Below are 144,179 nucleotides of genomic sequence, written 5' to 3'. Positions count from 1 at the left end.
CTTATTGGGGAATAGCTTCCATGAAAGGAAAGAGTAAGAGGAAAGGATTAGGTAAGGGATGCCATCAGAGAGTAATACAGACCTGATAAACTACCACTCTCTCCAATAATGAGCAAAGATCACCTGTTTTGTGAGTCCTGCTTGGGTGGAGATGGCTAAGCCCTTGGATCACCATCTTGTTCCATCATTAGCTGCATGTTTCCCCAAGAAGAGCAAGACCTCAGTGCAAAAGCTGTGGTAGGTGCTTGAAGAACTGAGGACTGGAGATGTCTGCTAACCACACTCTCATAGTTGGGCAGCAATTCCTTTCTCAACATGGAATCTAAGCGGTGCAATCCTATGTCTGCCGCAGGTGAAATTCTATTTTACTTTAAACAAATAACAAGTGACAAAATACAGTATTTTGAAAAGCAAAAGGAAAATTTAAGACTAATAGAGTTACACATTGCATCATAATACATAAATATGCACACTGTAATATCATTATTTGCTTTTCTAACACTATATACAAACTTACATATACATACACCTAACTTGTTAATATTTATAATCGCATTTTCTTCACACGAACATTTAAAGATACACAATACTAGAAATGCAATGGGAAAGGCATAGAGTCACCCAAAATGAATGGAGAAGAAAAATAATTCCTTATATATGAATCTCTTTCATTTGCAAAGGAACATTTGATTCTGTATAGATATAAAGCATTAAAATGACACATTGGTATTGGAAAGACAAGCAAATGCCCAACATCTATTATTTCACAAATAAGGGATTTGTGTGGGAAGTGATTTTTTTTTAAGATTTTATTTATTTATTTGAGAGAGAGAGAGAAGACTGGGGGCGGGACAGAGGAAGAAGGAGAGGGAGAGAAGCAAACTCCCCACTGAGCATGGAGCCTGACATGGGGATCCACCTCAAGACACTGAGATCATGACCTGAGCCAAAATCATGAGTTCGACGCTTGACTGACTGAGCCACCCAGGCACCCTTGGGCAGTGATTTTTTTTTTTTTTTTGGAGTCCAGTTTACATTAAATAGTTTTACAGAAATTACTTATTTATTTTTAAAGGTTTACCTAATCAACAAAATATTGGCTATATAAATCTTAAGAATGCTTTCCAAATTATTTGGAATTATTCAAAATTCTTTAATCATAGGGACTGGTATTTTATATTTATGTTTTCTTCTAAGTACTGGGGGAATTGGTGAGCATTAATTACCCATGGACACTAGCTATTAGAGAACACTTATCATAGTTAATGGTTAACATCTGCATTAATACTACATGTACCTATTAATTAACCCCCTTTGTGTGGAATGTTTATGGTGCATGACATTTTCTAATATTTTCCTTGAGACAATATGAAAGTTAATGAGAACTGCACATGTGCATCAAGAAGAGAATAGAGCCTTTGTCCTAATCTTATTAAGTTTCTCCAGATGTGATAATATTGTCCTGTCTCCAAATGGCTTTTTTTATTATCACTTTAAACTAATAAGATTTAAAATTAGAAAACAAAGTAACACAAGCAAAGAACTTCCTGAACTTGCATTTATTTTTTATTTTCCTTAATAATCTTAAATTTCCTGCGGGTAAAAGAATGTGATTGCAGAGTCAATACACAGCTGATTATAGATCTAGGGGCATTTTTCTTGCACATAAACCTGAGTTATAAAGCTCAGCGTATTTCCAAGTCCAGAAGAGAACTAGATACAGATTCTACTGAGCATTACCTAACCCATTTTAAAACACCATCTGCTGAATGCCAATTATGTGCCTATAATATGCTAAATGCTTCCACATATACTGTCCCACTTAATAATTTATTCATTCAACACATATTTATTAAGTACCTTCTGTACTAAGCAAGAGGAACACAACAGTGAGCAAAACAAGCACATTTACTTTCTTTGTGGATCTTTCAGTCTGGTGGGGGAGACTGCTATGAGATAATCCTATCAGTCATCTGTTGCTGCAGAACAAACTACCCTGATGTTCTGTGGCATACAACAACAAAAATTTAATATTGCACTCCATGTGCAGGTCAACTGGGGCGGCTCAGCTCCATATGTCTCTCATTCTTCTGGGACCAGCAAATAACCAAGCACATGTTCTTCTGAAGGCAGTGGCAGAGATACAAGAGAACAAATCCTGCCACACAAGCATACTTCAGATCTTTACTCATGTCATATCCATTAATATCTTATTGGCCAAGTTGAGTTATGTGGCCAACCCCAAAATAAATAGGGCACAAAGTACACTCTTCCCACAGTGGATTGGCAAAGGAAATAAATATTTGCTGAACAATAATCCAAATTATCATAATAAGGAATCAAAAATACTTGAATAATTAAAAATTCTGGAGCACAATGACCAAAGGTTGAGGGAGGTTGGCCAGAATCTTACAGCAGAGCTGGATCCCATCTGGGAGTCAGGAAGACTTCTCCAAAAACAAGGGAATATGAGATGCACTGAAGGCTGAAGAATGGGTCAAAAATAACTAGGCAAAGAGGAGGTAAGAGGAGTTATCCAGGCAGGGAAAGAGCGTACAGCATGACAAGCTCAAAGAATTGGCGTGGGGTCGCTGAGAGCAGTGCCCAGAGAGTGAGGAAAAAGGTCAAGGAACATGAAGCTGGAGGAATGGGTAGAGCAAGATTTTGTAGAGCCTTGTAGACCATTGAGAAACCTTGTAGACCAGTGAGAAACACTGGAGGGTTTTCAGCAAGTGAAAGACATGGTCAAATTCAATTTTGAAAATTACTCCTGTTGCAGTGGAGGGGAACAGCTGAGAGCAAACTTAAAGAAATGAAAGTCATCAGCAGTATTGTAGATAAATTGTAATCAACATCACTGGCATTGTCCCCTGCCCGTTTCTCTAAACAAAGTTTTATTGGAACATAGCCAAGCTCATTCATTTATAGATTGTCTTTGCCTGCTTTTATGCTACAGTACAGAGTTGAGTAGTTGTGACAAAGACCAGATGTCCCACAAAGGCAGCAATACTTACTATCTAAGCTCTTACAGAAAACATTTGCCAATCCCTGCGTAGATGAGACAACTTTAAGAAGAAATCATAGAGAGAAGGGACAGAAGACCTAGGACATAGCCGGATAGAAAAAAGAATGACAGAAAAGAAAAAACGAGGTAGCAGAGGAAACTGAGCATCCTAACCTGTTTGAGTTTATGGTCCCATTTTATAGATCTAGAAATATAGTTTTGGAGAGTGTGGTAGATTGCAACATATAGGCACAGGTTTACAGGTTTCTCCCCTTCTTTTATACTTGTGTCTTTCCAGTATGATGTCACTGTTTCTCCCATCAAGAGATATAGGGCACCTCTCCACAGCCTTGGTTCTGGGTGGTCCTGGTGACTGACTTTGACCCATAAAAAGTGGTAGAAGTTAGCCATTTGTATGTCTTCTTTGGAGAAGTCTCTGTTCATGTTTTCCACCTCCATCAGAGAGGATGAATACCCAACTTTTATCAACATGAATGGGACTGGAGGAGATTATACTGAGTGAAATAAGTCAGAGAGAGTCAATTATCATATGGTTTCACTTACTTGTGGAGCATAAGGAATAACATGGAGGACATTGGGGGAAGAAGAGGAGAAATGAGTTGGGGGAAAGTGGTGGGGGACATGAACCATGATAGACTGTGGACTCTGAGAACAAACTGAGGGTTTTGGAGGGAAGGGGGGTGGGGAGATGGGTGATCCTGGTGGTGGATATTGAGGAGGGCACATACTGCATAGAGCACTGGTTGTGGTGCATAAATAATGAATCTTGGAACACTGAAAAAATAAAATTAAATTTTTAAAAAAGTGGTAGAAGTGACACTGTAGGAGTTCCAAGCCTTGACTTCAAAGGCCTTATAGTTTTCACTTCACCTCTTGTGTCCTGAGACTATCAATAAGAGGAGACCTGAGGTAGCCTCCTGGATACTGAGAGTCCACAAGGAGATGGCCCCAGCCCAAAACCAGGCATGTAAGTGAGGCCATCTTGCAGGAGCCAGCTTGCTGCTATCACCTGAATGAACTCAAGCAAGCCCAGCAGAGGAGCCACCCAACTAAGTTTAGCCCAAATTGCTGACCCACAAAGCCACTGTTTTGGGCTAGTTTGTTACACAGCAAAAGATAACTGAAACAAAGACATGGAGTGACCTTCTTGAAATCACACGACCATATAGCTATTAAGTAGCAAGACTAGGATTCAAGAGAGGACGCCAAGGACTCCAAGTATACAATGTTCTCTCTATTCACCTTTAAACAAGACAAATAGCAAAAATGATACTATGTTAGTCTGTCTTCGTGATGGTCTGTCTTAGTGCACTGAGTTGGTTGATTTTAGAATTGGGTGATTTGTTGTTATGTGAAGATGTCTGGGGATGCCCTCCTTTACAAAATAGAAGATATAAAATTCAGAAACAGTGTGCCAGCTTTCCCAGTGTCTGAAAATTCAACTATATGCATCTTTATGAGTTTTTGTTTTTGTTTTTATTTTGGGGGGTGGTTACCCCCTTCTCTAGAAAAGATTTCAATCAGTCTTCCCCCAACACATTCATTGTTTGGGTCTGGTATATTGTCCTAGTTGGATTGTAAATAATAAACTTGGGAGGAAAGTTAGCAGTCATTATTATGTTTCTTGCAAGGTTAGGAACAGAATAACTGAGTCTTAAATAAAATGATGATAGCTGGAAACAGTCATTGCCTGGACATACTTTAAGAAAGAGGAGCAGAGAGAGATACCCCACTGGGGAGCCATGGTCAGAAGTTAATGTGAGTCACTGGACATCTGAAGGTTAAGAATTAAGAGAGTGGGGAGACAGAAAAGAGAAGACTTGGAAGAGCTGAAATCCTCCTTCACGCTAAGTTAGAGGAGCAGCTGTTCAATCAACAAGCAGGAAAAACAAAGTAAAAAAGAGTTAAGAAAAGATTCATCTAGCTTGCTAAAACCCGGGTCTATGTGAACAGTCATTGTGGGTACAAATGGTGAGGAAGGTGAACTTGGCCCTCAATGTACTATACTCCATCTTCCAGTACCCTCCTCCTCTCCTGTAACAACCTCCCCTACCATGGTCACCTTCTCTGCACCTCTGCCTACAAACACTGCCTTCTGTCCCTGAAAATCCTCTTTTTTCTGTTATCTACTAAAACTCTCTCAGGAAAGCAGCTCTTAGTTATTTGCATATTAACGAGTTTAAATGAACATTAATTTAACATTTAAATGAACATCTTGTTCCAGATAAATTGCATCTGAGGTCTAATTACAGGTGGGTGGGCAATGCTGTGTTAAAGGAATTTCTAGGAGTTGTGAGCATATGGGAAAAGCTCTTTCTGGAGCTAGAGATGGTTATGGCTTGACTTAGATACACATTCACTACATTTAGGAATAACTCTCAATAAAAAGGAAGGAAAGCCAGGAAATGAGGGTGGTGTGGCAGGCTCGGAGTTTGGTAGGATTGTTCCAACTCTGTGTTGAGGTGATGACTTGGAAGAAACACTTGGGCAAAGAGGCAAAACGCGTGGTAACAAATGAGAGGGATGGTTAAGAATAGACTGAGAAATACAGAGCTGAAGAATACGGAGTTGAAGAATACCGAGTCTGTGGGAACAGGGATGAAGCAGCACAGAGGAAAAGAGATGGAGTGAAAAATGATGTAAGAAATGATGGAAGGATGATCATGGAGAACAGTGAGCATGGTTTCAAAGAGCGATTGAGCTACACCTGTCATGGCGGCTAAAATTGTAAGACTAACTACACCAAATGTTTGCAAGGGGAGAGAGGAAATGTAATTCTCATTCACTGCTGATGGCAGTGTCACAGGGCACAACCACTTTGAAGAGCTATTTGGCAGTTTCTGTAAGGTTAAACATTCATCTACCCTATGACCCAGCAATTCCTTTCCCAGGTATTTACCCATGAGAAATGAAAATAAATGTTCTCCAAAGGTCTTCTATAATAAAAAAACATATAATAGCAGCCTTATTCATCATAGCAAAAACTGGAGCAATTCCAAATGTCCATCAATATGGAACAGATGAACAAATTGTGGTATGGCCATACTATAACATAATCCTCAGTAATAAAAAAAATGAACTACTAATACATGCAACAGCTCTGATGAATATCAAAAATATTATGTTTATCTGAAGTTGGCAAATTATGGTCCACAGACCAAATGTAATCCACCACCTGTTTTTCTAACTAAAGTCCTATTGGAATCCAGCCACACTCATTCCATACCGTCTATGACTGCTTTGGTGCTACAGGGACAAAGGTGAGTAGTTGAGACAGAGACCAAATGGAATGCAAAGCCAAAAATATTTACTATCTGATCCTTCATAGAAAAGGTTTGCCAACCCCTGCATTAAGCAAAAGAAGCCAAGCACAAAAGAGTACATACTATAATTCCATTTATATGAAATAGAAAACTAATTTATGGTGACTGGAGGGAAGGGAGAATTGACTAGAAAGGAGCACAGCACTTTGGAATGATATAAATGTTCCATATCTCATTTAGGGTGATTACATATCTATAGATGATTGTCAAAACTTCTCAAACTGAATTCTATGAACAAAAAGTTAGGGGAATTTTATGAACAAAAAGTTATTTCTTTGAAAAAAGTTTGAAACTTAGGGGAAAAGATTTATGGAAGAATAATTTATTTAATTCTAATAAAATTACTTTGGAAATCCAATGTAATTTTATTATTTCCTTTTGGTGCTGTAATAAATTTTACCAGAACTTTGGTGGTTTAAAAACAACACAAGTTTATCATGTTATAGTTCTGAAGGTTAGAAGTCTGAAAAAGATCTCCTAGGGCTAAAACCAAGGTGTCAGGAGGGTTTAGGTTCCTTTCTGGAGGTTCTAAGGAGAATCTGTTCTCCAGTGTTTTCTAGACACTTTCCTGGCTCATAGCCTCCTTCTCTTTTCTCAACTAACAGTTGCACCACTATGACCCCTCCTTCTATTCTCTTATCTTTTCCTTCTCCAACTCCTCCCTTCCTTTTTTTTAAAAAATATTTTATTTATTTATTTATTTGACAGACAGAGATCACAAGCAGGCTGAGAGGCAGGCAGAGAGAGAGGAGGAAGCAGGCTCCCTGCTGAGCAGAGATGCGGGACTTGATCCCAGGACCCTGGGATCATGACCTGAGCCGAAAGCAGAGGCTTTAACCCACTGAGCCACCCAGGTTCCCAACCTCCCTTCCGTTTTTAAGGACACTTGTAATTACACTAGGCCCACCCAGATAATCCAGGGTAATCTCCCTGTTTTAAGGTCAGCTGACTAGCAAACTTAATTCCATCTGCAATCTTAATTTCTCCTCCCCGTGTAACAAAACATAGTCAAGGGTTCAGAGAATTAGGACACGGACATCTCTGGGGGTCCCATTATTGTGCTTGCCAGACACCCTGACTGCAAAGCTAATATACCTCTTCTAACTAGTATTTGATTGAAAATCTAGTCACTCTCTGATGCATGTACTCACTCTACTGAACTCCCACCTGGTGTGACAGATGACCACAGAGAGGAAACACAGAGAAGGTATCTCTTTGAAACAGTAGAGGCATGGGCTAATGCCTTCGCAGACAGTAAGAGGGAAATGCCTCTTTAAAATTCGTCCCAGAGTTGACAGTCAAGATAGAACAAGGGACTCTAACTCTCTTGTGACAAGTAATGGGCATTGATCAGAAGGATGGCAGAGAGTATTGTGTTCCCACCAAGTGAGCCAGCCAATACCACATTCCATTTATCCACAACACAACAGAGTGAATGAGAAGCCAGTTCAGCCACTGTTGCACAAGAATTTTAGAATTATGAAACTTTTCTATATACTTAGAGGTTTCACAATATTTCCATCTATAACTCATAACCTCAGGAAGCACATAAATACTGCTGGTAAAGTCACACATGCCTATGTCTTTGCTTTCAACTGGAAATAAATCAACCCAATATGATATTATCTGCCATTTTCAGTTATCAAATGTTCTTACCAGCTTCTATGTCTCAGAGGAATGCTGGGTTAATGAAGGTTTGTTACTAAATACACATATGAAGTAGTCACAGTAAAAAAAGGGGGGGGCATAAGCATGCCCTTAGACATATGACCTTGGACCTTGAATCTGACATCCCTTTTTGAATCTGTTAAAGAACAAAAATTCAACTGAGTAAATCTGAGCATCTAATTGTCTTCATTAAATGATTCATGATTCAGGCAGCACCATCTAGCAAGTAGAAGGGAGCTCCAAGAAGTTGTACAAAATAGGTTTCCTTAAGAAGGAGGGTAGGGCAAGAAGTTACTAGCTGAAGAAAAGGAAAGATTATTCCACGCAAGGTCACCTCCCTTAAGGGGAAAGGCAGAGGGTCTTATCATGCGGCTACTTTATCTTCCTTTGAGAGCTGAATGGAGAGGGCCCATGTGACAGATAACCTCACAGGTACTCTTCAGAAAATTCCTGACTAGTTAAGACTACATTTCTGTGGGTAGTTGAAACTGCAGTTTGGTTAGGTATTAGTCTCCATCTAGGGATGTGGCCTAAGTGACACCACTGGGGCTTGTGATTGTCTTTTTTTTTTTTTTTTAAGTAGGCTCTACCCCCAGCATGGAGCCCAATGTGGGGCTTGTACTCATGACCCTGACATCAAGAGCTGAGCTGAGATCAAGAGCCAGATGTTTAACCAACTGAGCCACCCAGGTGCCCTGTACTTGTCTTTTTAATAGGTCCTACCCCTCCAGCACCATTTCCTCCATATTCTTTAGTTACTTATGTACCAAGGCTCTGTATAGAAAGTGGAAGTGACACTTAGCATGTAGTGACACTACATACACAAAAATGAACAATCAACAGCAGCAGATGGTACCATGAAATACTTACTAGAATCTCAACCATAACTTTGATTATATGATTTCATAATGTTTTTAGACACCACTGCATAAAAACACTGTTGTTTAAAATACGGTAACTTTGAAATGGAAACACAGTAAAAAGTGGAACCAATTATTTACTACAATATAAATGTCATAGTCTAGATAAAAATCTCTCAAAACACAAGGTATCTAGAGGGAAAATGATTTTTAAAAAAAGGTTTTCAGTGATGGAAAGGCCAGTAACTATTGTTCTAATTCAATCACCTCATCTTATAGATGGAACCTCTAAGGTTCAGAGAGATAAAGTACCAGTTAATGGGGGGTGAAGCCACAAAATGAGTTCAAGTTATGACCCTAAGTGCATCTCTTTATTTCCTGGGGTTGGTGTTTTTATTTTGTTTTGGTTGGTTGGTTGTTTTTTTAATTTTTGCCTAAAAAGAATGTGAGCATCCTAGTAGGGGCTTCTTGGTGCTCTGTGATGTGCTAAGATAACTGTTCACTGAAGTGTCCCAGAACACAGCACTATTGGACTATAGCCCCTAATGTCATGAACTGTAAGCAAGAGTGGTCAAGATTAATAGCCAATTCATACAGAAACTGGCTCTGTCAGACTTTCGGGGTCCAAGATGCTAGCGGATGCATTTCCCAGGGTGAAAGATTAGTGCCTGGAGCTAGCTGGCCTGGATTCCCTACAGTTCCCCATGTCACTGGTTAGCGAAGACTTACAGATTTATTGCTGGACTAGAATGAAAGGAAATCATCATTTGGTCATCATTTCAAACCAACATATAGTCTCACTTTTTTTTTCCTCATAAAAGTCCCTTGACACATTTTCTTCCTTCTTGAAGCAACCACTATATAAAATGTTATCTAGTAATAAATTTTTGTGTAGAAAAGGTAGTCTTCCTGATTATTCGCTGTGCAATGTTAACATTCACTTTTTAATTCTTTTCAGTTGGAGAAATGCCTTTATTTGTAAATAGCTGCTTAGCAACATTCTTTGTAAATGCTCATATCTCATTTGGAACACCTATCACTTGGTTCTGGAAATCCTTAAATTCCTTGGGGCTTATGCAGTATTCTCAAAACATGGACAAAAGCAGGAGAAAACATGTGAGAAAGTTGAATCATTCCAATTTTCTAACCAGAAGAGGAATTTAATAAATATGAAAAGCTGCCTTTATTTGGGGTGGAACTGATGTGACACTGAAGGAAAAAATATGAAATTAAGATCTGGAGAGATAAAGAATAGTGTGTCCATCTATGACAGAGCACTTGCCTAGAGAAGATCAAGTCAGGAGTGGGAAATTGAGAAGGCATAAGAAGATCTAAAATGGTGGAGTTTTATCATCTGTTTATCCCTGGGAATCCCTTGTGTCTTGGAGCCAAATGCAGCCCTAACTTTTTACAGATGAGGGGAAAGAATCCCAGTTGTGATTATTGTCCTGAGGAGCCCCATTTCCTCGCTCACATCCTCAGGTAGGGGTGTGTGTGTGTGTGTGTGTGTGTGTGTGTGTGTGTGTGTAAAATGGGAAAGGAAATAAAGAACCCCAGTGAGTTTATGACAATATACACCTGTCCACAACTAGGGTAGGACAAGTGTTTGTAAAGGGATTTCTCTCGGTGTTGGCAGACTCCAGCCAACAACGGGAAGCTCTGACTTCCTTCTTTTGGATCTTTTCCAGGAGCACTTTCACTCTTTTCTTACTTCTCGATATAGCAAGGGTCTGCACAGAAGGTGAAGCTGACATGCGGATGCAAGAATCACCATAAAGTTGGAGGCCCAACACTTCCTTGCTGAAACTCAGCCACTCTGGAAAATGGTATGGAGGTTCCTTAAGAAGTTAAAAATAGAGCTACCCTGTGACCCAGCAATTGCACTACTAGGTATTCACCCAAAGATACAAATGTTGTGATCTGAAGGGGCACCGGCACCCCAATTTTCATAGCAGCAATGTCCACAATGGCCAAAGTGTGGAAAGAGCCCCGATGTCCGCTGACAGATAAATAGACAAAGAATATACATATATTCTTTATTTCTATATCTATAGCTATATCTATGATGGAATATTCCTCAGCCATCAAAAAGGATGAATACTTACCATTTACATCAACATGGATGGAACTGGAGGGTATTATGCTGAGCGAAATAAGTCATTCAGAGTAAGATAATCATCATATGGTTTCACTTATATGTGGAATATAAGAAACAGGGCAGAGGACCATTGGGGAAGGGAGGGAAAACTGAATGGGAAGTCATCAGAGTGGTTGATAAACCATGAGAGACTCTTAACTATAGGAAACAAACTGAGGATTGTTGGAAGGTAGGTGGGTGGGCGATGCAATAATTGGGTAATGGGCAGTAAGGAGAGCAGATGGTGTGATGAGCACGGGGTGTTATACAATTGATAAATTATTGAACAATACCTATGAAACTAATGATGTAGTATAAGTTGGTTAATTGAATTTAAATTTTAAAAAAAAGACATTGCCTATCAACATTAAAAACGCTTCCCCTCTGCTCATCCACTCTTGAATGCTGGGGGAAAAAATGATACTCGGGTACAAAAGAACACACATAGGACAGTCTGTGAAAATAAGTTAGAATAAGTGTGGTAGCCAGCTTCTAAGATGGCCTCTTATGACTCCTGTCTCCTTATATCCACCTCTTTGCTTAATCTTTACACTGCACCAGGTTGGTCTGTGTGACCAACCAGCGGAATATGGCAGAAGTGATGATATACCACTTCCAAGATTAGATTCCAAATGGCATCACAGTTTCCATCTTTGATGTCCTCTCATTCTGTGTCTCCCTTGGAACACTCACTCTGAGGACACTCAGGCAGCCCCATGGAAAAGCCATGTAGCGAGGATACAAGGCTTCCAGCCAACACCTGTGTGAGTGAGCAATTTTGGATGTGGATCCCCCAGCACCAGTCAAGCCTTCAGTGATCAAACCCAGATCCTGAGTCAGAACCACCCAGTTCAGCCACTCCCGGATTTCTGAAACTCAGAACCTATGAGAACCTATAAAACAGAACCTTATTGTTTTAAGCCACTAACTTTTGGGGTGATCTTTTTATATAGCAATAGATAAGTAATACAACAAGTTAGAATACAACATTTGAGAAATTTAGTCCATAAATTCCTTGATGATAATGTTATATTTATTCTTTCAGGGGAAGAAACATCCTGAAAAGAAATTGTTTTTATCTCACTGGAAGATGTACAATGTTTTTCCAGCCATGTTAAATTCAGTTTTCAAAGCACTTTTATTCACCCAGTTATTAAGCATCTTGTATATATACACTACTAGGATAAAATGATAGAAATATAAAGACATACCAATATCTTTTTTTTTTTAAGATTTTATTTATTTATTGGACAGACAGAGATCACAAGTAGGCAGAGAGGCAGGCAGAGAGAGAGGAGGAAGCAGGCTCCCTGCTGAGCAGAGAGCCCGATGTGGGGCTCGATCCCAAGACCCTGGGATCATGACCTGAGCCGAAGGCAGAGGCTTTAACCCACTGAGCCACCCAGGCGCCCCAAGACATACCAATATCTCTAAAGGGCTTAAACCAAAAGTCCTACATGAACACCCTCCAACATGTTTTGTTTTCCTCCTCGGTGTTTGTTTGCATCTTTCTTAATCTACATTAATAGCTATCACTGCTGGGTATTTTCAATTTGACCTTTGAGATCCCCAGGGTGCTGGCCTTTAGAGACTGAAACCATGGCTCCTCTGTCCTCTGGCTTTCTCTTGGTTTAAGCCAACAGAGAAATATGTGGGAGATCAGAGGGTGAGAAGAAAAGGAGATGGAGGTATTTGCACCTCTGGCTCTTTCCCTACCACGGATTGGCTATTTCTCTTCACCCAAGACTGTGCTCCTGGCCGACATCCCTGTCTGCACCCTCCCATAGCCACAGCCAGGTCCTCTAGACCAAGAAGCAGTAATCCCCTTTGCCATAACTGGTCCCAGTCATTTCATCATTCCTTGATAGGTGAGGGAAATGTTGCCCACACCCTTTTAAACAATTCCTTTGTCAATTGCCCTTTTTTTTTTTTTTTAAGATTTCATTTATTTATTTACAGACAGAGATCACAAGTAGGCAGAGAGGCAGGCAGAGAGAGAGGAGAAGCAGTCTCTCCACGGAGCAGAGAGCCCGATGCGGGGCTCGATCTCAGGACCCTGGGATCATGACCTGAGCCGAAGGCGGAGGCTTTAACCCACTAAGCCACCCAGGCGCCCCTCAATTGCCCATTTTGAATGTGCCATGCATTTTTTGCCAGGGCTAAACAATATACCCACATTTTAAAAACGGGAGATTTCCCATAAAGATCAGTATTTCCACACTCCTCTTAAAACTCAGAAGATCAGGCAATACTGGATCCATATTCCCAAGCAGCTGCTGTGTGTGCCCTTTTTGACAGTGAGCTCTCAAGTTACCCACCAGTTCTTACCACTGCCTGTTATATGTCACCCCTGTTATATGTGACATTTGTACAATGTGTTTGTCTCCTTATGCTCATTTGAGTCTGTGAACTCAGGCTAAATCTATGGCAGGAAAAAGATAATCTTGAATACAAATCACAATTATATCATACGGTATACTGGTGCCAAGAAGTGATTAAGACAATATGGACAATGGCAATTAAGCAGATGAAACATTCATTATTGTCTTTGAGACATTTCATGGAGGAACTGGACCTTAAAGCCTCACTTTGAAGAGCAACACCACACACTTGAAACATTTCAGAGTATAAACTCCCAAGGAAGTCTCTTCATTATTTATATCGTTGCCTCCATGGAAAAATAAATTCTGGAATCCGATTGATTTCAAAATAACATTTTTGGAACATAATCCAATAATTAAATTAATGACCCTCTTATAACTAACTCTAGGCAACAAAATAATGACCTTTTAAAGAAAGTACATCCAAATAGAAAAAGTCTAGAATTAGTGACCTTGATCTAAAAGATTTTAATGGTAAAATATTAAAATCTGAGGTGGGAGGAGGATGAATAATGTTCATTATCACCAACATTATTTAACATCATTGTGGATGACCTAATCAATACAATTAGACAAAGGAAATAAGTGAAGTATAAGTATTAGGAAAAAAGAGTCAAAATTATTATTTGTAGACAATATGAGTTTATATATGAGTTACAATTTACAAAAGTTTTCTATATATTCTTTCATTAAGAAAACATTTACCATTTATCTGTTTTGTTTGTTTTTTTTTTTGTCATACAGCATTCTAGACATGGGAGATGACATTAGAGATATAGTAGTAAACAAAGCAGATTTTTTTAAAAAAAGAATCCTTGCCCTCGTGGAACGTATGTTCTAGTGAGGAATGACAGACAATATATAAGATAAATAAGTAAAATGTGTGGTATGTTAGTGATTGGTGTTAAGGATAAACATGAAACAAGGAAGAAGGTATATGGTATATGAGGAATTACTATTTTATAAAGTGGCCAGGGAAGGTCTCATTGAAAAGATGGCAGTACAGAAAGATCTCAAGGGAATAACAGAGCAAGCTATGGGTGTGTCTGAAGGGACAGCAGGTGCTAAGGCTCTGAGGTAGGATCCAATTAGAATATATCACGGAAGGAAAACTCCATTCACAATAAGCAAGCAAAAAGATAAGCTATCTAAGAATAGGTACATTAAAAAGTATGTAGGAGCTATATGAAGAAAACACTGATACCATAGCATGAAATAAAATAAGAGCTAAATGAATGGACAGTGTATTCATCAGGGTTCCACAAGGGAAGTAAAGCCTCTCTGAGCACTACAAAATAAGAGATTAACTACAGAAATGGACCCTACTTGATTGTGGAAGGAGCTAGGGAAATAAAGATCCAAATCGGGGATCTTAGGATCAGAGAAAAGTGACCAGTTCTCCTGAAGCACTGGCCCAGATTGGAAAGTCAGAGTTTTCAGGGGAATCAGGAAGCAAGGCACCTGCAGCTGCCAAAAGTTGCAAGAAAAGGGAGACTAGCACACCAGCCGAGAAGACATTTGCCTCTGCATAGTACCTTCTCGCAAATTCACAGCCAATATCTATTGGTGGGACTGGTTTGCCCGTGGTCAGTAGGGCTCAAGTCAGGAAAAAAAGCAGGAAACAGAATGGGAAACATTAAGAACCCACTGGAACCCACTTGATCTTCTGCATCTGCCTTTCATCACCTCTATCTACAAGGATCTTTAAAGATAATGGCTGTTGCCTCACATATGCCTTATAAATTTCAAACAAACTTGCTTTTTGGTGAACTCCAACCTGGAAAGAAGGTTCTGGAAAATATCGCCAGATTGACATGTAAAACATCTACAGAATAATCTTGAATAAAAGACTTGTTGTGAAGATGTCAATTTCACCTAAGCTGATTTATAAGCTCAATACCAACACAATTTCACTTGGGGAGGGGAGGTTGTCAACAAATGTTTTAAGTTTACCTATAAAATGAAAATGAAAATATGAGGGGTCCCTGGGTGGCTCAGTCAGTTAAGAGTCTGCCTTTGTCTCAGATCATGATTCCGGGGGCCTGGAATCGAGTCTGCATTGGGCTCCCTGCTCAGTGGGGAGTCTGCTTCTCTCTCTCCCTCTACTGCTCTCTCTCAGTCAAATAAATAAATAAATTCTTTTAAAAAATGAAAATGTGAGAGTAACCAGGAAATTTTCCAAAAGAAGAAGGAGCATCTGCCTCACAAGACATTAAAACATATAACTGCTTGGTATTGGAGAAAAACCAAAACAATGGGAAAAAAACAGTTGAGAAATCAACCCTAAATACACATAGAGATTTTAATAAAAGTAACATCTCAATTCAGTAAAGAAACAAGGGATTTGGGATTATTATTATTATTATTATTTTGGTAACGGTGTTGAAACATGTTAAAGGAAGCCTTCAAGGCACAGGATAGAAAACCTAAAAGCCAAAAAATAAAAGAGTGATGAAAATGACATTAAAATTTAAAGATTGGTAACAGAAATAATATATCATAAACAAAGTTGAAAGACCAACAACAAATAATTGGAAAGCATACATGCACCACATTTGAGACACAAGGGCTAATTCCTTTAGTTTAAAAAGAACTCTTATCAAAAAACAAAATAAAACAAAATGAACTCATAAGAACTTTTAAAAGGAAAAAAATCAGTAATTCAATAGAAAAGTGGAGATACAGCTATAAAAAATTTACAGAAAATATAAAGAAGAACACCTAATAAATTATTTGAAAACATGTTCAGTCAACCTCATTAATAATTAAACAAGTGGATGTCAAGATAATGAATGCATTTTGTCCCAGTCCAATGAACAAAAATTAGAAAGCATGATTATACCCAGTATTGTCAAGGGTGACGGAAGAGGCACTTCATAGGCCAGTCTCTCAAATGACTTTGATTCTTCACATCACTGGCTCCTCTGGGTTGATTTCTCTGGCCTTCACCTTTTTACTCCAAGCATGGATTTAATCCCTTCCAATCTAAAGAGAAGGTCCAATCTAAAGAGAAGCTGAGACCACAACGTGGTGTTAAATATAGCTTTGCAAATTATTGAGGAATAACAAAAGCAGAGTTTGAGGAGCGCCCGGGTGGCTCCGTGGGTTAAAGCCTCTGCCTTAAGCGCAGGTCATGATCCCAGGGTCCTGGGATTGAGCCCCGCATCGGGCTCCCTGCGGAGCAGGGAGCCTGCCTCCCCTCCCTCTCTCTGCCTGCCTCTCTGCCTACTTGTGATCTCTGTCAAATAAATAAATAACCTTTAAAAAAAAAAAAAAAGAGTTTGGAGAGTGACTTTTGCTGCTGCAAAATACTCACAACTTGACCCTCCACCTAAATTCCCCATCTTACTCTTAACTGCTTTCCATGAGACAAAGTGTACCCCTCACAACCCAAAATCTCTAGGTACCTCTCATCCTGAGCTGCATAAAATCTTCGGCCTCAACTTAGGGGGAGATCCTGCCTACCCCAGTCTGGGGTAAACTCATTTTATGCCTCAGGACGATTTGATGCTGGGATCATTCATTTCTTTCAGTAGACAAAATCAAAATAGTCAATGGTATGTTTCTCAAAATCTGTTCAGTAGCAGCATATTAGAACTATTAATAATTGGGGCGACTGGCTGGCTCAGTCAGTTGAGAGTCCAACTCTTGATTTCAACTCAGGTCATAATCTCAGGGTCCTGGGATCTAGCACCCTACATTGGACACCATCCTCAGTGTAGAGCCTGCTTAAGATTTTCTCCCTCTCCCTCTGCTCCTCCCCCATCCCCTACTCACATGTACTCTCTTTTGCTCTCTAAAAAAAATTATTTTTTTAAAAAGAATTATTAATAGTTCACCTAAATCTATATTTAAGAAAAAAATTTTTCTTTAACTCTTCAAGCACCTAGCTGTCCATATCAAAAAGAACACAATATCTTCAACTGTAGCTTCTGCAGTCAAATCTATAGTGACATCAAGTTTTTGGCAAGAATTCTAGTAAGTATTTGCATTACACTGATTCTGATGATGAATCCACACCATGAAAGTTGCTCCAACTGTAAATTAGTAACTCCACCATCACCAGCAACCAAAATTGGAAGCTTCTCCAAAGGGCAATTATCTCAATAAAATAGAATTTCAAATCTTATCTTCATCAAACACTCAGCTTCATGTTCATTCAAATTTCTTATACTTTACATAAATTACTTCTATTTTTAGAATTAATGAACGTCTTTAATAATCCTTTAGTCATTTGGGTTTGGCAGACAAAGCATATCTCCATGAGTATAATCGTTTTGAAAAAATTAACCATCCTCTACTGGGATCAATCTTGGACAAACTTGGGACATGACTAAGTTTTATTTTGGGCACAATTGCTTCCCCTTTGGGTCTCTGTCTTTCAGCACTGAACTATTCTTCCAAAAGCATGTCTTCTTTCTGGTTCTTAACTACTCTGAATCATTCCGCTAACTCAGGCATAATCCAAAGTCCTCTCTACAGTGCTACCACAAGGGTTTTTTCCCATTTGCTAGTTGTAATTTAAATTAGAAAAAAAAAATGACATTGAAATTCTCCAAAGGCATTTCTCTTGTCATCCAAGGAGTGCCAAACATTGGATCAGATATATGCGGTATTTCAAATCTCACCACTTAATCTATTTGTAAGTTCCCTCATTCTTCTTACCTTCTATTTGCCTCTTTGATTGCTAACAGAAAGATAGAAGAGTGCTCTGAATTTATTAAGAATTAAAGAGGGAAACAAAAAAAATCAGAATACTCAACTTTAGGGGGAAAAAATGCATTCATATTACAACAGGCAATCAAGACAGCTACGAGGAAAACCTTATGACATGGAAATTAGGACCTAGCCCATATTTATCAGGCCCACAGCTGGCAATTAGCAAGCTTAAAGTGAGCTTTGTGACACATTTTTATAAATTTCCACAAATAAACTGTCCCAGCTCTACTCACACCATCTTTTCTTTGTCCTTTTTTTTTTCCATGTAAGAATTTTTCTGTCTCCGTATGTTTTCAGAATAAAAAACTCTTTCCTTCAGTCGTCAACAGATACACCCTGCTGAGGATTGCAGATGGAATACAATCTGTTTAGCTTAACTGAAGGCTGGATCTTGTTCATAAGACTTCAGACTCTGCTTTACTTACCTTCATAAACACTATCCCTCCTTGCCCACAATTCAAGGAAAAAGTACACACACTCTCAGTGGTCTTTCTGTAGTTTTCTCTTTAATGATCCAGAAGAGAAATGTCATACGGGGGGTATAAAAGAGTGGAAAATATCTGGCAAAAGTTTTAAAGCATCTGATAATGACTTCAAAGATTCTGAAGATTAGATTAGGAAGTTTTCAAAATGTTTGAAGAATAAAGCAGTGCATTAATTAAGGAACTTTGATTTGATTTAGAAGAGACTTCTCCCTCAAACATGCCTATGCAATTGCAGTTCCCAGAGTAGTTGTGCTATTAAATGGAATCTTTTGTTTTCTTCATGATATCATTAAATGTACTTTGTCTCTCACTAGTTGGAGCATCGAGGCAGGCAACCTCTGAGATGATCTCAATGACAGATCCTTGCTTCCTGGTATTTTCCAGGTAATCTTTTCCCTTTGGGTAATTGGCTCCTAGCCAACAGAATATGACAATGTTGAGGTTATGTCACCCCTGTGATTAGGTTATGGAAGACTGTGCCCTACCTCTTGCCACTACTGTTGACGTTGATCAAGCAAGTTGCCATGTTGTGGGGAGTAGAGTGCTTTTGCCCACATTGCAAGGAATCAAGGGTGGCCTCTAGCAACAGCTAGCTGGGAATTGAGACACTCAAGTCGAACAACCCTCAAAGAACTGGGTCCTTTTCACAATCACATAAGCGAGTTGGAAGAAATCCTTCCCTGGCTGAACCTTCTGGTGAGAAGCTAGCCCCGGGAAACCCCTTGATGATAGCCTTGTGATAGACCATGAAGCAAAGGATCCAGCTAAGCCATGCCCAGATTCTTAAATTCCAAATAAATTGTGAGGTAATGAAGGTATGTATTATAAGCCAGTATGTTTTGTAGTAAATTGGTACACAATAATAGGTAACTATACAAGTACTTATTTCACATTTTGGAACTGTCTTTATTACTCACAATTTTCTATAGATATAAGTTACTGTATACTTGTGAAATGCCTTACCAAAGTTTTCCCTAACACAGTGTTCTTACATTTTAGTTTCAGCTACGATGGACTCAGTAGAACTAATAATGACCAAAAGAAACAAAGGCTGGGAATTCTGATTCAGAGTATAGACAAGAGTATTTGTTGTTTGGAAGATTTGGGGGAATAATTAAGTCATTTTAGGGAAAGCCTTCTACCCAATCTTGTCTATTCAGTACTTCTGCAACCTTGTTTTAATGTTTGGTAATTCATAAACATAACATATTTGGACTTAAATTGCCAGAAATTTGTCTCCATTTAAAATGAAAGTGTATCAGGGAGGTAACTCAAATGCCATGTTACCAATTTATACCTTTATCTAAGTATATGAGATAATTGTTTGATTTCAGACTTCTCTGAAAGCAGGTTTTTATAGGAGAGGAAACCGGGTTCTGTAGAGTTAGAAAAGTTGCAAGGTTAAAAACTCAGAAAACTCTTCCAAATTTTATCAAATGCTAGCCCCACTTGGTTCAATACCAAGAAAACCGGCACTCAGGGGAGATTTTAAAACCCACATCCTCACATTTTTACCTCTTTATCTTTTTACTATGCCTCTGTGATATCGTGATATTATAATAAGAAATGTATATTTGGTCTCATCCCTGGTTCCTGGAACAAGATCTTCTAAAACCCTTGGAATTCCCTGCATGACAGGGGTGAGAAGAGCATCTTTTGTTATTTATAGTAAGCCCCTTTCAACCATACCTGAGCTTGTGTTAATGAGGTGACTTTGTGGGCCTCTAGGTAGCTTCAGGATGGAGCTAGTTGCCAGAGGAAATGACCATGTGATTAAAAGGTTGAAATTTTCAGCCCACCCTCTGACTCTCAGAGGAGAGAGTAGCTAGAGATTGATTTGATCTCCAGTGGTCAGTGATTTAATCAATCACACCTACATAATGGAACCTCCACAAAACCCTTAAACAATGAAGTTCAAAAAGTTTTCAGATTGGTGAATTCACTGAGGTGCTGGGGAAGCACTCACCCAGAGTGGCCATGGAAGCTCTGTGCTGTGCACCCCACTCCCACACCCTGCCCTATGCACCTGTTGTTTTGGTTATTCCTGAGTTGTAGTCTTTATAACAAACTGGTAATAGTACATAAACTGTTTTCCTGAGTTCTATGAGCCTTTCTAGCAAAATTACCCAAACTGAAGAAGAGGCCATGGAGAACCCTGATTTAGAGCTGGTCAATCAGAAGTATGGGAGCTAGGGACTTGTGACTGGCATGCAAAATAGAGGCAGTCTTTTGGGAGTGAGCCCTTCACCTATGGGGTCTGTGCTAATTCTGGGCAGTTAGTGTCAGAATTTAATTGAATTGTATGACACCCAGCTGGTTTCTGGATAATTGGAGAATAAGTTGGTATTGGGAAAAACAACAACAACAATAACAACGTGTATTTGGTGTCAGGAGGATTAGCAGGTGAAAACACACCACAGCCTCATGTACCCAACTAAATTAGATTAGCAGACATTATGGAAGAGGGTTATAAACTAATTGTCTTAGGCTCCAAAAATGAAAGGTGTAACTTGCTGTGTTGTGGGGTGAAAAGTAAGGTTGAAGTCCATGTTGCTGCAGAAGTTCTCATCTGGAACATCACCAGCAGCAGCAGCACCCCAGCCAGGATGAGTTTGGAAACGTGAGAGGGCTTTGTTTGTGTTTGTGATCATGACTGGCCTTTGGGGATCTTTATCGCAGGCACCTGCCTTTATCAGGTTCCCTTAGTCAAAAACTGACAGGTATGACTAATTTTGAATCTTGGGAGGAAGCTGTGGAGTCTTGATCCCTTCTATCTCTTGGAAGGACCCCAGGCTCAACAAATGTATCTCACCCCAGCTACCAATAGCTTCTTTTGAAGAAGGAGGTAGAGGAGGAAGAGGAGGAGGAGGAGAGGAAGAGGAAGAAGGGGAAGGGGAAAGAGAAGGAGGACCAGGAGGAGGAAAGAAGAAATAAGGAAGAAGAGGAGTTTAAGTTCTTCCTCACTAAACACCACAGAATATAAATAAGCAATTTTAATACAATGTGATCAGTGCTATGGCATGTTTGGACACTAGTAATTACAGAACTAATAACAACACCAGCACAGTAATAATTACGGATAAGATTGAGTGAAGACCTACTGTATGTTAACATGACTGACATCCTTCTTAGCTCTTTCTGTACTTCACCTATTTTAATATACATCCCCGTTCTACACAGTGGGTAGTAGCAAGGATTCCCATTTTACAAACAAACAGACAAAACCTCAAGCTTAGATAGGATAGATAACTCATGAAGCAGAGTTCCCCGGAAAGACTCTGAGATGGAAACTAGTACACAGTGGGTCTTCAAGGAGTAGAGTGTTTCAGTACCAGCCCTGAGGGAGGGAGGTAAAGGAAACAGGATGGGGCCGAAGTTGAGTGGGGTACAACCTCAGTAAAATTGTCCGCCCAGGGATGCCTGGGTGGCTCAGTCAGCTAAGCATCTGCCTTCAACTCAGGTCATGATTTTGAGGTCCTAAGATCGAGTCCCAGATCATGAGCAGGGAGCCTGCTTCTCCCTCTCCCTTACCCCTGCTCATGCTCTCTCTCCCTCTCTCTCTCTCAAATGAATAAAATCTCAAAAAAAACAAAAACAAAACAAAACAAACCTCAGCCCAACTGTGGCATGCTCTGAAGCTGGGATGGCCCTTCAGAGTTGCCTGAGTTGAAGCCAGGGGTTGCTTCAGCCAGTCACTGGGAGGAGGCTACTCCAGAAAGAGCACATGACCTTCAACTGAGGCAATCCCAGGAAGGACTGATGGCCAAGAGCGGCAGCAGCTGAGGTAGCCAGTGCTCCATTCCTGTGGCACGGCTGGGGTGGCACATCGCCCCACAGAGCACTGTCTGAGTCTATTCCTCCAAAGGCTGAGAGACTGTTCTTAGACAATTGTTCTCTTTTATTTAGAACAGTCTCTGGTTGTGAGAGCAGAGATCCCTCTGAATGAATGTAAATGAAAAAGAACTAACACAGGTAATGCACTAAACTGCTCCCTGGTATATAGTAACAGGATTCTGGGATCGTCCTTTGGAAGCTTGGGAGGGAGGAGGTTGTAGAGCCCTGGAGACTCAGAGAAAAGGCCCAGTGAAAGAGAACAGGTATGAGCAGCGCAGCAGCAGGTGACACCCAGAGACAGGGATTGCTGGGAGTGGCTGTCAGTGTGCAGTTGGCCAAGAACCTAAAACGCCATTAAATTTTAGGTTGGCGAGTCTAATACACTGGTGATTCCCCCCGCCCCCCGTTATTCTGAAAACTTCAGTTAGTGCCTTTTGCACACATTTTGGCAGGGGGAGGTACTGGTGCTTTGGGGGAATACAGAAGGAGCTAGTCCATGCCTAGGGAGAAGCAGGGAAGCAAGCTGGATAATTGAGAATTCAAAAAGCAGGAAGTTGTAAGCCTCCCTAAGAATTTTTGGAAATGTTGACAGGGACATTGAACTTTGAATTATATATGGATTGGGGATCAATCCAGTGAATTTGGTTACCAAAGGCAAAAGTTATCCTCAGAAAACTGAAGTGCTTTAAAATACCAGTTTGTATTTTCCCAAAAGAAAATGTGATAACACTTCGCTTGGAAAGTCAAGGATGACCTCTGAGAGGAGAGAGACAAAGGAGCTGAGTATTGAAGGATGAGTCAGAGCTTCTTAGGTGGACAGACAGAGGTAAGGCAGGTGGGATAAAAATACATCCCAGACACCTCTTATTTCAGATTTTTATAGGGGTTACCTTATGTAAGCATGATTGATTAAATCACTGGCCCTTGGTGATCAACTCAATCTCCAGCATCCCTCCCTCAGGCTTCCTTCCCACTGGGTCATAGGATGGGCTGAAAGTTCCAAACATCTAATCACATGGTTTGCTCTTCTGACAACCAGCCACATCCTGACACTCTATAGGGTTCACTTAAATCACCTTATTAGTGTAAACCCAGGTATGGCTGAAAGACAGCAACATGTGTAAAGGCCCAAGGTATATTAGGAATTGTGCCAGAAAAACCCCAGTGAGTCTAGAGGATAGAGTACCAAAAAAGGAAAAGAGATTAGAGCAGTAGGAAAGAGATGACTCTGGGCTTTGTATCCCAGGCTACAGAGCTTAGATTTGACAATGGAAACTCCTAATTCCCAAACTAATATATGTCTACCCACTGGTTGGCTAGAGCTTATAGAAAGGCACAAAAGAGTGGGGCTCATTTCTCTGGAATGTAATTTTACATATAGACATTAGGAGAATATGCTTTTTAGATGAAAACTAACATATTTTACAGTAAAATTCAAAGTTTGTGTGTTTTTTTAACACAAAAATAGGGTTTCAAATATTTTGGCTGACTCAAGCTGTCTTGCCATGTTCTCTGACATGAGAGACACTTGGATGAAACTACCCAGTATAGATGACAAGAAGCTTCAAGCAGTCCAGTGAGCTGATCTGCAATATATTTGGTTTTGTGTTGTTCTTATTTTATGTGTTTCCATGTTATATTTCCCCCAAATTTGATTTTGTTGTAGTTAATAACATGGGAAGAAGAGAGACAGAAGGAGAATGAATGTGACAGGAAAAAATATATAAATAGAGAGAGAGAATGGGTACATATGCTACCTGCTGGCTGACCAGGCTGGGCTTCATGGGACATCTATACTTTGGGGAAGTTTCCAGTAAATCTTTGGTTTTCTTGGTCCCCAGTTTTGCTATTAAAGATCTGGGTTTTGATCGGGTCACCAGTTTACCCATGGTAGAGCAGATCCTAGAGGTTGAGTCACACTAATCAAACTACAAGAGATTATTTTACAAACCCTACTGACAATATACTCAACAACCAAGAGGAATACATTTCCCTACAAGCTCTGCTGTTCAGGTCTTTCTCTCTGTATTTGGAGGATCCTCCCTATGAAGACCTATGAAGATCTTCCCTTCACACCAGGTGATAAAGATTGCTCTTTCTTCTGGGACCAAGGAACATTAATATTCCAGCTACCATTCTTTTTTTTTTTTTAAGATTTTATTTACTTATTTGACAGAGAGAACATGCACTCAAGAGAGGGAACACAAGCACGGGGAGTGGGAGAGGGAGAAGCAGGTTTCCCACTGAGTAGGGAGCCCAATGTGAGGCTCGATCCAGGACCCTGGGATCATGACCTGAGCCAAAGGCAGACACTTAACACCTGAGCCACCCAGGCGCCCCTCCAGCTACCATTCTTAACCCAAGTAGATCTACAGTTACACTGTCTTTTCCTACAAGATAGCAAATGTTTGGCCAGAAGGAAGATAAGTATCATACAAATTCTGCCTGAATTGCCTTTGTTTAAAAATCCTGATCCCTAAAATATTTGTATTTGGTGCCAATTCTGATGGGCTCTGCCTCCATGAGGCTGATCATAGCCTTGCGATGGGTGGAGACTAGTAAGCCTAGCGAACGGACAGGTGGCAATTCCTTCTGCAGAGAAAGGTCTGTAAGAGTCAGGACTCTTCCTCCATTTCCTTGAGCTCTAGCTCAGAAATTTCCTGCAAAGCGTCTGGCTTTTGGCTCTGGGCATCCCGTCTGAAAACAAAAGGGGAGCCATGCTAGCTTGGGGCCTCAGAGGCTTAGGACACTGGGACAACTTTGGATAAAGGGTCAAACACACTGTGGTCTTATTAGTTTGGGCATTTCATTGGAAAGGGAGTTGAAAAGCTTACTTATCCCTTCAATTGATTTGTCTCCTTATGCCCTGAAATGTTCGCCTTCTGGTCATTTAAAGAATCGAAGTATGTTCTAGGACAGGTAGGAGATGGGTCCCTAATGTTGGCAGATCCGGATACACCCTGCCCCTCCTGCCCCTGAAGAAACAAATCATGTATTCACAAGGTTGTGCGGTGAACCTAGAATCACAGTCAAGGCCACTGGACGGTTCCATGACACATTTTCCCTCAAATTGCAGCGGTGGAGTTATGTCCGCCTCACCCAGCGGCTAACCTCTCTAGCTATGCTGGACACAACAAGGCTCTTCTCTAAGTGGGACAAACATGAACACGCCTCACTTTTTGGCCTTCTTTCTAAATTGCATGGATACTGACCCCTTTCCTTATAAAATTACTTCAGGGAAATTAAAATGAATTAGAGCACCTATTCTCTTCCATTAACTGCATTCTGATGTCCACAGTGAGATTTGGGGAATTCCAAAACTCCTACGAACCATGAAGGTGCCAATTTCTACCCTTTCTTTCAAATGCTGGAGTCTCTGGCTCTTTACAGAGTGACTACCATTTACAAACCGAGTGAAAGCCAACATTGTTTTACAAAACAGATGGAAGTACACACAACACAGTAGTTTCACAATAATTAAACACCTGTTAATTGATGCCTGATCAGTGATATGACCAAAGGAATTGTCTTTTAGAAAAAAACTACTTCCTAATAAAGTCCTTCAGTAACTAATTCTCCTATGCTAGGGCCCAAGACACTTCTGATCCTGAGCAGAGAAAACAGCTTTTATTGAGGTCCCAGAATGCTAACTCTGAGAAAACTTCATCCTTCCACACAGTTAACAGCTCTGTGCAGGGGCAATGGAGTAACTATCTGGGCGCCCCTTGACATTGAAAGATCTAAAGGAATTTCTTCCTTTCCTCTAAAATCTGTGATCAAAGAAGACCTAAGGGTGTCGAGAAGAAAAACAAGCTAACACAATTTGTATTGAATTTTGAAAAATCTTTCCCTGTAGCCATGGGTAACTGGATAAGGAAATACTAAACAAATCCCTTTGGGGATATTACATGGTGGTATTCAATTTTATATTCTGCCTCTTGCATTGGGGATTTTTCAAGATACAGACAGGCTCTGAGAGACAGACATATATAAATAGAAGCATTGTTCAGTGATGAGATTACCCTTGGTTATAAGGCAAAATTACTTCTAAATAGATCATGGTGTTTTAAAAAAAAAATCTGGCTTCAGTGCTCTAAGAGCATAAGTATTTTAAAGGTTACGTACAATGCTCCAAAGAGTCATATGTGAAATCGCTTCACATATAGAGGGAAACTATGATGATGAGTATACTCAATTTACTTTTTTTGACAGAGCAACAAAATTCCCTCTGACACTCCCTACATTCATTCCCCCTACCCAGATTTAAGAGCAACAAAGGGTAGTTTTGATTTCTTGCGCCAAGAGATATGGAAGAGAAACATTACATGATTAGTTAAAATTTTCCTTCATTGGGGAATAAGGCTCCCATGCAACCAGAAAACTCAGAACTCCCTCTGTTAGCACGCTATGTACTTAATTAGGGTCTGAACTGTCAATGTTCAATATGCTAATTATATGCTTAAGAACACTGATTATAATTTTTCATCTATCACTCCACTGGATATGGCACCTTCTGGATATAATTACATACCCAAGGAATCTAAAACACTCTCAGGTTGCCTTTTTCCCAAGCAAATCACATCATTCGTGTTAACATAATTTTTGGCTCTCAGAATTTTTGTTAACAAAAACATGCTGGGATTTCTTCCCCACCTATGCCAGAAATTTTCAGAACGAGCCTATTTCTTCATCTGAAATATTCATCATTTTCTTTGCTTTCATCTAAGGAATTTTTCTTTTCCATCAGACGGATTAATGTCCCCAGAGACCTCAAAGCTATAAAACGAGTTCTTCCCGTGGTGAGGACAGAAGGGAAGAAGACTGACTGGAGAGACTAGAGCATCTTATCTCTAGTCTAGACTATGACTTCTGGAAATTCTAGGATGCCCATTCTCACAGTCCCTGGGATTTAAAAATAAGCATAAATGTAAACATGACACTCAACAGGCTCCACACCTCCCCCTCTGCTCCCAGGAATATAGATTTCAGACAAGCTGGGATTCCTATATTCTTATTAACCATTTCCTATCATCCCTCTGTGAGAACCATCACCAGAGCTTTTCCCTAGATGGTGCCCTGAACCAGGTCCATGACATGGTGAATCTGGAGAGACAGAACGTGGCATGAACATAATCATCACAGCCTCTAACTCTCTGAGGCTTCCTTTCCATAAAGGGAGGGAACATTCTTCCGACTTAGTCACCAAGGGAGACCAGGCAGGTTTCTGCATCTCAGCGGACAGGTGCTGACCTCAGGCTTCCCACATCCCTCCCCAGTGGGCATAATGGCTAAACCTCTAGGACGTTTTGAACTGAAGCTTCAGAGCGAGAGGCAATCAGTCTGCCACTGGCTGCCTCACCTGCCACAAGAGCAAAAGGCCGCAAAGGCTCATGGACATACCTATGATCTTCCCTAGAATTCCCAGAAATTCTTCCAGCAGAGAAGCTTTGAAAGCAGGATTCTATGTGAACCAAGAAGGGAGAAGAGCCTCTGCGTGGGGCACTGCACTGAAGGGGGTTACATATTTCCTCAGACTGCCATAGCCCAGACACTTCAGTCCGCCAGTAGGAGAAAGCAGTGTGACAGGGACTACAGTGAGGATAGGGTCCCAAACACTAGGAAAGAGAGAAATAAATGAGGTGAGAAAAACAAGGGTTTGGGGAGCCAGAGAAGAGAAGGTAAGGCTTAACTAGGGCAGGAAATGTAACTCATCAGGCAGGGTGTTCTAGAAAGAGAAAGCAGCCTATGCAGAGGCCCAGGGGAACACAACCAGATGGGAGCAGCGGGGGGCAGGGGATGGAAGGTGGGTCAATACAGCTGGAGTGGTAACAGAATGGAGAAGGGGCCACCTAAGGGAGCCCTGAAAGCCACTTTATAGACTGTGGGCTTTCTGGAAGACACAGAGAGGCACTACTAAGTTTAAGTAAAGGCACAGCCTTGTGAGATTTGCATTTGGGAAAGACTATGATGGGAGCATGGCAGAGGGGGTACTGGAGGAGGACAAGGGGAAGTCAGGGAGTCTGTTCGATCGTCCAGGGCAAAGAGGAAGGTGGTCTTTGCCAAGGCAGAGACCAAGGGGATGAGAAGAGGAGCTACTGAAGGAAAACTTCTCTGAGAAGGAAGAATCACAACAATATCTTACTTTCCTGGTTTCTACACACTTACCCAGCTCATTAATCCTCACACAAACCCACCGAGGCGAATCTCACCCATGGTGTTTTATTTCTCCAGAAAGAAATGAGCTCCAGGTGGTTGACTCAGAGGTAGGAAGCTCCCTCCCAGGGAGACACCACATGCCCAGGCTGGCGTTCTTTCCACTGTGCTGCAAACCCTGCAACTAACGAGCTTACGGTTCCGAAGCTGCTGACCACACTCAGTGAAAATGCGTGTGATTTGAGAGAAATCCCACTGGCAAGGAGACCAAGTAGAAAGAGAAATTCTCAGGGAAAAAATACTTCCTTCTGTTGTTCAGAAAATAATGCCACTCTGAAAGCCATTTTTTTTTTTTTTTTTTTTTTTTTACTGAAAGCCATTTTTAGAACGTTTAAATAACCAAAGAATTACACGAGAGATCTACTTTTATTTTGTGGGATAAAGAAAATTATTTAAATATTATGTTTTGTTTTCTGTATTTCTCTATGTAGGATCTATTTTTACCTAAAGATGCTATTTGGAGAAATATATTTATATCTTACAGCCTTCAAGAACGTCTGATAGATAGGTAAAAGTTGAATTAGCCTCCAGAATTCTAAAAAGGGGAATCTATATACCTGTTTCTCTTTAGAGCAAGCAATATTAAAATAGCTAAATAAATTAATAAGACATTTACCTACCTAAAATGTGAATGCAGTGTAATGAAACCACTCTGTGTTCTGCCAGTTAACTGAAGGAGTTTTATTCAGGAAACACCCAGAGCCAGCATGCCAAAGAGGAGTAAACAGCAAAAAGTTTTATCACAAACGCATGATCTTTGCAGAACAAAATCCACTCCCTTGGCAGTGATCAAAAAGGAAAAGTGTGGGAGTGTTTCCTTCAAAGAAGCCCTTCAGGTGATTGCTCTAATGTGGTTAGCAGTGGCTCATTTAATCCCTAAGGGCTGTCCAGCCAGGCCTGTGCTAACCAGCAACACCCTTCCTTATCTGCAGTTTGCTTCCGCTTGCAGAAGAAGGAAAACAGAAGAAGATACCTTGATGGTGGCTGGTAGATGGTATCTGTGAGCAGCTGGTAACTGTCAAAACTAGAACAAATCCTTTCCCAAGGATTCTTTTGTCTTGCTCCAACACCATGGAATTGACAATAACAATATATAAAACTGAATTCTTAATACCCCAGCCAAATCTGCTCTTCCTCTGGTCTTTCCCAGTTCCATAAATGTCACATTGATTCGTCCTGGTGCTCCTTTCAGTAAGCATTCCTTCACCTTCATGTTCAACCCTTTCTCAAGTCTCCAATCGATCTGTAATCTCAAACCACATGGGCCACCCTAATTCATGATGCCTTGTCCCCACAGCTGCTGGAGAGCTGCAAGAACCTCCCTGCCAGTCCCCCACGTCTACTCTGACCTTCTCTACCCATCGCCACCCAGCAGCTGGAATGGTCTCCCAATGCAAATGAGAAATTACAAATTCCTAGGAGGTTTCCCTTTGCTCCTAACACCCTATAGCATGTCCTATAATACATGTGACTTGAGGTCTGGCCCAAGCCCTTTCTCCAGCTTGACCTCACACCTTTCACCCCCACATGTATCACTCTCCAGAGACAATTCCTTCACTTCCATAAGTACACCAATGAATTTCTCACTTCCAGGTCTTAGCACATGCTGTTCCCTTGCTTGGAGTGCTCTAATCCTTGCTCTTCGCCTGGTTAACTCCTACCTCTAACAGCTCTCAACGAAAACATCCAGCTTTCCCCGACACTTCAATCTAAATTTGATTCTAAATTACGGCATTTTTTCTCAATGCATGTAGTCTTCCTCGGCAGGTAACAGCAATCTGAATCTACCGTATCTGCCATGTGTTTATCTTTTTAATGTCAATGCCTTCTACTATCCTGTAATCTTGGTGAGAACAAGTGTTTTTCTGGCTCACCCATTTGTCCAGCACCAAGCACAGAGCCTAATACATAGTAAGTGCTCAAGAGCTATTTGCTAAATATATGGATAGAGAGATAAGCAAAATCAAGGCTTATGGATACAGTGCACAGAGAGTTTTAGTACACAGAGAGTTTTCATTTCATTTAAAAGGCATTAATAATGAATTCTATTTTTTTAAGGTTAGCAGAATACAGACAACATACAGTTGAGTTAAACTGACTTGTATTTAAACATTGCATATACCATTCAGTAGCTGTATACCATAGGGAAGTTTCTTCCCTCTCTGCATCTTGGGATTTTAAACTCCAACAGCAGAAATAGCATAACCTATCTCATAGTAAGTTGAGAGAGCTTTCTGGTTTTTTTCTCACAACTTTATTGTATCTCCCAATTTTTCTATTGTTATAATCAGGAAAGAACAACAAGAATTATTTTAGAAAATGCCTATCTCAGAAAGTTATTGTGAAAATTTTCTACTAACTAGTGATTCAGATAAGGTATTAATTATCTACTGCTGAATAAAAAACCATAAACATGAGGGTGCCTGGATGGCTTAGTCAGTTAAGCATCTGCTTCAGCTCAGGTCATGATCCCAGGGTCCTGGGGTCAAGTCCCACATCAGGCTTCCTGCTCAGTAGGGAATCTGCTTCTCCCTCCACTCCTTCCCACTGCCTGTGCTCTTGCTTTCTCTCTGTCCTATTTTTTCTCTTTCTCAAATAAATAAATAAAATCTTTTTTTTTAAGTGTGATATAAAACAACAATATTGGATATGTCTCTGTGGCTCTGGAATCAGAAGTGGCACATCGGAGTAGTTCTGGCTCAGATCACTCACGAGTTGCAGACAGATATAGCCAGGCTGTGGTCATCTACAATCATCCAGTTACGGCTGGAAGATCCACTTCTAGGGTGGCTCACTCACATGGCTGGCAAGTTGATGCTGGCTATTTGTTGGGGGCCTCAGGTCCTTCTCTTGTAAACCTTTCTGCAGAGCTACTTAAGTGTCCTCATAGGCTGATGGCTGGCTTCCCCCAGGGTAAGGAATCTAAGAGGCCAAAGCAAAGTTGCAATGCCTTTTACGATTCAGCCTTGGAAGTCACAACACTGTTGCTCCCACCATATTCTATTGGTCACGGGCAGTCAGTCCTGATTCGGGGTGAGAGGAGACCCCACTGTAGCCAGAATACTGGGAGCTATGCAACACTTGAGAGGCTGGCTTCCATAGACAGAAAGCTTTCATGCTTACTTTCTCCCTACAAGATGCCCATAAATTTCTACCACTATGTGCATGATGTGTGACGTTGGCAATTGCTAATTGTGGCGTGTCTGGGATTTTTTTTTTTTTTTTAAACACTACTAGGCTTTTGTCACACTGCTTCAGGTAGAGCAAAATGAGTGTCCTTTGTACATTTTCAAGGATATGCCTAAATCAATTTCATATACTTTCCAAAGTGGTTTCTTCTTTAATTTGCTTTATCTAACTCTAAGCATGCCACCATCTTTGTTCATACTTAAACATTATTAAATAAAATTCATCATTTGATGATGATGAGAATGATTATACCTCTCAGATCACTACTCCCTGATTTCAATCCAAAGGTAATTTAACTAACAATATCTTTGTAACTGTTATTCTGATGTGGAAGCTGGAAAGTGGAATGCGTAAACATGTAGTAGGAAAGCCTAACACCTTAGTCCCATATCCAATGTCATGTCATTGACTGAAATTAATTGAAATACTTGATCTCTCTCCTTATTTATGCCCCTTACTAAATAAAATTGATAATAATAGTCCTCATCTTGCAAGCATAAATAGTAATGTCTATGCTAAACACACATGGAACACTAGGGTTCCTCTGGAGATGGGAACTAGCTGTCTGGGGAAAAGAAGTGAGAAGCGTATTTTCACTGTACGCTCTTTTGTATCATTTGATTTTTAAACTATTGAACGTAATATCTAGTCGACATCAAACAAAAAGTATTTAAAATTCTTGGAAACAACTCAACTCTTCATCAACAGAAGACTGTTTAAATAAACCAGTTTCCTATCCAGAAAATGGCATCCTAGTTAGCTGAAAAAGAAATGAGGCGTTATCTCTATACAGTACTATTAAATGAGCTCCAGGATATATTGCTAAGTGAAAAAAAGCAAAGTATAGAAAACTGTGCTTAGATAAAAGGGCACACTATAATAAAATACAATAGATAAAATATATTATCTAAAATACAATAAATGGGGCACCTGGGTGGCTCAGTCAGTTAAGTGTCTGCCTTCAGCTCAGGTCATGATCCCAGGGTCCTTGGATTGAGCCCCACATCAGGCTCCCTGCTCAGCAGGGAGTCTGCTTCTCCCTCTCCCATTCCCCTGCTTGTGCTCACTCTCTGTCAAATAAATAATAAACATAAAATAAAATTAAAATGTAGTAAAATTAGGACACCTGGGTGGCTCAGTGGGTTAAGCCGCTGCCTTCAACTCAGGTCATGATCTCAGGGTCCTGGGATCGAGTCCCGCATCAAGCTCCCTGCTCAGCGGGGAGCCTGCTTCCCTCTCTCTCTCTCTCTGCCTGCCTCTCTGTCTACTGTGATCTCTCTCTGTCAAATAAATAAATAAAATCTTTAAAAAAATGTAGTAAAATTAAAGAGCAATGGATGGCTACCATAATATTTTTAAATAAATGGTTATCTGTGGAGGAGGAAGAACCTGGGTGAAGGTAATAGGGATGGAAGCTAGACTTTTTGTTTTGTTTTTTTAAGATTTTTATTTATTTATTTATTTGACAGACAGAGATCAGAAGTAGGCAGAGCCACAGGCAGAGAGAGGAAAGGAAGCAGGCTCCCTGCTGAGCAGAGAGCCCAATGAAGGGCTCCATCCCAGGACCCCGGGATCATGACCTGAAGCCGAAGGCAGAGGCTTTAACCCACTGAGCCACCCAGGCACCCTGGAAGCTAGACTTTTAAAAATATTTTTAGATGTGACTTTGAAACCATGAAGGTATTTTGCATAATTATAAAACAAACTTTAAGTTTAAAAAAGTAATCCCTAAAACTTTAAAGTGAAATGGTACAAATGAACCTAAGTGTCCATTGTTGGCACAACCACACAGTAAAGAACCCTTTTGAGTGACGTCAAAGCAGAATTCCCGGAGTGTGCTCTGGAGCCAGCCAGCAAGGGCTCCCCAAAGCTGTGTAAGTCCTTTCCAACTCTGTATTCAGTGATGCAGAGTCCATAGATTGGAAGCAGCCACTCAAGGGTATTTATACCATGGAAATCAGCAAATGCCACAAATAAGTCTTCTGCTTATTTTGGTTTTCTTGCTTCTTTGTTCTCAGAATACTGATTGTTAAACATTTACCAGCACACCACTCAATTTATCTGTACATACCTAGAGACCAAAATAATTACAAAACAAAATTACCACAAATTAGTTTCAATAATCATGGTGTTGGTGTAGTGTTGGTGTTATTCTGAGACTGTCTTGGAGCAGTACAGGATAAACAAATGAGTCATTATGTCGCTATTGTTAAGAACCGAGATTTTGGAGAGTGGGAGAAAGAAGATAGGAATGTAAGAGATTAAATAAAAGCCCTCAGTATTGAATTTCATTTGGGAGTATCAGTGTGAACACACGATGAATTTTACTTTATCTAGCATAATCATAGAGACGGAACCAGCAAAATGCAAATTGTGGGAACTCTGCGGCAGACTACACAATTTCTTCAACAAAAATGAAAGCAAAGAAAAAAAAATCACAAGAAAAACGAAAAAAAAAATGGAGGAGGGTATCTATTGATTAAAAGAGATGTAAAATATATTTAACCAGTCTCATTGTATGAACTTCTTTGGATCCTGATTCATACCAAAAAAAAAAAAAAAAAAAGAAAGAAAGAAAGAAAGAAAAGAAAAGAAAGAAGGAAAGAAGAGAGCATGTGGGAACATGAATAAAAACTGAACATCTGGGGATGAATAAAAACTGAACATCTGGGGATGCCTGGATGGTTCAGTTGGTCAAGCATCTGCATTTGGCTCAAGCCATGATCTCTGGGTCCTGAGATTGAGCCCAGCATCAGACTCCCTGCTCAGCAGGGGATTCTGCTTCTCCCTCTCCCTCTGCCCCTCCCCACCTGCTCCTGCTCATGTTCTCTCTCAAATAAATAAAATCTTTAAAACAAAAACAAAAACAAAACAGGGACACCTGGGTGGCCCAGTCGGTTAAGTGTCTGCCTTCAGCTCAGATCCCAGGGTCCTGGGATGGAGTCCCACATCAAGCTCCTTGCTCTGCGGGGAACCTCCTTTTCCCTCTGCCTCTGCCCCCTCCCCACCCCATGCACGCCATCTCTCTCTCTCTCTCTGTCAAAATAAATAAATAAAATCTTTAAAAATATATAAGTAAAATAAAATAAAACAAGCAAGAAAACTGAACATCTGATGTTACTAAGGATTTTGTGCTGGTTTTGTGTGATGATTGTACATTATTGTGATGATTGTATTGTGATTCTGTTTTACTAGCCTAGTCTTTGTCTTTTAGGAATACTCCTGAAATATTTACATATGAAATTATATAACCAATATGCCTAGGATTTGATCAAAATAATCAGGGGTAGGAGTAATGAGAGAAACTGTAGAAAAGTAAAATGGGTCATAAACTGATCATTGTTGGAGCATAGTGATGGATCCATGGAAGGTTAATATATTGTCTACTTTTGTATTTGCTAGAAATTTTTGAAATGTTTTTAAAGATGAATTCCTACACCCCTATGCCTACTAGATTTTGCTTTCCCCCAAGTTTTTTTTAAATATAAGCATATTTTTACGGTTACTACAGTATATAATACTATATTATATACTTGAAAGTTAGTGCAAAAGTGGATCTTAAATATTCTCATTACAAAAAAACAAAAACCTGTAACTCTGTCTGATGATGGATGCTAACTGGACTTATTGTGGTGATCATTCTACAACATATGCAAATATCAGATCATTACATTTTACACCTGAAACTACTATAATGTAAATTATAACTGGTTAAAAAAATATATAAGCATATTTGCAAAGAGATAAGTTTCTGTGGATGTGTTTTTACTATCATCATCTACTAAAAATTACTAAGTGCCTCATGTGTGGGCCTCAATTTAACAAAACTCACAAAGCACCAAAGTATAGCCATAAAATCATACTGAATTAGTTAGAAAAAAAAATCAACTTAATAGAGTCCATGTATAGACCAAAAGGCCTTGGCAGCTATTAACGCAAAGCTTAATTAGGAAAAACACTTTTCAAACAATAAGCAATCAGAACTTCTTACAAATTCACAAGACTCAAAAGGAGTTATTGCTGGCTGTATAACATTATATAGGCCCACATAGAAAGATTCTTAAAAACATCTGGAATCCAAGAACATCTGCTACAGGTGAGCAAACAGAGCCTCCATAAAGCCATGAAAGAGACAAAACAAGTCGACTGACCCGAGGGGCACTTTTATGAATAGCCCATTAGGAGGAAGCATAGACAGCACTTCTACCCACTGTGCGTTTCTCAAGAAAATGAAACCTCAAAAAGTATAAAGAGGCATCAGCCAAAACCATCTCCATTTGCCTTTGGTGTGAAATATCCTTTTCCAATTCAGACAGACAGCAAATATTTAACAAGGAAAGAAGAGAAGCAGGTGCAGAATTTGGGCAATAGGTAACGACTTCTTGCACCATTTTGAGTCATCAGTGAGACATTTAGGTCAGTCACCTTCAGACACAGATAGTGCTTTTGATCACTATAAAAAGTAGGCAGGATTTTAGGAAGAGACCCACTCCTGTCCCTGGCCCCGTAGTTCCAACTAAATAAAAAACCCACACACCACGGCGAGCTGGTGGTGAGAAATGTCGGCCATCAGCCAAAGTAAGTAATGTAAGCAAACCCTGAAAATGTCCCGAAGCCAGACTTCAGAAGAGAATGAACAAGGTGTTGACTTTTGGAGCTCCTTGTCGGTGTCCTTAAGGTCTCAAGTCACGTAGGTAGGAAGTAGCGGTTTTCTTTGTGGACATAAGCCAACAATCCTGCAAATGTGTCTTTTGGGCCACCTACATCAGAACCACCTTGAAATGTTGCTAAATACAGACCTCCTAAACAAAATGGCAAGTGTGACTGTGGAATCTGTATTTTGAACAAGTCCCTTGGGTTGTTTTCGTGCTCCCTAAAATTCTGAAATCACAGTACTAGGTCAAGCTTGAACACTGAGTGTTATCACAGATCACAAAATGCCCTACAGCAGAAGCAAATGCTCATGACTTTTCTTTTATGTGAAATCATTTTGTAATCACATGTCTCACATCTACAAAAGTTGGTGGGAGGGTAGGAGTAAGGATTACAGATTATTCAGAGTTTCTCTCTAACTCCCTATCCTGTAGCTAGCCTCCTGATTTTTCTAATCTCTGAGTCATTCAGACTAAATGTTCATGTTAAAAAAAAAAAAAAGTTACAAGAAGAGATACTGAGTGATTATTTTTATTGATTATCTGTGGTATACAGTATATTCAAACATCTAGGACAAGAGTGCATTCATGATGCCCATTATGGAAAGACTAGAGCTCACTCAGATTAGTGGGTACCAGCAAGAATCTAGAATCGGCATGAAGTTCCACTATAAGCTGTGTGACTTTGGATAGTTCACCTAACCTTTCTGAAAGTGTTCTTCCACTTGAATCAAGAACAATGAAAATCTCTTACCAGGATGTTATAAAGAATAAATGAAAGTACTGTATGTAGAAGCTTTTCGGTATCTGCTGAACACAAGCAAGCCTAAATTTTTACAATCATCCATTTCTCCATGCAATTAAGCCTGAGCATCTACTATACACACACACACCGGGCTGAAAGGCACTGTTCTCTTGCCATCAAACACATCAGTGTAAAGCTTATAAGACCATGACAGGCAAGGAGGGGTCTCTGGAGGGGGATTATAGAGAAATCTTGAGCTGGGAGATGGACAAACTGAATGTTATCTTTGTTTTGTGCATCCCACCGGAAGACGGTCAATACAGGCTAATCAATCTCCTGAAATCACTTATCCTCAGGACACTGAGATCTCTACGAAGAATCCTGGGACAAGATTTCTACTTGGGAAGACTTGTAGGGATCCAGCTTTTAAATCAGCAAGTGACTGGAAGAGAGTATATTCCCCCTCCCTGATTGAGAGATTTAAAAGAAGGCAATCAATCTCTCCTCATCAGTTCTCCCTTGCCAGACTTTTCTTAACTTCTCAAAAACTGACTGATGTGTACTTCAGTTTATCAGGAATCAATCAGTGTTGGTGATGTGGCTCTCCGCCTGCTCTCTATCAGTAAGTGGATAGAACTGAGCTGGGTGGACTCAGAGACGCCTGCTTGGTTTGCTGTGATGCCCAGATCTCCCCTCTCCATATCCTTTCACGTACCCTCTTTCCTCCCCAGAAGCCCTATATCCTCAGTCTCTCCTAGCACAGGGAGGAAACTGATCCAAGCACTAACGTGATTTTGGTATACTTTGACATTTTGTTCCTAATTGTGCTGTGTGCAATTTTAAAGAGGAAACCAAAAGGACGCACTCCAAGGGAGAGAACTGCAGGAGGAGATTTCTGGGAGGAAGCAGAGAGATGCTTCAGGTCCCCTGATGACGTCAGTGAACAACCTCACACCTAAGAGCGGCGCTGTTCCAGTCCTGCTCCCTGGTCGTGGTTGGTACTTAGTCACCCCACCCCCCATGCTAGGCAGCCGTGCATGCCTGCCATTGTTGGTACATGGTCATTTCTTGCTTCAGGGAAGAGCCAAAACTCAGCATCTTCCATGGAGCCCCCAACCTTCCCACACCCACCCCGGGGTAATTTCCTGATGAATCACTTTGGTTTCATAACATTATTAAGAATGTCATAATGGGGATCGCCTGGGTGGCTCAGTGGGTTAAGACTCTGCCTTCAGCTCAGGTCATGATCTCAGGACCCTGGGATCGAGCCCCGCATTGGACTCTCTGCTCAGCTGGAAGCCTGCTTCCTCCTCTTTGCCTGCCTCTCTGCCTACTTGTGATCTCTCTCTCTGTCACATAAATAAATAAACAAAATCTTAAAAAAAAAAAAAAAAAGAATGTCATAATGGATTTCACCTGGCAGAGCTAAGGGAAGCATTGAGAATTTAAGTCCGTGTTGAGGACAATGGCCAAAGTCTCTTTCCCCCTGGAAATGTCCCTAATTCCCTCACCTCTTTCAAGGAAGGCTTTGTTCCAATCTCATCTTCGGTGGGGTCTGCCCTAAGCAACCCTACTGAAAGCCACATGGTCTCCCCGCCCAGTGTCCAGTCTCCCAATTTCCCTCCTCTTTTTGCCACAACATTTGTCAACATTCAAGATATCTTAAAACCTACTTGCTTATTTTTCCTATTGTTCATGTCTGTCTTGTTACAAATAAATCCCACAAGGGCAGGAATGTTGATTTGTTCATCAGTATATGCCTAGGGCATATTTATCCTAAAGATACAAAGGTAGTGATCCAAAGGGGCACTTGCACCCGAATGTTTATAGCAGCAATATCCACAATAGCCAAACTATGGAAAGAATCTAGATGTCCATCGACAGATGAATGGATAAAGAAGATGTGGTATATATACAATGGAATACTATGCAGCCATAGTAAGAAGTGAAATCTTGCCATTTGCGACAACGTGGATGGAACTAGACGGTTATTATGCTGAGTGAAATAAGTCAATCAGAGAAAGACAACTATCATATGATCTCCCTGATAGGAGGAAGTAGAGAAGCAATGTGGGGGATTTGGGGGTAGGAAAAGAATAAATGAAACAAGATGGGACCGGGAGGGAGACAAACCATAAGAGACTTTTAATCTCACAAAACAAACTGAAGATTGCCAGGGGGAGGGGGGTAGGGAGTGGATGGTAGGATTATGGATATTGGGGAAGGTATGTGCTATGGTGAGTGCTGTGAAGTGTGTAAACCTGGCGATTCACAGACCTGTACCCCTGTGAAATGTTGCTAATAATACATTAGCTAGTACAGTGGCTAATAATACATTATATGTTAATTAAAAAATTTAAAAATTTAATAAAAGAAAGGAAAAAAAAATGCCTAGGGCCTAGGAGTGAGCCTGACACATATAGAACGCTACTAACAAAATAGATTTAATTAATAATAAATAGATAATTAATTTCCCAATTGATTAAAATAATAATTAAATTAATGATAGGATTGTTGCTGGTAATGATTATAATGTTCGTATGCTGTTGATGGTTAACAAGTGTACTGAAAAAGCACAGTGGCTAACTGAAGTAGCAAGGTCAAAGGGAAAGGAGGACCCACTCTGTGCTGGGCACTTCACCAGAATGGGTGCTTATTAATATAACGCTCCCCATTCTCCACAGAGTTTCTAGAACAAGGATCTTTCACTTACAAGTCCCAGGCTAACTACCAGTACCTAGGGTCTGGCCTGGGCAGCAGTCAAAGAGCGAGCTAGAGCATAACTTTTCCCCAGGACTCCTGGAAATTCCTGCAGGGAGAAGGAAGTATTTCCCCAGCCCTGGACTTATACCTCAGGTGCTTCCCCCACCACTTCATCCCCCAGAACATTAGGACAATCCTAAAGGTTTTCAGAAACTAAGAGTAGCTCTTCATCAGGAAGCCACTGGGGAGCTCCCACGGGCTCACCTAAGATGGTCCAGCCAGCCCAGATGCAGATCATGAGTCTGTCACCACCTGCCCCACGAGCAGATAAATCAAACGTAGGTCTGGGCTATTAAAACTGCATTAAAAACAATACATATGAGCAAACGGAACCCATGAGACGGGAGCAGGTTTGCTGGAAAAGTCATTGGCTCAGAACAAGCGACCAGGTTTGGCCCCTGCATCTCACCAGACCTTAATCAGCCACCATCACTCAAATCCTGCTTGCCTCCTAAAACCTAAAACAGTAGCATCAGCACTTTGTATCGCCCTGTCTTCTGAAATAAAAGATGGGCCTCTTGTGGAAAAAATTCTGGAAGGGCAGACACTAAAACTGAACACCAGTTACCTCTGGGAGAAAAGATCACAGGAGAAGAGAAGGGGATGCCTTTAAATTCATTCACTTCTGAATTTTATAAATTGGTCAAAGCAAGCATGTGTTGCTCTTGTAATTTAAAAAATCAATCATGAGTCTTTTTGAAAAAATAGTCCTGGACCCGAGGATACAAGCAGGCTTCTCAGACAGGCGTGCTATGACTGTATGGAAATTCTCCATGAAATGCAACCCCAGCTTGCTCCAGTGGGAAGTGTGGAAAAACACGGATCTCCTCCACTGCGGACACCAAGGCCACATCATCCCAGGAGCAGCTCAGCCTGTCAAATGGCACTCCAGCCCTGCGGTTCTCTTCTATGCCTTCGCCTCCGTGGACCACATACAAGTGTCCGCTCCTCGAAAGACTCTGCCCGGGAAGGCACTCTGCAGTGTTCTCTGCAAGTCAGCCTGCCCGAGATCAAGTTATCCCAGCCTATCCCAAATGATTCCTTGTTTGCAGGACACCCAGAGTCCTGCTGAACAAACTGGCCTAAACCCTTGAGCCCTGTTCCAACAGGATCCAGCAAAGGGATTTATGAGAAGTCATGGCTGACGGCAAGAGGAAAATACTGCTCAGTGAGAATAGCTTTGTCCAGAAGCTGGCTGTGGTGTGTAACCAGACGTCCGCCCCGAGGCAAGGCGGGAGCTGGCTCATGCAATCTGGGCTCCCTAGAACCACAGTGAGCCCCATTCACAAAACCACACCCCACAGCCCAGAGCCTGGAGAGGCTCCGGGCCATGCTGAGGGCACCTTTTCCAGAATGTGGCAACACAGACGTGTAACCAGAAAGAGTCTATGTTTCTCTGTGGTCAGTATCTGCAACTGAACTTGAGGCAAGGCTGGCATTGCACAATGACTTGCACAGTTGGAAGGGACCCGGGGTGTATCCAGAGGGTGGTTTCAAACTGGGATTCACAGAGTGCCAAGGGTCAGAGCAGGCATCCCAGGGGACCAGGGGGAGGCCAAGGGGAGCTCTGAGCTGCCCATTCTGGATTCATCAAGAATAGTTTATCACTTATCTATTTTATATCTGGCTTCTTCCCTGCAGATACCAGACAGCCTTGTGACAGGGCCAACCTCGGCGTGAACTCATGTTCAAAGAAACAGCTGTCCATCAAAAAAATATATAATCTGAGAAGATTCAAATCTATTCTCAGCTTCTTAAAAAAAAAAAAAAAAGCCAAAGGGGTGGAATGCATTCTTAATGCACACTACAAGATCTTTAAAATCCATCACTTCCATTCTCTGCCACTCTCAATATACGCTGCACAGATGGCAGCTGCTTCCTGAAATCTTCCTCTCCTCCCTACGTCCAAAGCCAGACAAGAAACTTTCCATGACATCCAGTATGGCCGTATGGCTAATTCCACCCCACCCCCTCACTGTCCCCCTGCCCCCCACTTCCCTTCTCTGGCTCCCTTCTCCACTGTGTAGCTCAACTTAGCTTTTCTGGCTTCACTGGTGGGATTTGGGCTTCCCCCCGCCCTTGCCCTGTACAGGAAAGACCAGACACTGGTACAGCAAGCATGAATCCTGCTTCCTTACAAGGTAGTGCTATGGAGAAAGACGGTGAATTCTAGCACAGGGTTTTGTTTTGTTTTTCCTTGTTGCATTGGGTTCCCACAGAAAAATTCATTCTTAAAAGGATGCGACGGATCCAGTCCATTCCAAATGGGATCTCTGAGAAAATTCTAACTGGTAATCATTCTGCCTCTGTCCATTCAGTGACAAGGTGTTCACTACTTCACAAAGCAGTATGTATAACCTGGGGCCAGCTTTCACGTGTGAAAGGTCATCCGGAGCCAGGTCTTTGACAGGGTTTGAGGTTTGCTCAAAGATCCTTCTGCCTAAAAATACTTCTCTCCATCAACCGGCAGAAATGTCTCAGTGTCTGAAGTTTCCACATTGACTCCCCAAGGACTGGTTAAATATAAATATAGTCTCTAAACCACGTAAGCCTTTCAGTCACGAACACCAACCTCATTCTTTGAGTTGATTTTGCAAACTAGTTAGCCAGACAACAGGTGATACCTTGAGATGTGGGGTTAAGGATGAAGAAGAAAAACAGTTCCAAAGTACAAGGTGACTAGGAGGCCAGGCTCAAAGAGGACATGCAGCAAAGTGAAGGAGGTCTGAAGTAGTGGAAGGACAGACCCAGAGACACACCTAGTGTTAGAGACCCACTGCTGCACTCCCCACCCCAGACTAACCAGTGGGCACCACCAGATGTGACCGTCCAAGAAGGCTTGAGTCACCATCATCAGCCGACACTGTGGTTCCAGACACACTTTCGGTGTGTGGTACCACGTCCCTCAGCATCTGCTCCTGACCCAGCTACCTTACTAATTCTTCTCTCTTCTCTAACTGCCCAAATTTTGGGCTCATCACCTGGTTCCAAATACCCCACCCATCTGTGATCCCTGCTCTGTCTCCAGTTCCCAACACCACCCTCTCCAAGCCTGCCCACCTGCCGCCCCTCCTCCTCCTGACCCAGCCCAGTCTGCGCCCATGAGCTCCGGTGCTCCAAAGACTCTCCCCTTGACGAGCCCTCTGCTTCTGTCCTCCATCTTAAACAACTCATCATCAGCTACACCTGGTGTCCCTCACCTCTGATGACTCTAGTTAGCAGTTTCAGCCACATGCCCCTTTCCTGTCAGATGTCACAAAACCGCACTGCTGAATTCCTTCATTCTCAGGGCTCTCTAAACATTCATTCACTGAATGAATGAAGGAAGGAACAAATGAATGCTTTATGGGATCTGGCCAGGGATGTTGAGAAAAAGACTAAACAGAGGTTCCCTTGAGTGACAGAAGTTGTTCAATAATATCAACACCAAAGATATTATGAGGTTAATGCCCATTAGGCATCCGTCCTTGGAGCCCTCTCTGACCCCAATAACCATAGACAGACATTGTTGTTTCCAATTAGCATCTGTTCCCTTTCTTCTAAGTCTCCTTGGGGATTTTCAATCAAGGCACAGTAACCGAGAAAAAGGCTGACAGTCCAGTTAGACCTCCAAGCCTCTCTCCTCCGAGGATTTGCATCTTGAGTTGAGTGACCCAAGAATGGAAATAATGGAATAGATCCCTCCAGAAGGCTGTGCCCCACAGAGACTGGCTGGTTGGGTAAGAGGCAGCATGTCACCGTGTGGGTACTAGAGTCAACTTGCTCAAACTGGGATCCCCTATGTATTATACCCGTGTCTTCGGAGAACTCCAAATTACTTAGCTCCTTGCTGCCTCAGCTTCCTTTTCTGTATAAAAGCAATATGCAATGACCATCAAGGGTCTTCTTAGGTTCAAATCAAGATTCAGACTCATAAGACACCAAATGGCTCTGCGTTTGGCATCCATTTACCCAGAAGCATATCAGATGTTCTTCAGCACAGGAGTCCTCACAACAATTCACACAGTAGGATTCAAGTGCAAGATGCCAAGATTCCCATCAGGTGGGACCTGCTACAGCTTAAGACCTCATGAGTGCCCCCCCAATCCTCCTCCCCCTCTAAAAGATAGTAGCTCTTGTAACAATTCCACGAGGCATAGCTTGCGGGTTCCCACATAAGGACATGCCCGTTGCAAGAGTCCAAGAAGCCCAAAATGATAGCTCCTTAACGGGCATTATAGTTGTCCCACCCTAGAAGCCTTTCACCAGAAGCAATATTGCCTAGCAGTACGGCTGACACGCATACCATTCATGTCTGGTTTTCCAGAGTGACAGTTGGGCAGTCAACCAAATGTCAGATGGTCACGTTGCAGGGGACTTAGGTTTTGTTAACCCTTTCCCTCATAGGATAATAATGGTACCCAGATCAAAGCATTGTTGTGAGGGTCAGATTAATTAGTACGTGTCAAGGCCTTAGAACAAGGGCTGGAACGAATACAATATGCATTCGGTCCATGCTAGCTACAGTTGTCTGCTTCTGGAGCTGCCTGTTTTTCCCCCTTCTTTCCAAAATCTGATTATTCTGGTTTTTTTTCTCTTAGCTAAGAGCAATCCTTCCAGTAAATTGAACTTTTGCTTAACTTGACCAGAGCACCTTTCTACAGCAACTGAACAACTCCAGTTAGCCCGGAGGATTCAGAGGAGAAGGGGCCCATCTGAAGCAGGGAGTCTACCTGACCTGACTCTCAGGACCTCTGTTGAGTGCCAGATTTCTAAGTGCCCAAAGGAGAGCCTGAAATGTTTGCTATCCTGCCGGCCCAGAGGGACATGGAGCCTGAAGCAGAGGTGGCTTCCAGCCCAGAGCCCACGGTGACTTTGTCAAGGGTGCAAAAGGATGAAACCGTGTTCCTCTGCTTACCTTGCTCGGTGATCTGAGGTCTCTGTGTTTACTAGTGACTAGGGAAGAATGTTGTCAGAGCACACGGCTCGAAGTGGAGAGTTGTCTCAGAGTTAAGTCGTTAAAGCAGCTCTTAGGGAGCGGAGAGTGAAAACCCAGGTAAACACAGCCGGGATCCTTCCCCTGTGTGACCCTTGGCCAGAGCACAGACCTCAGTCCAGGGAGGGGCAGCAGACAGTAAATCTGTCCCTAAGGGAGTCGCACCACAAATGGCGTATTCATTTCTTTCTCCGCCCCCTCCCCCTGGTCCAGTGAATAGGAGTGATGGTATCAGCAGATCTGAGCCCCTCCGTGTCACTGAGGTAACTGTCTGGGGCTGAGGCAGGATGACTCACTTGAAGGCAGTTCTCCTCCTGTCTCCTCTTTATGGCCACGGTGTCTGGTTTTCTGAATTGATAATTCCTTCCCTTGTCCCAGCTTCCCCAAGCCTCTTTCCTTCTACATCCTACAGCAGATCTGACTTGCACCTTCCCACTCCTAATACTCTGACTAAAACAGGCCGAGAGAGAAACTGAGGCTGCTGTCCTATCCCGCCTGGGTCTGCTTGTGTGACAGTGACTGTATTTCTTGCTCAAGTATGTTTCCATGCCTGCTCTCTGAGTCTAAGGAACGTTGCCTAGACAATGACTTATTTAGGAAAGGTGAGAAGAGGGATGGATCTGGAAAGCTAGCAAGTGTCTTGCTACAGGCTGACTCCACGGCCATCTTTCCCTTCCAAAGAACATCAACCAGGCGCCACCCCTGGGTCTCCCCCGGGGCTCAGACTTCTCTGTGGGCTGTATGAGTGCTTCCCAAGCACTGGCCACTTCCTTCATACATCACTGCCCGCCCCCCCCCCCGTCCTATCAGTTGCCTCTTTTATTTCAAAATTATTCCCATCTCTTTTTTTTTTCCTTAAATTTATTTATTTGTTAGAGAGAGAGAGAGCGAGTGAGCACAGGCAGACAGAGTGGTAGGCAGAGGCAGAGGGAGAAGCAGGCTCCCTGCCAAGCAAGGAGCCTGATGTGGGACTCGATCCCAGGACGCTGGGATCATGACCTGAGCCGAAGGCAGCCGCTTAACCAACTGAGCCACCCAGGCGTCCCTCCCATCTCTTTTTTAATATAAATCCCCATTTATCTTCTTCAAATTCAAAGTACCCATGCAATCATAAGTTTAATGTGCCATTGTTAATATTTCCTCCACAAACAGAGAACTCTTAGGGCATGTCAGGCCCCACCATAAGTGTTTTACAAACATTAGCTCAGTCAGTCCTCACCAGAACCCTGTGAGGAACAGGCTGCTTCATCCCCATTTTACAGATGCCACTGGGGTGTGGACTGATGAGGAAGGAATCACACAGTAACTAGTAGAACTGGGACTGAAATCCAGGCAGGAATGCTCTGGAACTTGAGTTGAACCTGAGTTGCCCATGATGGGATTCTGCCTTTTTAATACGTTATAAAATAACAACATGACTATTTAATTGTTTCCGTTTTAATTGACATACCACAACAAACCATCTTGTGCACCACCCATGGTCCATTCCACGGCCTGAGAAACACCAGCTCGGTGGCAAGAACTCTGGACTTTTCCACTACTGATGGCTGTCTGGTCTTGAGCAAATTTTTTGACCACCATAAGCCTCCATTTCTATTGGCAATAATCCCTACTTTTCTCCTAGACGGCTGTAGAAACTAAAGAAAATCATGCCATTGAAAGCGCTTTGGGAAATAGTCTTGCCACACAAGTCAAGACCATCCGGTCTGATGATGAATAAATGTTTAAAATGAAGGAAACAGTGCCCCAAGTTTTTCATTCCCTGGTTGAAAACTCTTTTCACATAAAGAGTAGATCTTTATGTTCCTTTGTGTTAGAGGTGGTTGTTGCTGTTGCCAATCCAAAATGTACTTCGCCATGAAGTAAGGTCTGTTTCTATTATTTCACTACCTGATGACTTCCTGTGTATAACATTCAAATGGGAGCAGCGCAGCCAAAGGCCCATAAAGCCATTTCCCCCACACTTTACACTTAGCCATGCTAAACATCTGCTTTTCTCGGCCACCTGAGTTGATGAGTTTCACTTTGCACTGCGGTGAGGTCCAGGTGTCAGGCGAGGACCCAGACATTTTCTTCCCTTCTTGCCTCAAGAAGGGTCTGGGTTTATAGCCCCATTTCCCCCTGAAATAGCTGGTGGGGAAAAAAGCCCTGCAGCTGGGCTTTGTTACCCTCAATCAACAGCCCTGGCATTTTTTTTTTTTTTTTAAGGTGGCTGGCAGGGCCCAAAGTTGCATTCTCGAATTTTCAGCTAGGTTGGAGCTGTAGCCATCTGGAAGGATGGATATGAATAAAAACTTAGTGAGGAAACTTTGGGTTTTCCATTTTTGGGAGTTCCAGCTTCTTAAAATTTCCTTGTATCCTTACCCTCAGAATAATGCATTCTCTAGACTGAGTCTATAAATGTGGCCAAGGATCTGATCTGTTCCTTTTTACTCCTCATTACCAGTAAATTCTGAAAAAAGAATAAATAATGTAATGCTCATGGGGATATTTTGATATCCTTGTAAGAGCGGGAAACTGTAATGAACTAGTGAAACCCTGATATCGCAATTGCCTTTTGGGGTCTCCTACCTGATTCCAAAATCCCTTCCGTCTCACAGTATTTCTTTTAAATCCTGTGTCCATTTTCCCCTTGGAAAACTCATTTCAGTATAAGAGAGAACTTCATCTGATAACTGATTAATGTTAAAAAAAAAAAAAGGGCAAGATAAATAAATACAGAGGAAAACATGCCCTAAATCCCTCCTGGCTTGTCTCTCTGTCTCTATCAGCCAAACCAGAGCCTCCTATCATGGGAAGAAAGCAACGCTCTCCCTGAATCAATATGGATTGTTTTTTGAAGACCAGAGTATATGAAACAAATGATTCAAAACATGATTGGATTTGCACACAGGATACCGTCTGTGTGACATACCTCCTTGCTTTACAGCTGGGTCCTGCCCATAGTTTTCCTAAGCCATGTCTGTTGCTTATCCGACAAGAACAGATCACTTTTTTAAAAAAGGGTCTTGGTGTGGTGCCTGGGTGGCTCAGTGGGTTAAAGCCTCTGCCTTTGGCTCAGGTCATGATCCCAGGGTCCTGGGATCGAGCCCCGCATTGGGCTCTCTGCTCAGCAGGGAGCCTGCTTCCTCCTCTCTCTGCCTCTCTGCGTACTTGTGATCTCTGTCTGTCAAATAAATAAATAAAAACCTTAAAACAAAAAAAAAAAAGAAAAGAAAAGGGTCTTTGTTGGCTGTAAACAACCATATTCTTTTAGCTGCTTGGAAATTTCCCGTCAATCATTCCTTCACTGCAGAGGTATATTAAGAAGTATTAATTTTTACATTGGTTTAAAAATGTTACCTGTTCCTCCCCAGAGGTTGCAATACAGCTCCTTTTCCCCAACATCAATTTTTCACTGCTGTGCTCTGTCCCCAGGCCATGGGCCCAGACATCTTCCTGGGCCTTAAACTTCTAGCCTTTAGATTCAGACCCACCTTATTTGCTAGAGATGACTGTCCCAGGCATTGTGTTAGATACCTTCACATACACTCCCCTATCTGATCCCCAGAACTTTAAGAAAAGCAGAATGCTGCCATTTCACATGCAGGAAACCCAGACAGGCAGAGGGGAAACAACCTTGTGGGGACTGATCCCGGGTCTTCACCTGAGTCTTCCCAAAGTCCCTTACTCTCTGTATTAAATGAACTCCTTCGACTTCTCTTGCCCCTGCTTTGAGCTATCTCAGTTGGCATCACCAATCACCCACACCCCACTTTGCAAAAACTGTCCTCTTTCCTTTCCATCTGTGCTTGGGAATTCAGCCACTCTGGGCTCCTCCCAGACCTGTCTTCCCTGCATTCTGTAATTGTCTGTAATTGTCTCCTTTCCACTGACTCCCTCCTTCTCCTTTCCTGCCACAGCCAAGCTCCTAAAATTCCAGCTATCCTCTTCTCATTGCTCAGTTCCTATCTGCTGCTCACCTTCTCGAGACAGCCCACCAAAGGGTCAGCTTTCATTCAGCTGGTCTCTGTGTTTACCATGTTCTGATTCCATCAAGACCTCAAGCAAGCAAGCATTTGCTGATCTGTATGCCAAGAACATATATATGTGTCCAGATAGATATTTTTCCCCACAAATTTTTCAAAGCTCCTTACTAAATATTTTTCCAGGTCTTCTGGTCTGTTAAACATTTCAAGCTACCTGGAAGTAAGAACTATGCCCTCTCATTTTCAGCAGTGGCCCGAGGACATGCATGCAATCCAATTAGAATCAAATAAGAAATAGAATCCAAACCGTTCCACCAAATGGAATCCACTCATCGTATACTCATTCTCTAAATACTAAAATCCCATCACTTCAGGGAACAGGAGAAGTAAGTAAGAAGAGCCACATTATCTAGGAAACCACAATTTCTTTTTTGAAAGTTAGCTAATATTATACAGAAACCCCACTTTCCATAGAGGGAGGAGAGACAGACGACAGTGTTAGCTCTGTCACACATCTGGGCTGTTAGTAGGAACATAAGGAAGAAAACACTGATACACTGCTGGTATGAGTGTAAATGGGTCACACTTTTTTGGGAGGAAGATTTGTCAGTATATATCAAAATAAAAAATACATATACCTAGCAGTTCCATTCTTTTAGAACTGATCCCACACATTTACTCCCATCTACACACTAAGAAACGTATGTGGTAATATTCCTTGCAACATTTTAAAAACAAGACAGCTCAATAAATGAAATCATCGCCAAGATAAGATATGTAAAGAAGCAAAATGCAGAACAATATGTACAATGTGCTAATATTTATGGACATGGGGTGAACACACACACTTTCACCTGAAAAGACTATAGACCCATAAACACACACATACACATTTGTATTCTAAAATGCTGTCTCTAGCAGCCTATACCAAGAAATTCTCTTAGCTGTTGTCTTTGGGCAGAAGTACGAGGGACTGAGGGCCTGCAGTAGGAAGGAAACTGATTTTTTCTCTAGATTTTTCGGTGCTAAGTTGAAATTTTGTCCTATGCAAGTAGTTTTTAAAAATTTTTTTTTTAATTTTTAAACAAAAAGAATGTTTTAACTCATTGGGTTACCTTGAACATCTTTTTTTCCCCCCAGTTATGTGTACAGAATTGCTATAATTTAAGCTTTTTTTTTCCCCAGCAAAGTGTGAAGAGTTGCTGGAAGATTTGAGAGGCCTGGGTGGGCTGGCTCTGAATGGAGATGTTTCAGCCACTAATTTGGAATGGAAGGTTTTTCTGCTGCCTCCCACTGGGTTTCAGAACTTTAAATGAAGTGTTCTATAAAGAGGGCACACTTAGTTCATCCATATCTATTAGTCCACCTCATACAAGGGTCATCAGCTATCCCTGGGAGAGGTTTTGCGGGACGATGCGAGTACTCCGCAGAGTATTTTTCTGTGTTTCAGGTTCTAGAACACATGTATGTACAGAGTCTAAGCAGTGCCGTTCACTTGAGTGAACTGCATCGAGAGCCACTCTCTCGAGAGCCACATCGTAAGGAGGCATCTGAAGGCCTGTGACTCTTCCCCAGCCGCCCCTCAAGCTCTCTATTTTGAACACTCATTTGCGAGTTCCTGGCACCATGACAAGTCCAGGCCTTCTATTTCTGGCTCAGGATAACTCTGTGATCTTCCCTCAGGAGCCTCCTAACCTGGCATCTTCTCAACCCGTCGACCTCACACCCCAGGAGAGAAGGGGAAATTCTGGAGATCAGGATCCCACGATCCCCCAGAAGATAGCCACTGGCAGTCAGGCTGGGACTCCTGGCAGCCCTGGTCCTCGTAACAGCGGTCACCAGAAAGGGCCATTACAGCAGCCACTGCTGTCAAGTGGAAATAAACTTTTAATAATAAGAATAACAGCAGCGGATGGGTACTTGGGCTCTTCCAAAACAGCCATCCAGGGACATTCTGGCTTTAAAATTCTATCAATTCAAGTAAAAAGTTGACAGTTTCCACCCCACCAGGGAACACTTGAGCCCTTAATCTCTTTTACTAGCAGCAGAGGACCTGAGAACCCACGACAGCTGAGGACCTGGCCGTTGCCTGGTCACCTGCAAAGGAGCGACCACCAGAGAACTGAGGCCCTTCTCTGCCTGTTTTTCTCACTAGTCTTTCTTTCCAACTTTCCCGTAGGTGTGTTAAGTCCAAAAGCATATTTCTCAGAAACCGTAATGCATACTTTCTCTGGTCCCCTCACCACCCCAGAACGCCAAGATGCTTTCAATAATGCAGTCTCCCTCCCCAGCTTCTGCTTCCAGCCTTGATCAGGAAGAGGAGACCAGCGTCTGCACTCCCCATCTCATTCATGTACCATCAAGACTCACCTAGGGGAGGAGAAACACTTTCAGGCCCACGATGTGCATTTATATCTTTAGGCATCTAATATACTGACGGTTCCTGAAGCCTCACACAGTCTGAAGACAGCATAATGCAGGTAAAACTTCCATTGATTTTAGGCTGATTTTTCCACCAAACGGACACTTACAAATCACTCTACGTGTCAAACTCTGCCCTTTGCCCGATTCAGTTGTCATTCTCCTGGTAACTTGCAAGATCTAAACCAGACGCTGGGGGGCCCTGATTCCTTAATTCAGCCGAGAATAGGGCGTGTTATCTTCTGTTAATTCAAAGACGACCTATTTTCAATGAATGGTTCAGAGCCAACTTCTCTTTTGAGACTCTGGACGTGACATAAATACAGGGCAGGAAGAAGTCAATTCTCCATTCTGCCTTAACTTTGTTATTGTTATTGTTCCAACGATTCACATAAGAAAAAAAAATCCTCAAATGCTCTCAAGCTTCAGACATATTTTTGTATGTTTACTCAGAAAGAGCAAGTCTACAGCTCCATTTTCATATTTAAATTAACAGCGGGAGGAAGCTTCTAAACCAATCCAAAGATCTCAGCTATTCTGAATTAAAGCTAAAATTATGAAAACGAGTTAAAACCACAGATGGCGTCTGGCTTTTAAACTCTAATGAACAGGGGTGCCTGGGTGGCTCAGTGGGTTAAAGCCTCTGCCTTCGGCCCAGGTCATGATCCCAGGGTCCTGAGATCGAGCCCCACATCGGGCTCTCTGCTCCACAGGGAGCCTGCTTCCTCCTCTCTCTCTGCCTGCCTCTCTGCCTACTTGTGATCTCTATCAAATAAATAAATAAAATCTTAAACTCTAATGAACGGATGTCTTGTAGCCACACTTTGTGTTAAGAGAGGTTTAATGGTTTTAGAAGAAGTTTTGTGTCTTCTTCTTTCCTCTCCTTCAGACTAACTTGTTCAAGTGCTATGGCAAAAAGACATGGAGTTTATTATTATTCATAATGGATTTTTCAAGACTTCAAGTGCGAGGAGAGACTAAGAAGCACCCCCTCACGCCCAGCGTCTGCCTATTGGAAGAAGCAGCAAGAAAATGAGAAGGCAGATAGTGCTTCATGATTCAAAACAATGAATTGTGCCAAATTCCTCACAAAAGGGTAAATTTGCGAGGGTCACGTTCACCCCCAAGCCTGGAGGCTGATTTTGTATATGACGACTCGGGGGGAATCCATGACTCCATAAGTCACATTCCAGGCCACCTCAGACCGATTGCTTTTCCCCACCAATATTTATGTCTCCTTTTAAAAGCATGGATTTCTTTCCTATTTTTACCGCTCAACTTGAAATCGTTGCTTTCTGTCTGTGCTACGAGGTCAACAAAAACCAGTCAGAGCTGACTTTTCAGATGTTGCATCCCCCCCTCCATTTTTGTGAGAACACTGTGATGAAAGAAAACCATAACCATCCAGGGTTGTTAGCATCCTCCTCTGATAGAGTTCTTTCCACTTAGAAGGTCCTCCTCATCCCTCCACACACTCAAGTCCTTCCTTCCCACCCTCCAAATCACATTAAGGAGGTTCTAACAACTCTCCTTCCCCTTTGGCCCACAGAAAGCCAGCCCCACGTGAGCACTCAAAGAATCATGGAAGGGTGATGCTGTGCTCTTCTGCTCTTGAGGGAACTCTAAGTTGTAACGTCAAGACTTTCATGTGCCCACAGGATGTAGCTCAAGGTAGGGCGGAGACTAAGTAAGAGGGCACTTAGATTGATAACACTTGGTCTTCAGCTTGGCGGTAACTGCTTTCTCTGAGGAGGTGTGGGGGCGTATGCTCTGTGGTTAAGCAACTGTCCTTCTCAGCCTGCCATACGCATCCTAAATGCTACCCACACACATTTCATCATAGCTTGCTGAAGCTGTTTGAAGAGGAAGTTATAGATCAGGTGCTTTTCCTGAAAGCACAGAGTGTTTCCCAAAAGAAAATGCTACTATTAAGCAATTAAAGATAAATACACGTAGGGAAAAAATTGTCAAAGACTAACATGGACCAAAAGGATTATAGGTTGCCCTCGGTGGAAAGCTAGGCATTGTCTAAGTATAATCTTTCGAGTTCTTTGACTCTATGAGACCTCTGTGTCTCTTATCGACCTTGAGCTGTTTTACAACTCTGTAAATTGTACATAACTGACAGTAATGAAAATGATTCGTGTCGAAAGACATGCAAATGAATTTTGTTCCCTGAAAATACCATCGATTTCCCTCCCCTGCTGTGGAATGAGCCCAGTTTTGCATCAGTCTGGAGGTTTAATGCTGCATTATTCTGGTTCTTTGAATTCTCCTCGGAGCGGCGTGTAACATCTTACTGGTTCCCGATTTAACTGATGACTTCAATAACATCACTAACACGTTAACTTTATGTCTGAGATTCATGGTTTTATTTTACTTAAAAAGGAAGTCAGTGGATAGTACAAAATTGTTCTTTACTTCTCTCATTGGGGAATCCATGGAGTTCCCCTCGGGTGGGCCTCAAGAAGCTCCTCCTCTCCAGTCTCCATCTTTGTTCTCTTCCCACCTCCCACCCCCCACCCTTAGAGTCTTCTCTGTCTTTTTAGTCGTTTATCCCCATGACAGGCTTTCAACCAGCCAGTCCCATCTGAAGAGAGGAGAATAAATATTCTGATTCCTCCATTTCCTCAGTATATAGCAGCTACAGAAAAAACAAACTTGTCTGTAGCTAGTACTGATGACACATCAGATCAGAACTCCAGTGTACTGTATTAATTCCAATTGTCAAAGATCCCCTCCAAGAAAAAGGGCAGGAAGGAAGGGCTTGAAACTCCATTCTACCACCCTATGCTTCTTTTCTTTTCCTATTAAAAAGGCATGTTGATAATTTGTCTTTCCATGAGTGAAGAGGGTTTCTACGGATCTAGTCTACTCATTTGTCAAGTTTCTATCATGGCTCTCAGCCAGTCCCTGACATTAATCGAGCATTTGCTATATAATAGGTATTATTCTATTTGCTGGAGATTTATAGACCTCAAAGAGCTCACAGTTTTGAAGACTCACCTCCACATAAGTGTGTAGTTATAATATCATGTAGCCATACAACATTTAATAAACTACGTTGTCAGCAAAACTATCACGAAGATGTCCAGTCTGTGTCCAATTAACACAACTAAAGGCTCAGTAGAGTACTTGGGCCTAGGGTTCTTGACTTCTTTGCATTAAATTTGATTGAACCCAACCACTTCCGCACCAGAACCTACCCAAAAACTAAATAGTAGAGATCAAATCTTTCAGATGGCTAGTTATCAAGCTACTACTCACAATCCATAAAATGCAAATACTTAGCTTGGCTTTCAAAAATGACAATTCCTAAAATACAGGATTAATAACAGTATCTCGAAGAGCATTTAGGTGGTTGGGACACTGCATTGAGACCCGACATTTGCGGGAGCTGGGTGCTGTTCTGCTTGCAGGTGCCTTTCTAAAGTGAGTGGGCAATCTCCCTGACCTCCAAGAGGCTCCCAGAGTTTGCCATGTTTTATGAGTGATTTCTAAAGTACATTCTAGACCTCCCTCCTTTTCCAACTGTTCAAGCTTCACTGGGCTTTTAAACTTTCTATTTCATTACAGTACAAACAACTCTACAAGCGGGCCTCCTGCTTCTTCCCTCAGGCTATGCGGAATTATTCATACTCAAGGTCTAAAGAGGAACATCAGTATGAAGGAAAAACAGACTAAAGAGTGAAAACAAATTAGCAATCCAAACAGCCCTCTCCCTGCCTGTCATGAGAAGGCCTTTGGTGTCTCCTCCCAGAGTCAAGGGGTTTTCTGAGTCAGAGATTAAAGGATACATTTCCAGGGCTCAGAGAACAGACGCTCTGTGAAATGTATATCCACCCAAAGCAACCAGGACCAATTATGCATGCGTAGAACCATGGTGCACCCTGATCCTGGTACCAGCCTCCGAAGCCAGAGGAACCTGGCCCGGATATTTGGTATTCTGCACCCCTTGGGCACAGGCCTAAAAGGGCATTTCATATTTTCCTTCATGCCTGGATAGGGAAAAGAAAGAAAGAAGAAGAAATATAAGGCATTAGGCTATCTTCGGGAGTGTTGTAAAACCTTACCAGAAAGCATTTGGTCTTAACCAGGGTGATCTTGCCCCACAAGGAAACATTTGGCAATGTCTCCAGATATTTTTGATTGTCACAGCTGGGGGTGGGGACGTGTTACTGGGATCTAGTGGATAGACACAAATGTTGCTAAACGCCCTACCCTGCAGGGGCAGCACCCCCTGCAAAGAATGATCTGGTCTGTGTGTCAACACCACTGATGTTGAGAAGTCCTGTCTTAAAGAGACTAAGCATTGAAAACAGAATTTCTTAAAAGCTTCTCTCTCTCTCTCTCTCTCACACACACACAAACACACACACACACACACACACACACACGGTGGGCTTCATGAGTGTGAAACCCATGTGGTTGCGTAAGGCACCGCCCTCAGAATGGTCCCCAGATTTGAGATCCTCCTCCCTGGTGCTGCCATCTTGAAATCCTAATAATTCTGAATGAGAGACCCCACATTTTCTTTCTGCCCTGGACCCACAAATTATGCAGCTGGTACTGTGAGCAAACGCGTGTACATGTGAGACTTGTCCATTGCCTGGAGCAGGACCCTATGTCCTCCACTGTACCCTGTTTCAGCACCAACATTTTCCTTCATCCTAGCAGTGTGTGCTCTTGTCCTGTTTTGAAAACTCCTTTGGAGTATGGCAGAGCTCAAACTAGAAAACATGCCTGAATTGCAGATTTCAAAATGCCTGAAGACTCATTCCCTCCTTCCCCATCAAACTGTCTGGGATACCCACAGATGGCACCCAGGAACAGGCCACATTATGTTACATGTGACATAAAGAGACGTTTTCTCAAGGATCCTGGAAAGGACCTGGAGGTTCTGTAGACAGTGTGCTTTTCTGCAAGGGCAGGAGGGCTCGGCTCCGATCACTCTTGAAAGAATGACAACACAGGGCAAGCATCTTAATACCTGAAATCAAATAAAATCAACTTTCCCATCTATCCTCTCCTTGCAAGTCTTTTTTTTTTCCATATAATTCCATATAATTCTCCATTGTCAACAAACCTGTAATATACTTTAAGTGTCCTATTAAAATTGCAGCCAGTTTCCATCCACCACTTTGCTTGTGAATCCCTTTTCATGTACTATCCTAGGTCCATCAGCAACAATTTAACGTACGGGATGTAAGACCCTATCCACAAAGATCTTGCTCACATTTCCAAACGCATTTCCTAAAATGTCCTATTTGTGGGATTATCTGCGATGCTTATGGGAGAAAACCACAGGAGCAACAACAAATTCGACAAGTCTGAGAAACTCTGCCTCTGAGGTCCAGGGCCCCTTGTCGGAGACCGACACCATGTGTCTCTGCTGCCATCTCCTGGCGAACCATCCCATACACGCGTCCCGGAGCCCCCGCCCCTTGGGAGTCCTCCTGAGCACGTTGGAACTGCACTTACAAGGTAAATGGGTTTTGAAAAAAATATTAAAGCACAAATCACAGCCACTGCCACATTAGTAAACAGTGGAGAACATCGATAATAAGTTCCAAGTTTGCAGGCAATTTGACTTAAACTGTACACACAGAGCAGAATTCAACACCGCGGTCTGTGAGCAGCCAGTCTTGCCTGAGCAGTGGGAATCTTGGGGACCCATACGAGGATGATGGGGAAGGACAAGGGAGGGAGTGAGTAGGCTCCCCTAGTAACAGCTTGAGTTCTTTAGAGGTTTTTGCTTGTCTGTTCCTAGGAAGGAGGAAGCGGGCCTGCTTTTCCCAGTGAAGTGGAAATAGGGCCAATATCCCTCCTTAGGCATCATCTGAGATATTCCTGCTTCTCCTTTCCCCTTTACACATGCAACACAGACCAGATTCGCAATAATAACAATGACAATAACCATGCAGAGCAGGGAATCGATCCGTTCACCCCTGGATTCCCACCAGAACAGCGGCTCATACTAGGTGCTCAAAAAATACATGCTTACCAAAGAGACAGTCAAAGCTGTCCTTTGCTGATAGCATATTGTATGCCAAGTCTTTTACAGTTCTTATCTCATTTAATCTTTATAGTAACCTCTGAGGTATGTATTATTATCCCTGGATTATTGATACAGGAAGTGATAGCAGACTTAGTAGTGGTCAGACTGACCAGAGAGGAAATTCCTGTTATGTTACTAGCAGCCCACAGAGATGTGGCGGCACAGTAATAATAAAATCAGTTACTGAGAAACCACTTTGCACCGGGACAGTGCTCAGTATTGTTTTATTTGCCCTTAACAACAGCTCAGTGAGATCAGTTTGACAGAATACTGCCATTTTACAGATGAGGGCCAGAAGGTTTAAGCAATTTGCTGGGCTTCCAACCCAGGGCTGCCTCAGTGATGCAGATCCTTCTCCCCACATATCTTGCCCCTCAGGATAGGTGTCGGGCTGTGCTCCTTACCCCAGTAAATCACCAGTGAGAATAACAGTGTGGGCCGGGTCCAGCATGGAGGGCCCCCCAGCTGACCAGCTGGAAGATACTTCCCGCCTGAAAGATTCAGTAGCCTGGATACAGAATAGAAAGAGACCTGATGGGACCATCTCAGAAGTCAGGGTGGTTGGTTTACAGTAGACTAGAGTCTCCTATATTGAATGACAAAAGTCAAAAGGTCAGCTGTAAGAAGAAAGCACAGAACAATGACAGCAACTGGGCTCCTCCATTGGGCTGTCTGTAAAGACTGCAAATTTCACATATTTAAAAAAAATATTTATATGACACTGACCTAAAATAAAGTGACTACACAAAAACAAAAACAACAACAATAACAAAAAACCCAGGGCCACCTGGGTGGCTCAGTCAGTTGAACATCCTGCTCTTGATTTCAGCTCGTCACAATCTCAGGGTCCTGGGGTCAAGCCCCACCTTGGGCTCCATGCTCAGCAGGGAGTCTGCTTGAGGATTCTCTTTCTCCCTCTCTCTCAACCCCTCCCCCTGCTCACATGCTCGCTCACTCTCTCTAAAATAACAAACCTTTCAAATTTAAAAAAACAGGACCAAAAAAACCCAACAACTCTTGGATACCCACACAAAAACTTGTACACAAATGTTCATACCAACAGTATTTCTTGCAGCCAAAAAATGGAAACAACCCAAATGCCCATCTACTGATGAATGGATAGATAAAATGTAATACAATGGACTATTACCCAGTAATAAGAAGGAATAAAATACTGATAATGCTACAGTGTGAATAAACCTTCAAGACATTATGCTACATGAAGAAGTCAGATGCAGAAGGCTACATATTGTGTGATTCTACTTATACAAAATGCTCAGAATACATAAAGTGATAGAGACAGAAAATACGTGAGTGGTTCCCTAGAGTTTGGGGTGGGAACAGAGACAGATGTGAAGAAGGATGAGGGAGTGACTGCTGAAAGGTACAGAGTTTCTTTTAGAATAATAAAAATGTTCTAAAATTGATTGTGTCATAACTGTATAGCTCTACGGATTAAAAAAACATTGAATTATATACTTTAAATAGGTGAGTTGCATGGGATATGAATTATACTCAGTAAGGCTGTTACCAAAAAAAAATACAACATGTGTGTTTAGGAACAAAATAAATTCTTTAATTTTTAAGGGAAAAACTCGACACTCCATTGAAAATGATCCAGCCCCTCCCCCTAGTCTTCTTTATCTCAGCAAATGGCACCACACTCTTCCACAGCTAGAAAGCCATGAGTCATCCTTGAATTCTCTTTCTCCTGTACCACCTCCACAATTCAAGTCCCTCAGCAACTACTGGTCATTACATCTCCAAAACACATCACCAACTTCCCCCATTCAGCCCCATCCACACTTTGGCCCCCCTCCCTCATTCCTAACTCATCCTGCCATCCTCCGATCCATCTCCTATAAACTGCAAGAGTGACTATTCTAAAATGGACATCAGTCTGTGGCTTTCCCAGGCACAGACCCCCTCAGCAATTGCCCACTGGAGGACACAATACCCACCTTCACAATTGCCCCAGCATTCCCCACTTTAGGAGGCTCTAGTTGGACTGCCCTCCCTTCGGTCCCTCAGTTATGCCAAACTCTTTGTTGCTTCTGGGCCTTTGCACATGCTGTGCTGTCTGACTGGACCAGCCTTCCTTCAAATCTTGGTGTGACAGGATGTCAGCTACCCTTTAGGTCTCAACTCACATGTCCCCTTTTAGCGATGTCCCCGTACAGAGGGGTCCCCAGGGTTCAGTTTCATGATCCTTACCAAAATCTGCAAATACCCTACTTGTCTACTCTTGCCTTCCTCTTTAGGACCAAGGTCTCATTTTTTTTTTATAATATACTTATAATTAATAGAAACATCTATCTTAATGAAAGAGTGAATGAAAACCCCTAGAAATCCCTACATTTTAAGATTGGTTAGAGAAGAATCCAGCAAAGATGCTATTTTCCTGCAAACTTAAGCTCACAGTCATGGGGAAAAGCAGGCCTCTCAGATCCTAGTGAGACAACGAAAGATGTCACAAAGATTTTTAGTGAACTCAAACAATAACAACAGCATACAAGACAAAATATCTACAACATGTTATGGAATGGAAATTCATAATGTGGGGTATAGAACAATTAATCCCCTCACTTATTCTAGTTTGAATTCAACATATTGGTATTTCCCTCACAAATAATTCCAAAGAGAGGCTTATGTATTTATTCTGCTTTGTGTATGGATAATATGAATTAAGGAGGACTTTTTCTTCTGGGTGTGGCTCTCCATCCCAAATTTGGATGATTTTCTAAAATTGAACATTTGAGTCTCTGAGTTACTTTTCTCAAGTCATGAGTCTCAGTTGTTTGGGGATATCAATTTGAAAAGCTGCCCATACTTCAATCAAATGAAGGTCAAGGAATAAATGGGAGTGTGGGAGAAACAGGGTAGTGGGCAGATGTCTCGGAGAACTGTGACTGCCCAAGTCCCTGTTTTTCATCCCTCCACCAAGTTGAACCTGAGTCCTGATTCTGACTCAGGAGGCATGGTGGGAGGGCTGGAAATCTATACATTTGCAACCCCAAAGGTATCCTAGCATGAAGTCAGAGTTGGAAAACATGGGCCAGGCTCTGTGAAAAGATCGGGTGACCAGCAGTATGAAGATGGTCAGGATTTGGAGCTCCCCAAGAGGAGGCCTTGTCTAGTTGGGGGGGGGACAGTCATGGGAACACGTATTTCAATGCAATCTGATAAAAGCTCTGAGCACCTTCTGACGGGAGGACAGAGAGAACTGCCCCCAGAATTGGTCATATTTGTTCTGGAAGGATGAGGGAATTTTGAGGACTCAAATGGAGCTAGGATTCTCTACTGCTACTTGTAATTTTGTGTTTCCAAATGATTTTCAGTGATCTGCTCTTGGAGAGAGGCACCCTATTCTACCAGCCATCAACATGTCATAGTGTGAAACTGATCTTAATGGGCCTGTGTAGCTTTAGTGCTGTTTGCTAAAATAATAATAATAACGAAAGGCAGAGGGCATCCTGGACCACATCCTATGTGAAGACAAATCAAGCACCCATGGTTGGATTGGGGGGTTGCCTGGGGTTGTTCCAAGAGGGGTCAGAGACTTAAAGGTGTGGTAGATAGTTTTGAAGATGAAAGATGATGGACTATAAAGATTAGGAGCTAGCACAGCTGTCAATCAAAATTTCTGGGCTCTGTGAATGGTTAGATGTCCAGGAAAGTTCTCACAGGGGCATTTCCACATGGGCAGTGCAAGCCGAGCTTGTACTGTCGGCAACATGAGCAACACCCACCAGTGTGCCAGTTTATAGCTTTCAAGGGATCACAAATATATCCTGGTAGTTTTTCATTTCTTTGGAGAATAAAATGCCTAAATATACACACATTCACAATATACACAGCCATTATAAACTGAGCTATAAATAAATGTAAAGATAAACTGTTCTCTCTATAGAAGACAGAATGGAGCTATTCAGATAGGCACACATATCTGGTAGAAATCAAGTTGAAGGAGGGGTGATAGAAACGGGCTTTGGAACCAAAAGAATTGGGCTTGAATTGGACTGCACCATCAATTAGCTGTGTCAAGTCTGGCATTTGCTTAGTGTCTCTGATCCTCAATTTCACTATTACAAAACGGAGGTGATCAAACCCTGTTTGAAAGGGGGATTAAATAGATGATTATGTAAACTTTGGTGGTTTTTAAAGTGATGGGACAGGTTCCTGGAGTTTGCTAGTCTTTCTACTTTTGTGTTAAAATTTTATATAAAGTGGAAACTTAAAAAAAAAAAAAAACTAACTGAAAAGCTGGTAATGGAGAATAAAGCTCCAGAGACAACAGACAGATCAGTGGTTGCCAGGGGATAGGGAGGAGGAAGGATGTATAGACAGAGCACAGAGGATTGTCAGGGCAGTGAAAATACTCTGTGTGATACCGTAATGGCTGGTGTGTATCATGATACATTTGTCCAAACCCCACAGAATGTGCAATGCCAAGAGTGAAACCTAGTGTAAGCTGTGGACACTGGGTGATACTGACATGTCCCGGGGGCTCACTGATCATAGCACGTGTCCCACTCTGGCAGGGGCTGTTGATAATGGGGGAGTCTGTGCATGTGGGGGCAGGGACTATATGGAAAATCTCTGTGCCTTCTGCTCAATTTCGCTGTGAACCTAAAATGGCTCTAAAAAATTAAGTTTAAAAAAAGTGTGTAGTAACACCAACAACCTGGCCTGAGTAATAGAGACAACTGTTAAGACACATACCCCATTACAATATTCAAGTAAATGCCAAAGGTGGGAACAGTCTGATTGGCCACAGAAACAAGCGTATCCAATACACCAGAGAAGCAAGTAGGCTTGTGGGTTAACTTGAGTCTTTTTGGGGAGGAAACCGACAGGTACAAAAGTCATTGTATTTGCAAATCTGCATTGCAACTTGACTTTTCTCCTTTAAGAAACATTCAGGCCTCATTATCTATTACCTGCCCATTGTCAAATGTTCTCTAGAAAATGACAACCTCTGAACTTTTACTTTTAAAAAACCCTCTAAATCAGTCACTAAATGGGAGGAAATTTAACAAAACTTTGTGTATTTACTTAGGCTTTTTTTTTTTTTTTTGAATGGTGTCTCCTTGCTGACACAAGTTGGAAATTTTAACGGCGAACAGACGACAGAATGAGGCAACAGTGGCATCTAGTGTTCAACCAGATCCTCTCTGCAAAGCTCCTGCAGGGAGAGACAGAAGCCCCATGGTAATGTGATGCGCACCTGTTACACGTAACCACCCCAACCCGCTGAGATCAGCAAGATGCGCTCACCTGAGCGTTTATGCTGTTGCTCCTACAGGCGTTCCCAGGGAAAGGGCAGGTAGTCCTACTTCCAGGAACACTCAACATCTCGCAGCTGTGGAGCACACCTGGAGTTAAGGAGTTGGTTCCATCCCGTCTGCCTCAGCCTCCCCTCTATCCCAAGTTCAAAGACAGGTGATAAGTCTTGAGAGTCCCTGGAGGACAAGAACCCTGGCTCATTGTTGTAACAGCCTTCTACTGGAGTAAACTGAATAGCGCTTGCTGACTTTGGGAAATAATCCTGGCTTTGCATTAACTTTATCCTGAGATCCTGAACTCCTCGATGAAGAAAGAATTTGGGGGGAAACCATTTGACCTATAACATTCTATAAAGAAGAGGCTATCTTTTATCTATACATGCCAGAGAGTGTCAAAATTTTTTTTACTACATTTTTTTTTTTACTGGCAGTGGAACTCCTTAGTAGAAGTGAAGTATTTGAGATAATGATGTCATAAAACATAGATTAATTCATAGATTTAGATTAATTAACATAGATTAATAAAATAGGTGAAAGGGGCACCTGGGTAGTTTAGTCTATTAAGTGTCTCACTCTTGATTTCAGTTCTTGATCTCAAGGTCATGAGATCAAGCCCCTCTTGGGGCTCCTGCTAAATGTGGAACCTGCTTAAGATTCTTTCTCTCCTTCTTTCCCTGCTCCTCCATCTGCCCCATTAGAGAGCTCACACACACACACACACACACACACTTTCTCGCTAAAAAAAAAAAGAAAAAAGTTTAAATAAATAAATAATACAATAGGTGAGCTATAACTGCTCCATTTAAAGCAGGAGTGGGTGGAGAAACTGGATCCAAAGTCGCTTGACCTTCTACAACTCCACCCTTTCTCTCCCCTGTCTCCACTCCCTCCCCCTCAGCCACTCCTCTCACATCCCATTCCCTCAGCCCCACCTGATCCCAGCTTCCTAGGCTTCTCTGCAGAGCCCTACTTCCTCCCAATACAGGCCCTTCAATAGGCCCTTTAAGCTTAGATCTGTCTCTTAGGGTGACGGTCAACAGGAAAACACCTGTAGACCTGAGTGAAAGATACAAAGTAATTTAATAAGAGAGAAAAGTGTAATTTACTCAACACAGAAAGCTACAGCAAGCAATAAGGCTGCACAGCACTTCGTGGAAAGGCAAGCTCTCCCTTTCTACATCCCTGACAGTGCCCCACCCTCCCCCTCACCCCCTTGCTAATGGCCCCACATTCTTGCATGAGGACACCCTCGGATCCATTGAGAAACTGCTTGCCTTTCTTCTGGGAGTTTTCTGCCCTTCTGCTCCCCTCTCCAGGACTGCCCACCTGTCTTCCCATAGGTGTAATTAACTTGCAACCATGCAAGCAAAATTCTGAAGGTTACGGAAAAGAGAGTCAATGGTCAGTGTCTCAAAGTCAGTATTCTAGGGGCAAGAGCCCCCTATTAGTCCCATGTTTCAGGCCTGCCTGTGACATATTCCTAAAACTGTACCACGGAGCTTTCTCGATAATTACCCTTTCAATTCATGTCTTCACTCTCTAAGAGGGCATCATCGGGTATCTTCCAAGCTATCCGAACCAAAAGATCAGCATTTTGATGGCTGGAAGCCACTTAGTTCTCTTGATTAGGAAACTAATCCAGACAGGAAACTGATAGCCATAGCTTATAACTAAAATGTCATCCATATGGTTTTATCAGAACATAAAATAAGAAAAACTCCTCTTAGTCCCCTTTACTTGGTCCAGAGAGGCGTGAGCACTTGGTAAGCTCCATATGAAAAATGGCATTGTCATCCCTACTAAAAGTGTGTTCATGAGAGTTGACACTGAACAATTTCTACAGACAGGATTTCTTCTCTCTACCTCATTTTCGAATTTCTCAACCTCAGCGCTATTGACATTTTGGATCATTCTTTGACAGAGGAGGGAGGGATCTGTCCTGAGCACTGTAGGATGTTAGCAGCACCCCTGGCCTCTACCCACTGGATGCCAATAGCCCCTCCCCCCAGTTATGACAACCAAAAAATATCTCCAGACACAGCCAGATGTCCTTTGGGGGACAAAACTACCCCCTTCCCCATTGAGAACCATTGCCTTATATGAGTTAACTATCCAATTTTTACAAAAATCCCTATGTATTAGATAGCTTTATTTCTCCCGTTTTATAGGTAAGGAACCCAAAGTCTGGGTAAATTCCCCAGTTTTACACCACCGATCTCGGTTTGGAGCCCAGTAATCTAGCTCCAAAGTACATGCTTTCAACCACTTTGCTACATTCCCCTCTAAGCCCCTAGGCCCCCTACTGACCAGGGTCCATAGCAGTCTCAGAAGAGCTGGTAACTTCCTGGACTCACCACTGCCTTATGAGACACTGCTGCTTCTTCCAGAGGACTGTCCTGTGAAAAGAAAGACAAGTGAAGTTCAATCCCTCATGCGTTTGCTCTCCTGTGTGAAACGGTTCCTCAGACCATGTTCGCTTAGAGGTTGCCATCAAGTTTCAGAAGCAGTCACAAAACCAGATTTCTCTACCTTCATCTCTACTCATGGCAGAATTCCACCTTCCACTTTTACGTTCTTCCCCAAATGTTGAGGTTCCTGATTCCCTCTGGGACCACAGCTAGAGCCACCACAGGTGGGATCCCAGTGGGTACTGTCTGTGTGGATCTCGTTTCCCCCATTAGCTCATTTAAACTTCATACCAAGCATTCTGCCCATTTTGCTACAGAAAAAACTAAAGATCAAAGCCGTTAAGCAACTTACCCAAGGCCATCCGCCTTGTTAGTGACAAAGCTGAAATCCAAATGCAAAAAGCTCTGCTTTTAATCACTAAGATAACCTGTCCCCTTGGCCAGCTACCACGTCACCAATGTTTATGGTGAGGATGCACCTGCCCACACCTGAAGCGGACCGTGCCTTTGCTGTTGGAAGCATCGTTGCACGGATGGCTCATTCTTAGGCTGCTGTCAATGCCACCGGTGCCAAACTCCTAGCATTTTCCAGAGTCTGGGGAAAGGACAGGCACAGGAAATAGCTTGTTTCATTGTTTTTGCTTCTTTTTGTGTCTCCTCATCTTACAAGTCAGAGGTAAGCACACAGTGATCATGGAGAAGGAAAACGTCGGTGGCAAATGGAGCTAGACTCAGAATGCCAGCCCTCCATCCCTGATGCTCCGTTCTTGAGTTAAACCCTGCCTCTTGACTCTCTCTTGCTTCGGGATACAGGCTCTCCTCATTCATCTTTCAGCCACTGTTTCCTTGCTATCTTCCATATGCCAGCCACTCCGGTAGGCACTGGGGATGGAGTCGTGGGCAAAGACAGATGTGCTGTTTGCCTGTTCCATGGAGCTTGCAGTTTGCGGAGTAGGCGATCATTAATCTAATCATCACAGGAATAGAGTCAAGACGACAGCTGTGTTAAGGACCATGGAGGAAAAGTGCATGATGCTCTAAGATTACATACGCTCCGGTGGGGCTCAGCTCATCTGCGGGGTTGGGGAAGGTTTTGTCAATGAATGTCTGTTGAACTGACACATAAAGATCCACAGAATAAAGAGGAGGTAAGAGCAGTAAGTAGCTAAGGGGGAGATGGAGTGCAGGTAACCAGAGACTGTTACCGAGAGAACATGCACCAAGGCTGTGACGTAGGAAGAAGCCGAGCATGTCTCCCACCACTAAGGACACCCATCGTCCCTGGCTTGCAGAGTGAGTCTGAAGAGACAAGCAAGGTCCAAAACTGCAGAACCTCATGGGCTTGTGTAGGAATTCTCTTTCTTGAGAATATTGCTTTGGGGGGCACCTGGGAGGCTCAGTCAATTAAATGCCTGCCTTTGCCTCAGGTCATAATCCTGGGGTGCTGGGATCGAGCCCCGCATCGGGCTCCCTGCTCAGTGGGGAGACTGCTTCCCCCTCTGCCTGCCACCACTCCCCCTGCTCGTGCTCTCTCTCTTAAGTAAATAAATAAAATATTTTTTAAAATTTTTAACTTTTTTAAAAAAAATTTAAATTTAACTTTTAATTAAATAATTTTTTTTTTGCTTTGGACACCTGGGTGGCTCAGTTGATTAAGCACCTACACTGGGATGGAGCCCTGTTTAGGGCTCCCTGCTCAGCAGAGAGTCTGCTGCTGCTTCTCCCTCTGCCCCTTGCCCCCCTCATTGTCTTTCTCTCTTTTTCTCTAACAAACAAATAAATAAAAAAACAAATTATCCATATATTATATATATATATATATAAGCTGGAGGGGACATGAATATATTTCCATTTTTAGATCACTTCCCTCTGAAAGAATGAAAGGATGGCGAGAAGGCACCGTTACTTGCAGAATACAAAGGAGAGGGCGTAGCTCCCCTGAGGCAAATACTGCTGACCGCACCCCCAGGAGCCACACTCCTCTTCTTGCTTACTCACAGGATTTCTGGTTTTGTGCAAAGTGGTATTGTGCTCAGTTAAAATTATTCACCTTCTCAGAATCCCTTTGCTTCGCGGCTGGCCCAGTGACTCCGTTCTGGCCACTTCTATTTTACGAGGGGAACTCTCTTCAAGTGGCAGGCACAGCTCCCAGGCCCTTTGGCCTTCCGGCCTTCCACCTTTTCCTTCCCTGAATATGAGCCGGAACCGGAAGCCACGTCTGGAGGAAGTCGCCCCCTTTCCGCCAGGAGGATTAAAGGCACAAGGTGAGAATGAGGAGCTCGAGGCAAGCCGCAGACTACACAGGTGTGGTGCGAACCCTCCATTCCCAGACTTCTTGTTCTGTAAGACAAAGCAGCCCGTCCTGGGTCGGGTTCTCCATTATTCACAGCAGAGCCCAACCCTTCCTTCATGCACTAATCCCTCAAACGTCTTCACATACGCCTGGGGCAAAAAACCCTCTGCAGCAACGATGCTAATTTTTACCTCTAAAGAAGTATCTGGGCTGCATTTTTGTACTTCTGTGATGAATAAAGTGAAAATTTGATGATTTAATTCTTCTTCTTGGCTCTCACTGTTGCCACCGTATCTTTTGGAAGAGTAACGAAACCAGTATTTGTGAAGGTTTTCCATGGCTCTATGAAAATGTTTCATCACTGAGACAAATAATTATTTTCTGTAATGGATTTCTGACGTGAATATACAGAAATGCAGCAATTCATTAGTGGGATTCAGCTGTATCAGGATCAAATTATATTGCAAAATGTAGCAATGCATGCAGCGCCAGAGGAAGACAGCATGGCAGAAAGGAAGCAAATGAATCAAAAGATCAGAGACCCACGGAGTAGTAAACCACGTGGCAGTTACCTGCTAGCCAGTGTGACTTTGGACAAGTAACCTGAAGTCAATTTCTGCTTTAGCAAAATGAGCAGTTTGGAATAAATGACTTGTCAGTTCCCTCTGAGCTCTGGAATTTTGAGTCTGGGATCTTAAAGCCAGGAATTAGTCTTATGCCTAATATCACATTATGAAGACTTGTATTTGTAAACTCAAAACAATTCATAATGGATCATTCAGTATCTAAGCATAAAATATTTAAAAAAAAAAACGTAAAATATAATAAGCTAGCAGTTTTACTCCTGGAGAATTAGATCCCACAAAATGAATTAAGGAGCCACAGCCAGGATCATCTTTGCCTCTGTTTTGGATGTCACCATGTGACAGTGAGAGACCCAAGGATGAAAGCTGACAACTAGTGGAAACAAGAAAAGCCCCATGAAACAGATGTTTAAACATGAAGCAGGTGTTGATGTTTATTTATACCTGGCTGCTGCATAGATTGACATTGTTAAGACTTCAAAGTAGGAGTTCTCCCCATAGGCAAAGGACCAAGGAAACAGATGAGTCACAGAAGAAAGAAAAGTGGTAAACAAGCCTATGACTAATTTTCACCCTAACTAATAAGCAGAGATGCAAAATAAATCAACAAGGTAACTTTTTCTTCTTTGCCAGTTCCCCCGCCCCCCCCCACCCCGCAACCCGTGTATATTCCAATCATAACAAAGATACAGTGGAATTATATTTTCAGACACCACTGCTAGAAAGAGCATAAATTGATAGATATCTTTTGGAAGATGTTTGATGTGGTATATAAGGAGTGATTTAAACAATCATACCCTTTGATTCTGTAATTCCACAAACAACACGGAACAAAGCAATATGCATGAAGATGTTCATTGCAGAGAAGAAGTGGAAACAACATTGAAATGTCCAAAAATAGATGAAAGATGATAAAATGTGTTACATCTATGCAATGGTACTATGCAGTACCATTAGGTGGCTTATAAAAATGATGCTCTCAGAGGCTACTTAGTAACAGAAAATTGTTTATGCCCTGTGAAATATGGTAAATGGTCAGCTCATATATGTATCTTTGGCTTCCATCATGTTTTTAAAATTTTAATGTAGTAACCAACATTTTAAAACTGATAAAATCTATGTAAAAATCATGTTTGCTTGGCTCATCTCAAAAAAAATCAGATAACTGGCAAAACAGTCCATTTGCATTCCAACAATCTTTCAGAGCTGAGTAGTAACTGTTCCCTTTATTTTTTAATTTTTTAAAAAATTTTGTTTATTTATTTGACAGACAGAGATCACAAGTAGGCAGAGAAGCAGGCAGAGAGAGGAGGAAGCAGGCTCCCTGCTGAGCAGAGAGCCCGATGCGGGGCTCGGATCCGGATCCCTGGACCCTGGGATGGTGACCTGATCTGAAGTCAGAGGCTTTAACCCACTGAGTCACCCAGGCCCCCAACTGTTCCCTTTAGATAAGGAGCACAGAAACCCCTTTGATCCACAGTCCCCACCCAGCTGACCCTTGGAGACATTTCAGTTCATGACCCCTGACCTAAATTAAAAATTGGGATATAAAATTGTACATATAAATTTTAAATATGCACATAAAAAAGAATGAAATCTCCCAAAATGTTACAAATAATTGTGGGTTTTTTTTTCCTATTTTAAAATCTGCAGCATGACTTTCAAATTTTTTAAATGGGTTAGAAATTGACCGAAGTCAATGTAACTTTTCATCAAAGATCCAGTCTTTTAGTAAATTTCAGTGTTCTCAGGCAATTAGAAGAGGAAGGTAAAGGCCATAGGTCTCGTCCCTGGTAATCTTGCAACCAGGCCGTATGAAAGTGAATCTTAGCCCAAATTCTCCTAAACATATAGCACTTATTAGCCACAAGCTAAACATTTTCTTCCTGTAACACCAGAGAATTCTCCCTTTCTTTTCTCAAGACCCACAGTATTGAAAGGAAAGTTGGAAAGAAACTTGATGCAAGTTTCATTTTTAGGTAGACACAACAGTACCCTGATAACCAAACCAGGTAACACAGCCTCAGATCTGTGAAGTAGGAGGACAAAGTTCATGTAAGGCTTTAGGCCTTGAGCAGTGCTTGGTCTAACAGATTCTTAGCAACATCTTCCTACAAAGATGATGGAGCCAGTGTTTCTAGCTAAACACTTACTAGACTATGACTCATTTCATAAATGGAAAATCATTGCTAACATGCTTTATGCAATTTAATGAACCTTCGGGTGTAAATTTTGCTAAAGATCATTGAAATGATTGAACAGCCATTTGGGAAGTGGATTCCTGATGAGAATACTTCAAATGCTAACTATATATCTCTAGGATGTATGATGGAGTTCACTTACACATTTCGCACTGCTCATGCTGAAGAATTTTTTAAGTAAATTGCTACCTAGAAACTACAACTCTTGGTTTTTGCAAATACTTATAATACTGTTGTTTCTAAATTTAATTTCACTAAATGCTTAGAATATAGACGAGTAGAAAATCAAATGAACCCCATTTTTATACTAAATGATTAGGAGACTCAAGCTAAGACCTGGGTCCCAGACTCAGTTTTCTACGACACACTCTCTTAAACCCTGCTGGTAAGGGATTTGAAAACGGAGATGCCACATATCCTTTTGTTGTGTGTCAAAGCAGAACATGGACTAATATCTTGGAAGCAAATAGTAACACTTCTTGAAACAGTACAAACACAGTGTTCCGAGTGGCTGCCCCTTTTAACTCTGTTCATGGTAGTGACATGGAAATTGAGAACACAGCTTTCAGTGCAACTTAATCCAATTTAAACATATTCCTTGTGATGTTAGTAATAGAAAGTTATCTGTAGAAATGAATAAATGTATTACTCTCATGGAAAAGAAGCCAGGGCTGTGCCATGATGCCTCTGTGACCCCTGAAGAGTAATCAGATAAACTGGTTTCTGCTGTTGTCAATGCAGATCTCTTCCAGAAGCTACTGATTTTAAACCGATGCCCCCTAGTGAAACTTACATGTAATGTCTTAGCTACAGAAAAGTCACTTTTATGATCATCTTTAAAAACTCTTTAACCACTTATGTTAAATGAATTTATAGATCATGATATCCACACATGATAAAAAATTTTTAAAAACAATGTCTTAATTTGAAAGCAAATACATTTTGAAATGATTTGCAATTCAATAATACATCATTTCACTAGATAACTGCTCTGGCTTGGTTTAGTAACCAAAAAGTCACTATATGTGTGTCATACAAAAACGCAGACTTGGATATTGTAAATTATTGGCTCTGATAGCGTCACAACCAAGTTTCCTGGGGAAAGATTTTGAAATGGAGCAATGACAGAAGTTATCGGCAAATACCTATGGAAAAGAGAAGGCAGGCTGGATGGGGGGAAATGTTACTGAAATGGAGTCACAACAAAGGCTTCAGCCAACCTAATGGGGGTCTCTGGAGCTGGGATAACTCTTCACACACCTGTACCAATGAACTTGTCGACAGATACAGGGTGTTCCTGGACAGGCTGGGAACCATGGGAGAGGCAGCTGTCATCAGTCGATGGCAGTTCCCGGGGAGACTAATCTGAGAGCCCAGACACCGAGACCGCCAGCAGCTGAGGGAATCTACCAGCCTCAAGGACGACAGGCTTGAGCAGTGTCCCCACATCCTCTGCTACAGTCCACCCCTGCAATGTGCAGATCCGCTGGCTCCTTATGGCAAGTTCTGGGAGGGGCCCCTCCAAGGAACCTGCTGCATTTCAATTCTTGAGAAATGAAGAAGGCTAACCAGACAACAGTTAGCCCCACGGCAGCAGCTGGTCTCAAGGTCACAGTCATGGTGACCATCACGTTTCTCCTCTAGATTCCTGAACGGTACTACTCAAAACTCTCAAGGTCTTCAAAAGCAAGGAAAAGTCTGAGTAGCTATTGTAGGCAAAAGGAACCTAGGGGACCATGGAGGTTAAATGCAGTATGATGTCCTAGATAGGATCCTGGAAACAGAGAAAGATATAAGACAAAAACTAATATCCGAGTAGACAATGGGCTTTACTACGTCATGATTACATATCAACATTGGCTCATTAGATGTGACAAACCTACCACACTAGGGTAAGATGTTCATAGTGGAGAAAACTTGGTGTGAGGCATATAGCAGCACCTCTTTACGATCTTTGCAACTTTTCTGTAAATCTAACACTATTCTAAAATCAAGATTATTTTTAAAAATAACAAGGAAAAAAATTGGATTACTTATGCGTTGGTGGGTCTGATAAAAACACAGCTCCTGATGAGCAATTTTTCAAATGATGTGTGACTCTTGCCTGCAAATAGCATGGCCTTCCCCAGAAGCCTAGAGGTCTGTGTTGTTATTCTCCTATTGAGTTTTCCAAAAATTCCACACGGCCTCTTTTCCTGTCCCCAAGACTTATATAATCAAAGGTGTCTGCAGGGTCATAGCCTAGACCTGCTTCGCTAGACCTTCCTCAGGGGTCTAAGATTTTCATGTCACCCCACTATCAAGGGTGGAGCAGTAATTCCAGGTGAGAATGTAAAGAGGCCTGCGGAGCGTTCTGATGCCTTCTTAGCTGTGGGAGGTGAAAGATGAAATAACTTGACCTTTCCTTTGGGGAAGATGTTCCAGCAATGCCCTTGACCACTGGACCCCTAAAAACTTCACCAAAGTTGGAGGTCCCTGAGACTTTGTAGGATTCTCCCATCCTCTGAAGTGTATGTCTTTTTTCCATGCATTTGCCACTTCGTACTCCTCAGATCTAATGCCATTGAGATAGATGACCCATGTGATATTCTGCAGAATGACCACATGATACCCATCCCTTTGGACTATATTGTAGAGGGTGGGAGAGTCTAGCTTGGGAGCAAGTTCATTAATGTTACCATTGTCCATCCCAAGAGAATGCAAACATTTCTGGTGTGCCTTTCCGATGAGTATGGAAAGAACATATTTGCCAGATCAATGCCATGTAGCTGAGTCTGTGCTCATTTGTTCTCACAAAGATTCCGCATCTGGCTCAGCGGCTACAAGTAAGGCTACCACTTGGTTGAGTTTTCAATAATCCACTTTCATTCTCTGGCATCCATCTAGTTTTCAGAGGGGCCAGCATGGTTAATTAAATGGAATTATGGTCAAGACCAACATCCTGCAAACTTTAGGTCTTCAAGGGCAGCACTAATCTCTGCCACCTCCCTGCAGTGTTGACTTTGGTTTACTGTCATGGCCAGGGGCTGGAGCAGTTTCAGACTTTCCACTAAGCTCTCCCACTAGGACAGTTTTTAACTCACGGGCCAAGAAATAAATGGTGGTCCTGCCAAGACCCAAATACATTCAGCCCAATAATTTCTTCTGGACATAGGGAGATGACCACTGGATAGATCCACTCAGTGGAACTACTGTGAGTTAGACCTGGGCTAGGACTCCATAAATCCCATAGACTTCCATTCTCCAAGGTACACTATCATGATACTCTTGTCCGTGAGTATCTGTGTCAACTTGGACATTGTGTCCCACATCCTCAGAGTGTTTTTGTATACACTTTTCCCCAGTGTACAGTTATCCAAGGAAATAACTGTAGGACCTTTTGAGGAAGGACTAGGGAAGTCTTTGCCATATATACTTGCAGTGGTGTTGCAAAGACCTCCTCTTGGGGATCTAGAATGTCCTTCAGTCAGTAGTTTTTGGATATGGAAAATAGCCAGGGTCTGGAAACTTAGCAAGAGATCATAACTTTCTGTTAGGGTGGCTGTGCCCCATCTATCTCCTGGTCAGCGTTCTTAGAGATGTTTCGCTGGTATAGCTTGAGCAACATTCTTACTGGTTACCCCTCTGTTCCGCCTCTAGGGGTGCTGTGTTCTATTAACCATCTCCAACTCTTTCTGCAGGCACTGTCAGACCTGGCCACTCATTATGATCCTTGTGCCCACTTTGCTTCTGGCAGTGAAGCACTGCCCCTGGACCCCTATTTGTCCACCTACATTGCTATTAGTGAGCCCACTGCTGGAAGAGCATCTGGACCACAGGTCTTACCACTGAGCTCCTCAGTGATGTGGCTGCTCCCTCACCAATGCATTCCTGATCACCTTGGTCCGTGTGTCCACTGTGCCTTCCTGGATGCCTCCTTTAAGAAAACATGAATACTTGATTGTTTACTGCCATAATATCCATGAAACAGGAAATCAGCAAACTCCAGGGTTTCCCCACTGGGGCATATTAAAATAAATAACTTTTAATATGGAAAGTTCCATTCATCTCTACCATCTGAAAGCACTGTGCATACACAGATGAACCTTTGAGAAGTACTACAGTGGTCAACAGGGAGACATTTAGAAAGTAGGAAAACCCTCCAGCCACCAGCACATCTGTGGATCGGGTCCTGCCGAACCCTGTGTGAGCTCTGGAGTGGTCCCTGCAATCACCCTTCAGCCCGTCATGTATTATGGTATCCCCTGGACTTGAGCACATATCTGCCCTTTGACTGGCTTTAGGACAAGGGGGAGGAGGTCCTTAAACCCATTTGCCTATCAGCTTCTTTACCCTTTACTATAAAGGGATTATGGAAAGAATGATCTGTTCCCTCTTATTTCTTGGAAATATCACACACATCCAGCTGTAAAGTAAATAGAAAAACTTTTTAATTCCCTGCAAGGAAAAATTCCTGGATAATTCCATGTTTCTTATACTCATAGAGACATTCTTATCCTTACTCATACATTACCAAAAATAAAGACAATGTTTACAATTAATTCTCCAAAGATGCAAAAAAGGCAGAAAGACAAAATACAAATTCCAAGGACAGACATGGAAACAATACAATTTAGAAAGATTTATTGTTTATTTTTTGTTTTGTTTTTATTTATTTGTTTCACTGTTTGTACGTTTATCTCGCAAGAGCCTACAGAAGTGAGGGAAATCGTCTGCAGGCTAATTTTAAACAATGTGAGAAAAAAGTTAAGCATTAAATATAAAAAATAAAACTTTTGGATTACTTACTATACTAGAAAGAATCTTCCTGAAACATGTCAGTTAAATTGATCTGCAATGGATTAATAAATGAAGAACATGTATCTTCCTCTAAGAAATATTTCAAACATTGTGTACACTACTAAAAGAGCTGGTCAGCAAGTCCCCTGGACAAACTAAAGACAAGTTACCCTTTACCTGAAGTCAGAAGAAAAAAGTCTGTAGGAGTAAAAATATTGCGTGTTCTCAGCAATCTACTAATACATCTGACAGGTTCTGAAAGTCTACTCAATAATGTGAACCATGATTTATTTCCCAGCAAGCTCCTTGCTGAAGTGGCAAGTAACTTCTGAGGCTGGACTTCTCAGTCTGTGGAGAGAAGCAAGTTGTATTGGCAGCATTGCTCCATCTTGAAAATCCAGAAGACAGTCCTGCAATGACCCTCCGTGTATCAGAGCTGCAAGTCTGCACTGCGGGTCTCCGGGCAAGTGTGACTCTGCCGCTGCGCCAGAAGCAGATTAAAGAGAGGAGAAGGAAGTGGAGGTCAAACATTTCAGTTGATAGATGCTAGCCCAGATAACATACCAAGGCCTTGAGGTCTTGAAATGGATGAGATGCCAAAATGAGGTAACCAAGTATTGATAAATGTTAAGAATTTAAGATGCATGTCCCACCACTGAAGACAGAGCTTTTTGACATGGGATCGATCTATCTGGAAGTCCCTTCTGGGCAGCCCTGTTAGATATTCCTATTATATGCTACATCAGAACCTCTGAAGAATTCTGACGTATACTCAAGATGATGTCTCTGACACCTGCAAGGTTCTGAAGGAGCTTCCAAATCAAAGAAAGGTCACATGATGCCTGGTATTATTTTAGCATTAGCTTATATTACACAGCAATTTTTAAAAATTCAGTAGTCCATATTTGGGCTCAATGATAGCTTTATCAGTCTTACTGTCTTCTTACCTAGAACATCCCATTCTCCCAATAGGCTTGTTGTACAACCAAAACCAAAATGGGGACAGTGGGTTCTTGAAATCTAATCAGCCGGGAGGAAAGATCCCAGTGACCATATCCCTGATACAAGACCCCAGTGTGTTTCAACACAACCCAAACATGTCTCATCATAACATCCTCTTGAAGACCAAATATTCCAAACCCTTATTTTTTGTAGGATTTAGAATGATTTTTCATTTCATTTCATTTCATTTAGAATGATTTTTCCAACTTGGATTGGCTGTTGAGTACCAGAAGGGAGATCCCAATTCTGCTTCCTAGACTCTCCTTTACGGACTTGGAAATGGAAGGTAGTGTAGTTCTTTCTGGCCATCCACCAGGCTTGGGACTCCTGGCTTCTTGGGGTAAGTTCGACTGGCGATTTTAAAGAACTCTTCCGCTGCATCAAGAGCAATGAGACGGTCCTGCCAAAGATTTAAACATACAAGTGTTGTCAAGATGGGAACTCAGCCATGTTGATGGGAAAACCAATCTAGTAACAATACCCACCCTAGAAATAATCATGAGCAAGTAAAAGATTGCTTCAATTTTTCTCAACAAATTTAGAGATCTCCCTAACCTTTACTCATATTACCCAAGAAACATTCCACACTCTTATTAGAGTCCCTTTCAAATTCTTTTTTAATCTTAGGTTTTATATATATATATATACACACACACACACATACATACACACACACACACACATATATATACACACATATATATATGTATATATATATATTTTTTTAAAGATTTTATTTATTTGTTTGAGAGAGAGAGCATTAGATGGGAGAAGGTCAGAGGGAGAAGCAGACTCCCCGTGGAGCTGGGAGCCGGATGCAGAACCCGATCCTGGGACTCCAGGATCATGACCTGAGCCAAAAGCAGTTGCTTAACCAACTGAGCCACCCAGGCTCCCAATCTTAGGTTATATTAACAATGTTTCTCACATCTCTGACCTACAAATGATTCAAAAAGCTGGCTGTATAGCAGAAGTGGTTGAAAAGTACAGATTCTTGAGCCACAACCTGAGCCTCAGTAGGGCTGAGTGCAATCCAGAAATCTGAAAATTTAAAGCCCATCAGGTGGTTCTGATGCTGTCGGCTTCTGGAAACCAGCGTATAAGATGCCAGTTTCGTCTATCTCTTCAAACTGTGGTGTTGCTGGTGGTGCTGGAATGAAGAGTATTTGGAATAACAGAAAAGCAGAAACTTAAAGCAAAATGAGGGCACATAAAAAATACAGCCACTGGGGTGCCTGGGTGGCTCAGTCAGTTAGGCATCTATCTACCTTTGGCTCAGGTCATGATCCCGGGGTCCTGTGATCGAGCCCCATGTTGGGCTCCTTGCTCAGGGGGGAGTCTGCTTCTCCTGCACCTTCTTCCCCTCCCCCCAGCCCCCACTTGCTCTCTTTCAAATAAATGAATAAAATCCTAAAAAAAAAATTAAAAAAAAGTACATCCACTTACCACGACAAAGAGGTATCTCTCCGAGAGCTCCCAGCTTGTTGGAAAAATACTGGTTTCTTCAGCCAGTTTTAACAGTATCTCCCGAGCCTTCCTTGTGTTTTTAGAATCACTAATGGTGCTGAGTTTCGTCACAGACAACAAAGAGTCGGCTTCCTTTTGAAAACCTACAGACGTTATATGTTAATAAAATAAAAAAAGAAAAAAAAGAGAAAAAGAAAACCTACAGAGACAAAAACTTTACCCCTCCTGTAAATACAGTAGTGATAAGAAATGGCCATCCTGCAGGAGATTAAGAAGGTACCCAGGGGTGCCTAGGTTGCTCAGTGGGTTAGAGTCTCTGCCTTCAGCTCAGGTCATGATCCCAGAGTCCTGGGATCGAGCCCCGCATCGGGCTCTCTGCTCAGCGGGGAGCCTGCTTCCCCTCTCTCTGCCTGCCTCTCTTCCTTACTTGTGATCTCTGTCTGTCAAATAAATAAATAAATAAAACTTTAAAAAAAAAAAAAAAAAGAAGGTACCCAGATGTGCACTCCAAACAAAGGTCAGGAGCCAAGGCCCTGTTCCGTGGACTCCTTCCCAGGTCAGTGTGACTGGCAGGGTCTTTAAAGCTCTTTTGAGATTTCTTCTTGTCCTTAATTTTCTTCGTTAACTTTTCCCTCCGAGTTAAGTCTCAGATCCTCACCCACTGACAGCTTGCTACCCACCCCCCTCTTTTTTTGGCACTGAAATCCTCCTCCTACTCCTTCCTCTTCCCCTACCTGCCTCTGCAGTTTGGGACATGCAAAGTGGTTGTCTTCAGGCTTCTACTTCTCCAAGCCCACATTCCTTCCCCCAAGGTAGTAGTCTTGTTAAAATTACTCACCCCAAAATATGAAAGACTCAGAGATTCACACCTGCCTGGAGTAACTCACTTTATAAAAGGAGACAATTAAGTCATAAGAGTGGTGAGTCAAGAGGGCAGGGGTCCATCCCATCCCACCATAACCCAACGAAGCAATGGGGGCTGACGACAGCAACCTGTGAACAGGTATGAGGCCAAGGTGTCCTGTTCTCTTCCAAGGCAGAAGGACAGAAGACTTTGAACTCAATACATCATGCTTTAAATACTAAAACAAGGTCATTTTCCAATGTGAGGGGCCACGTTTACTGTATCATGACTCTAGCCAACTGAAGAAAAACCAACACCCAATGTCTTTTCTGATGCCACAGGTGTATGTCCCAACTTGGAAGGTTTCCCAGCTTTGAGTCCTTCCGAGAGTCCACACTGAGTTTTGCTCTCTCTCATACAAACAATATTTCTTTCCACCTGCCTCATCTTCAAGCATCTCCTAACTGGCCAGTCACGCTCATCTAATTCAATCCATGATGTACACTGCCAGAAACATCTGGTGGTAGTGCCTGCGTGCTTCCCCTGCCTGGGATACTCCACGCCGAGCACAGATGGGAGTAGCACATGGCCATGTATGTCCTCAAGACACAGGCGTGTAGGAACAGAAATATCAGATGTTTATGCTGGAGGATACAAGGAGGACAGGATTGGGACCGTAATCCGTACACAACAGCTTCAATCGGTCAGCTGCTGACATGTCTTCTGGCCTTTGATACAAAGCTCGCAGAAGAAAGGGAAGAGGAATGACCACCCCTGGCTATCTGTACCATTCCCCCAATCACTCTCAGACTCACCTAAATCCTCTAAGATGTGTTTCCATCTATTTCTTACTTCCCTCCGGATCTGCCGCAGGGTGTAGATATCGTAGTTGAGTTTTTGCCACTCCTGAAGGAAAATAAAAATGCGGTTTTATTTTCACCCCTCGGCTTCCACTGCTCTCTAATGCCCAAACGGACACTGAGTGAAGCAGGTGGGTCTCCTCTTCACCAGGCTTCAAAACCTTTCTGAAAGGAGAGGAGGGCACGCCTGAGAAGGCGTCAGCAGGAATCCGTCGGCTCCCATCCTCAGGGCCTCAGCCTGAAGCAGGCAATGTTCCTTAAACTCTTCCCATTCCTGGTGTCTCAGCGTCAATGCTCTTATCTGTGAAGTGGGGGTGACAAAAGGGATGACTTCATTCCAGACAGTTATAAAGATTAAAGGCATAGAATGGCACACACCCACGTTCAGTGAGCCCCTACTAAAACCCATGTATGACCAAAGCCATTTTATCCCTGAAGAAACTGAGGCCCAAAGACATTAACTGGGGCATCCAGTACCATCCAGCTAATTGGTACCAGAATTGGTATTTGCATCCAGGTCGGACTCCAAAGTTCATGAGAAATACGGCACACACCAAGAATTTATCTCTTCCTTTGTTATCGGAGTACACTAGACCTGGGAATCCCAAGTTTCTGGATTCCTGGCCAACGTCTTCTTCACCATATCTCAGCATTGCTCTCTTTTGCTTCAATAAGATTTGTACAATAAGGCAAATCTTTTCAGGCAGAACTGTTTTCAGAACTGCTAAAAAGCTATCATTCTCAAAACTCCAATCATATGGGCCGTAGGGCCATCACACTGGTCTCCAAACAGAAACTGAGCCTTTCAGGAGCGTCAGAATCTTTATTAAGCTGAGAGTTTCTTTTAAATATCACGGGCATTTTTTGTTAAGGAGCCTTATCTATACAGAACAGTCATTTTATAGAGTATACTTTTTCTTTTCAGTAAAAACATTAACCACACAACTGTTCTAACGCACAGCTTCAAAGAACATCGTTCTTAATGATGAATTTAAGACTCCATTTGCCTCTTCTAAGGGCAAATGTTTCGGGGATGACGCTCATTTCCTACAGTTCCTGTCGAGCCCAACCTTGCTCGTTGCTAATCAACTTTCATGACTGGCTGAGAGAAATCCATTTAGCTGCCATTCACAAATACTTATAGACACCACTTTGAAAAGAAAAAGCAGCGAAATAAAGGGAGTTTTGTTACGACTACATTTTAGATCTTGTATTGAAGGACAGGCCATCAAAAAGGCATTGATTTCAGCCATTTTTTTAGAAGCCAGTAAGTGGGGGAATTTGAGGACTCTCTCCCGGTCTTCCGTAGGGCTTTTTTATTTATTTATTTATTTTTGGGTTTTTTTGTGTGTGTTTTTTGTTTGTTTCTTTTTTGGACCAAAGGAACATTTGTACATGTGTGGACACGAATGTGTGGTGACTGGGGTCTGGGATAAAGCCTGTACCCTGGAAGAAAGCAAAGTTAACTGAGTCATCTCGGAAATACGCAACCCTAACCTCATCTTGAGCATTGTGTTCAGGGCATGATATATATAATCCACTACAGAGTGTGTAAATTGGGGGAAAACCTCCAGTATTGTTGTTCTCGTTGGATGGGCCTTATTGTACCACATTGGCCATTCAGTGTAGAGCATTCTGGAAAAGAACACACCTGCTGGAGCCATCCTGCCTGGCTCTGGGTCCCGGTTCCATTATTTCCTAACAGCCTGGCTTTGGGCAAGTTCATAACTATGTCTCATGGCCTCGTGTGCGGCATGGGGACACTGTATTACCAACCTCATGGGCTTATTCTGAGGGGCACGTGTGTTCATACAAGTCCTGAAAGGGACGTGTGATGCCCATTCTCCTCCAGTCAGGGTGGACATGGTTAAGAAACAATCCTCCAGGGACGCCTGGGTGGCTAAGTTGGTTGAGTGGCTGCCTTCGGCTCAGGTCATGATCCCAGCGTCCTGGGATCGAGTCCCACATCGGGCTCCTTGCTCGGCGGGAAGCCTGCTTCTCCCTCTGCCTCTGTCTACCACTCTGTCTGCCTGTGCTCGCTCGCGCTCTCTCTCTCTAACAAATAAATAAATTAAAAAAAAAAAAAAAAGAAACAATCCTCCAAGACTCTGAATGAGGACTGAGGGCAGCATCTCATTTGGGAAGACCAAGTGCTCAGAAGAAGAAAAAGTGCTCAGAAGAAAAGTGCTCGGCTTTTAGCGTCAGGTACGGTTTTATACTTTTCCTGAGAACTTTTTCACCGTTCTGGACACTGAATTTTATAAGTGACCAGTTTCCACTAAGTGAAAATACAGAGTTCTTTCATGGAAAGTGAAAAAAGCCCAGAACTTCATCCTTTCTGTGTCTTCATTCATGCTTTTTCTCTCTCATCTTCTGGTTTGTGCTCTCTCACTCTCTTTTCATGAGTGTTGCTTTGGTCCTTTTTGCTAAAAAGAAGACTGTAAATAAATAAAATATTAGAGCAGTGTTGCGCTGATTCTCAATGAAGCGAGCCCTCCTTAAATGGAAAGTGATGGGGCTTTCAGAAACACTTGATTGGAGAAACCCACACAATCAAAAAATCCATAGATACCTTCTGTCTTCACACAACCTTAAATTATGTAGCAGACCACTAGGTGGCTTCATTAACTTGTGATTCAAGGTCTCTGAGCCGCGGTCCTGGCTTTTTAGGCTGAGGCCCCAGAACTTGTCTGCTCAGCTCAAAGTAGCCAAATCCTATCCTTTCAGAGACCCAGCCTCACTGGGTCGTCCAAGTTGAAGACTTTTTTTTTTTTTTTTAATTTTCCTCCTCTTGCTGCCCATCTATCAGCTCTTTTGCTATTCCTAAATTCCAACACTGCGTGTCATACAAATTCTTTCTGTTTCAGTATCTGTTACTCTGATAAAAGCATTTGATGGAGAAGAGACACTATGACATTAAAAAATCTGCTAAGGACGGATCTCCACCCCTACCCCACCCCACCCCCGCCAATGAAGCATCGACTGACTTGTGCGTGGGAAGTGCTTGTTAAAATTAATGGACTGCAGCCATGCGCTTCCTATATCTGGATTATTACTGTCGTCTTTTGACAGAATGGTCATGGGTAATTGCATATGAAAGGATCTGGAAGTTTTGTGGAAAATTTAAAAGCTCTAAAACCGGTAGAAGTGTGGGTAGGGTTTACTAAGAATTGGTTTTGGATAAAATGAATAAGGAGGGGAATTTGAATTTGTCTTTAACATATGACCCCAACGAACGGCATCTGAATGCAACAAATGAGAAATGGTGATGGATAAAATCTTAACCACAGCTAAACAAACTAACTCGCCTATTCCCTGCTACTGGAGAAAATCAAGTCTTGTGATGTCCTACAATTTTTAAGTTGTCACACTTTGTTCTTAGACAAATAATTTTAAAATAAAGACCGGGGATGCCTGGGTGGCTCAGTCAGTTGACTGCCCAGCTCTTGGTTCCAGCTCAGATCATGATCTCAGGGTCCCGCAATTGAGCCCCACGTTGGGCTCTGTGCTCTGCCCAGAGTCTACTTGGGATTCACTCTCCCTCTTCCTCTGCCCCTCGCCCCCCCTAAAATATATAAATAGATTTTAAAAAAATAACACAGACCAATTAAATACCCTTCATAAGTGAGTTGAAATTCCAACCCACTAGACATCAAAAGTTGAAGTCTTACTTTCTAAAACAATCTTTTGTTTGTCTTTTGCTAAAACCTGATGTAATACATTGTGGCTCGTCATGATACAGTGGCCTGAAACAATAAGTCAATTAGCAAAGATGTAATAAAAGAAATAATGCAGGGGGGTGGCTGGGTGGCTGCTAACTAAGGGTTTAATTCTTGATTTTGGCTGAGGTCATAACCTGAGGGTTGTGAGAGGGAGCCCCACATTGGGGGGGTTCCACTCAGCATGAAGTCTGTTTGAGATTCTCTGTCTCCCTCTCCCTCTGCCCCTCCTTCCTCACTCTCTCTCTTTCTCTCAAAAAAAAAAGAAAGAAAGAAAGAAAACAAAGAAAGAGTGCAGATTTGATTGCATAAGACACTAGGGAGCCAAGTCCAAGTGAAAGACATGTGACTGAAAGTGTGTTACTGAAGGCACGTAGACCAGATTCTTGAGGTGTTTCTCCTCTCTGGTTGTTGGCCCACAAGATTCAAGCTGGGTAAGAAGGCTGAGGCAACGCAAAGACAGGCAGAGCAGAGGACTGTATTGCTGTGAGGCTGTGGATGAATGGGGCTGTTAAAAAAGTACTTCACATTTCTTGCTAAAAAAGGCGATGTACGCATTTAGAGAAATGGACTCAAACAAGAGGCTACATATATTTTCAGTCATCTTAAGCTCTTAGAAACAATTTCAAAAGCAATCAGCTTATCTTTAAGTTATAAAAATAATACAATTACACAGAAGTAAAAACCCAAAGAGAACAGAAGGGTCTAAAATGAAAATGAAAAGTTTGCTTTCCCATCTTCCTTTTCTTGCCTTATTCCTTGGTAGTATGTTTGAATATTTCTTTTCCCCGTTCCCCCCACCCCTGCTTTCTTGTTCTCCTTCCTCTTCCTCTTCTCCTCCTTCTTCCTCTGGTAGCTACTTTCATAACTCAAATATCAGGCTCACATTCCCAATTTCTCATGTACTAACTTGAAACTTACCTTGTACGGTCTGCTACAAAGAACAATTTAGTTCTGTCTGTCTCTCTCTCTCTTTCTCCCTCTCTGTCTCTGTTTCTCTCATCGCCAGAGAGACAGGAAAAGTGGGGAAACCAGATTGCCAACAGTATTTGGACAATCATGATCTTGCCACGGGGACTGGCATCTTGCTGCTCCCCACTAAAGCCAGGTTCTGATAGCGAGGAGGAAAGATGTGATAGGGACACCAGGGCAGCAAATACGTATGCAACGAAAATGTCTGCCTCAGACACATACTTGATGTGTGCTTCTCTGACATCTATCTTCCCTTTCTATCAATCTGCCACCTTTACTCAGATTTTCCTTTGGAGAACAGTTACATTCCCAGCTCTGAAAGTTGGTGCCAACTGACTTAAGCCAAAGCACTTGACTTTGGCTGAATATTAGAATCATGCAGGGAGCATTTCTAAAATACCAGTGCATGAGACCCATCTCCCAGGCTGATGAAATCAGAATCCTTTGAAGGGGTGCCAGGTTTGAAATCCAATAACTCACATCAGTAAGCACACCCGCACTGGGGCAGGGATGGACACCTCACCCAGCTCAGCAAAGGAGATGTAGCTAAAACTGTGAGGCTTTCCAGAGTGACCAGGAGAAATGTTCTCCCTTTTCCTGGACAATGCAAAGAGAGGGTAAAAAACCTAGAATTAACTGGAACTGCACCCATCACCAAGACTACCCTGAGAAGAGTCAGCCTAACAAAGAAGTCAACCCTCAGAGGAGGACAAAGGTGAAAGCGGCACAGAGAGAGAGAGAGCCTAAGGACATTCCCGCCTCAGGATCTTATCTCATCTGAAGTCAGTCCTACTTCTGGAACTCTCTGTCATCCAAGCCAATTCCACTTAGGTTTAGACAATGGGAGTTCTTTCTCTGGTCCTTGCATCCGAAAGATTCACGTTACAAAGTGCGCTCACAGAGTACATAAACAAAAAGGAAACTATAACTACCGTACAAAATATTAGTCTCATGCTTTCCTACCTCTTGCTCCTGGGGGAAAACATTCAGCATGTAGACTTATTTGGCTGGGTGAGGTTATGGTCTACAGAGAAGGGGGTTTTAATGGCTCGATCTTTCTGTCCCTGAGTGACTCAGGTGATGACACAGATAAAACAGCATTACTTTTCTGGGTCCAGGGACTGCTTTACGGTGCCTCCCCTGAATTCTGTCCATCAGAGCAGAGCTTCTCACTCGGCAAGACTGTACTTATAACAGGAGATTGGCTGTGGCTTATATCTCATTGGCTAATTTCTTCCAAAGATCTGATGGAGAGGGGTCCAGCTACCACTGACTTAACCACTCAAATCCCTTATTTACAAACACACATAGAATCTTTCTGGCTGGATCTAATGAGCAGTTCAAGCTGACTTTTGATTCATAATAACTTTGAGTCAAGACCTATTTACCATTTGAAACCCAAGCATTAAGATACCCTGGTTTTTGTCTTTCTTGGATGGTCAAAAACCATTGTCAGAAGAAGCAGCTGCTCATACCCAGCTTAAATCTGCTTCATCGTCTTCACTCCATGTCCCAAGATCAGACAATCACCAACTGAACTTTAAGAAATGGTCCTTATTGTATTTGATCTGCAAGAGAGTCTTCCCCAAATTTTGCATGAGTTAATATTACTTCCCTCATGCTCAACATGCCAGGTCAATTCTGTCAAGCCAGAATTCAAACCTAATTCCAAAGTCCACACACACTTAATTTTAAAAAAGGAAACAGAAAAGAATGACTAGTTATTGTTACTACCCCAACACATCCTTTTTCTTGCATACTTATTGTTTGCTTATTTAACTTAGGGAATATGTTCATATGATCCACAATCCAAAAATAAAGGCCCTGTCTCCCAGCCATCGGGGTATAAACAAGGAATGTTACCAGCTTCTCCTGCACCCTTCCATTTTCCCCCAGAAATGGTGGCATACTATATCCTGCACTTTTCACTTAATAGGTTTTAGCAGTCGTTCTGTATCAGAATATGAAGTTCCAGATCCTTCTTTAACATGACTTTCTTTCCCATCTGGTGTAGATGGACACAAAATTATAATAAGCATATATATTTGGGGGCGCCTGGCTGGATCAGTTGGTAGAGCATATAAGTCTCGATCTTGGGGCTGTACGAGCCCCACATTAGGTGTAGAAATTACTTAAAAATAGAATCCTTAAAGGGCTGCCTAGGCGGTTCAGTCAGTTGAGTATCTGAATTTGGCTCAAGTCATGATCTCAGGGGTCCTGGGATTGAGCCTCTCGTTGGGCTTTGCTCTCTGTGGGGTGTCAGCTTGTCCTTCTCTCTCTCTTCCCCTCTGCCCCTCCCCCACTCATGCGCGCGCCCGTGCACGCGCGCGCGCGCGCTCTCTCTCTCTCTCTCTCAAATAAATAAAATCTTAAAAAAAATCTTCTAAAAATGTATATACATTTGTTTTATAGAAAATGGTCCCCTAAAAATTACAATATATTTCTAAATGTGTTAAAACTAAAAAATGCCTTAAGATCTTTTGCTTCTGGCACCTGGGGGGCTCAGATGGTTACTCATCTGCCTTTGGTTCAGGTCATGATCTCAGGACCGAGGATCAAGCCCCACATCGGGCTCCCTGCTCAGCGGGGAGTCTCCATCTCCCTCTCCCTCTCCCCTCCACTCGTGCACACACTCTCTCTCTCTCTCAAGTGAATAAATAAAATCTTCTAAAAAAAAAAAAAAAGAGACATTTTGCTTCCCCATCATTCTTTCTAACATCACCATTAAAAATGATTAAGTACTCCCACGTGTCATGCACCACAGATTTCCCTCCAGGAATTTCCACTTCACCTCAACACTGACACGCCGGCTCTAACAACATTGCCTTGTACAGAAGTTAAACATCTACATCAGGAAATGGCCCAGCGAATGGGACCCCAATACTTTTCCTTGAAAGCGACAGCTTCTTGCTAAAATGAATCCTTTGAACATTGCTAACTGCCGTCTCTTTCTTTTCATTTTTGCCCGTTTACATCATCTCATGTTGTCTTCTACTTAGAGCGAAGAGAGATTCTCCAAAGGATAGAAAAATCATATGGACTGCATCTCTAGTATTCCTTCATTTTGTCTGTGGGGGGAAATATCAGATAAGTCAGAGAGAGACAGGTAGTGTAGGGGGCGTATATCTGCTAACAGATTCTCTCACGTTTGCTTCTCACAGAGAAGTGTGAGACGGGTGATGCAGACAAGGGTCGTTTTGCAACCACTGAAGGGTACTCAGAACTGTTGATGTCATCAGTCTGGAGAAAGGTTTTCAGTAATGCAGGACAGGGCTCGGTGTGGGGGTCTCGTCATCGTTTTTATCATTGACTTCATGAAATCAAAGGCCACGGAGGTGGGAGAGGAAGCTAACATACGGCAGGAGAGAACCAAGAGTTAAAAATATGCAACAAATAAGGCCTGTGAAATAAAACCTATACACTGGAATTTATTAGGACTAAATGGAGATATATCCTGCTGTGAGGTTGAGACAGGGAACACAAGGGACCTGCTTATACAGCAGTTCCGATCCAAGACAGGTCTGGGGTTTGACTCAACTAAAAGCTCCAAACCCACCCAAAATAGGGCATTTGGTCTGCATTTCTCTTGTGCCAAGCACAGGTCTGGGCTTCCCAAAATAAATAGCATGTGGAGCCTGCCCTAAACACGAGATGTAGCCCCCAAAACTAATGTATATTATACTGCCTTAATCATGAGCATCTCCGCACTCTGCCCAGAACCCCTGGGGGAGCTGCCTAAAGAGGCATCTTGACCAACAGGGGCACCGCCAGGAAAGGGACCGAGATAAGACAAGATATTTGGGTCACAGCAGCCTGGCTGGGAGATCTGCAAACCACAGGGCTTTGGGAGTATGGTGAGGGCATCCTTCAAGCCTCAGCAGCTGCTGCATGGAAGGAGTCCTCTTCTTTTCTCCTCTCTATATACACTCAAAATACAGGACTAAGACTAACAGATAGAAAAACCCCCAAGGAGGAAGATCAGTGGGAGACAGAACTTTCTTTTCGAATGAGGTCTTTGTAAGATGATGAGCTCTTCATCACTGGACCTGGAAGGGATAATTTCTATAGGAAACATACCACCGTTGAGCCTCGAACAGCTTGGGTGTTAGGGGTGCCGACCTCCTATAAAGTCAAAAATCCATGCATAACTTTTGATTCCCTCAAAACTGAACTACTGGGTGCCTGGGTGGCTCAGCTGGTTAAGCGTCTGTCCTTGACTCAGGTCATGATCTCAGGGTCCTGGGATGGAGCCTGGCATGGGGCTCTCTGCTCAGCAGGGAGTCTGCCTCCCCTTTCCTCCCCACTCATGCTCTCCATCACTATCTCTGTCTCTTTCTCTCAAACAAATAAATAAAATCTTTAAAAAGACAACTGAGCTACTAATAGCCTCCTGTTGACTGGAAGATATAGTCAATTAACATGTATTTTATATATTATGTGTGTTATATTCTGTATTCCTATAATAAATTAAGCTAGAGAAAAGAAAGTATTATTAAAATGATATAGAATAGAAAATAGGGCCAATGTATTTACAGTACTGTACTGTATTTACCAAAGAAATTCCTTGTGTAAGTGGACCTGTGTAGTTCAAACCCATGTTGTTCATAGGTCAACTGTCTATAATTTTAAATGTCTAGAAATGTAATTTCTTCTTTTTTTAAAGATTTTATTTATTTATTTGACAGAAAAAGAGAGAGCACAAGCAAGGGGAGTGGGAGCAGAGGGAGAAGCAGGTTCCCTGCTGAGCAGGAAGCCCCCCAATTCAGGGCTCCATCCCAGGATCCCTGGGATCATGACCTGAGCTGAAGGCAGAAGCTTAGCCAACTGAGACACCCAGGCGTCCTCTAGAAATGTGATTTCTATAGGATCTCTCAAAATAATGTATTTTTCCTATATCAGCTGACAAAATCCAAAAGGATCTCAAGGCATTTACAAAAAAGGAGAGACAGGTAGATAGATAGAGATAATAAGTATAGAGCACTTACTTCTTCCCAGGCTCTGCTCTAAGCCCTTTACATGTATTTACTTAGGTAATTCCCATACGTGTGTTACCCTGGGAGATGGATAGGATTATCAGATCTCAAGAATGAGGAACCTGAGACAATTTGCCTGGGTACGTACTGGTAAGTGAGACCTGGGACTTCACATCCCAGCAGCCTGGCTATGGGGCCAACCATGGTGCCACTGTCCACACCACCTTCTAAAACAGGAAGGGAAGGGATGGGTTGGCAGGTGCGAAGGGAGGAAAGGAATGGAGGGAGAGCCCAGAAGAACAGCTGATCAGAGAAGAAACCAACCTGAAGCCAGAACAGCTGTGCCCGAGGAGGAACCAAGAAAACATAACTGAAGTCTCGGGAGAGACATTTTCTAGAGAGAAAGTATTCCCAGGATGCTACCAAACCCAGCAACATCCTTCTCAAGGGCTGGCTCGCTGGGAAGTTGTGCTCCAGTCCCTCCTTTGAGGACCTCAGAGCAGGCAGAAAGGACCTCGACCCCTCCCACTTGCCTCAACTCTTTCTTCCCCACAGTCCCTCCTGTCCACCTCCTCCCCATGTCCTCTGTGAGGAGAGCCACACGGGCAAAATCATTCCCTCCAAGGTGCGGGGTGTTGGGTGGTGAGGGTGGCCCAACCTGCAAAGGTCTGAGATTCTGAGGACCACGGAGAAAAGGTCAATATTTGGCCTGAACTGTGCTTGTCTGCAACAGAGAGCCATGAAACTCCCCATAATTTTCTGAAACTATGCTTCAGGCTCCAAGACTGAGTGAAAATAAACAAAAACAAAAACAAAAAAAACCCTGTGTTTTCTTAGACTTTGCAAGAGGTCTATCCTCTGCTCCTCTCCCTCGCTGCCTCACCTCTCATTCCGAAAGGAAGCCAGCCACATTAAGCTCCCATCCTTGGAAAAGCCCCTGGGGAGCTTGCAGCCCTCTTCTGCCACGCTTGCAAGATTACGGGGTTACCCGATGCCTTCATGCAGAACCCCGGCCACGTCCTCCCCAGAGCACACGGGACAGCCACCGCCGGCGAGGGCACCCACTCACATGATGCGCTTCCTCCTCCCAGACCTCACCAGTGGGCAGCTGTCATATGCCGCATTCAAGAAAAAGGATTTTGGAAGGAATTAGCTTATACTTCTTAAAAGGACAGCTGGGTCACTCACGGACACAAGCAGCCATGGTCCCCTGCCCGTCCCCACTGCTGCTGCCTCAAGCTCTAGCCCACTCTCCAGGCCCCCCTCACTGCCCAGGCTTCCCTGGGGAGCTCCCACCTGCTGCTGTCACTTCCTCGCCGCCGCCCCCCACCCCCCGCCAATTCACCAGTCCCTGGCAGTCAGCCCCCTTCAGAGCTGTTACCCCCGAAGAGCGCTAAATTGCCTTCCCCACCTTCTCAGCTCACTGGCGACCAGTCAGGGCTCCACATCCCTTCCGAAGGCCTCGGCCTACCTAAAGCATGGATTCCTGACGGCCATCCCCTTCTAACGGGCCTCTCTGGGTTTCTGTGGGAAAGGGAAGAAGGAAGGTGTCTCTGTGCGAAGCCCACTGGGTGCAGGACACGGCGACTCTTCACCCGCCTCCATCCCGACACTGCCTGGCATAGAAAGGTCCAGTCTCTCGGCTGGAGTGAGCAGCAGCAGGTCTGAGATTTGGGTCGGCTCCCTCTCCAGGGCACCCTTCCACTGACCTCCCTCCCCCTCTCGCTTTCTTGGCAGCTCCTGCTTCCTCCTTTGCCTCTTCCTCTCCCACAACTCTGCCCGAGCCTCTGCCTAGGGCCTTCCCATCTCCACCTGCCCAGAGGATTTCCCCACCCCCCCCCAACAATGCCTCAACCCCCCCTCCATGGTCCCTACTTCTCTGTCGGTCACCCCCGATCTCCTCCTGACCCCACGCCTCTGCTGAGGGTCTCCACTGGCCCCTCTCCTCTGGCTGTCTCCACGGGGCAGGGCTGCTGCCCAGGCCATGCTACAGAACCAGTGAGACCCAGAACCAGACTACAGAACCAGCCTTGGCCGAGGCAGCAACCGCCCTCCCGCGCCCCCAGCTTGGTTCCCTGCTGCCCGCTCCCCTCAGTCCTGCTCACCCCGATGCAAACCAGTCGTCTGCTCCCGCAACCTGCCCTCTGCCACACTGCTGTCACCGCCCCAGCCTTGATGGGCCTGAACAGCTGCAGAAACTGGTCCCTCTGCTTCCTTCCAGAAGCCAGTATCCCCCAACCCGCTGTCTTCCTAAAGCTGAGGCTGGGTCATTTCTCCGCTAAACACCTGGGTTGTGCTGCGGCGCTTACTGAATAAAGCTGCAATCCCAAGAGGGCTCGCCGTGCGCTGACTCTCCAGGCTGGATCCACCACACCCCGCCCCACGAGTGTGCCCCTGCCGCGGGACCTCCAGTCTGTTCTCCAGCGCGCCTTGCACCTCCGAGCCTTGCACCACGTTCACGCACCTCCTCGTTCAAGAGCCATCTAAATCCTATTCACTCGTCAAGGCTCGGCTCAAATGCCACCGCCTTCAGCCACCTTCACCTTTCCTACCAATTGCAAGTAACTGCTTTTTCTTTCGAAATTCCTCCGCCCCTATATGAAAACTGTTGTAGAGCTGTTTACTGTACAGACACTGGTACAAATGTATTCGTAAAGTCTCCTTCGCTACTAGACTGTGGGATCCTTGGGTACAAGAACCTGGATTCATCCACGTCTTACACAATCCTCTGTGCACAGCGGTGCCCCCCTTCGTGGGTTCACTGAATTCAAACAAATATGACAAATCACATAAAGGCTGCATTCTGCCGGTGATTCAGTGTCTCTTTTGATCTAGAAGCTGGCACTAAATCTCATCAGAAAAAGTCATTTGGGCACTAGTCCATGCCCTTTGTGGACAAGGCTGGTTTGTATGATCAAGATATTTTGATTTCCGTGTTTTGGGGAAATGATGAATTAGAGAAAGGTGAAATTAAACAAAATAATCCATTCTTTTCCGGCACTCTGTGCCTGATCAAGCATTTGACATTTCAGAAGTTCTTTTCGCATGTGTCTCTATAAGTAATAAGAGATGCTGAGGCCGGCCTGTGTGGCAGGTGCCATCCCAGGCACAAAATCCAGTGTGATAGTTTTGTAGAGCCCTTTCTAGAGACATGCGTGAAGTGAGGCTCTGACAGTTTAAATAACCCAGCTGAGATCTCACAGCTGTTAGCAGGAGAACCTAAAATTTAAATGCAAATCTGTCTGACTCCATAACCCACGCTCCTCCTGGTATCCTAAGCTGCCCCTCAACTGGGCCCAAATTTAGCCCACTCTGTTGTCCTTCCCTGTCACCAGCATGGAAACTGGGACACAAGGAGAGAAATGGAACACAACGTGCAGGGACATTCCAAAAGCAGCTTCTGGCACAGCCACTCGAGTCCAGAACAGGGACAGGCCCCCTCCTCTGTTCTCCAGCTACCCCTTGTTGACTCACTCCTCCCTGCCCAGCAGTGGGAGGACAGACCAGGCAGCCAGATTCCAGTGCGAGTGGCAGGCTGGGGAGAGTGGGCCAGGAAAGGAGGCCACGCTCCATTACACAGAGAAGCCTCCTTTAAACACAGCTGGTTCCGAACAGTGTCAAGGGCGCTGACCCAGGAGGGGCATCCTCTTTCAGGGCTATAAAAGCCTATTTTCTCCATCCGCCAGATACGGTGTGGAAGTGGGAAAGACAGGATTGTATTTCACTGTTCCTAGACAGCCAGGCCGCTCATCTAGCCCTCTGCCTCCCACTCTGCCCCAAATGGCACAGGATCAAATGACAGAGCTGAGAATCTCGGCGTGCGAAAGGATAAACAGCAGGGAGATGGAGATGGACCTTGGAGGAAGGGGCAGTGAGGAGTGGTGGCCAAGGGGGGCCCAGGGACCTGGCACTTAGGTCCTTGGGGGCTTTAGGGCTCGGAGGGCCCTCCAGATGCTCCAAGCAGGGGTTGGCTTTATTGCTTCTGCCTGGACAGCTCATCTGTCTGGAGCATCTGTTGGTGGCTAGGGTCTACGGAAAGGAGCCTTTCGGAGGGGCAGGTCAGACTCCCATGCAGTTCCCGCTCTCCAACTTTGATCAGACCCACCCCTTCAGTGCCATAAGAACAAACCTCTGGGTAGCAGATCTGCATCTGGGGCTCCTCCCTATGGACCTTCCAGAACTATCCACTTGCTCTTCCCCTGAATCCCAGGGAAAGCTGGGCCCGGTGGGGTTCATGATACCCCCAAGTCTAGGACCAGCCTGCTGGGCTGACCACCGGGCCTGGAGGCCCCACCCCCGGACGTGCCAAGTCTTAAAAGATAGTAAAGTGAAACTTTCCGGAGCTCTAGCAGTTTGACTCCACGTACGCCTTGAAGCCTCAACCCCCTAATAGCATCCGGGAGTCACAGCCGGCAGCGCCTTGGAGAGGCACCTCCTTACCCGGACTGCCTTTTTTTTTTTTTTTTTCTTAAGATTTATTTATTTATTTGACAGAGAGAGAAATAGCAAGAGAGGGAACACAAGAGAGGGGGAGTGGGAGAGGGAGAAGCAGGCTTCCCGCTGAGCAGGGAGCCCGATGTGGGGCTCAATCCCAGAAACCCGGGATCATGACTTGAGCAGAAGGCAGAGGCTTAACGACTGAGCCACCCTGATTGCTTTAATGCAGTCCCACTGCCCTTTGCAATGCTCATGTGTTCTGACCTAGAACTACAGCTAGAATGTTGACCTAGAACAAATGAGACGTAAATGCCAAGCAAAGCCTTTCCAGTTCTCCTTGTTTATTTTCATTCCCCAGCTCTGCCAGGGTTCTGGAAACAGACTGCTTTGCAGCCGGAGGCCCCTGACCTAATTCTTTATCTGGTTTTAACTAGATTAAGCCAAAGGATAGCTCCCAGCTCCTGCTGCCAAAGTCTGCCGGCAAGGCCATGGAACCAACTGGGCTTCTGAGCAATGAGATTTTAAATCAGTTCTGTCTAATTTGGGGGGTTCCAGCCCACTCAGGCTTCCGAGTTAGGAGAAGGGCCAGACTCAGTGATTTGGCGAACGCTGTCAGTGGGAAGAATTGGGGGTAGGGGGAAGGACTTGGAGTCTGCATGTGACGTTGTTATTCCTAATCAACTAGCTGGAACCAGCCCAAAGTCCTAGGACAATTAGTGGCTGTCACCAAAAGCAAAGGATGATAAGACTACATTCCTGTTCATGGAGAGCAAAGGGGGACTTTAGTTTCTGGCAAGGTAGAAATGACTGATTCATTGACTTTAAGCATGTACCCATGAGGAAGGCTGTTGCTCCCAAGTACTGAGGCGAGTTTAGATTTAAGGATGGGTTGTTTGAAACCAGGATCCAGAAGACAAGGGAGACCCAGCCAGCCTTCAGCACCCAGCCCAGGGCTGTCCAGATCCCTCGCCAGCAGCCACACACAGCGGGTCTGAATACAGAAACGCTCTAAAGTGTAAAAGACACACGGGATTCTGAAGACTTTACACCAAAGGGAAAAAAAGAAAAGAACATAAAATGCCTCATTAGGAGATTTATAGTGATTATATATTGAAATGATAATAATCTGAATATACTGGGTTAAAATAAAGATATTATGAAATTCAATTTTACCTATTTATTTTTACTTTTTTTAATGTGGCTAGTAGGAAGTTTAGAATTACTTGGGGGGCTTGCAGTATATTTTAACTGGACAGTGCTGATCTAGATAATACTATACCCAATGGTTTAATTTCAAAATGTGGCAACACTATGGGGATTAATGAGTCACTGCTCCTTTTATTGCTAGTGTGTCTTTCAATTTCTAAGAGTGCTTTCACACCATAATCTCAGTACATGATACCTACACCCAGGTAAATGTCCCTTTACTTCTAAAAGACCTTCAAGACAACAGAAAGGTATATCATCTGACTGATTAAAAACCCAAAACTTTTCTTTTAAATTGTATGTATGTATGGATGTATGGATGGATGGATGGATGTATTTGAGAGAGCGCACAAGCAGGAGGAAGGGCAGAGGGAGAAGCAGACTCCCTGCTGAGCAAGGAGCCCCATGACCCTGGGAACATGACCTGAGCCTGAGGCAGATGCTTGACCAACTGAGCCCCCCACCACCAGGTGCCCCAACTCAAAACTCTTCTAGAAAAAGGAAATAAAATAATAATACAAAAATAAGAAACATGTGGGGGGGGGTAGGGGATAGGGAGTGTTTGATACAAATAATAGCAAGGGGTTAACATAGAAAAACCACACTTGTGAAGGAGAGACATCAAGAGAGAATTCACAGAAGGATCAATTAGGAGATAACACCAGCTCTTCAAGAATTTTCAAGGAAACAATGAATGTTGTGTTGCTGTTGCTATCTAGCCAAATTATCTATGAGAAATAACAGACAAGGAGAATGCCTGAGGCTGGGCAGGGTGTAAGGAAAGGGGCTCCTTCACTACAATTGAGAGTTATAAAATTAGTGTTGTTTTACTTTTTTCACAAACAGGGAAAACTACTGGGCAGTGTGTTTCAAAATATATAAAAATGGGTAAAATATTTAATCCAAGAATTCTAGTTACAAGTATCTATCCTAAGGAAATAATCTCAAATACAAAAGATGTGAGTGCAAAGAATATTCATGAAAGCACAAATTGGAAATGCAAAAAAGTGAAGACAAAAGACCTAAGATATATTAGTCATCAGTGTTAAGGCAGAATATTTATTTACTTATTATAATATATATGAATTTTTGAGACAATTATATATATAATATATATAGTACATATCTATAGGTGTGTACAGTATAAATTCCATATGTATGTATATACACACAATGTCTCAAACATACAGAAAAATGTATAATATAGTACACTACTATTTATCTCAGGGTAGAATTTTGTATAGACGATTTTTTTCTCCTATACTTTCCAAATTCTCCACAATGGTTATATACTTCTTTTATAATCAGAACAGAAATTTTAAAATACCCAAGAAGGATTATTTTTAACAAAAATAATTTTAAATTTTAAATTGAATAATTTTGTTAAAAATTAATTTTAACAAAGCTTCCTTTGGTAATCCAAACTAATGTCTACTTACTTCAAAAGTGAAGAAGTCTAGTTATGAATACCATTATCATTTGAATTTACTTAGAAAAGTATTTACTATGTTCTGGATGACAACTCACAGACCCTACTCAACTCATATGACTTCAATTAATTCTGTTAAACTGAAAATCCCGTGGATAAATTTGTAAGTTCCTGTGTGTGTGTGCGTGTGTGTGTGCGCGCGCGTGTGCGCCTCAGTATTTAGCTGAAAACACTGTTGCCTCTGTGGGGCATTTACTCTGCATTCTGGGATCTCTGCCAGCTTTGAGGAGGAGGGGTACAGGAAGTAGGCAGGCAGAGCAAGGACAAGGTTAGGTGTGGTGAGCAAGGAGCCCCAGCAGAGCTGAGATTATCTGGGAATGGCGGGCATTTGACGGAGCCAAGTAGAAGCACAAGGGAGAGAAAGAAAGGGAAGAGAGAAATCAGAAGTTATAATTTGCTTTTTTAAACTAACAACCCCCCAAATCCAAAAGTTTCTCACTTTTTTTTCAAGCCAGACACTTCTTATTGTAGTCTGACTCTTTTTTTAAATAGGCTCCATGCCCAGTGTGGAGCCTGACATGGGGCTTGAACTCACAGCCCTGCGATCAAGATCTGAGCTGAGATCAAGAGCTGCATACTTACCGACTGAGCCACCCAGGCACCCATGTAGTGGTAACTTTTTGTAATTATTCTTCCTGCATACCTTATCACCAGGGACCCTGCTAATAATTGTCCTTTCTGTATTTAAAACCTGTCAGCTTGTTTACTTCTGCCTGGCACTGAACCTTGCCAGTCTTTTTCATCTTTGCCCCCCAGGAGGAGTTAAAGCAGCTGGCTTGTGACCTATTCATTCTTTCGTGTCTGTGTGTGTGTGTGTGTGTGTGTGTGCGCGCGCGCGCGTGTGTTTGGGGGAGGGGTAAGCCCTCCCAAGAAAAGGAAAAGAAGAGGTACCTGGGTGGCTCATTCATTTGGGCATCCAACTCTTGGCTTCAGATCAGGTCATGATCTCAGGGTCATGGGATCAAGCCTTGCGCATCAGGCTCTGCACTCAGCAGGGAGCCTGCTTCTCTACCTCTCCCTCTGCTCCTTTCCACCCTCCTCCAAATAAATAAATAAATCTTTAAAAAAAAGAAAGAAAGAAAAGAAGACTGGTGACCCTGGCAGGTGACCCAATCTAATTTTCTTATCAGCTGAATCTCCTGGTAACTAGAGGGATGATATCTCCTAGGAGGACGAAACCTTGTCTACAGAATGCCTTTAACACAATGTCTCAGAACAAAGCGTTCCTTAGACTCAAGACACCCAAAATCTTTGGGGTAGGGCTCCCTGGAGAATGTCATATATGCTACAAAATAATGAAAGGGTATCAGACAGAGCCCTTTCACAATTCAAATGCTTTCCACGGTGAGAGGTAACCCTGTGAACTTCATTTAGACTCATCTAGTATTCTGAGTCAGGTGTATATCTTGTGGAGGAAGAGTGTCCTAGGATGACATTCTCAAGGTCCCAGACCTCACCCTGCTTCAGCTGAGCCTCTGTATGGCCTGCGTCTTTGATACCGGCTGGATGAGATCTGTAACCCATGTGGCTCTGATTCAATGATCGGTGTTTGGCTCATTCCACCCCTCCCCCATCACTTGACTCCTACGTTCTCATTTCTCCATATTTTTCACTGTCCACTCTAGACCTTCTCCAAGTTATTGCTATCCTTTTTAAGACACATAGCTTTTTAAGACCAACCACTGCCCTGGTTCCACCATGCACATCTCTGGTATATTACAGCCCTGTGAACACAACGTTCATATTGACCCTGGGGCAAGAGGCAGTAGATGATTGCTGCCTGGCTCACCTGCCAATGACAACACAGTTCCATTCACAGCCAGGAGTTAGTATTTAAATCCAAGCTTTATAAAATGTTTTTCCTTCCAATTTCAGTATCTCATTCACTGCCTGCCTCTTACTCCCCTCCAAACTTCAGCTGAGCCTCCAGGGGCACTGGCTCTCGCACTCAAGTGTTTGGGGGTTACTCTGACCAAGCCTCGAGCATGATGTAATGCCACAGCCTCAAGCCAAAATAATCACTTAGGCAGAAGCGGCCCCATAATTGCCTGGATACTCACGGGTTAACACTTCTGTTTATAATTATCCCTTTACTGGTAACTATTATAGATAGTTATAGGATGACCCTTTGCCAAGCCAGTTAGGAGGCTGCCTCGTGAAACCTGAATTCAGCAGCCATTTCCAGTTTTTAAGACCTTTGCCTGGGCAGCATCTACTTGGTTCTTCATCAACACGGCAGGCTTTCATTAACTCAAACAAGTCCCTACCCCAACTCCTATGCACTGGAAATCCCAGAATGGGAGGGGAAAACCGTGGTGAGGCATGAACCCACCGCACATTCAACATGTTTGGAAATTACAGTGTATTTTTTAAAATTTTGACTAATCTCACGTAATAGGTAATTGTGTAGTCATTCCCCCCTCAAAAAATCAGTAAATGAGAAATGTTTTACACCCAAAAAACAAAAAGGCCAGAAGAGTCCCTCGGTTTCTAAAGAGGATCTCTTCTTCCAAAGGATCACAAAGTGAGGCAGGGGTGGGGGGAGTCACAGGACGCCTTCTCCAAAGGAGCTGGTTACGTGTCCTTCTGGTAGGAAAACCACACAGTCATTTGAGCAAGGACTACTGAGCAGCAAATCAAAGGCCAAGCGTGAATGGCCCCAAGACAGATAGTAAATGTTTAAGGATTCATAAGACCGAAGGTCTCTGCCACAACTCCTCAGCTTTGTGACTGACACGCTACGGCAGTCAAAGACAATATGCACACAAATGGGCATGTTTGTATTCCAATAAAACTGGACTTAGAAAAACCAAACAAACCAACCTGGATTTGACCTGTGAGCCACAGGTTTTTGGAATGTGGAGGAAAAGGTGGCATGACAGAATGAAATCTACCTGTTCTATTCTGGAAACTTTCCAAGCCCTGTTCCAAGCACAGTGCATATATCTCGCTCAAAGGACATGAGTCAAGTCTAGCTCCTTACAATGCAGGTGCCCAGGAGTGCAACACTTAACGTTTCTTGGGGGTAAAAGCCACATCACTGCTCCCTAGTTCACAGGCCTTTAAATATGAGGACTTTGAGATCCTGTCCTCCATACCTCTCTCTGTCAGAAGAAACAAACAAACAAACAACAACAATAACAAAAAAACCAGCCCAGAGAGGTTGAGTATCCTGCCAAACGTCACAAAGCAAATCAGCAGTATAGTCAGGAACCAGTAGTAGCGTTGAGCCTGAACCCCAGGAACTCTTTCTACAGCACCACGCTCCCCCTTGTGCTCCATGAAATAAGCACCTGCTTTCCTTTCTAACAACCTTTCCTTTTTAACACCCTGCCAGAGCTCCGGGTGACAGAGTGAAGTAGATGAGCTCACAAGCATGGCAGGAGAGTCTTTTTTCCAAATGATAACTCACATAAACCCTAATATGAAACATGTGAAAGTAAGGATACCTCTTTCCCTCCGCCTGGTTGCCCTCAAAGCTCCCGGGGCACCTTGAAGGGATCATAAGGTTCAAGGAAACCAAGTAAAGACCAAGTGAAGAGGAAAAGACCTTGGAACACAAGCACAGAAGAACCATGGAATGAGTGTCCTGACCGGCAGATCAGATGTAATTTTATTTATCACCTGCCATCCTCTCCATGCCTCTGGTTTCCAGCACTCTCTCCTGTCCTTTTCAGTCCTGCTCTACTGCCCAGGGCCAAGCACAGCAGGGCCCCTCCCTCCCAACCTGCCCTCCGTTTCCTGCAATCTTAATTCTGGATCCCATTCCTTTGAAAAGATCATTTGTGCTGACGTATTAATGGTATTGACATGTAAATTAACTTTTGCTAAGACATACATAATTATCAGACTTCTGATAAGAATGTATTATTGCAAATAAATAAATAAGAATGTATTATTGCTCCCAGATATCAGATTTGACTTGTAAAGGGGATTTTTAGAAGCTCAACAGTGTTTTTGAAATCATGCAGAGTGACTTTTCCAAAGATGCAAGGGCAGGGGGCTGTGGGAGATGGGAAATCTTCTACCAGAGATGTTTTAATTATGTCAGTTTCCTGGTAGATTCATTGAGGGGGGTGAGGGGAGAAGAGTTCCAACTTGATTTTAAAAAGAAGTTGAAAAACCACAGACATAGCCAAAGCACTGGCCCAAGGTCAAGGTCTCAGTCATGATGCCTACAAAGAAGCTATTCTAAGGGTAGTCGAGAATTGTGAGGCATCTGAGATTTGAATCCCTTACAAGGTAACAAGTCCTCCTGCCACAGTTTCACGAGTGGCATGAGACATGGCAAAAAAAAACACCAGACTCTTGGGAGGAGACAAAGGACCCAGCAACAGCGGTTCAGTGGGTTTCATGGAGGGGCTCTAAGCTCTGATTCCAAAGCAGTAATTGGGAGGAGGGGCGGTCAGATGATCTGTGCATGTGCAGGAGGCTACATTACAGCCTACCTGAGGGAAAGGTACCCTGAACCCAGGGAACCTGAATCTTTTATAACGAAAAACAGGTCTGCCTGTTCTTTTCTCTGGAGAGAGAATTACCTACCTACACCTCCCAGGGCTGTTCACTATGTAAACACCCTTGAAAAGATAGTCCAGGAAAACAGGCAGGCAGTGCCTTGGCTCCCAGAGATCAAGAGATCCATCGGGGAGAGCCTGGGTGGCTCAGTCAGTTAAGCCTCTGCCTTGGGCTCAGGTCATGATCCCAGAGTCCTGGGGTCCAGCCCCACCTCAGCTCCCTGCTCCACGCTCAGCGGGAAATCTGCTCATCCCTCTCCCTCTCCTTTTGCCCCTCCCTCTGCTCCTGCCCTCTCTCTCACGCACATAAATAAGTAAAAACTGAAAGAAAGAAAGAAAGAAAGAAAGATTGATTGATTTATTCGTGGAGAATTCTCTCACAACATTTAAGGCCAGGCCTGATCAAGACTCCCAAGGAACATGAGCTTCCCGGAATGGGAATGACAGGGGCGAGAGGGAAGGAACAAACCTTGCACGGGGACAAATAAATAAGCATGTTTTACTTGTTTAGTTAGGAAGTGTTCCTCATTCCTCTTAGAACAAAATTCAAAACCCACCCCCTGCCGCATGGCCCAGTGTGCATTCCTGCTCTCATATTTGCTGGATTCTCAGCGCCATAGCAAAAGCCCCTTCCCTGCCTCCCCCCCGCTGAGGCCCCACAGGCCTCACTGTCCTTGGCAGCTACCATGCTCCTTGCTGCCTGGAGCCTTTGCACCTCCACCATCCCCTCTGCCTGGCACATTCTCCACAAAGCTCACGCCTCCAGTCCCAGCCCGGAGTCACTTTCTGTCTCTTCAGATTGTCTTATTTTTCTTCAAAGTGCTCATCACAACCTACTTTGTATGTATCTGTCATCAGTCTTCCTTCTGCCCCTGAGGGCAGGCGCTTTGTTTATGGCTATGGCCACAGGGGCTACAACTGTCCACCAAAAGAAACAACGATTTATAATCCTATCGGTGGTCTGCCTACCTTTAGGGGTTGAATTGCACACGCCACCAAATTCCCTGCATTGGAGTCCAAACCCCCAGCACCTCAGGCTGTGACCCTATTTGGAGATGGTGAGGAGGATCACCAAGTTAAAAATGAAGTCATTAGGGTGAGCCCTAATCCAATAAGCTGCTGTCCCTACAAGAAGGGACATTTGCCAGGATTTTGGAAAACAACAATGCCAACTGCTCTCCACTCTTGGAAGCAGAAGTTCCCTAAAAAATCATCCTTCTGAAACAGGTCATTCAGTATGTATTCTCTCCAGTTTCCATGTGCCCAAAGGCGTTTTCTATTAAATGTCACTTTAAAACAGGTAAGAAGATTGGGGCTCCTGGGTGGTTCAGTCGTTAAGCGTCTGCCTTTGGCTCAGGTCATGATCCCAGGGTGCCGGGATCGAGTCCTGCATCAGGCTCCCTGTGCAGGGGGGAGCTTGTATCTCCCTCTCCCTCTGCCGGTCTCTCTCTCTCTCTCTGTCTCTAAAATAAATAAAATCTTTAAAGAATAAATTAAATAAATAAAACAGGTAAAAATAGAAATACTATGTCGTGGAATAAAATGTTAAGGTGAAGACTAAGGTGTCCGTAAAAAGCTATGTTTTCAAACACTTGGCAGTCAAAGGCCTGGAGACATCTGGGCCTGAGCCAGTTCCTCTCGAGGACCAGAACCCAGCCTGTGTCAGCTGAGACCTTTACATAACAGCAAGCACAGGCGGCCAGGGAGTGTGTTCTGAGCAAGCGGAAGGAATAAAATGTGGACGAAACCTGCAGAGATCTGCTTGCTTCCCCTCCTGGGCAAGGGCTTGCTCAGCCCTGCTCTAGGCGTTCAGTGGCTGCAGAGACAGAAGGGATCGGAAGCAGGAGAAAAATGAGAAGAGAAGAAAAAACCTTTCAAAACGAGGGTGCAGGAACAGGTAGAGCAAGTGGGATGAAGGACAGTCAGTGTTTGAACATCAGCCCGGGACCTGCCAGCTGGACAGGAGATCGTTTCTTTTTTTTTTTTTTTTTTTTTTTTAGGAGATCGTTTCTGAAATGCCCCTGCCTTACCCAACACCGATCAGTTGGCAAAGACGCCAGGGCACCCCAAATTAGCTACCTGGGTTCTTGTGCAACTCAGAGCTGTGCTCCATGCTGCCTGCCGGCTCATGCCAGCATTCACCCCATCCCAAGTCAGTCCCTGAGCCCCGCAAAATTCTCTGGGACAAGCAGCCATCTGGTTCCTCCGGTGCCTTGGCCTCCACCCAGGGATCCTGCATCCCAAGCTTTGGCAGCGTTTCCAAGGTGGCGAGGCTGCTCCAAGCCCAGTTCAGGAAAGAACATAAACCACAGTGACCATGTGCATGGACGGCCAGGAAGCCCCACACATAGCACTCAGCGGAGCAGACCTCTCCGCTCAGAACACCTCTCTTCTCCCTCATTTTCACCAGTTGTGATGCATTTGCGTTCCCAAGTTCTCCTTTCAAATCATTCACACGCATCACTTGAATTCCTCTGGTTTTCTCCTAATACCTGCTTCTCTTTAACTTCTGGCTGAGCAGAGCCTACGTGGAATAAAGGGATGTTTAATTGGGTAGAAACAAGGGAGAAAAAATGTTAGGAATGGGATACTCAGTGGGGGAGAGCCAGGCCTGGAGAGGAGCCAACGCCAGGGGGCACAGCCAGAGGATGACACGAGGTGAACCTGGAAGGGCCCCCAGAAGTGAAGAGGGGCCCAGAGCTCAGGGAAGCATTTGGCAGGTGAAGGCTGCCCTTCCTGCTGGCCACAAATGTCCTCACTTCATCCCCACTCATTACGCAACCCATTCTAAACTTTGGCCTGAAGAGACATACTACAGTGACTTCCCATTAGAAAAAATGCCAGAACTTTGCTAACTTTAGACAGATAACAGCATACACGGTGTAAGACGACAGAGGGCATCTTAGAATTAATTTTTGCACGTTGTCACGCTTGGGTGGAAAGAGCCATGCTTGAGCAGTCCTTGGTCTGAAGGTCTCTCTTCTTACAAGCTGTTGCCATTTCTACTTCTAGCTCCCTCAGAGTCCCCCCAGACTGTCAGTGACAGCCTGGGACAGAGCCCAGGGCTCATGGATGAAAGGTCTCGGCCATGAAGCATGGCCTGTGGTTAGTAAATTCAACTGCAGTGGACTTTCACTGTCACACTTGGACTTGGTTTCAAAATTTTCTGGGAAATTCACCAAAGCTGGCACAAAAAAAAAAAAAAAAGCGGGGAGAGAAAGAAAGAAAGGAAAAAGGGAAAAGAAAAGAAAAAGGGAAGGAAAGGAAAAAGAAAAGAAAATCAGCAAGTCAGCTCAAACAGACTGGAGTACATTCAGCTCTACAACTGAACAAAAATATTCTGATTGTGCTCCGGAAAGACTTACTCCTGCTACGCTTCTCCCTCGTCCCTTGCTCAACATCGGGGCCCGGTTTGTCTGCTAGAGCACCTGATCTTCTGGTTCTTGGTTGAAAGACTTCATTCCACAGCTAGGACTGGCAGCCTGTGGCCCCAAAGCACATCTCCCACATGCCTGTGGCCTCTGACCACGAAATATTATTTATGGAAGAAGGAACGAGGTTAATTTTGACTCTGGTCTATTGAAATGTGCTCCAAGTTCTTTCATTTAATGATGGCAACAACGTGGCGTAAGAGCTTGGGCCCAGCTCTACCTCAACTAATTTGTCATGAGACATGACGAACAGTTCAAGAGGGTGTCCCCAGTTTGCATGCCTGAGCCCTGGGGCCTGCCTCTTCTATTACAAAACCATCCGAGGGCCCAGCTCACTGCCGTGCTGGAAACAGCCTGATCCTGTGTAACCAGGTAGCTAGGGCTGGGGCTCCCAGAGGGAAGAGTGTTTTTACAGGGAGGGTCCTTCTAGAACACTCTGGGGATTTTAAGTCAGAGAAGCAGGAGCTCTGGCCCCCACCAGAACTCCATTTTCCCTGAGTTCAGTCAAAACCAGAAAGCCAGTCAAGTGGCTCTTAAGGAAAGTTCTTCAGAAATCTTGCCGAAACTCCAGAGATGAGTGCATTCCCGACGGGACGGCCGAGCATGCCAGCAGCCCGGACCCGCACAGGCGCCGTGCAATTAAGAGCCATTTTTTGTTATTCTGAGATGAGCAAACCAACCAAAGGAAGGAGCGGGGGCAGGCATGGTTGAGGGGGAAGCAGGAGGTGAAGACGCCAAAAATAAAGCCCTGTTCATTACCAACTGCAGCAGGCAGGTGGAGGGGAAGGGAGCTCCAGAGAAGGAGCCTGATTGAGCAGAAGGATCCGACAATGCTGGAAAGGTAAATAGGGACTGAATGCTCCCGCAAGGTCTGCCCCAGCCCGTTCTGGCAGGACTGCTCAGAGTTTGCTCCTGCTCCTCCTAAACTGATCCCACTCTCTGGTCCCCCTCCCTCCCCTTCCCCCTCCTCCAGCACACCCTCCCAACAGCAAACCAGAACAGTGTAGAAAGACCCCGGGGAAACCGCCACCATAAAGTGTGCTGTGAAATGATGATTTGACATGAAGTAGGCATCCATGAAGTGATACAGGCATATGATCTCAAATTGTTGTCAAACAGTCCCGAGAACATGAAGTTACAGGAAGACACAAGTCTCCTTCCCTGCATGTGCCTCTGCTCCCCAGAAGTCACCACGACTAACAAGCTGATAGGTAACCTTCCAGAAACTCTCCTAACTATAATTAGCCCTAGCTCTTCTATGAGCAGGACGACAGGATATCTACCCCCTTAGCAACAGAGCATAATTCCCTCCCTCTTGATTTTGGAACGAGTACTTTCAGTGGATTATTTTATTTCCAGGTTTTTTACTTTTCAAAACAACGTGGTGGAGCCCACGTATCTTTGTTTAACAGCGTGGGAATATCCATAGGATGGACTGTTAGAGCAAAGCTGCCGAGGGAACTGATTTAATTCAGGTTCAATATTGAAGCCACCCCACCTTAAAAAGGATTGCAAACTGGTGAATGGAGCCAGAATGACAAATGAGGAAGCAGAGGCGCTATTCTGATCACAAGGGATTCCATTCTGGGCAACCACTTCCCGTGGGCTCGCTCGTGTCCCAGCCAAGAGAAAAATGCATGTATTTCCTGAATGCTGCCACAGTCTGTTTGGGCAGAGATTCCTCCAAACTCAATAGCCTCGTTGGTTTCTGTGCCCTAAGGGCAGCTTTAGATATTAAATAGCAAAGCGAGAAAATGAATTAGACTTCAGTCGCAGAACTGTAGCTACCGATGGGCAGTAGAGATGATACCATGATGAGATTGAGAAGATAGTCAAGAGGTCTCATGGCAGAAGATGGGATGGTAGGACTTGCTGGGCCTTGGCAGCGCCTTAAGTTCTATTTGCAATCATCTGTGTGCTTCATTTGGACGACAGTGTCTGGAGATATTAAATTATTCTAGATTTCTCTTGATTCTACGTTCTGCTGCCTGCCCTCCCAAATCCGTGCCTGAGTCCAGTGCCTGAAACTACTGTTACCCTGGGGTGGTATTCAGAAGTATCTATCTACTACCATCATGGGGCAAGGTGTCCTAACCAAATGATATGAATAATTTGATAGTGGAGGTGAAAGTACCAGGTTACCATGATCACACCTGGAGGACAGGGGTAGTTAGCATAGTGTATGTAACGTATTTAGAGCAGCACCGAGTGCACAGTAAGTGCTCTATAAATGCACCTTGCCATCGTTCTCACAGTCTGATTCCTTTCCACCAAGCTACCTTCTAGTCTGGTCACTGATTTCCCTTACGAATTTTATTATAGGGCAAAGACTGTTGGAACCACTCAGGTATATGGCTCCCCTCAACGGTTATATGCATTTGGGTTTATACAACAGTCTCTTGTGAATTTGGTAACTGTTAGTAAAACCCCCCAGGATGGGTAATTTTATATGTCAACTTGCCTGGGTCACAGTAGCTAGATAGTTGGTCAAACATTATTCTGGATGTTTCTGGGGCTGAGATTAATATTTTAATTGGCACACTCTCAGTAAAGCAGATTACCCTCCATAATATGGATGGACCCAAACCAATCATTTGAAGGCTTTCATAGAACAATGAGTAATCTCCATGCAAGAAGGAATTCTGCCACCAGACTGCCTTTGGACTTAAGCTGCAAATCTTCCCTGAGTCTCCAGCCTGCAGCCTCCCTTATCAGCTTTTGGATTTACCAAGCCTTCACAACTGTGAGCCAGTTCCTTAAAATAAATATCTCTCAATAGATAGATAGATAGATAGACAGACAGACAGCCTAACCGTTTCTGTTGTTTCTTTCTCCAAAGAACTCTAGCTATGCTCATATAGTTCTTCTCCAAAGAACACTCTCTACGTTCAGATAGTTCTAGATGCCCTGAAAAATTCAAGTTCAAAGACCTTGCAAAGCTGATCACCAGATCTTGGGCAGAAGTGACACCACCCATGGTATCGCAAGCCCGTGTGGTTTGCATGAACAATCAACCAGCCTCCCCCACATACACACCCATCACACTGGCCTAAGAATAGTTGTGAACCTAGAAGTGGGTCCTTTTTATGATGAAAATAGAAAGTAACCTAATGGAAGTATCAACCAGTTAGTTCTCATGCTGAGTTGAGAGGTGAGGGATCTAGGAAGAACAGAAAATAGTTTTCCTACATTGTTAACACAAAATTAATATCAAGACTTAAAAATATTAGGCTGGAGCACCTGGGTGGCTCAGTCAGTCAAGCAATTGACTCTTGATTTCAGCTCAGGTCATGATCTCAGGGTTGTGAGATCGATCCCCGAGTCAGGCTCCCCATTCAGAAGGGATCTGCTTTAGATTCTCTCTCTCCCTCTGTCCCTCCAAACTCCCCGCTCATGCATACATGCACTATGCTCATTCTCTCTCTTTAAAAAAAAAAAAAAGAAGAAGAAGAAAAATACCCTTTCAGACATAGAATACCTGACCCTATAATTCCAACTCAAACCTGCTTCATTCAACACTGGACACATCATTTGTAACAAAATTAACCAATAAATCAACACAGAATTGAGCTTTTGTTGAAACGAATCTTGTATAGGAGAATAGCCTAGACTTTGAAAAAACAATCATACATTGGCGTTTCCTTAAGAGGGAAATAAGTTGGACAGTGTATGTTCTACGAAGTCCTATGACTATCAGTTTATTTGAACACCAGTTTATTCCTGTTCACATTTCATTAAAGGACAGGGGCCTCTGGGTGGCTCTGCTGGTTGAGCATCCAGCTCTTGGTTTCGGCTCAGGTCATGGTCTCAGGGTGGTGGGATGGGCCAGCGCAGGGCTGCGTGCTCGGGGGCGGGGGTGCTTCTCACCTTCTCCCTCTTCTCTGCCTCCCCACCTGTTGGTGTGTGGTTACAATGTGTGCGTGAGCCCAAGTTACTTCTCTTTCTCTCTCTCTCTCAAATAAATAAGTAAATCTTTAAAAAATTAATCAATAAATAAAATAAAATAAAGGAGAAAGAAAATCATTCAACGGTCTGCTCTAAATCCTCAGAATCTAATGGCTTCCCTTCCCCACTCTGTAGCCCACTGTATAGAACACTGAGCCAGAAACCCATTTCTGCTTGGACATGATCACAGAAATTCCCAAAGAGCTCTGGCTCTCTCTTTTTAATAAACAGTTTGTCTACATCAGAAGACTGTGGTGAGAGCCTGGTAATGCACGCAGGAGGCACCCTGACCGGATGACGGGTAGGCGTCTCTGATGATCTCGTTTGTTCTAGCGAAAACCAAATTTGACATTGAGTCAAATCTTGTACGATCCCACTAATACTAGGTATCTACAGTGGTCAGATTCACAGAGATAGAAAGTAGAATGGTGGTTACCAGGGGCTGGGAGGGAGGTATAAGGGGTAATATTGTTTAATGGGTAGGGAGTTTAGGGTGGGAAGATAAAAAAGTCCAGAAGATGCATGGTAGTGATGGTCGCTCATTGATGTGAGTGTACTTATATCGCTGAACTAGCATTTAAAAATGGTTAAAATGGGGGCACCTGGTTAAGTGTCTGCCTTAGACTCAGGTCAGGATTCCAGAGTCCTGGGATCGAGCCCCACATTGGGTTCTCTGCTTGGAGGGAAACCTGCTTCTCCCTCTCCCACTCCCCCTGCTGTGTTCCTGCTCTCACTGTCTGTCTCTCTCTGTCAAATAAATAAATAAATAATCTTAAAAGATTAATCTTAAAAGAGGCTCAGTCAGTTGAGCCTCTAACTCTCGGTTTTAGCTCAGGTCGTGATCTCAGGGTCATGGGATTGAGTCCTGTGTGGTCTCCACGCTTAGTGGAAAGTCTGCTTCAGATTCTCTCTTCCCCTATCCTCTTCCCCTCCCCCTGCGCTCACTTTCTCTCTCTCTGTCCCTCAAATAACTAAATAAATCTTTTTAAAAATGGTCAAAATGGTACATTTTATATTATATACATTTTACAATCAAAAAAAGAAAGGTGATCCTATGTCCCAGCTTGTCTAGGGCAGCCCCAATTTCTATCTTTGGCCCTGCATGCTTGATATTAGTGCTTCTTTTTCCTCTTAATTAAGCCCTGTGATTGGGTCCCGAAGTAGACAATAACTAGCATGACAACCCTACGGTTAAATAATTATTTAGTGTTATCTAGCTAAAACACGGGAAGAGTGTAACTTTTATCCCTACATCTGTCTAATTTCAAAGCCCGTGTTTTCTACCACCTCACACCCTACCATGTATCCAATGATTTCCCGTATACATCAAGTTTTCTAGTATTTATTGTTTTAAATCTGCTGCCTTAAATACAGCTTTGATGTGCTATCTACCTTGTAAGAAAACATCTTAACGCTGCTCTCCAGAAATGCTTGTGCATATATATATAAAAGTCATTACATGCTCAGAAATGTAATGTACAGAAATGTAATGTCTGTAGTTCTGTGTGTGTGTGTATATATATATGTATATATGTCTGTAGTTCTGTATATATATATATATATTCTGTATATATATATATCTGTGTGTATCTGTTTATCATCTATATATATAATATACATATATATATATATATATATTTTTTTTTTTTTAAAGGATCAGTGGGTGAAGAACAGAAAGGAACTTCCCAGACAGTACGTCTTCTGGTGTGATCCAGTGGGTTTTCAAGCCAGGAATGGGGCCTGGGGTGTAAAAAAGTCCCAAAGCAACAGCATCTAAAGAATAGTACATCCAGTGGCCAGCACAGATGTTGATACTGAGCAAACACGAGAGTCACTGGGTGATTCAGCTGGCACAGGGTGTGTGATGTCAGCAAATACACAGACGGGAGCGGCTACTGGAGGCAGGAAGTCAGCATCCGTTTGGCAAGTTTGTCTTTGACCCAAAGGATTCCACTGAGGCTTTTTCTAAGCTCACTGGAGAGAAGGGAGCAGTGTCTCCACACCGGCTTCAGGGTCATCCAGACTGAGCTGGGATCCCAAATTCCCAGTCATTCCCTCCAGCACCTTGTACAGAGGACTCAAAGTTCTTAATCTCAAGGGTCCTAATGCCTCCCTCCCAGGGCTGCTGTGAGGATTCAGCCTGCCTGGGGAGTGGGCTGCTTAGCACACAGCGTTAATACTCAGTGTTATCGCCTAGAAAACAGAGGCTAAGACCACTTGATACTCAGATCCTAATAAGAATTTTTATTCTCTCACCCGCAAATCCAAATATTCACTAGCAAAATAAGATAGAGTATGGCCGCCTTCCACAATCCGCACGCTCCGGGCTCCGCAAGAAAAAGGCCTTTGGGGGAACCCAGGGTTAGCTAGAGAATTGCTTTCATTTTCTACGATTCCGCTCTCTGGGCTTGGCCTAGAGCTTGTGGTCCCATCTCCAATAGTAGCCGAAGTTCAGCACTTACAGAGAAGCCAGCTGGCCCTGCCAGAGTATATCTTAGCCCACGTGTGGAGATCCGGGGAGACTGTCATGCAGAGCCCAGTGGCCTATCCCGGGCTCCATGTGTGTCACAGAGATGTGGCTGGTCCCCAACCCTCCCTCTCGCTTCCTCACATCCTCCAGATACTCCACTCAACTCCTGTGTTCTCTTTCTTTTCAGTACCAGGGCTATGCCAGGCTAAGTGTATACTCCAGACACTGCCACCAACCCCTGGGAAGATCTGTGGCTATTTTAGGCATTTTATATGAACTGTTTACAATGCCTGGCAACGTTCTCCCAGCAGAATCCTGACATGCAGGAAGAGCCAGCGAGATATAAACTGGGAACATTTCATGCTTTTGCGTCTACAGTTTTAAAATATAATACCATCTCATGGCTCTCCAGAATCCGGCAGAGTATGGTTTCAATGGGATCACTCCAGCCACACAAGCATCTGATGTTCACGTGGATCCTCCTGGTGTAGAAATCCCACCTTGCTCAGTGATGGAGAGGCAGGCACGGGTCATGCGAACTACAGACATTTCTGAGCATGTAATCACTTAAGAAAAATAGGCATAGAATTTCTATCACTGATCCCACCAAATAAACGTGACCAGTTTTGAACCAAAAAAGTGCTTAAAAGTGTTTAGAAGATCGATGTGACTTTTAGCATTTATTTTCATAAACAAACAGAAAAAGCCTTTTTTAGCAGAGTAAAAATGTTGACTGTTACTGAATCATCAGAAAGGACACAAAACACAGAAGTCAGGGAACATTAACCAAAGCAGAGACGGGATGGGAGGGCACAAGATAAAACAGAAGCCTGGTGGGGCACCTGGGTGGCTCAGTGGGTTAAAGCCTCTGCCTTCGGCTCAGGTCATGATCCCAGGGTCCTGGGATCGAGCCCCGCATCGGGCTCTCTGCTCAGCAGGGAGCCTGCTTCCCTCTCTCTCTGCCTGCCTCTCTGCCTGCTTGTGATCTCTGTCTGTCAAATAAATACATAAAATCTTTAAAAAAAAAAACAAAAAACAAAAAAAACAGAAGCCTGGGACGGAAGCCTTGACTGGCTGCGATCCCCATGGAAAAGCCTCACCGGGGAACGGTGTGCTACAGTACAACCAAGAACATTTCCTAAAACGAGGTCATGATCCTCATGCTCAAACACAGCTCTCGTACCCTAGCATCAACAAGTCACAGATATAGGCTTTGGGCAGATGTGGCTCACCCATTTTGAAATCTATATCAAATTGCAGACAATACCTGTTCCCTTCTCATGATTTCAATCATGGTGCTCACGATATACGATGTCTCTAGATGCACGAAGCCAAGATTCAAATCTTGGCTGCATGTTTCCAGCTCCGTGGCCTCGGACAAGTTGTTTCCAAAAGAAATAATCATGGTTCCTACCTCACTGTGTGGCTGTGAAGAGGACATATTTAATACGTGCAACGTGCTTGAACAGTGCCTAGAGCTGTTCTCATTATTCTTGATATCTTGGGGGACAAGATCATTCAGTATGATTAAAATTAGGTGTCCAAATAAAAAATTAAGAGGCGTCGATATTTCATAAACCATTGTAAGCTCCCTAGAACAGAGTGGATTATGTGAAGAACAATTCGTCTAATGGGAATGAACAGAACGATCCTGATTCAGGGGCAGGATTCTGAGGCTGTTCACTACTTCTCAAACGTAAAGTATTTTACCGCATCACTCGAAGACAAGAGCAGTAAGTTTTCCACTGCTTGGAGGTCTGCAGATGCATTATTTCTTCTGCTGGAAGTCTGTTTTCAATTAGCTTTTGAAGCTTTTGCAAATGAAAGTGCATTCTATTCCATTTCAATAATGTCACATTTTACATCTTCTGTCACTGCAAGTAACTTTAAGTTTGGGGCTTTGCTTCATTATTTGCTCTGCATACACTGCTTTTCTGATTTTTTTTTTTTCATTTTGGGGAAACAGTGCAAATTTAGCCCGATTTGAAGCATTTCCTACCACTAAGGGAATGGAGGTAGTGCACACAACTGTTTTGAAATTATTTTTCATTTTTCAGGGAATTCCAAATAGGGACACTCCCAGCATGGCTATGGCTACTCAAGGAAAACCATAATGCCTGGTTTTCCTTAATACCTTGCTTGAGCTTCTAAACTGTATCATACAAGAATATCTTGGGTTCCTTGTACCTCAGTAGGTAGAATTTGTTTAGGTAGAAAACTAAAACCCTCTGTTTTATTAACATTTGTACCAGTTTCATCCTTTGTGAAAAAGAAAATAAGCAACAGTAGTAAACAAGGAATTCCTTCAAACTTAAAAGACAACCCAACCGGCTTCCCAACTCCATCTTCTTCATCAATGGTGGGTTCAGTGTCTCACTCATACCAGACAACATAACAATAATAATATGTAGTAGTCCGTCTTGTAAATGTTCCCTGTATATTTGCAGTCCACAAACATATTTTGTCTAGCTGACACGTTTTTTTAATGTGAGTTATCACTTAAAAATGTGGGGCACCTGGCTCAGTCAGTTAAGCATCTGCCTTCGGCTCAGGTCATGATCCCAGGGTCCTGGGATCGAGCCCTGCAATGGGCTCCCTGCTCTGCAGGGAGTCTGCTTCTCCCTCTCCCACTCCCCCACTTGTGCTCGCTTGCTCTCTCTCCCTAATAATAAAATCTTTAAAAAATATAAAATAAATAAAAATTTGGACATTTTATATGTAAATTTGGATTTTCATCTTCCCTTCAAAATCAAAAGTTCTATGGGGTACGTGGGTGGCTCAGTCGGTTGAGCACCTGACTCTTGCTTTCGGCTCAGGTCATGATCCCAAGGTAGTGAGATCGAGCCCCTAGGCAGGCTCCACGCTCAATGTGGAGTCTACTTGAAGCCTTTCTCCCTCTGCCCCTCCCTTCCCTCTCCCTCTCTCTCAATGTCTAAGACAAATAAATCTTTAAAAAGAAAAATCAAAAGTTCTGGCATTTCCAGATCCACGTTGTCAGCATGGCAAAGAGCTGCCTGGAACTCAGCAGGGGCTCCCTTTGAGCACAGGATAAGCCTCCAATGCTCCCCAGTTCCACAGGCTCGGGGATCTTTCCTAGGTTCCCCCAAGAAGGAGGCTCTGTGGCAATTCCAGCATTTAAATGTACCCTGCCCTAGCAATTCTTGTCCCCGAAAATCTATCCAAGATCATGCAAGTATATATGGATATCCGCTGCAACACTACCTCAAAAACCCTGAAACAACATAAAAGTTACTAGGGACTGATTGAATAAGTGATGGCCAATCCAGGTAAGAGAATATCAGAGACCCCTCCCCCAAAGCAATGAGGTAAATCTAGAGCGTCCTGAAATGGACCTAGGTCTAAAATATATGATTAAGTAGAAAAAAGCAAGGTGAGGAGCAGTATGTAATGTGGGGGGGAAATGAAGGATAGATTAACATATGCCTTTATATGTATTCTGAGTGTTTGGGAAAAAATATGAAAAAATTTTTGACCCAGGTGTCTTGGAGAGAGGGGGTGCGCCAGCTACTCTGGCCCTCTTGCTGTTAGCAGCTTTGGGCACGGTGGGGTCAGAAGAGGTCTATCCTCACCGGCAGAAAGAAACCCTCCCTGGTCAGCCCAGTTCAGTAGGGTAAGGAAGGGGTGGCTCTCGCATCAGGGGAAAGCCAGGTCACACGCTCCTGTCCATATGCTCCAAAAGGGCAGCCAGGTGGCAGGACTTGGCTGGAGCAGCTAGATGACGTGCTTTCGGTGTTATTAGCGGAGGACGGAATTGTGCAGGGGACACTGGAAGCCGGGGACAGTGCAGAACACAGCCAGCCACTTGCGGGGTGTGATATACTGTATAATATACTGTTAAACCCTGTGACAGATGTCTAGCAGAGGCTGTCCTCATCAGCGCTCCACACCTAAGACAGGACTCGCCTCCACAGCCTCTGTAGACACTCCAGGCCACCGTCACCCAGGCCTGAAGGACGAGAAGCAACTGTCAGCCCCGCTCCAACCAGAAGATCCCCACCCCCACACCAGCTTCTAACCGCCCCCCTCCCCGGAAAGGCATCCAAGCCAAAACAGAATAAAAAGACACGTGGCTCTTCTGAAAGTTATCACTTCCTGCTAACGCATGATTGGGAGGGGAAAAAATTAAACAACTAATTAGCAAAAATAAAGAAACCCAGATAAGGAACAGATGATCCCCCCTACCCCCTGCTGTGGCCACCTGTCCCCAGCAACACACATGGACCCTCTCTGGTACTTCTTTTCAGAGCCAGAGTCTGGGGTTTTCAATGTCCCTATTCTTTTCAACTACTATAAGATACAAAGTAAAACATGATGTCTGTATTTAATAAGGGTATCCACTCAGAACTAACTGATAAACACAGAATTTAGAAAACTTAGTATTATTTGGAAAATAATAACCATCATACTCTATTATATTGTATTATACACAGTACCATAATGAGGAAACAAAACATGACTCCCCTGTTGTTTTCTCTTAACTTATTATAACTCGCTCCTTTTCAATATGCCAGTGTTCCCATACCAATAACTTGGGGATACGAGTTTACTAAGAGTATTTTCAGCCCCTGTCTTTATCCATTTGTCAAAACCTGTACAATATATGCTACAAAGAGTGAACCCAGATGTAAACTCTGGACTTTAGTTAAATTTATCAATACTGTCGGTACCAAATGTGCCCCACCCCATGCAAGATGTTGGTAATGGGGAAAACTGTGGACTGCGGACGTCATGGCTGTATTTTCTGCTCCATTTCTCCATAAACCTAAAACTACGCTGAAAAATTAATAATTTTAAAGATTGCTACTACCAAAAAAAAATCAATTTCATGCCTCATCACAAAAATTATGATACGCGGCTATCTAATCAACACGCACAATTTAAGAAGCTACCAAGAGAAAAAACAAATAAAACTAATTCAGACCCCGTTGATGCACAATCTGTGATAATGCAAAATACACTTCCACCTTCCACTTCAGTCTGAATCTTCTAACTGCAGCTTGCTGAGCAACCAGAAAAATCACAGAAACACAGCTAAGCCACGGAAGATGGTCCCCTCTCTTCACCGTCTTCAGCAGCACCGCCTCGCTCTCGCTGTAATCCTTGCATCATCGAGGTCATAACTAGAAGGCGGTCTCATCTGTGTATCCAGCAGGTCGACCAAGACTAGCTAACATTAGCACCCCCGGGCTGCTACAACACCGCCCTCGTTCCAAACAGCTCACCTTTCCTTTTCTTTATCCAAGCTGGCCTTCTCGGTCACTGCTTTTTCCGACCGGCCGTTATCATTGGCACCCGGCAAGATCTCGACAGGCGCCCGCTTACCTCTGAATCTTTGGCCTGCTGATTTCGAACGACTATCAGATTGTACAGGATTCTGTCGTCGTCTGCCTCTGTGTGGGACAGGTCGTGGGGCATGCTCCATAAATTCTTGTCATCGTCTCTCGCCAGAGTTGCTCCAAATGAAGAATATGGATTGTTATCACTATGGTATTTTAAAAAAGGGGTATAAGTGTTTTGTAATATATGTAATGTATATAATGTATACATCCTATGCCTATAACATGTAATGCAAATAAAATGTTATATACTGTATAATATACAATGTAATACATAAACATATTTCTACTAACAAGGCCTGAACTGTCTCTAATAATTAAGCATAGCACAGTAGAATAATTTTAAAAATGACTTTTAAAATGACAGAGAACAGATATAACCAGACGCCTGGGTAGAGGGGATATTACTACGTTCAGCAGGAAATTGAGCCCTGCACTTCCCAGCAGTGAAAATCAAAAAAGGAAATCCAATGGGGGGGAAGGGGAATAAAATTCTTGTATGATTAAAAGAAGAAATTGACAAGTGACCTGAAGAGGTGAGCTTTTCACAGGCTATGAGTTCAAGGAAGCACAGTAAACTGAGATCACAATGGCAATGAACTATCAAATTCCTTACAAGAAAGTGAAGAAACAAATATGCATATCCAAATGCTTTCCTTTTTTTTTTTTTTTGAAGATTTTATTTATTTACTTCAGAGAGAGAGAGCAAGCATGAGTCGGGGGAGAGGCAGAGGGAGAAGCAGGCTCCCTACTGAGCAAGGAGCATGATGTGGGACTCGACCCTGGGACCCTGGGATCATGACCTGAGCCGAATGCAGATGCTTAACCGACTGAGCCACCCTGGTGCCCTCCAAATACATTCAGTAGACAATGTGGATTGTCGAGTAAGAAGTTCAGTAATCCTATTTTTGTATGTTTGCTCTAGGATTTACCCTCTACAAGGTGGTACCTGTGCTGGGACTTCTGAAGGAGGCGAGCGGCTAAGCCTCACTTAGGACCTGCTTGCACCTGGCCCTGGTGAGCTTCTGTGTGACTGCACAGGTAGGGTCATGTCGGGGCTATTCCCTTCATCTAATTATATGTATGAAGCCCTGACTCCATGTTAATCACAGGGCTCCATAAAGTTGTGAACAAAACAGACACGGTCCCCATCCTTGGACCTCACTAGAGCCCAGGGAGGGAAACACATTAATGAATGACCAGGTGACTATAGAGTGAAAAACTAGGATACGTGCTGTAGAGCCAGTGGGGGGAAGCATCAGGTAGGTATTGTAAAGAAGGGGTGCTTGAGCTTCAAGTTGAAAGTCTAGAACAGAGTTCTAGACAAATGAAATAACACATTCAAAAGCCCTGGGTCCACTTGTAAAAAGTGGAGCACAAGTGGCAGGGGATCTTGGAGCCAAGGTTGGCAGGAGGCCACTATCTGCCTCAGACAGGGGGCCAAGACACTGGACCCTGAAATCCCTCTAGCTGCAGTGCAAAGTGTAGGGTCTGGGACTGGACAAAGAGATCAGAGCGATGGGGAAAGGAGCAACCTATGGGGAACCAAAGGCTGCTTGGCCACATGTGGCTGTCATGTAGGCAGCCTGACACGGCAAAGGTGGAAATGCAGAAAGCACTTTTGTTCAGAATGATGAGTCAACAAAGAATCCAGTCAAGAAACGGGCAGAGGACATGAACTGACATTTCTGCAAAGATCTACAAATGGCCAACAGGCACATGAAAAAGTGCTCCACATCACTCAACATCAGAAAAATACAAACCAAAACTGCAATGAGATATCACCTCACACCAGTCAGAATGGCTAAAATTAACAAGTCAGGAAACAACAGATGCTGGCAAGAATGCGGAGAAAGGGGAACCCCCCCCCCCTACACTGTTGGTGGGAATGAAAGCTGGTGCAACCACTCTGGAAAACAGCATGGAGGTTCCTCAAAAAGTTGAAAATAGAGCTTCCCTATGACCCAGCAATCGCACTACTGGGTATTTACCCCAAATATCCAAATGTAGTGATCCAAAGGGGCATGTGCACCCGAATGTTTATAGCCCCAATGTCCACAATAGCCAAACTATGGAAAGAACCTAGATATCCATCAACAGATGAATGGATAAAGAAGGGGTGGTATACACACACACACACACACACACACACACACACACACACACACACAATGGAATACTATGCAGCCATCAAAAGAAATGAAATCTTGCCATTTGCAACGATGTGGATGGAACTAGAGGGTATTATGCTGAGCGAAGTAAGTCAGTCAGAGAAAGACAATTATCATATGATCTTCCTGTTATAAAGAACTTGAGAGGCAACGTTGTGGGGGGCTGGTGGGTTAGGGAAGGAAAAAATGAAACAAGATGGGATCAGGAGGGAGACAAACCATAAGAGACTCTTAATCTCACAAAATAAACTGAGGGTTGCGGGGGCGTGGTGGTGAAAGAGTGGTTGGGTTATGGACATTGGGGGAGGGTATGTGCTATGGTGAGTGCTGTGAAGTGTGTAAACCTGGCAATTCACAGACCTGTACCCCTGGGGCTAATAATACATTATATGTTAATAAAAAATAAAAATTTAATTAAGAAAAAAAGAGTGAAATATTGCCATTTGCAATGACATGGATGGAACTAGAGGGTATTATGCTGAGCAAAATAAGTCAATCAGAGAAAGACAAATACCATATGATTTCACTCATACATGGAATTTAAGAAACAAAACAGAAGAATATAGGGGAAGGGAAGGAAAAATAAAACAAGACGAAATCAGAGAGGGAGACAAACTACAAGAGACTGTTAACCATAGGAAACAAACTGAGGGTCACTGGAGGGGAGGTGGGTCGCCGGGGGTAACTGGGTGATGGACGTTAAGAAGGACACCTGATGGAATGAGCACGCGGTATTGTTTGCAACTGATGAATCCCTAAACTCTACCTCTGAGTCTAATAACACTCTCAACTAAATTGAATTTAAATTAAAAAAAATTTTTTTTAAAAAGGATGATGAGCCAATCAAAGAGGAGGCAAATGAGGTCTCAGTGCCCTAGCCGCACATGTCAAATTCATTCACTCATCCCTTCAGTTGTTGATTCCACAAACATGAAACGGATGCCTGCTGTTTACTGGGCGCCAGGCTGGGTGTTCTGGGGACCTGAAAACAAACAGGACATTGCCCCGTTCTTAGTGTGACTAGAGTGCAATGAGATAAGTGAAATTAAATTTCTTAAGTATAAACAGAACGTCGTAGAACCAGAGAAGGAGTGACAACCTGTGTGATGAGAAGGAAGCTCAACAAAGGTTTTGTGGAGACTAAATCTAACCCAGACCCGAGGAATGCACCGCCTGGCGCCAGGAGGAGAAGCCGGGGAAAGGTATTCCCGGCAGAGGGAACGACAGCGGCAGCGCAGGGAGGCCTGAAGCGAGCACAGGCCTGGGGGATTCCAAGCCTCCCCATATGGCTACACCACACAGTGCTCGCACCGAGAGAAACAGAAGGATGGGAAGAAGAAAAGGTCACTCAGGGTCAGACCGATGACCATGCTGGAGTTCGGACTTTATTGTGTGAACTGTGAAAAGTTAAGGGGATTTTGGGCCTTGTCAGGTCTGGGTTTTAGAAACAACTCAGGGGGAGGAAGGAACAAAGACATGGCCTAGGAGGCCGTCCCAGGTGTTCATGACCTGATCTCTGAGGTCCTCTGTCAGGGGGCTGGGGGCGGGCGTGGGGCAAACAGAGACAGAAGCCCACAAACCAGCCACAACCACAAGGGCCGATCGATTTAAATGTCATTTGTTAGAGTTACAACGAAGGTTTCTTTGGGGTACAGGAAGGTGGAGTTCTGCTAATAAATACATATTTCACTCTACATGTCTGAAATACTGGTTGGGGTGAGCACGAGCAAGGATGTGGATGCGGAAATAGGGCAGGAGTGGATGTGTGAGGACACGCTCCAGCATCTCGAGAGGTTAGATCCCGTGGTGGGCAGAGTCCTAGCTGATGTGGGAGACGGAGGCCTTTAACTGGCCCCATGCAGAGGAGGCCAGGGTTGACCTTGAGCCTATGGGACGTTCACAGGGAGGTGAATCTGGCTGGGGAAGAAGGACGGGGCTGGCCGTCTAGACTAGGGAGAAATGCCCACGCATTTCCATTCCCTGGAAGCCGCAGCATCGGAGGACCGGCCTGGGCCTGGGCAGTAAGGAAAGGCTTTGGGGAAACAGCGAGACTTAAACAGCAGGGATGGAAGGGCCGCTGGAGAGAGCAGATGAGTCCCGAGGAAGACAGAAGGTGAGGCCGAGAGGAACTCCAAAGGGCAGGAACACACTGGAAAGGCGTCCACGATGTGAGAGGTGCTGCCTCTGAGGGCTTTCTGCCTAAGCAGATTTTACAGTCGTTGATAAAGCCCCGCTGCCTTACGCAGAGCTTCTCCTGGGGGCTCCCCTGTCCCATCCCTCCTGCGACATGGCTGTCTGAGGTCAGAAGGGTAGGTAACACTATCCCCGTTTGCAGACGCAGAGCAGACTTTGGCACTGCTTGACCGTCTGTCGAGGACTGACTGCCAGCTGACAGTCCTCCCAGCATGAGGTCGCCAGTGGGGTGGCTCCAAGCAGCCACGTGTCATAGGCTGGACATCCAAACACGGTGACAGGGACACACCCACAAATGGAGTGGCTCAGATAACCAGTGCACGTGTGCAGTGTTCCCCCTCTAAACCAGCAAATTCCCCCAGGACGGCTCCTCCGGGCATGGAGACCCTAGAGGCTCACGGCGGCCGCCGCCCTGGCTCCCGATGCCACAGGACATTTCCCTCCAGGGCTGTGAGACCCTAGTATTTTTCTGAAACTGCTCTTCAGCTTGTCCCCGAATTTGTTCCACTTGTGTAAGTCTGGACTCTGCAACAGGCTGGAAAGTCCCTCCAGGGAGGGATTGTACTCTGCACTTCTTAACATCCCACATGGCCTGGCAGGAGTGGGCACAGAAGAGGTGTTTTCAGAGTATGCAACGAATGTCTGTCGCAAAGTGAGCTGTTATAGGAAATGTCAGCCACAACTCCCCATTGCCACCCTTTTAAGACTCCCCCCAAAGCAGGAGGTTGAGAAATTCGCCAGTACCCACCTGTGTTATCAGTGATCAACCACATGGGACCACGAGTAATCTAGCCCACTTTCTGCTCGCAATCTATAATTCCTTTGCATGTTTTGAGAAGATTACAACAAGTGCCTCCCTGGCTAGTCCCCTTCCTCTCAAAGCCCATCTCTCTCTCTCCCTCTTAATCTTCTCTCTTTCACCCCAACACACACACATACAAACGCACACACGTACACACACAGGAACACGCATGACTCCAGCCAGTGTGAAACACAGCCTCCCCTGCTTTGTCTGCAAACCCAAACACAGCTCCACAGGGAGGTCAGCACCGGACCTGTTCAGAGGAGCTCATGCTCCAGACACAGGGAGCCTCCCCAGTGCTCTCCACATCTCACGCTGTCTTAATTAGAAGCCGAGTTGCCCTGGCATCCCATGAGCTTCGGACTGCCTCGTCCCTGACACCCAGGGGGTTGGCATAAAACAGGCAAGAGAATGGAGTTCTTCGGCCCCTGGGCGACCAATGACTCTGGCCCCTGCTGTTTGCCTGGGGCTCCTGCCCTCCTCCTGAGAGTGGAATGTGACCCTAACCCTAACCTGGTCAGCCACACTCTGGTCCAGATGAAAGTGAAGGAGGGTTCTGTCAGAGCCTGCCCAACTCGCTGATCCCAGATTCTCTGATCTGGCATGCTAGACCCTGATCCTTTCCTTCTGCACCGCCCACCCCATCCAGGCATCAGTCTGCTTTATTGCAAAACTGTAAACCCTTAAGGTGGAGAGACCAGGAAAAAAAAAAAAAAGAGAGAGAGGGGCGCCTGGGTGGCTCAGTGGGTTAGGCATCTGCCTTCGGCCCAGGTCATGATCTCAGGGTCCTGGGATCGAGCCCCGCATCGGGTTCTCTGCTCAACGGGGAGCCTGCTTCCCCCTCTCTCTACCTGCCTCTCTGCTTACCTGTGATCTCTGTCTGTCAAGTAAATAAATAAAATATTTAAAAAAAAAGAGAGAGAGAGAGAGAGAGAGAGAAAGAAATGTATAAAGCAAATGATGGGAGAAGCAGCTTGGGAACCTCCGTGAAGGACTCTGAGGCTTGTGTAAAGAGAATTCAGTGCAAAGGCCCTGAGGTCTGAACCCAAGAAGCTCAGGGAAAACAGAAAGCAGGGACAGAGGGGGTGCTGAGTCAGGCAGGAACTTTGGCCTTCTCTCTCCCGCCCCCATAGAATGATTTCGAAAAGGTTCTAAAGAAAGTGAGAGCAGCTGTTTTGCCCCTGGCCACCATCTGCTGATAATAAATATTTTATTAACCTCAAGCATTTGAGAAGTGGCTCTGAAGTCACATTAGAAGCCGAAGCAGTTTTCACTCCCAACAGGTAGGACGGTTCCACCCCTAGTCCCTCGTGGGGGCGTAAGACCCAGTCACTCCTCTTCTCTTTCAAACCATCTGCAGCTCCCAGGAGACTCAAGATCTGGGAACACCAGGCCCCCTCCCTGGGGCCCGCGGGTACAAAGTGCCAGTGGCTGCTAAGGCTGCTTACCCAGAGTTTCCAGAGCTACCCGTGAGTCCTCCCTACCAACAAGACTTTGGAAGGCCTGGAAGCTACCGTGCGCGCTGCTGATACCCGCAGCTGCAGTGAGTGGCTCCACAGGTCTCCCCACAAACAGGCCGTGTGTCAGAGATCGCTGGCGAAAGGCTGAAGCTCTAAATAGAGTGAAAAGATAAAAATCTCTAACAAGGATGCCGGGGTGGGGGGGTGGGCGGGGGCACTATCTGTTGAGAGTCCGACTCTTGGTTTCAGGTCATGATCTCAGGGTCTTGAGATCAAGCCCCATGTTGGGTTCCGCACTCAGCGGGGAGTCTGCTTGAGAGTCTCTCCCTCCGTCCTCCCTTCCCCTGCTCTCTCTCTCTGATAAATAAGTTATTTGTTTTAAATCTCCAGTAAACAGCAACGAAAGGTCTCAAAAAACAGACCCCGAAGGCTGTTTGGTGCCACCCCCTTGACTAAGGACTTCTCACCTGATTCCCCACGGAGAACTGGTCTGCCTGCCGAGCCCCTGGCTTCCAGACCTTTCCTCTCCTCTTGCTGAGGAAGCCTCCCAGTGACAGAGCAGTGGGGCCAAGATCCTCTCCCTCTCCTTCTTTCCCCCTCCGTCCTCCCTCTACGCTGTTTTTCCCTTTCTCTCCCTCTCTGCCCCTCCCTTCCCACATCCCTCCCTCCCTTTTTCCTTCCTCCCCTCCCGCCAGACACCCTAGCTCTTCCTCACACCTGGCTCATCCGGTCTAAACACGGTTCCCTAGACGCCAGAGTTTTCCTCAGCAGTTCGCCACGGAGGTCCATGACTTCCTTCAACGCCGGAGGCACCACTTGCCTCAGTGTGAAGGAAGAAAGCCCCAACCGGGAGCCCCTTTTCTGGCCCTGCTGCCCGCTGTGCCCCTGCCCTCCCTGCCTTCTGTCCTCGGGGCTGAACGAGAGCCCCATGTCATCACGGCTCATGCAAGCGCCCAGTGCTTCCCGGCTTGAAGACGGCCCTGACAAGAACCCTGGGAAGCAGTCAGGAGGACCGGACCCAGCCCTCGGTCTCTGCTCTGCTCGTGCTCTTTCCCGCGCACCTCACCCCCTCTCCTATCTACACCTGTGTCCCCAGACTCCTACACGTACTGCTTCTTCCCATTTCTGTGGAGGTGTGAGAGGCACCTTGAGCTCCACATGGTCAAAACCAAGCACGTGGTTGCCCCAACTGACCTCCCCACCAGCAGCCTCCACTCAGATCCTGGACACTCCATCCTTCCAACTGCTCTAGCCAAAATCCTGACGTCACTCTTGGCTCTCTCAGTCCCTACCTCCAAGCCATCAGAAACTCCTATTGGTTCTACATTCAAAACATATCCATCTCCCACCACTCTGAGGCAAGGATATAAGGGGCAGGCACTAGCACGCCCCAGCACAGTCTGGGGTCTGGCAAGCCAGGGTGGGTCGGTCTCCCATCTGGCATAGGAATCCCTCCACTCATTTTTTCCACCTACCTCTGGACTGTTGCCTCCCACCGAGTCTGTCCCTAACACAACAGCCACCGTAATCCCCTTACTGTGTAAATCAGACCACATCACCCCTCCCTCAAAACCCTGCAGTGGCTCCCACTTGACCTAGACTATAAGCCAGTCATTCAGTGCTCTGTTGGGCCCCACAGGACACCCCAGCCACTCTGGCCTCTTTGCTGTTCCCTGAACCCCGCAGTCACCCTGGCTGTCCCTTCTACCTGAAATGCTTTCCCCCAGATACCCACATGCCTCCTTCCCTCCCCTCCTCCACATCTGTCTAAACCTCAGCTCCTCCATGAGGCCTGCTCTGACCAATCTACTTAAAATGACAAGCGTGCTCCCCTGCCCGTGCTCTCCTTTTCTTTTCCCTATACATGTTTATCTTCCAATTGACTTATTATGTTTGCTGCTTCCTCCCCCACTAGAATGAAAGGAGGAGAGGATCACTACCTACTCGGCCCAGTGATGATGTATCAAAGTGCTCGGAACAGCTCCTGGCATGCAGGAGATGCTCAATAAATATTTTCTGAGTGATGAGTTGTTGTTTCCCAAGTTCACAGGGCTCTGAGTGGTCGAAATGAGGCTGGAAATCCCTGTCTCCAGACTCAAAGACAAACTCTCAACATTTTTTAGCTATTTAAGTTCACGAAGGTGGGGCTCCTCGTCTCTCCAGAGGAAGCAGACAATAAGTACATACATTTATGTCAGGTGATGCTCCTGATGCCTAGAAGGAATACCAGGTGAATGAAGGGACAGAGACAGGGGGTGGAGGCCTGTTTTAAAAAGGGTTGTCAGGGAAGCTTTTCTGATAAAATGACTTCAAGCAGAGACCTGGATAGAGTGAGGGAGTTACCCACACAGGTAAGTGGAAGAAGAACATTCTAAGCAGGTGGACAGGAAGTGCAAAGGCCCTGAGGCAGGAGCATGCTTGGTATATCTGAGGACCCAAGGGAAGGCCCATATGGCTAAAGGAAGGACAATTTCACCTGATGCGTTGACTTGAAAATCGGAGCCTGGTGTGACAGCCCTAAAGTGGAAACCACCCAAAAGTCCACCAACAGTAGGATGGGTGAGCAAAATGGATACCCTACATGGAACCGAGAATCACAAGTTAAGCGACACACAGCAACCTGGATGGATCTTGCACAGTCTGATGTCATGAGTACAGCTGAAAAGCAGGCAAAACTAAAATACATGTTCAAGGTGCACACATAGATGGTAAAGCTTTAAAGAAAAACCAGGAAATGACTATCACAAAAATCTAGATAGAATCTGGGGTGGGGGATACAGGGCTAGCCATAGTTATCTTCTGGCCCGGATGGTGGTTATAAGAATATTCACTTTATAGTTGTTGTTTATACTGTAGCTATTTTTATATGTTTTTAGTTTCTTTTGTTTTAATTTTTTTTTAATTTATTTGACAGAGAGAGATCACAAGTAGGCAGAGAGAGAGAGAGAGAGAGAGGAGGAAGCAGGCTCCCTGCTGAGCAGAGAGCCCGATGCAGGACTCGATCCCAGGACCCTGAGATCATGACCTGAGCTGAAGGCAGAGGCTTAACCCACTGAGCCACCCAGGCGCCCACGTTTTTAGTTTCTGATATCGCATATACAGACGTGGATTTTTTTTAAGTTAAGGAAAAAAATAATAAGTGAGGGAATTCAGTAAACTCTTAGGGGGGTATTTTAGATACACATTGCATCCCTAAAATTATTCCCTCAAAAGGGCCCCAAAAGAACAGAGTACACAGTACATAAAAGGCACCAAACAAATATGTATCAACCAGACTAAAAAAGACTTCAATTGCTAACAAAACAAATTTATTTTACCCAGCACTGAAGCAGAATTTACTCTCTAAACAAAGGTGAAGAGATAAGATCACTCCAAGGTATCTAGAGAATAAAAAGTTCCAGGAAACCTAGATCACAGGCTGCGTAAGAGAAAGAAATTTCATCTTCTCAGGAACTTCCAACGTCACTAAGACTGACTCATGCAATTCACGAAAGGGGAAGAGAGACACTGGAGGTTGCCTGGAAAGAAAACCTTTAAAAGTCATCCCTCTATGCGCCCTGAGTGACTGACTTCTTGGTAAAGCATTCACCTCCTACCCATTGGACCGGAGGCCCCGTTCTGGGAACTGTGCCCTTGACCCCTGCCTCTCTCCTCTCTGGCTTTCGAGAAGGTTAAGCATCCAGGCTTCGCGATAGGTTCTTGGAGCTGGTAGCTGATTGCTGCAGTAGGAATCCTATGTGCCTCTGCAGGCCTTTCCTATGAATCATGGTCGGGCTCAGGGCTCCGGGCTTTGTACCTGCAGATTCTACACGAAGTCATGGCCCAGCTGTGTCAGCTCGGGGAGACGGCAGCACACTATGGGGAAAGTCAGGCCATGTGGGCCGGCCCGAGAGAGCTCACTGACGCAAACCCTTCAGCCAATGTTTCTTTAAGCCCTTCCAAGGGTAGAAGACAATTTATTCAGCTCAGAGGTCATGTGAGTCCACACTGTGAAATGGAAAACTCCGCACATGTAAAGGATTATTGTTCCTCTCGAGCGGGTGCTGGTTGCCTCCCGAGTGTCTTTAACCCCCCACCCTTCTTTCCCATGGGCACCTGCTTTCCCACGGGCAGCCTGAACACAGGACACGGGCTCAGGGCTCTGGACCCCAGGTTCTAACGATGCTGCAGACACAATTTCTAGCACACACCACGTTAGCAGCTAGTTGCACATCTCCCTGCATACGAGGCAGTCCCCGCTCTTTCTACGGTGACAAAATACAATAGGATTTGAATCCCAGCTCAGCCAAGCACGCCTCTGAGCAAGTCACTGAAGCTCTTGTGCCTCAGTTTCTTCAACCGTCAAGTGGGGATTGCAGACGGCTCCGCTTCACCATTCCCACGTTCGCACACTTACCCACTTACTAAAATCTGTCATCCCAGATCGATGCTGGTGCTGCTTTTGCAGCATTCAAGGGGCATGTCGCCGGCTGAGCTCCGCGGCATGATGCCCTGCTTGCTTGGCTCAGCTCTCATAGTGCAGACAAGTGTCCTTTCCGTAATGTATCTAGTGCCAAGTTTTTTGCATTTCTGTGCTTTTTATTGGTGAAACCGCTGTTTGGAATGGCCCCCAAGCATAGTGCTGAAAGCCCTCAAACCCATGGGTTAGATAAGCTCCATTCGGGCAGCAGTGAGAGGGCTGCTGGCTCTGAGTTCAATGCTAGTGAGTCGAAATATACAGAATAAGGTGTCTTTATGCAGAAACACGCATAAAACAAGATGCGTATTGAGCAGTTGACGGGTCGGCTCGCAGGACCCTAACCCTGGATTTTCGCCATGGAGGAACGGTTCAGGATTCTTGCAGTCAGCACTTTGGGGGACCACAGAACATACCTACTGAGAATAACATGAATCACATGTGCCTCCCAGGGTTATGGCGAAGATTTAAGTCACAGACATAAGGACAGTGCCTAGCACACAGGAAGCACTAAGCATGACCTATAAGGGGTCAGGAGAGCTGTGCAGGGAAGGTCCCCATCCCCACCTCCGTGCCCACTCGTCTGCACGCCAGAGCAGGACACGCACACCCACCATTCCTTTACCGCCCAGAAGATTCCAGTCTGTGGCCCACATTCTCAGGCCCTGTTCAAGTCCTTCTCAGAATAGCCGGAAACAGCCCTCAAGAGCAAACTGAGATTTTATTTTATTTCTCCCTGCTGGGAACTCCAGGCACCGCAGGAAAAGGAGACACCGTTCCCCATGCATGGCCCACAGACACGTGTGGGTAAAGCCTGCTCTCAGAAGCAGAGGCTGGGGGTGGGTGGGGGGAGCGTGGAGGAGAGCCGGGAGCTAAGGCGATGTGGACACTCGTCACGTGGCTCACTCAGGTGGCTTAAGAGAGAGCCACGAATAAAAACTCAGCCACGGTTGTAATTCTCTCCCTTTCTTCTTTGGCTTTTTAACAACTGGAGTGTCATGGTGCTTATTGGTTACTGACAGCCAGTAAAAATCAGAGATTGGTGTGAGTATAAATGAGAGCGTCAGACCTGTACTTCCCCGAAAGTCTTCAAAGGGACCCTTGTGAAATAGGCTTTAGAGTGTGACATTTGCGGGCCACTTCCTTCACATTGCATCGAAGGCTCTTCCAGATCTCTGAGGCCTGTCCCTGTGGGACATCATACGGCAGTGGACTCTGGGGCCAGAGGATGGGACATCGCTCTGCTCAAAGGCTGACTGCAGCTATGCTTCCAGAATCATGACATTTCAAGGGCTACAACTCATACTCAGAGGGATTTTTATATGACAGGGCATGCTTTTAGCACGGATGGAAGAAAGCCATGCTATAAAAGTAAAATAAAAACCAATGCTCTGAAAGCGAACATTTTCCTGAAAGTACCCCGTAGTGGGTTGAAGAGTGTCCCCCCAAAAGATCTGTCCAAGTCCCAACCCCCGGTTCCTGTGAAATGTGACTTCATTCACAAATAGCGGTTTTGCAGCTGGATTTACGATGAACCCTAAATCCAATGACTGGTATGTTTACAAGAGCAAAGAGAGGGGTGTTTGAGACAGGAGGAGAGGCACATGGAGGGAAACAGAGGCAAAGACTGGAAGTGGGCAGCCAGAAGCCAAGGACACCAGCAGCCACCAGAAGCTGGAACCTGCAAGAAGCAATTCTCCCTAGAGCCCTTCCAGCTTCCAGAAGTGTGAACGAACATATTTCTGTTTATTTAAGCTACCAGATTCGTGGTACTTTGCTGTGCCAGCCCTAGGAAACTAACGATACACACCCCGTGTGTTTCTTTCCATTAGTCACATAAAACCAAAAGTCATTCACTATTTTACAGACAAAGGATTGACCACCTAGCCATTCCAGAACAATCCAAAACAATCCATTGGTCCTCAGTGCACATTGGTTCCTTGTGGTTTTGATCACTATTTACTTTAGGAATACAGGCAGGGCAGGGAAGAATGGCAAGCAGAATGTCAAACCTTCCAAGATGATTGAAAAGATGAGTCTTAGATGACTCTGTCCTAAAATCGGAGTGAAGGGAAGAAAACAGAGACTGATCAAAACCTCTGGCTTTCTTCGGCCCTAAAGCCTGGTGTGAAGGTCAGTTCTTCTGTCCTTTCTCCAGACCTGTTCTCAAGCTTCCTGGCAAGAGAGATGACCTCACCTATTTGCTGGTGAAAGAGCTGTGGGCAGGTAGGAGTTGGACAAGTGGTTGTGCTTCATATGCCCTGGGCCTTCAGGTTCCTTTCCTGTACCACAGATGGTCTCACTGGCCCTGGAGTCCAAGTCATACAATTTCAGTGGACACAAGCCCACAGGAGGAGGAGAATTTGCATCAAGCCTGGAACAGCCCTGCAAGATCACACATCAAAGTCTGATCTCCAGGGCGCCTGGGTGGCTCAGTTGGTTAAGTCCGACTCTTGATTTCAGCTCAGGTCATGGGTCATGAGATGGAGCCCAGCACTGAGGTCTGAGCTCAGCGAGGAGTCTGCTTGCGGCATCTTTCCCTCCCTCCCCCTCTGCCTCTCACCTGCTCGCATACCCTCTCTCTCTTAAAAACAATTAAATCTTTTTTTTTTTAAGTGTGATCTCACATACAAATGGTGAACAGACACATAAAAAAATGTTCATCATTATTAGCCATCAGGGAGAGTCAAATCAAAACCACATTGAGGGGCGCCTGGGTGGCTCAGTGGGTTAAGCCGCTGCCTTCGGCTCGGGTCATGATCTCGGGGTCCTGGGATCAAGTCCCGCATCGGGCTCTCTGCTCAGCAGGGCGCCTGCTTCCCTCTCGCTCTCTCTGCCTGCCTCTCTGCCTATTTGTGATCTCTGTCAAATAAGTAAATAAAATCTTAAAAAAAAAAAAAAACTACATTGAGATACCACCTTAGAATGGCCAAAATCAACAAGACAGTAAACAACAAGTGTTGGGGAAGATATGGAGAAAGGGGAACCCTCTTACACTGTTGGTGGGAATGCAAGGTGGTGCAGCCACTTTGGAAAATAGTGTGGAGATTCCTTAAGAAATTAAAAATAGAGCTACCTTATGACCCTGCAATTGCACTACAGGGTATTTACCCCAAAGACACAGATGTAGTGAGAAGAAGGGCCATCTGTACCCCAGTGTTCATAGCAGCAATGTCCACAATCGCCAAACTGTGGAAAGAACCAAGATGCCCTTCAACAGACGAATGGATAAAGAAGATGTGATCCATATAAACGATAGAGTATTATGCCTCCATCAGAAAGGATGAATACCCAACTTTTGTATCAGCACGGACGGGACTGGAGGAGATTATGCTGAGTGAAATAAGTCAAGCAGAGAGAGTCAATTATCATATGGTTTCACTTACTTCTGGAGCATAAGGAATAACATGAAGGACATTGGAAGGAAAGGAAAAGTGAATTGGGGGTAACTGGAGGGGAAGATGAACCATGAGAGACTGTGGACTCTGAGAAACAAACTGAGGGTTTTGGAGGAGAGGTGGGTGGAAGGATGGGTGAGCCCAGTGGTGGGTATTAATGAGGGCACGTATTGCATGGAGCACTGGGTGTGGTACGTAAAAAATAAATATTAGAACACCGAAAAAAAACTAAATTACAAAAAAAAGTCTGATCTCCCCATTTTGCAAAAGCAGAAACTAGAATTTGAGGAAGGTAAGAGAGGGCCACCCCCCACCCCCACAAATCCCATAGCTAGTTAATAGCTGAAATAGGATTCGGGTCTCCTAACTGCCCCTGGGCTTGGTTCACAGGGCCAGGTTGCTTCCACTTCTAGGTAAAAAGAACTTTACCCACAGAGGACATGGAAGAAGGGAAGGAAAAAGGGGCCAAAACAGACAGGAGCAAAGGCTACTGATATCCACCAGTTTCTCGTGCATAAGTATTCTAAGTTACTTTTGGAAAACATTTGGTAGTTTTCTGAATTTTTTACAATGCAAGGCATGGATTTGGAAGTCTGACAGACTTGGATTCAAATTCTGGCTCTCCGACTTACCAACTGTGATTTTGAATTCATTTAAACTCTCTAAGCCTTGGGTTCCTCCTTTATCAAATGGAGGTAAATAACACCCATTTCATTCAGTCCTAGGGATGACTAACAACAGAAGGTATGCAAGGAAACCTCACTTGTGCAATAAGCTATACCCACGATGCACCATTTCTAGAAAGTTAAGAAAGAAGGTAGATGCAGTCAGGAGAGATACGTGGAGGGGTTCAATTCCATCGCTGCTTTCTTAAGGTAGATGCTGGGTGCGTGCGTGTGTTGACGTTATTAGTCTTCACAGCATCTTATCTTAAATACATATTTTAGAAAATTTACACAGGGAAATTAACAAGTGAACAGCCATTATTATAATCATTACCAATCAAAAAGGAGCTATTCCCTTCCTACTCCACGTTGAGCACTGTGCTGGGCACAGGCAGGAGGAGTCAGGAGACCTGGATTTAGTGCCTCCAATCTAGACCAGAACCTCCCATCAAGCTGGGGTTGCCCCAGCTAAGCACCCCCCCCCCCTTAGAAGTGTCATAACCAGAAGAGACCCGAGGGGTAAAGAGAAAGTAAAGAGAAGCTTGGGGAGACTTTCTAAGGCTCCATCGCAAAGGAGGCAGCTGAAATGCGCCTGGAGAACAGAGCAAAGCTTAAGAAGTCGGGGGAAAAAAAAAGATGTCTAGCTAATAACAAGCTAACAAATACGGCATCGGCAACGACACCAGAGGGGACCAGCATGACGGGACCGATCACAGGCAGAAACCGGAGAATCAGACAAGCCAGGGAAAGAGGAAGCGTGAGAGCAAGCACAAATGGTCGGCACAGAGGTATGGCTCACACACCAAGGAAAGAACATCAGATTTCTATTTCTTGTGACTTGCAAGAGAGCAATTTTCATGTCAACAGGCAGGGGCCAGAAACCAGATTTCAGGGGCATCTGGGTGGTTCGGTCTGTTGAGCCTTCGACTCTTGATTTCAGTTCGTGTTGTGATCTTGGGGTCCTGGGATCAAGCCCCGAATCTGGCTCCCTGTTCATCAGAAAGCCTCCTTGGGATTCTGTCTTTCTCTCATCCCGAAAATGAATAAGTATTTTAAAAATTTTTTAAATGAAAGAAAGAAACCAGATTTCATGGTGAATGGACCATAAAGAAGGAAGTGGGGGGTGGGGGGGGGCGGCTGACAACTCTTTCAAGACCTTTGTGCCTGACACAAAAGAAAGCAAAGGGTGGTAATTGGAGGGCTTGGCAGTATCAGGATGAATTTTCAGGCATTTCTAGAAAAAGGAGAAATTCTTTTTCTAGAAAAAGGGGAAATGAAGAACTAGCGGGACAGAGAGAAACACAGACACAAACCAGACAAGGCACAGGCATTTCCCTTCAGGTATAAAGTTCCAGAAAAGCCAAAAAGAGAATGAGGTCAAAACATACAAGGCAAGATCAGATTGGCAAAGGAGATGAGACTCAGAGTTGCTTTTCTTGAACTCATGAGAATCCCTGGTGCATTTTGGAAACAGGCCTGCTGGTGACCATGTAGACAAATGACACTTGTCATTCCCCAACCACACCTCTTCCCAGCACTGCTCCCTTGTGGCCTGAAACAAAACTTGAAAACCATTACCTCACCATAAAGGATTTATTTTTTTTTTTTTTTAAAGATTTTATTTATTTGACAGAGAGAGATCACAGTAGACAGAGAGGCAGAGAGAGAGGGAGAGAGGGAAGCAGGCTCCCTGCTGAGCAGAGAGCCCGATGCGGGACTCGATCCCAGGACCCTGAGATCATGACCTGAGCCGAAGGCAGCGGCTTAACCCACTGAGCCACCCAGGCGCCCCCACCATAAAGGATTTAGTTAGGGGGAGAGCACATATACAAAACCTTTTTTGGGGGGCACCTTGGTGGCTCAGTGGGTTAAAGCCTCTGCCTTCGGCTTGGGTCATGGTCCCAGGATCCTGGAATGGAGCCCCACATCGGCTCTCTGCTCAGCAGGGAGCCTGCTTCCCCCTCTCTCTCGCTGCCTGCCTCTCTGCCTACTTGTGATCTCTGTCTGTCAAATAAAAATAAATAAAATCTTTTAAAAAAACACCTTTTTTTCATAAATTTTTAAAAAGACATAAAGAAGTTCTCCATAAAATAAAAATTAAGACCATCGGGCCCCATGATTTCACCTCATCAAGATTTCAAACCGGCCACTTTGGGAAACAGTCTGGCGATTTGTCAAAAAGTTAAATGGAGGATTCCTGTATGACCCAGCATCCCACTTCTAGGGATATACCCAAGGTCACTGAAAACACACATCCACACAAAAACTTGTACACAGACGATCACAGCCCAAAAGTGGAAAAAACTCAAATGCCCATCCGTTGATGAACAGGTAAATAACATGTAAAGAAGCCAAACGTAAGAAGGGTATTCAGCCATAAAAAGGAACAAAGTGCTAATAAATGCTACAATGCAGAAGAAACTCAAAAACACAATTTTGAGTGAAAGAAGCCAGGTGCCAAGGCGACAGAGTGTAAGATTCCACTTATAAGCAACTTGCAGAAGAGGCAAATCTAGGAAGACAGACAGCAGATCTGTGGGTGCAGGGATGGGGTGGGCCAAGGAAGGGGGAGTGGCGAGTGATTGCTAAGGGGTGTGGCGTTTCTTTGGGGCGGGATGACTCTCAGATAGGGGAGGTGACTGCCACAACTTTCTGAATATATAAAAAACCACAGAACTTCCCACTTTAAAAATAAATAAACAAACAAAAAAGATTTCAAACTAGACCTCATGATGACTTGAGTAAGGAAGAGGATACAGTTACCCATACACACACCTATCACTGATCCACACTTCCACGAATAAGCCGCTCTTCCCAAATGGGGTTGCATTGAAATGATACCAGGATTGACACTAAGCCACAAAAGACCAGTCCACTCATATCTGCATGCTCAGAAGAATAACAATGATAATTAACAGTAACTAGAATTTATTGGTTGTTTGCTATGGGTCAGACACTCTGCTAAACACTACATGGATTAGCTCATTTCATTTCTCACTGCAACCCTTTGAGGTCACACTGCTGTCCTCCCCATTTTACAGATGAGGAAATTAAGGTGGAAATAAGTTTCATAATTTGTGCCCAGTCACCCAGTTGGGATTTTCACCCCAGGCAATCTGACTCATGAACACTAGGCTCTTCTGGCCCCAACTGACTCTGTCTTCTTAAAATCCCTTGCAAAATTCACTGCCTTCCAATTCAAACCAGGGCAGGTGAAGATTTTTAAATAACCAAAACTATTAACTCGAATAGCAATCTGGGATGGAAAATTGGAAAGTCCCAAGACACTGAGAATCAATACTGTATTCTCGTTACAATGAATACTGACAAGTTGCACATACAAGCAAGCATGAAATTCCAGATTATTACTTACTTCTTTGTAGACTGAGGGTGGTTGACTAACTGTCTCCCTGTCCATAGTATCCTAATAGTCTAGGTTTCTTGTTGAAACTATCAGCAAGAGCGCACAAAAGTTTGTGCATCATGTGTACAGTTGTTTCTGTATATAAAACAGACATGACATATATATTTACATACATGTGCGCTCACTAAACAGTGAGGGGCAGATGGTGAATTCTAAATCCTAAGTCATGGGAATGAGAGATGAATGAGCTCAGAGTCATCAAAGAGAGCTGCTGGGGGGGGGGTTGCGGGGGGAGGCTTGAGAACCAGCATTTAGCTGGTTGGGGGGAAGGCAGGAAGGAAGGATAAAGGTCATTCCTTGAGGCAAGCTTGGGGGAAATAAGAAGGTTGAATTGTCCCTAGAACAGCAAGGATGCCTGTCTGATTAAATCAAGGAGTGTGCAGTATTTAATACACTGGAAAATAAGAGTGGACAGGCAATAAGGGGTTACGTAAGACCTCATAAGTCAAGGGAAGTGTTTGGACTTGACCGAGTTAAGAAAAGGTAAATCATGCTTTTGCAAACTTAGGAAAGCTTTATCATGTTAGCTGCAGGTTTCATAAGAAACTACCCCCTAGGCGTGACCTAATGGAACCCTCATTTCATCACGACGAAGGTACAAAAAGAATTGCTTAAAATGACAGCCCAGAACAAAACTGTAGCATGGCCCCTTCAACAGAGCCACTAAGCGCACTCACGGCCAACCTGCGTTCCATTTCCTCACACTTCCTAACCGAACCTGTAATGAGTCAACATCCTAGTGAACAGGCTGTCCCTCCAGAAAATAAGCTTTTTTTTTAAAATGTGAAAAATATTACCTGGGCTCAGTCACTTACAATTGTCTTTCTCTGGTAATAAAACTAAAGGCACCGTATCCAACTTTTCTCCTGGACGAACTAGAAACTCACAGTCGCCTTTTTCACTGAAATACGCCTATTAAATACGCGGTCTCCGCAGCTCCTCCAGACCGGACCCCGACGCCAACTTCTCTCCCGCGCTTCCCTTGGCGCTTCCCGCGGGCGTCCATCTGGGTCTCCCGCGCCTCCGGAGGTTTGCTCTCGCGGACAAAAATCCTACCCAAGGGACAGGATCTCCAGGCGGAGGCCGAGGGGCTGAGTGGGCGCCTCGGTGCCACCGTGAAGCGAGCCCCCCTCCCCGGCTCGGACGGGCACACGGGTACCGGGTTCCGCTCCGCGGGCCGCGGCCACGGAAGCCCAGATCGCGGCCCCGGGGCGCGCACCCACCTGACCAGGGGCTCCTTCTCCGGCGCGGCGGGCTCCTCCAGGCACCTGCACGGGCAGCAGCAGCACACGGTCCTCAGCCAGTCCCGCGGCCCCATGGGGAGCGAGGTGCCCCGCGGCGCCGGCACACTGGGACACGGCCGCGGCGGCGAGCGAGCGCGGCTGGGGCGCGGCCACCCGGCCGGCGTCCAGGTGCGGGGACAGTGGCGGCCCAGGCGTCGCGGGCCGGTCCGTGCGCATCACGCCGCGGCCGGGGACGCGGGCGAGGCCGGGACGCCTGCAGGCAGGGCCCGGGGTCTGCGCGGCCGCGCGCTTTCCTCCACTTGGGTTTTGTTTGGGGCGCCTGTTTGGTTGGGGCTTCCCCCCCTCCCTTTCTTTTAATTCCCCGGGTGCCAGTTGGGACGCATGCGTCCCCGAGACGCTCCGCTGCTGCCCTCTCAGGAGGAAGCGGGGACTCCAAGCAGCCGGCACCTCCGACGGGCGCCCGGGGCTGGGGGAAGGAGGGGGCTTGCCCTCGAGTCACAGGGCACGAGGCTGGGCTGACTCTATTCTTACGTTTTATTGGCTTCGCTCCCCGCGGAAATAAAAGGTCCTCCTTCCTACTCCCCTGTCTTCAAAGCAGAGTGGAGGGCACGTTTTTTACCAGGTCAGCCCCCCACAGAGTAAAAGCTAGCAGAAGAGCATGGATTGACAACGTTAGCGAGGTGGTTTGTTTGGTTTTGTTTTTAAGTAATCCCACACCCAGCATCAGGCTCCAACTCGAACCCAGATCAGGAGTCCCACGCTCCACGCACTGAGCCAGCCAGACGCCCCCAGAAGCGGGTTTTTTTTTTTAAGTACTGCATTCACCGTAATTTTTCCAGTTGTTTTCAAGCTCACCAGCCCCTAAAACACAGAACAGGCAACCCCTATCATTAGTTTCTCGCAATTTTCCAGAGCTCTTTATGTGCTGATTTATAAACGTATGTATGCTTGTACGAACTTGTAAGTATGTGTACTTCCATCCCCCTCTTTTTTTTTGAAACCCAAACGGTAGCATACCTCGCACCTTTGTGCCCTGGCTTGTTCCACTCAGTAGATCATGGAGACCTACGGCAATACGTGTATATCTTCCTCTGTCATTTTCAAGGTTATTATGCGGTCATGCCGATTCCCTTGTTATTCAGGCAGACCCCTATCCACTGACATCTCAGTTCATTCTGATCTTTTTTCATTAAAATAATGCGCCAGTGAGCATCCTTGAACTACGTGTTTGGACATGTGTATCTATTGAGTAAATGCTTGGCAGCTAAATGCTGGGTCTTGGTAAGGCCTTTTTAAAATTTTTAATAGATCTTGCCAGATTGCTCTCCAAGCAGGCAATTCCAATTTGCACTCTGACGGGCAACGTGCAAAAGTATCTATTTCCCTATACTCCTGCCAATCATGTCACCATCTAATTTTTCATATTGGCCAATCTAATTTATTCAACAAATACTTAATCAGCATCTGTTGTGTGCCAGACTTGTACTAGGCACTGGTGAAACCACAGTGAACAAAAGAAACAAAAATCCCTATTCTCTTTGAGCAAGCATTCTAGGAGGAGAGTTAGACAAAACAAGTGTGTTCTTCAATGTGTTAGAAGGTAGTGCATGGGGGCTCCTAGAGGGCTCAGTTGTTAAGCGTCTGCCTTATTAGGCTCAGGTCATGATCCCAGGTTCCTGGGATCAAGCCCCACACAGGGCTCCTTACTCAGCGGGAAGCCTGCTTCTCCCTCTCCCACTCCCCCTGCTTGTGTTCCCTCTCTCTCGCTGTGTCTCTCTCTGTCAAATAAATAAACAGGGGCACCTGGGTGGCTCAGTCAATTAAGCATCTGCCTTCAGCTCAGGTCATGATCCCAGGCCGATCCCAGGGATCAAGCCTCACATCGGGCTCTCCGCTCGACGGCAAGTCTACTTCTCCCTCTGTGATCTCCCTCCCTCTCTCTCTCTCAAATAAATAAAATCTTTTAAAAAATAAATAAATAAATAAATAAATAAACAAAATCTTAAAAAAAAAAGAAGAAGAAGAAGAAGAAGAAAAAGGTAATGCATGCAATGGGGATAAATAAAGCAGGGAAGGAGACAAGAAATGCCAGGGAGGGGTGTGTGTATGTGTGTGTGTGTGTGCACATGCTGGGGAGAAGGATGGTGCCTGCAGTTTTAAATGGGTTGGTCTCAGAAAGCCTCCTAATATGGTGAACATTTAAGCCAAGACTTGAAGGAGATGAGCAAGCCAGCTGTGCTATCACAGGGAAGAGCATTTCAGGGAGGGTGGGGCTGGGCTAAATCCCGGATGAGAGAGAATAAACTATAGGATGCAGGAGGAAGAGAATTCTAGGGGCCCTGGAGACGTGTAGGCCAGGAGGAAGAGTAATAGGAAATGATGGAATATGGGACTTTGTAGGATTTTGCTTCAATCTCCGAGTTGGAGGTGTTTGGGTGGAGGGAGTGATGCGGTCTACCTAGATGACAGTCGGATCCATTAGCTGCCTTGAGAAGAAACTGGGTGCCAAGGGCTGTTCAGGGAGATGCACATGGAAGCCATTCTAATGGTCCTGCTGACAGACCAGGGAGGTCTCGGTAGAGGTGGTATGGACTCTGGATGGAATTTGGAGGTAGAGCCAACAAGATTTGGTAAAGGATTAGAAATAGAGTGTGAAAAAAGAAAGGAGTGACTCTAAGGTTTCTAGTTGACAAGCTGCAAAAGTTGACTTGCCATTGGCTGAGATAGAGAAGAATATGGTGGGGAGCAGGTTTGCAGGAGTGAGGAGGAAGAGCTAGAATTTACTTTCAGAAGTGTCAATTCTCATGGGCAGTGTGTTAATTTTTTTAATGTGTTGCTACCTGTAAGTGTGTCCTGTCCTGGCTACATTATGAAGCTGAAGGAACTTATCAAATGCTTGTTCATTGACAGGCTGGCTACCGAAGGGTAAGAAGAGTAAGAGGAGGTTTCCTTTGACCTTGACTTAGTTGGAGAGACTGGATAAGGACCCATGATGTAAAGTCCACATTACAGAGTAGCTGTTGTTGCCAGGCAGCATGGGGCTGTGGTATCAAGACCAACACCATGTCATCTATCACCTGCGACTATGACAGCATGGAGACCGAATGTTGTTCTTGACAGCAAACTTCTTACTGGCTGGAAAATCCCTTTGGGAGAATGCACTTGGTTCTAAAATTGGATTTTGAATGTGAGTCAGTCCTCTTAGGTTCAAATAGAAAGTGGGAAGAGAAGGCTGCCAAATGTGAACTCAGCCAGCAAGAAGATGCTGTCTAGGTTCTAGCAACTACTATTAACTACTGGAGTGGGATTTATTGAGTGGATAAATTAGACAAGGCTTTCAGCTCTTGGAAAATACAGGTGCTCTGCCCCTTTACTGTAAGTCACTTAATTTTTCTGAACCTCAATTTTCTAATCTTTGACATGGATATTGCATCTGGCCCTCCCTAACCAGACACTGTCGTGAGATTCGAATAAGATAGTTTGAAAACCATGACGTTCCTTAGAAATGTCAAAGGTCAACACTATTGATCAAATCTGGTATAGGCCTTTTGGCCGAATGTCTCCTCCAATATTACTGAGCTTGCCCATGACAATATTTGTACCTCTCCTGTGTGGGGGCATATTTTATGTGGTCCGTTTCAGACAAGATATTTCTAGAAAGCCATGGAACCACATCTGCTTAACAAACATGATCAGGAAGTCTTAACGGCCTGATTTACTAAGAATTGTATATACTGTTTACCTGCTCTAACAATTAACTAATGTCTTTCTTTTAAAATTAATTTTGAGATTTAAAACTTATAAATGAAACGTTCCTCTAGAGAAGTTGAAATATTCCAGCTCAAGTTCCTTCTGGCCACGACCCACAGTCTGTTCATCTTCTGCCCTCTCCGGGGTAACCTTGTCATCAGTACGGTACCAAACTTTTTCCAGACACACAAGCACCTGGGTGACCCTGTGATGTAAATTTACATCACGTGTGTGTTGTTATTTTTGGCAGTGTTTTGTTTTAATATAAAAAGTGCATGTTGATCTGCCAGCTTCTTCCACCTAGTAGTATGTCTTAGATGTCTAACCTTATTAGCACATATAATACTACCTCACTCACATTTTAACTCGTGTGAGTATTCTATTAATCAATTTGCTAAGGATTATTTTATCTATGTTTTCGCAGTGCTCATCTTCCCGGAACTTAAATACTCTCCTGATTTCCCTGTTTCTTTTGGTAAATAGGACCTTGGGGAAGAACAATTGTTACCAAACCCTCCAGCTACAGCGTCCAGGTGGCTGAGACCACATTTCGGGGACCCTGTTTCCTGTTTCAGACCTCACTCACAAGAGAGCAACGAGCCTTCCTTTTTTTAGAGTGATGCTAGATTGTTCCTACCGCCTGAGTTGACGCCAGCACCACCCACCACAGATGGCAACATCTGACATCACCACGAGCCCCTGGGCACCTGATGTCGGGGGAGGAGGCAATCTCCTGGGGCACAGGGTGACTCACAGACCCATCAGCTGCTTGTTTTCAAGGCAGAACGGCTGGCCCGTGTTGTCAGCTTTCTCCATGGCAGGAAGAACTCTAGCGCCTGCTTTGAAAACAACTAGTCTCCTTTAAGAATTTATTGATGACTCCTGTGAGTTACAGGTAGAGGCACAGGCAGGGCAGGACAGATTAGAAAATCACATTCTTAGGCTCCAACAGCACGTCGTGATTGCATTCCACAGGAAAGCGAGGCTTGCAACAACATAGTTCAAGCTGATGTCACTCATAGAGTCATTCAAAAAATATTTATTGCACCAGGTCTTGGGGATACAATGGTGAATGAGAATGTGGGCTCCATCCATGAAAACAAGGACTTTGTTTTATTCTTGCAATATCCCAGCACCTTGAGCCATGCAGATCCAGGGTAGGGACTCTGGAAGGGAAGGACTCTAGAAAGGAATTCTGTATCATAGCATCAAGAAGAAAGCAGCCACACGGTAGGCACATAACAAATGTGTTAAAGAAATGTGTGAAAATAGAAAAGGGGTTGTTGAGTGAATCTAGAGTTTGCGTGAAGTTATCTTTAATTTCTGAAGAGCCCATTTATGAGCTACCCATATCCAGTAGAGAGCTAAGGGACGCTGTCTTCCTTATAGAAAACAACCACCTTCTGAGACAAGCCAGTATTCCAAGCAGACCTCAACCTCATCACACAAAGTGACCCAAAATGGACAGCTAACATGCCTCCTGTCTCTGGAGAAGTCACATCAGGGACTGAAATGACTGGCTGTCACCAAGATAAAAGTCAGCCAAGGGTCCCCATTGGGTCTCTTCTTTCCATCTCTGCAGTGTGCCTCACGTCTCCTATTTTCCTTTGAGGAAGACCCCCCTCCGATCCCAGGGCTTGGGTCTGATGATCAATGTACTACGCCCCCCCGCCATCCCTCAGACCTTAACCTCCAATGAGGGATGGGCGTGTGTCCAAGATGGGCCGATTAGACAAGCTTCCTGAAATCCACATCTTAAGGACAACGAGCCAAAGACAGAAAATGGCTGGAGTGGAGACATGAATTATTTTCAAAACAGCATCCTGACGATGTCCAACAGCAACTGCTGTTTAGGTGTCTGGAGCTTGTCTGTCCTGGACTTTCCAAAATCCGGTTGTTCAACCTGTTGAGTTTGCCCATCCCTCCTGTGGCTTACTCTATCCCTTGTCAAGTCAACACTTCTTTTTCTTTTTTTGCTTCAAGTCCACGAGGGTCAGAGTCTGTTGCTTTCAGAGCTAAATCTATACAGTCCCACTGACGAGGGTTAAGAAACAAAAAAGGAGTGATTGTGCTCAGAGAGAGAATTATGAAAGACCAGCTCTTTTTTAGGCCATACACAACAGGCCAAAGTTTGATTAAATCAGGTGAGATTTTTTTTTAATTATTTTTTTAATTTTTTATTTGACAGAGAGAGAAATCACAAGTAGGCAGAGAGGAAGGGAGAAGCAGGCTCCCTACTGAGCAGAGAGCCCGACGCGGGGCTCGATCCCAGGACCGTGGGATCACGACCTGAGCTGAAGGCAGAGGCTTAACCCACTGAGCCACCCAGGTGCCCCAATCAGGTGAGATTTTTGTCTGTTTCTTTGCTTGATTTCTCCTCCCCGAAGAGAAACAGATAAACATCTGCCACCCAAGAATCCTTCAGTCGCATCACTCTGTGGTTCTCCATAAAGCAAATGACGTTCCATATTGTCACACTATTTTTATTTGGTACAGTCTGCTGATCAATTTCACTTCCTTCCCTGCCCCCAGAATGCAGACTCAGAGAAAACCTTACTAATCAGTCTTCACTCCTTCTTCAGTGTCAAGCAACGAACATCTTGGCTCTCTCCTCAAAATTTAGTAGAGACTCTTGCAAACAACTTCGTACTTAGGACCCCGGGCAACCCGCACTCTGTAATGGCAGTCGCTGACGCTCTAGTTCACACATGCTTGTGTGTGTCCAAGGAGTTCTGCCATCTGGAACGGATAGAAAGGACCCCACAAAAAAAGAGCCAGTCCGTGGGTCTGTCAAGGTCAATGCCTGGCAACTCAGACTACAGGGGCTTTCTGCAGGAGAGATTTCAGAATCCCACCCCACCCTCTAAAAATTCCGAAAGGTAATTGATGAGTTCAGCGACGTGTACTCCCAGACCAAAGAGGAAGAGAGAAATTATTGCACAGGATATAAGTTTCTGAGTTTCCAGGTGATCCTAAACACCTGCATTAGAATCCCTGGGGAGGCTTACGGAAACACCAGATTCCTAGGCCCTACCGGAGAACTTCGGAATCGTAAGCTCTGGGCTGGGGCCCCGGACTCTGCTATTTTACCAGGCTCCCCAGCAGGGATGGTCCTCGGTGGAGGCTGAGGAGGTATTTATGGCACGGCAGTTAAGGGGACACTCACTGTTGGGGCAGACCCTGCACTTGTACAAACAGCCCCAAGAGTGAGCCGCTCCTCACTTTCCGGACCCTAGTCCCGGTCCTGCTTCCCAGGCTTGGGAATTCTGAGGCACACAGTTAAGGACGGAACTGTGGCCCCTCCAAAATTCACATGTTGAAGTCCTAATCTCTCATACCTCAGAACGTGACCGTATTTAAAGACAGAACCTTTAAAGGGGTCACTGAGGTTCAATGAGGTCATCAATCCAACGTGACGGGCCTCCTTATAAGAAGAGGAGATTGGGATGCAGAGACGGAGGGAAGACCAGGTGAAGACAAAGACAGAAGACCACCATCTACAAGCCAAGGCGAGGCCTCACTATGAAATCAGCCCTCCTGGCACCTTGACCTCACAGCTTCCAGAACCGTGAGAAAGTAGATCTCTGCTGCTTCACCCAAGTGTATGGAGACTGTTAGGGCAGCTCCAGCAAACTGACACACATAGGACACCCGAGAACCACTGGCAAGGTTCCCAGTACGGGCTCTGGCGTCACAGCGCCCCCATGTGGCTGCAGTCAGGATGAGGTGAAATACTATGGAAAATAGGAAGCACTCTGTGAACTTCCTAGTTCACAGTTGTGAACAACTGTTGTTGTTAAAAAATATACATACCTTGGGTGACTGAGTGGTTCAGTGAGTTAAGCATCTGCCTTACGCTCAGGTCATGATCCTGGGGTCCTGGGATCAAGTCTGGCATCTGGCTTCCTCCTCAGCGGGGAAGTTAGCTCCTCCCTCTTCCCTTGATCCTCTCTCCTGCTCATGCGCACTCACTGTCTCCATCTCTCTCTCTCTTTCTGTGTCAAATAAATTAATAAAATCATATATATGTGTGTGTGTGTATATATATATATACACACACATATATATGTATATATATGATAGTAAATCTATTACTATCATATATATAAGATAGTAAATCTATTACTATATATAGTAAATATATGATAGTGTGTATATATATATATATACACATACACATATATATACACACACACACGCATATATACACACACACGGGGCACCTACGTGGCTCAGTTGGTTAAGCATCTGCCTTCGGCTCCGGTCATGATCCCAAGGTCCTGGGATGGAGTCCCCTGTCAGGCTCCCTGCTCAATGGGGCATCCGCTTCTCCCTCTCCCTCTGCTGCTCCCCCTGCTGGTGATCTTTTGCTCTCTCTCGCGCGCGCGCTCTCTCTCTCTCTCTCTCCTTCTCTCAAATAAATAAATAAAATCTTTAAAAATAAATAAAAATAAATACATAATTAAAAAAATACAGAATCAGGGCGCCTGGGTGGCTCAGTGGGTTAAGCTGCTGCCTTCAGCTCAGGTCATGATCTCACCGTCCTGGGATCGAGTCCCACATCGGGCTCTCTGCTCAGCAGGGAGCCTGCTTCCCTCTCTCTCTCTCTGCCTGCCTCTCTGCTACTTGTGATCTCTCTCTGTCAAATAAATAAATAAAATCTTAAAAAAAAAAACCACAATCAGATTCTACTCCATCCCCTTACACAGCCAACTGTGACCACCTAAAATTATTCAATTTAACAAATACTCATTGAATGCCTACTTTATAAGCATAGCACTGTGCTAAACCTCTAGTGGAATACAAAGATGAAAAATAAGCAGCGCTCATCCTCAGAACATTACTTGGAGCACATCTACCCAGAACAAAATTTGCAGAATTATGACGCTGAAATCTTCTGTATTCCCCTGTGCCCCAAGGTGCCTCAAGGTGCTCAAACTTTTGGTTCCTACAGCGTGTCCTTC

At 44.1% G+C, this 144,179-nt stretch overlaps 1 protein-coding gene across 1 annotated transcript; it reads right to left on the bottom strand.

Moving 5' to 3' along the window:
* Positions 1-74,600: 74,600 nt before the first annotated feature.
* MREG (melanoregulin) lies at positions 74,601-135,810 on the bottom strand. The gene is made up of 6 exons (XM_080799732.1): positions 135,445-135,810; positions 115,639-115,798; positions 79,095-79,185; positions 77,415-77,578; positions 76,196-76,368; positions 74,601-75,447 (listed from the first exon to the last, which is right to left on the bottom strand). Exons 1-5 carry the CDS (start codon positions 135,537-135,539, stop codon positions 76,234-76,236), a joined length of 645 nt encoding a protein of 214 aa, XP_080655858.1. The 5' UTR covers positions 135,540-135,810; the 3' UTR covers positions 74,601-75,447; positions 76,196-76,233.
* Positions 135,811-144,179: the final 8,369 nt, after the last annotated feature.

Source organism: Martes martes, assembly GCF_963455335.1.
Source record: "Martes martes genome assembly, chromosome: 3".
Lineage (NCBI taxonomy): Eukaryota > Metazoa > Chordata > Mammalia > Carnivora > Mustelidae > Martes > Martes martes.
This window is presented reverse-complemented; position numbering and strand designations above follow the sequence as displayed.

Bases quoted from the DNA above. Each gene is read 5' to 3' on its own strand.
- MREG (XM_080799732.1), bottom strand. From the start codon at position 135,539: ATGGGGCCGCGGGACTGGCTGAGGACCGTGTGCTGCTGCTGCCCGTGC. The intron at 79,186-115,638 runs GTAAGCGGGCGC...ATTTTCCTTCAG, and splicing joins AGCAGGCCAAAGATTCAGAG to GAGTGGCAAAAACTCAACTA. The intron at 76,369-77,414 runs GTAAGTGGATGT...AATCTTTGGCAG, and splicing joins AGAGATACCTCTTTGTCGTG to GACCGTCTCATTGCTCTTGA.